General features: G+C 37.7%; 6 protein-coding genes across 14 annotated transcripts in view; 4 read left to right on the top strand and 2 right to left on the bottom strand.

Moving 5' to 3' along the window:
* LOC117325256 (glyoxalase domain-containing protein 5-like) overlaps nt 1-8,742 on the bottom strand; it is a 12,534-nt gene extending 3,792 nt beyond the window's left edge. Inside the window, exons 1-3 of the mRNA XM_033881367.1 lie at nt 8,530-8,742; nt 1,975-2,118; nt 429-584 (exon numbers count right to left, since the gene is read on the bottom strand). Of these exons, the coding sequence (XP_033737258.1) occupies nt 429-584; nt 1,975-2,118; nt 8,530-8,577 (348 nt within the window). The 5' untranslated portion in view covers nt 8,578-8,742. The remainder of the gene's footprint in view (nt 1-428; nt 585-1,974; nt 2,119-8,529) is intronic.
* Nucleotides 8,743-14,725: 5,983 nt separating this feature from the next.
* Nucleotides 14,726-22,350, top strand: LOC117325255 (elongin-C). The gene is made up of 4 exons (XM_033881366.1): nt 14,726-14,856; nt 16,752-16,948; nt 17,233-17,281; nt 21,324-22,350. Exons 2-4 carry the CDS (start codon nt 16,780-16,782, stop codon nt 21,463-21,465), a joined length of 360 nt encoding a protein of 119 aa, XP_033737257.1. The 5' UTR covers nt 14,726-14,856; nt 16,752-16,779; the 3' UTR covers nt 21,466-22,350.
* A 6,419-nt stretch (nt 22,351-28,769) lies between these two features.
* Nucleotides 28,770-35,535, top strand: LOC117325253 (ethylmalonyl-CoA decarboxylase-like). The gene is made up of 4 exons (XM_033881365.1): nt 28,770-28,880; nt 32,712-32,778; nt 33,834-34,004; nt 34,211-35,535. Exons 1-4 carry the CDS (start codon nt 28,878-28,880, stop codon nt 34,903-34,905), a joined length of 936 nt encoding a protein of 311 aa, XP_033737256.1. The 5' UTR covers nt 28,770-28,877; the 3' UTR covers nt 34,906-35,535.
* Nucleotides 35,536-57,302: 21,767 nt separating this feature from the next.
* On the top strand, nt 57,303-97,809 carry LOC117325252 (tubulointerstitial nephritis antigen-like). Of its 4 annotated transcripts, none has more exons than XM_033881363.1 (10): nt 57,303-58,221; nt 83,137-83,203; nt 83,872-83,982; nt 84,731-84,963; nt 85,250-85,403; nt 85,723-85,891; nt 86,119-86,164; nt 86,700-86,823; nt 88,398-88,446; nt 90,232-93,692. In XM_033881363.1, exons 1-10 carry the CDS (start codon nt 57,906-57,908, stop codon nt 90,484-90,486), a joined length of 1,524 nt encoding a protein of 507 aa, XP_033737254.1. In that variant the 5' UTR covers nt 57,303-57,905; the 3' UTR covers nt 90,487-93,692. The 4 variants fall into 4 exon arrangements, with proteins under 4 accessions (XP_033737254.1, XP_033737253.1, XP_033737255.1 ...); XM_033881362.1 differs by lacking the exon at nt 90,232-93,692 and adding an exon at nt 96,965-97,809 and having other exon boundaries at nt 57,307-58,221; XM_033881364.1 differs by having other exon boundaries at nt 57,325-58,221; nt 92,083-93,692.
* A 4,296-nt stretch (nt 97,810-102,105) lies between these two features.
* Nucleotides 102,106-104,780, top strand: LOC117325251. Of its 6 annotated transcripts, none has more exons than XM_033881359.1 (5): nt 102,106-102,832; nt 103,143-103,198; nt 103,241-103,687; nt 103,772-103,922; nt 103,994-104,780. In XM_033881359.1, exons 1-5 carry the CDS (start codon nt 102,803-102,805, stop codon nt 104,051-104,053), a joined length of 744 nt encoding a protein of 247 aa, XP_033737250.1. In that variant the 5' UTR covers nt 102,106-102,802; the 3' UTR covers nt 104,054-104,780. The 6 variants fall into 6 exon arrangements, 4 of the variants coding, with proteins under 4 accessions (XP_033737250.1, XP_033737247.1, XP_033737249.1 ...); XM_033881356.1 differs by having other exon boundaries at nt 102,107-102,832; nt 103,966-104,780; XM_033881358.1 differs by having other exon boundaries at nt 102,107-102,832; nt 103,772-103,937.
* A 2,940-nt stretch (nt 104,781-107,720) lies between these two features.
* Nucleotides 107,721-128,846, bottom strand: LOC117325250 (E3 ubiquitin-protein ligase HECTD3-like). Its single transcript, XM_033881355.1, has 19 exons — nt 128,822-128,846; nt 128,328-128,658; nt 125,957-126,102; nt 125,360-125,591; nt 124,608-124,726; nt 123,936-124,049; nt 123,021-123,109; nt 121,687-121,852; nt 121,163-121,244; nt 118,147-118,223; nt 115,011-115,169; nt 113,733-113,901; nt 113,406-113,528; nt 113,192-113,281; nt 112,542-112,745; nt 111,497-111,626; nt 110,600-110,753; nt 109,206-109,274; nt 107,721-108,076 (listed from the first exon to the last, which is right to left on the bottom strand). The coding sequence occupies exons 2-19, from the start codon at nt 128,616-128,618 to the stop codon at nt 107,992-107,994; spliced, it is 2,499 nt and encodes an 832-aa protein (XP_033737246.1). The 5' UTR covers nt 128,619-128,658; nt 128,822-128,846; the 3' UTR covers nt 107,721-107,991.
* Between the last annotated feature and the right edge of the window lie 13,104 nt (nt 128,847-141,950).

Here is a 141,950-nt window from a genome sequence, read left to right as displayed (position 1 = left end):
AAGTCTGTATAACTAACAACTCTAATGTAAGTGTAAAGTCGGTATAACCAACAACTCTAACGTAACGTCAACTCTGGTTAAATGTAAGTGCCAAATTGATATAAAGAACGACAACTTTGGATAGTGACTGTAGGAAAGACAGCACTTTGCAGATATATAGTGGGTACCAGGAATTCTGGACAGAGAAGTTTGATGGATATTGAGTGAGAACAGCTATTATCTCAAGGTTGAGGTTGTGAGTGTAAAATGTACATAAAAAGCGTAAATATGAGCGAAGGGTACATATTAGTGCAGAAGCATGGCCATTCAGATATGTCCATTTTATATTTTCTTTCAGCCCACGTGCGCTTTAGAAAATGGTGTTTAATTCGGGTTGAAGAAGTATGAAATAACAATCAGATCCAGACGACAGATCCTAGGTAACTGACCTTGAGGTGCTGCATGACGCTGTCCAACGTTTCCTGTGTAATGAAGCAGACATCTGCTGATCCTGGAGTTGGAACATGGGCCTTCGGTTCGAACTCCTTCTTATGTTCGTGAATATTAATCTTCTGTTGACCGAAATTCAAAGCTTTTCTCCCACCCTGAAATATAAACGTCCATACCAACATTTACCAAACTTGAAGGTCAACACATCCATACCCACAACTACTAACCTTGTAGGTCGACACCTCCATATCAACAACTAATTACCTCGAAGGTCGACACCTCCATACCCCATAACTACTAACCTTGAAGGTCGACACCTCCATACCCACAACTTCTAACCTTGAAGGTCGACACCTCCATACCCACAACTACTAACCTTGAAGGTCGACACCTCCAAACCCCACAACAACTAACCTTGAAGTCAACACCTCTATAACCCACAATCACTAACCTCGAAGGTCAACACCTCGATACCCCACAACTACTTACCTTGAAGGTCGTCATCTCCATACCCACAGCTACTAACCTCGAAGGTTATCATCGCCAAACTCACAACTACTAACCTTGAAGGTCGACACCTCCATACCCACAACTACTAACTTCGAAGGTTATCATCGCCAAACTCACAGCTACTATCATGGAAGGTCGACACCTTCAAACCACAGGCGCTTGCATATAGAAAATATCACTTTCGATTTTTTTTTTTTTATATGACAGCGGTATGTGTAATGTGTAAGAGGGCCCTCTTACACATTACACATACCGCTGCAATATAAAAAAAAATCGAAAGTGATATTTTCTATATGCAAGCGCCTGTGCTTCAAACCCACAGCTACTAACCTTGAAGGTCGAAACATCCATACCCACAACTACTAACCTTGAAGGTCGAACTATCCATACCCACAACTACTAACCTTGAAGGTCGAACTATCCATACCCACAACTTCTAACCTTGAAGGTCGACACCTCTATACCCACAGCTACTAACCTCGAAGGTCGACACCTCCATACCCACAACTACTAACCTTGAAGGTCGACACCTCCATACCCACAACTACTAACCTTGAATATCGACACCTCCATACCTCAAAACTACTAACCTTGAAGGTCGACACCTCCATACCCACAACTACTAACCTCGAAGGTTATCATCGCCAAACTCACAACTACTAACCTGAAGGTCGTCATCTCCATACCCACAACTACTAACCTTGAAGGTCGTCACCTCCATACCCACAACTACTTACCTTGAAGGTCGTCACCTCCATACTCACAACTACAAACCTTGAAGGTCGTCACCTCCAAAACCTCAACTACTAACCTTGAAGGTCGTCACCTCCATACCCACAACTACTAACCTTGAAGGTCGACACCTCCATACCCACAACTACTAACATTGAAGGTCGTCACCTCCATACCCACAACTACTAACCTTGAAGGTCGACACCTCTATACCCACAACTACTAACCTTGAAGGTCGTCACCTCCATACCCATAACTACTATTCAATAAGGTACACAACAACTAAATACCACAAACACTTACCTTGAAGGTCGACACCTCCATACCCAGAACTCGGGAGTAGAAATCACAAGTCTTCTGTACATTCTTGACTGTGATGACGAAGTGGTCAAGTCGATTGACAGAAAACCCGCTGGCTAGTCGCAGAGACTTCTGAGCACATGGATTCTGTAAAATTGATAGTTAAAGTAATAGCTGTAAGTGCCAGAAATATGAGATAATATCGACCGGCTTCGACATTTGAATGTAGAATACTATATAACCTGTTTCTCCATATCTACACTAACAGCAATATGGCGGTGATGAGGACGCGGTATGTTGTGTCCCGGCGAGTCATGTGACAACGCAATCATTAATCTGAGGGACGAACAAATTAAATCTCGTTGACATGATTACGTATAATGATGAAACGATAAAAACATTTAAAATGTTTTAACAAGAAGACAGTTAAATATTCAAGGTGTACACAGTGACCCATCTGTTGCAGCTAGAATACGGACTACACACTATCTATGTCAAGTACAACTGTAGGTAAATATTGGCATTAAGATACTAGCGAACCACAAAGGCATGTTACTGTCGTATGACTCTGTACGTATAACATGTGACAAAGAAATGCAAAGGTTCTCTATTTAGGTTCATCCGAATTAACACCCCAAACGCCAGCATGACAATGAAACAAGAACATCAAACAAATCCTCCACTGATATGCAGTTAAAATCCAAATATCACTCTTTTTCTCAAATTCTGAAAAGTGGTTTCGCACTGAATATTACATTTATGTACAGGTAAATAACCGTTATTGAAGGATTTCATATAATTGATTGTTCAGCGATAAGTTGAAGTAAATGGATTCTAACTTTCAAAACATCTTACACAAAATGGAAAGTGTAATTTCATCATATTAACTTACACATGTCATTGAAAGCCACATAATCTTCCGTGTGGAACTACTCTATCTTTCGGGAAGACATCGCGTCAAATAGGCGGACAGTTTTCAGATGTGAAGAAAAAGTGTAATTATGTGGATTTTAACTGAAGAATCGTGGAGGGTATATTTGATATTCTTGCAATATGGGATTCCATTGTCGTACTGGTGTTTGGGATGTAAATTCTGGTAAAAGCAATGGGGAAAACATGAATTTGTAAATTGGAGGAATTCAACCACTCAAGAATTGTGCCCTCCCTTGCCATAGTAAAATAGCCATTATACGATACTCTTTGTAATGACCGTGGTCATGTGAGCTGACGAGATCTCGCGTGACACGGTAATTCCTCTTGCTGAAAAAAGTTTCCGGTAGATTCACTTTTCAAACTTTTTTTAGCAGCGAAATGTCTGGAAAGTGCCTATAAATAACTGGAAAGTTGAGTTAGATTATGAAATGAGTGGTCTGTTTATATGTGGTGACATTATGGTACGTCGAAAAATGATTGATATTTCGATATAAACATTGTACATGTATGTGTGTCTTCTATCAACACCACGACTTAGAATAGTTAAAAACATGTTTTTGGTCATTTACTAGCTTCTCGAAGGAGTCGTTAGTACACTTGTTCACTTTCGCTCTCTGAGGTTTTTTCGATGTATATACTGATAAAATGTTCCCTGGTTTCTGGCTCTGTCCTACAGATTACTGATGAAATGTTCCCTGGTCTCTGTCCTACAGATTACTGATGAAATGTTTCCTGGTCTCTGTCCTACAGATTACTGATGAAATGTTCCTTGGTCTCTGTCTCTGACCTACAGATAACTGATGAAATGTTCCCTGGTCTCTGTCTCTGTCCTACAGATTACTGATGAAATGTTCCCTGGTCTCTGTCCTACAGATTACTGATGAAATGTTCCCTGGTCTCTGTCCTACAGATTACTGATGAAATGTTCCCTGGTCTCTGTCCTACAGATTACTGATAAAATGTCCCCTGGTCTCTGTCTCTGTCCTACAGATTACTGATGAAATGTTCCCTGGTCTCTGTCCTACAGATTACTGATGAAATGTTTCCTGGTCTCTGTCCTACAGATTACTGATGGAATGTTCCCTGGTCTCTGTCCTACAGATTACTGATGAAATGTTCCCTGGTCTCTGTCTCTGTCCTACAGATACCGATGAAATGTTCCCTGGTCTCTGTCCTACAGATACTGATAAAATGTTCCCTGGTCTCTGTCTCTGTCCTACAGATTACTGATGAAATGTTCCTTGGTCTCTGTCCTACAGATTACTGATGAAATGTTCCCTGGTCTCTGTCCTACAGATTACTGATGAAATGTTCCTTGGTCTCTGTCTCTGTCCTACAGCATTACTGATGAAATGTCCCCTGGTCTCTGTCCTACAGATTACTGATGAAATGTTCCTTGGTCTCTGTCTCTGTCCTACAGATACCGATGAAATGTTCCTTGGTCTCTGTCTCTGTCCTACAGATTACTGATGAAATGTTCCCTGGTGTCTGTCCTACAGATTACTGATGGAATGTTCCCTGGTCTCTGTCCTACAGGTTACTGATGAAATGTTTCCTGGTCTCTGTCCCACAGATTACTGATGGAATGTTCCCTGGTCTCTGTCCTACAGATTACTGATGAAATGTTCCCTGGTCTCTGTCTCTGTCCTACAGATACCGATGGAATGTTCCCTGGTCTCTGTCCTACAGATACTGATAAAATGTTGCCTGGTCTCTGTCTCTGTCCTACAGATAACTGATGAAATGTTCCCTGATCTCTGTCTCTGTCCTACAGATTACTGATGAAATGTTCCTTGGTCTCTGTCCTACAGATTACTGATGAAATGTTCCCTGGTCTCTGTCCTACAGATTACTGATGAAATGTTCCTTGGTCTCTGTCCCACAGATTACTGATGGAATGTTCCCTGGTCTCTGTCCTACAGATTACTGATGAAATGTTCCCTGGTCTCTGTCTCTGTCCTACAGATACCGATGAAATGTTCCCTGGTCTCTGTCCTACAGATACTGATAAAATGTTGCCTGGTCTCTGTCTCTGTCCTACAGATAACTGATGAAATGTTCCCTGATCTCTGTCTCTGTCCTACAGATTACTGATGAAATGTTCCTTGGTCTCTGTCCTACAGATTACTGATGAAATGTTCCCTGGTCTCTGTCCTACAGATTACTGATGAAATGTTCCTTGGTCTCTGTCTCTGTCCTACAGCATTACTGATGAAATGTCCCCTGGTCTCTGTCCTACAGATTACTGATGAAATGTTCCTTGGTCTCTGTCTCTGTCCTACAGATACCGATGAAATGTCCCATGGTCTCTGACTCTGTCCTACAGATTACTGATGAAATGTTCCCTGGTGTCTGTCCTACAGATTACTGATGGAATGTTCCCTGGTCTCTGTCCTACAGATTACTGATGAAATGTTCCATGGTCTCTGTCCTACAGATTACTGATGAAATGGTCCTTGGTCTCTGACTCTGTCCTACAGATTACTGATGGAATGTTCCCTGATCTCTGTCCTACAGAATACTGATGAAATGTTCCCTGGTCTCTGTCCTACAGGTTACTGATGAAATGTTTCCTGGTCTCTGTCCCACAGATTACTGATGGAATGTTCCCTGGTCTCTGTCCTACAGATTACTGATGAAATGTTCCCTGGTCTCTGTCTCTGTCCTACAGATACCGATGAAATGTTCCCTGGTCTCTGTCCTACAGATACTGATAAAATGTTGCCTGGTCTCTGTCTCTGTCCTACAGATAACTGATGAAATGTTCCCTGATCTCTGTCTCTGTCCTACAGATTACTGATGAAATGTTCCTTGGTCTCTGTCCTACAGATTACTGATGAAATGTTCCCTGGTCTCTGTCCTACAGATTACTGATGAAATGTTCCTTGGTCTCTGTCTCTGTCCTACAGATTACTGATGAAATGTCCCCTGGTCTCTGACTTTGTCCTACAGATTACTGATGAAATGTTCCTTGGTCTCTGTCTCTGTCCTACAGATACCGATGAAATGTCCCATGGTCTCTGACTCTGTCCTACAGATTACTGATGAAATGTTCCCTGGTGTCTGTCCTACAGATTACTGATGGAATGTTCCCTGGTCTCTGTCCTACAGATTACTGATGAAATGTTCCATGGTCTCTGTCCTACAGATTACTGATGAAATGGTCCTTGGTCTCTGACTCTGTCCTACAGATTACTGATGGAATGTTCCCTGATCTCTGTCCTACAGAATACTGATGAAATGTTCCCTGGTCTCTGTCCTACAGGTTACTGATGAAATGTTCCCTGGTCTCTGTCCTACTATTCATCTGAATTGTCATTGAATGTATATTAAATATACTAAAACTATTCAAATATATAAATTATACAGCTGACCACATCATTTTTTTTCGATCAATCAAAACAAATGATAAGTCAAGATCGTAGAGAACCTTTATGTAAAATTAGAGAAAGATCTGTTCAGGTTTTTAACTAACTGTATAAAAGGATTACTCTCAAAATCCAAAACGGCCATCATACCTAATTAGGTATACATTTTGTACACGGGTAGGTTCAATTAAATTGTAAAATTTGAGAAAGGTCTCTGGTTCTCATTCGCACCATGGTACAATCACAACAACACGGAACAGGCCATTATAGCCCAAGGCGATTGAGATGATCCAGGTTGAGTTAAATGTGTTCCCTCTAAGCTGGTTTTCTCCTTGTGGCTTTTACCAACATCCAGGGCAACATGTGTCCCGTTGGTGGCTTATTAGTAAAAATCTCTAACGTTACAGAGCTTTCATGTTTGAATATGTAAATGACGTTTAAATGTGTTCATTGATTTGAACGTATTTCATTGTTCAGATACAATTGGATTAGTTTTGAACAACTTCTAATAGCCATCTCCACAAATATGTATTACAAAGATCGTACACAGTATATTTATAATAATTACATCAATAAAGAATGACAGGAAGAAAGACAGATCTAGAGATCTAAGAGTAAGATGAATGTTGCTACATTAGGATATACTACAAATTAGGATTCATAAACGATGTACACCATATATATCTTTAAATACACTTAATTAAAACTAAATATGTTCATTTTAATAACATTCTGGCATCGAAATAATAGCAATGATAAAAAAAATTCGAAAGTGTAAACATTTTAATGTGTCTGTCGTTATACCCAGTATGCGGATTTCATGGCATCATGTTCTGGATCCTAATATAGTTCAGTTTATTTAGTAACTCATTAATCAGTATGTTTTGAAAATAGATTAACCAGTTATAATATATAACGATCACGAATTACCTAGCCAACACGCCATATATACGACACTGATGAGAGAACTCGGAACCGACGTAAACTCTAGAAGACTGTCGACAGGATAACTCATAAAACAATTTGCAGACGTAACAGTACTGGGGTTATGTAACAATATTTCTGGACATGAGGGGGCTTATATCATATCATAATCATTAAATGGGGTCAGAAAATTCCAAAGAGAAATTCACCAGTCTCAGGAAAGTCGGCTATTCCGCCAACTACTGTTCGATTCTAACACCTTTCTAGACATCTAACTGTCCGAATGTCAAAGTCTTTTGTCAGGGCCAGAAGAAACTCGGCCTTATTAAATAGTGGACCCTGAACGGACGCTCCACGTGTATGTTTATAATTAAGTTTAAAAGCTAAAAATGTACTTAATGCTAATATTTAGGTACATCTAGTACTGGTAAAAAAATGCTCAATTTATTCTGGGATCTTTTAGACGGAAGCGTCTGGGTACACGATATGAAAACCTAGTTATACATTCTGTCACAGTCGATACAACAGACATTTTTTCCCCATTTGCCTTCAACCACAGGGGGTAGGCGAGGACCTATAGATATATATACGCCTTTACCCCTGTGCCTACAACAGGGACATACATACATTGTACATGTATGTTCTAATTCTTTATTTATTTAATGAGGATCACAAACAGTCCTAGGGCTACAAGATGCTCTCCTCAACACATAAAACAATACAGTATGTACAAGACGTAATCATAACACACGCTCTCTCACTCACACCTACATTCCATAACATAGAGAGGATGAGGTGGAGAGGAAGGATGAGGATAGAGGGAAAGAGGTAAGGCAAAGAAAGTGAAGGAGGTGTGGAAGGAGGTGTGGGAGGGATGGGGGTGTCATAAGATGAAATTGGAACCTTTTTGAATATACTCAAATACAAAGTCAAAAATGGTTTTGTTTGAGGAATCGGTATTGTTGTCGGAACCATGCCATATAATGTTTAAAAGGAGATCAGGCATAAGATTTACAATGAGATCTGGATTTACATTTCGAGCCAATTCGTTGCAAGTTCTTCTTTACAGTTTCATACGCAAGTTGTTATATTTTGGACAGGTCAAAAAGAAATGTTTTTCGTCTTCGGTGGAATCTTTGTACAGTGGTCACAATATTTATTGGGTGTTAATCGGTATAAGAATCTTTGTTTGTTCAGGGCGCTAAGGCCCATTCTTAGTCTACAATGATTGATTTTTCCTTTCCCATGGCCATAAATATATATACATGCATGTGTGTCCCTGCCTTCAACTTACAAATGTAAATCAGATGATAATCGATAAAGTAAAACTCACCCAAAGTTTCCCCCCTCTAAGTACGTATGGCGAAAATGCTTTGAACATGATGAGTCAAGTGGTTTCACGTACACAAATTCTCAAGTGTGACGATACATGTACGTGTAGCCTACTTATATGATTCTAGACTCAACCCGGATGTGTTAAAATAGCTAAGTCATTTCTGCTCTTATTCGAAATCACAATGACTTCACACAGAACACAGTGCCAACTCGAATTAGATTAAGGTAAAGAGAAAGTAGGTGATAAAATGAATGGTTATGTGCTGACATAAGAAAATACCCCATTCGAATGGTTCCGAGTGCTGTGGTTCTAGTCCCAATGATACAAGGGAGGCAACCGTAATTAATCAATCCAGGTCCAAGAACAACAGAACAGATATATCCGTTTAGAATACATTATTAAATAAGCATATTTAGATATATATTTTGAATATTTTGTAGTTTTTTTTAAATGCCCTTGACTCTGTATAGAGAGAGATAATGCATTTTAACGTAAAAAGCTTAGTTGTACCAGAATATTCAAATAGTCCCTCCTGATAATAATATAATAATTTAGCCGTCGAACGGTCTCAGAGCGGTTCACAGATTATTATCGGTGGTTATTGGTTATTTAGCAATCAGTCAATGTCTTTCTCAACTCCCTGGGGAGCATACAGCCGGGGTAAAGCAATCCTTTTAAAGGATACAGTGTCCTTGCTGGGACTCGAACTAGTGACCCTTCGTCACGTAGGTCCGTGTCCGACCGATAGACCATATTGTGCATCCGTAAAAAGAATGGTAATTATAATTCTTTTCAAATTAAAAAAAAAATGTGTAAAACATGTCGACATTTGATTCCTACTTTGTTTCAAAATAAGGACCTAAGTACACCTTTACAACTTGAACACCATATGTTAGTGTCCAATCAGGTCCTCAGGGTGACTACTGTAATTCATGGAAATTGAAACAAGAAAGGATTATTCTAAGATTCTATATATACTCCGATGTAGTAGAAGTTCGGGCACTTTAATAAGGTATCTATGGTGAGCTGACTAAAATGACCTAATCGTATCTATGATAGAGAGATGTGGTGAGTCGACGAATATCAAATTAGGACAATATACCAGTTGAGAAACTGCATCCTAAAATGCCAAAATGTATATGTACTTGGACAGTCTTCAAATATAACTGTTAGATGGCATAAATTCCCAACCCTCGATGGAAATTCGTGCTAAATACAACAAAAACAACGTACTATAATAGATTTATATGGACCCTGGGTTGGGAATTTATACCAAGTCTCAGTGGTCGGAAGCTAGTCATCCTATTCTAGTAAATATTGACAAAAATAGAATACTGTAGCGCTTTAATTACTGATCAAAACCTGTTTGGTCAAAATTCCAAAACTCTTAATCGGAAAAAAAATTCTTAAATTGATGAAAGTTGGTTCCGATGAAACTTTAGACGAGAAAAGAATCAATAATTACAGACCTCCTCATTAGTTTTCATTGTCTCAGTACAGAGCGAGGCGGTATGATAAACTAAAAATCACAAGAGAAAAAAATCGTCCGTGTGTGGAAAGTGAGGCCTATCTTTTTATAACTCACTTCAGATTAAATACTCGGGATGCTTACGATATCTCTAATTATCCGCCATGTTCGATTTGCATGTCGGTTTATTACAAGGGGAATCTTTGTCTCCCATGCTATATTCTTTATTTGTAAATGATATGGAAAGTGAATTTATAAAGTCTGATTGTCAAAGTTACTCCTTACAGTTGATTAACCTGTTTATGTTAATGTATGCAGATGATACAGTTTTGTTCTCCGAGGACGTTACTGACCTCCAACGTATGCTTTACTGTTTACAGACTTACACTACTAAGTGGAATTTAAAAGTTAACACAGACAAAACAAAAATTGTTATTTTTAGAAAAAAGAAAAGAATATTACCTGGTGAAAGCTGGACGTTCAATAGTAAACCTATAGAAATTGTGGATAAGTTTTGTTACCTGGGTTTGGTTTTTAATTTTAACGGCAGATTTTCTGTAGCGCAAGATACTTTAGCTTCTCAAGGCAGGAAAGCATATTTTCAATTAAAAAGAAAAATGAAACACTTTAACCTTAACACGGAAACAAAACTCTCCTTATTTGATACATATGTTACATGTATTTTGAATTATGGGTGTGAAGTTTGGGGGCAAGATGTTTCGCCACAAGTAGAAAAAATTCACCTCCTTTTTCTTAAGGATTTACTTAACGTTAGAAAAACAGTCAATACCTCTATGGTATTTTTTGAAACCGGTAGATATTCATTGTATGTGCAACGTAAAACATCTGTTATGAAATATTGGTTAAAAATATTGAAATCAAAAAATTGTATTTTGAAATCATGCTATGATGCTCTAGTCGAATTGAATTGCAGAAAACCTAATTGTAAAACTAATTGGGTCTATCATATTAAGTATGATCTTTGTAGTTTAGGATTTGGATATGTTTGGAAAAATCAATGTGTTTTAAATGAAAATCATTTTTTGCAAATATACAACCAACGTATTCATGATGTTTTTGTTCAAGAATTGTATAATGCTTTTGATGTATCCCCCAAATGTTATTTGTATAAACATATTGTGGATTCCTTCTGTACTCAGTTCTATCTAATTAAACCTATCAATCATATATTTAAGAAGTTATTAAGCCAATTTCGTATGCAGTGTCACAGACTCAATATCGAGTCTGGGCGTTATAATAACATCCCTAGAAATCAGAGGATTTGTACTGTCTGTGATAAAAATGACGTAGAGGATGAAGTGCATTTTGTACTTCTCTGTCCGGCATATTCCGAATTAAGGGCGACATACATCAAAAAGTATTTTTATTGTCGACCAAGTGTGTATAAGTATATTGAATTATTATCGAGTAAAAGTGTTAAAATTTTGAATATGTTGGGTAAGTATTTGTTTCGTGCTACAGCGAAAAGAAAAGCCCTGCTTGCAAGTAATTAAATTGATCTTAGTTTGTTGCTATTATTGATTCATCATTTTTCATCAGTGTCACTGTTGCTTCTGTAGCTTTTTATATAGTATGACGTCATCCGTTATGACGTGTCGTTACTATGTATGACGTCACGGTTTTGTCATATTAATTCAATAAGTTGAAACTGGTGAGTTTACAGTGTATATTGATAACACAATGTAGTTACAACATGTCTTGTACATCTCATTACAGTAGTATTGATGGTAATATGGTCCTCCGCCATCTTATGCTTGTCTATGTCATGATAATTATGAAAATGTTTGTACTGTTCCCTATATGCTTGTTTTGCATTTGGATGAAATAAAAACTTGTAAGGGGGTCAAAAAAAAAAAAATCATGAATAATCTTAAGTGGGTCATTTTGTTTTCTATTGCAAAACCAATGAGGCAATACATAATATTATGTAAATTAATAAGATATATGCCTTAGATTTAAGTAGGGACGTGAAGAGACAATTTGTAATATTAATTACATCAATCTACTTGTACAATTTGTTTATCGCGTTGTTATGTATATGTAAATGAAACATGACAGAGATTACTGATGTTATTCTGATTCCTTATATAACAATAAATCTGAATTACTTGTACACTTCAGGCCGTAGTTCAGGTAATCCTCCATTTCTTGTCAAACGTAATAAAGGTCGTCCAGGTCACAAAAAAAATCAATTAACGCGTTGAAAATAACTTATGTGTTAAGCGAAAACTTTAATAACGCTATTTAACTATCTTAACGCGTTATTTATCGGGTTAAATCCGAACGCATTAAATACGGTTTTATTAGTATTATGAATAGTATTCTATCGGGATAAACGCTATCGCGTTGGTGCATATGAATATACATCATCACGGCAGTAATTCATTTGTAGCTAGATCAAGTTACCTGGTCTCAGACTGGACTGTCTAATATAATAACCTAGGACCAAAGGTGGCCTGGTGTGTATATATTAACCTAGGACCAAAGGTGGCCTGGTGTATATATATTAACCTAGGACCAAAGGTGGCCTGGTGTATATACATTAACCTAGGACCAAAGGTGGCCTGGTGTATATATATTAACCTAGGACCAAAGGTGGCCTGGTGTGTATATATTAACCTAGGACCAAAGGTGGTCTGGTGTATATACATTAACCTAGGACCAAAGGTGACCTGGTGTATATACATTAACCTAGGACCAAAGGAGGCCTGGTGTATATATATTAACCTAGGACCAAAGGTGGCCTGGTTTATATATATTAACCTAGGACCAAAGGTGGTCTGGTGTATATATATTAACCTAGGACCAAAGGTGGCCTGGTGTATATATATTAACCTAGGACCAAAGGTGGCCTGGTGTATATATATTAACCTAGGACCAAAGGTGGCCTGGTGTATATATATATTAACCTAGGACCAAAGGTGGCCTGGTGTATATATATATTAACCTAGGACCAAAGGTGGCCTGGTGTATATATATTAACCTAGGACCAAAGGTGGCCTGGTGTTTGTTGGAAATGACAGTTCCTACAGTTGGCATTTACCCCGAAAGAAATCTCTACATACAATATTTTTGTCTCTAGAATAAAGAATGGCCAACAGCCTTGTAATTAAATCTACAGCATTAATTGTAACATTTGATATGGAATCATCGCGGATGCATATTATAATCTGTTCAGTCTAAGAATCCGATGTTAAATCTAACGCCATAAATCGGAACCCGCAATACAAGGCGTCTGATTTCTGTGTTCAGAAATCGTATGATTAAAGAGTGAAAATACATATATTATCAGCCAGACCTAGCCACAAAAATTACAAATAAGCAAAACATAAGATGATTTGCGGCACGTGAGGATATTATTTGGTCCAAGAGGGATTCAAATACACTGTATTCAGTGAAGACAAGGCACAATGATAGATGTGTAGATCGACAGTGTCCATACGTTGATGCAGCTTCACATCTTATCCACTTGGAGTAATAAATCCAGGATAATGGCAATTATATACCCGTGTATCGTAAACTTGTGTCTCCTGAACATTAACATTAAATTTCATAAAGGGACCTAAGTGATTATGATATACTTTGAGAAATTGAACTTGTGTATTCTAAACATTATATAATTCAACATTCAATTTCATAAAGTGACTTGAATTTGGATTACGATTGCTCGTGTTAAAGGAAGTGACAATTATATAGACTAGTGTTTCTTTGTAGTAATAAGATTGAACTATTCATTACGTGAATAATTTCGTATGCGAAGACTGCATATATATGGGAACCGACGATATATCATATTCGTTGATTACACGGTGACTTTGGTGATATTGTGAACTTTATCCGTGATTTCTAGGATTATACTGATTTGTGCTTTATTACTCAATCAGTTTCATGATCATACATGATTTGTTTTACTTGAACTATTAAAATGTCATTTAAAGTGTTTTGTTTTTAATTGTTTTCTCTGAAGTACATTATATATCCCTGTTATATATCACAATGAAACAGGTAACGTTGACTTAAACTTATCAATAATGTTTCCTTACAATATATGTAAAGGTTAAAATTGAACAAATGTATTTTCTGTTTTATTTATAAAACATTATAATTATAATAAAGTGTGAAATTTATAACAATGAAAGATATAGAGGAATGAATTATTTTCACTAATTTATTCATATTTTGACATGTTTTTAATTTCATAAAAGTATTTGTAAACATTACCTACAAACTGTTAACAGCATGTAGCACAGGTAATACAGGTAACACAGGTAACCTGAGAATCAATTACTTCTCCAAAACAGGCTATAACTTACCTGTAATTAGTGCCTATTGTTCTATATTGTTCCTACCCCTAATGTTAAAATAGGATATGTTGGCTGAGTGGGAAGACACCAGCTAACCTACACTTTGGTGAGTCTCGGTCGAAACAGGAAGATGGACAGGCATTCAACGACAAGACAGAATATGCCCACTTTGTTATACCGGTATAGGAGATGAATTCCATTTTTTTTTTTTATTTATTTGTAATAATTATAACGTAATACAGTTAAGACGCAGATATATTCCTGCCTACTTTTACAAAAAATCCTAAAAGTTTAAAATTGGAATCAACTTAGGATTTTAATTCGTTCCTACCCTACGGTCATTCATAAATATCAAATTGCGAGTAGCTAATCTCCAATGAACGGATAATTTTAGCATATTCAAATTTCGCATAGCACCGCTTCCGGTCACGCGACTTCCATCCGGGGCTTCTGTTGATAGGGACATAAGCAAAGAGAGCGACCACGGCGTCGAAGAACAGGGATTTTCCCCTGAATATATTTACATCAGAAGTAAGTTTTGTGTGTGAATTAACCTTCTTTGATTAGCCATTATGTAGTTAGGATATTCATTATTATATAAATACATTAAATGTTAAAACTGGAAATACTTAAAGCATACAATTGATGTAAATAAATGACCCTGTCTGAATAACGCAACGTTACTATAAATAGACCCGGCAATAATGTGTATTTGTTTGGACTCGAAAATAATAAACAGCCACGATCTACTGTATATTACGTCAGTTCTTTATGGATTAGTCCTTCGTGTACGGTAAAACGCAGACCACAAAATGCAGTTGATTATCTCATTGTCTTCGGTAATGACGTAGGTAGAGAGTATGACGAACATGCACCCAAACTCACGTGCATAAATTCCACGATCATAAGCAAAAATCGCTGAATCATGAATGCATATTTTACAACCTATTTATTATAACCTTTTTTAAACGAACACTTTATACAAAAATAATAGGATAATGATCACTACCCGTTATTTATACCGATTTCATCATTTAAATTGGTTACTAGCCGATTATGCAATGTACTGAAATGCGAGACTAATGAATGGGATGAGAGGAAAATTAAACATGTCGTTTGTCTCAATCCGGAATTATCCTAGAATGGAGTGGTTAGTGCTCCCTAGCCCCACATCATGTGTCGGGGTCAGAGAAAACATGGGCTAAGTGCTCCCGTAGAACATATATATAGCACCTTATCTGGTCAAGAAAAAACAAAAGAAAAACTGGCCTGTTACACACTAGTTGGAGTAATGCTTTGTTACTAAAAATAGCAATATATTATTTAAAATCCAACTGATTATGACAAGGTTAACAATATTTTACAGAAAGATGTTTACAAAGTATGTGCATGGCTACATAGAATCCTGATAGCCAGTTTGGCCACTGCTGTTGGTCAAAAGTATTGCTTCTATTTTCGGGACTCTCCTTCATACCATGTATATATGTCTCTGTTCATACAAATACATTTATTTGGACAATTGTATGTTATTTTATGTCTCACTCTGAATTAATGCAACTTGGACAAACAATTTGAAAAATACAAATCCATACCAAACTGATATACAATAGACTAATTTGTGTTTTATAGCTATATATAGGAAGTTAATGGTTTTCCCCAGCTGACCTGCTTATATATTGTTTTGTGGAGTATGACATAGATCAGTTAGTGACAATGCTAGCAGAGCAGAAGGTCCAACTTTAACAAATCCATACCTATAATCTGAGGGGTTCTGTTTAAAACTGTCTTTTGGTGATTAAACAGAACAAGATTCAATGTCAGAAAATCCGACTAACATGATGGTATACAATATAATGTGAAAGTACCCAAAGAGGAATTAAAGATCTGAGTCTTCAACATGATAATATTCAGCTCGACTTTAGACTACCAATGGATCCTGGAATGAAGCTATGCTGACCTGCTCCTTAAGGCTATATTTTTACTTGAGTACTTGACAAGCTGTGTTCCTCAAACTTAGAAAATTAAACATTTACTTTGTAATGAAAGGCAGGTGTTATACAATCTGCTGCATGTATAGGAAATCCATGGCCCACTTGACCCTTTAATTTTTTTCATTTTCAGAAGTCAAATAACTATTTCTCAGAAATCTGAAAGGTCAAATATATATATTTATATATTACACTGATAGTTCAAAAATAAAAATTCAACATGACAACTGTTGTGATACACAAAGTACCAACAAGCCTATCTATACATGTGTCCCTTCAAACTCAAGAGTCCAATCTTATTTTGGAGTGTGCAACAGTGTAATTTTGCAGTATTCTTGTTAAGAACACCTTTGTTGTAAAACCAGTAGCTCTGAAGTTCCATGTTCAGGATTACTTATGTGTTTTTAATTAATATGGCATTTCTGACATTTTCTCTAGAATCATTCCCTCTTCTTGGGAGCCCAAAATGTCCGACTCCAAAGATGAGAAGGGGGAGGAAGAGAAGATTTATGGGGGATGTGAAGGTCCTGATGCCATGTATGTCAAACTAGTGTCATCTGATGGTCACGAATTCATTGTGAAACGGGAACATGCACTTACATCTGGTACAATCAAGGCTATGCTTAGTGGGCCAGGTAAGTAAAAAATCAAAAAAATCACTGTGTATGCATGATAATGTATTGTTAATATATATGTTATAGCTAGACTTTTTGTAAAGACTTGCTTCAGTGAATAACTGGTCACTTTGGAAATTGATGATGTGAGAATACTTTTCTATTGCACAGAAAATCTTCTGGTCACACTAGTACTACTGGACATAAAACGATGAAATATTTGCTCTAGAAAAAGCAGGTTGTCTGTCTTACTTCTTTAATCTTTGGAATTTCATTCTTAGAACATTTTCTACTTGTACTTGCAGGACAGTTTGCGGAGAATGAGACAAATGAAATTAATTTCAGGGAAATACCGTAAGTATGAAATACACGTACTATCTTTGTTTTGGTGAATCATGCTTGATTCCAAGACTGATCAAATTCTAGGTAATAAGCCATCTATATATGATGACATTCTGTGACATTCTGATTCACTGTTAATTAAGAAATATAAAGTTATTGATTCTTTATAGAACATATTGTGGTATATCAAAATTCATATCCTCCAAAGGATAGTATTACTTTAAAGAAATGTCTTGCGTTTGCAAGTTTTTAGCAACATATCGATTCTCGGGCAGAAATCCAACGAGACAGCTTGACGTATCTGCCTTGATGAAATTCAAATCCATTAATAGTTCTTCAAGTTTTAAATTCAACTATAGTGGACTTGAATTTCTATCAAGTGAAATAAAACTCAGCTGTCTTGTTGGATATCTGCCTGAAAATTTGCAAAATGAGACATTTTTAGGTCACCTGAGACAAAGTCTCAAATGACCTATTCTAATCGCCTTTTGTCCGTCATCGTGCGTCAACCGTCTGTAAACAATTTACATTTTCGACTTCTCCAAAGCCCCTAAACCAATTTCAATGAAATTTGGCTGGAAGCTTCTATGGCTAAAGGTCAACCAAAATTGTGAATTATACGGTCCCCACCCCCCAGGAGCCTGAGGAATGGGGCTAAAATGGGTCATATTGACTAAAATTTCAAAAATCTTCTTCTCTACTCTCAGATATGGTGACTCAAACACTCTTCATAGATAGAAGGGTCTTAAGGTCCTTTACCAAAATTGTGAATTTCATGACCCAGGGGTCTCACGTTTGCCCCTGGGGAGGGGGTAAACTTTGCTATAGATTATATAGGGAAATCACATTTTTGACTATAATTTGTTAGATTTCATTTGGAATTCATTCTAACTTGATTAACATTATCAGCATGGGATGACAGTTTGATGGCATGCACATGTTGGCACTGACGTCGACTGACCCTCAGGGGCTGATGGGTGGGGCTAAATAGGGTCAAATTGACTGAATTTCAAAATTCTTCGACTCTTCTCTCAGATATGATGGAATCAAATACTCTTCATAGATGGAAGGGTCTTAAGGTACTTTACCAAAATTGTGAATTTCATGACCCAGGGGTCTCACGTTTGCCCCTGGGGCGGGGGTAAACTTTACTATATTTTATATAGGGAAATCAACTTTTTGGCTGTAATTTGTTTGATTTCGACTGGAATTCATTCTAACTTGGTTAACATTATCAGCATGTGATGACAGTTTGATGGCATGCACATGTTGTTCCTGACTGACCCCATGGAGCTGATGGGTGGGGCCAAAAAGGGTCAATTAAATTAACTGAAATATTTCAAATCTCAGGTGACCGTTAAGGCCCATGGGCCTCTTGTTATTGATAGTAAGCATTATGGTACATATTTTCATCAGAATGTATTTGCTTGTTGTTTTTAAGCGGTTTTCTGATTCCGAGTCTATCTTGTTGAATATATACGTATACTAATGCAGCAAATATAGAATTTATTTCCAACTTTGTTGGCTTGGGTATTGTTCACATCCTAGCACTTGAGATTGTTGCCAATGCAACATATAGTGGGAATTATAAGAAGGTTTGGGAGAGTTTCACTAAATTAAATACTGAACATGAAGTACTGTGTTTTTAGGAAGACATCACAACCAACCAAATCTTTGGTTTTACTTACATTTCAAAGAGTTGAATTTTGTTGCATATACAACATGTAGCCCATTATTGAAGCACAGCAAGACGTTATAGTCATCTCTACCTCTCATTGATCTAAATGTATTATGTCAATTGATACGACTGGCCAATTTTGAATTATCACGAGTTGAAACATTGATGTAATTTTACTAAATTGTTAGAAATGAAGTCTACTTGATTTAGACTGCAAGTGTGTGTGTACCATTTTTATTTGTGGATAAAAATGACCTCTGTGGGAAAGAAAACATTAATGAATGCTGAAATTTTAAAACAACATTCAAAAATGTATTCTCATTCAATACTACATTTTACATATACTAGGTTGAGATAGTAAGTATAAATTTCCATACTTACTAAGTATGGAAATTTATCAATAATTAATACCTAAAAATGATTTAATCAATTATCAGATAGGTATAAAGAAAAAAGGAGATCAACCAACTAGTTCCAAATGTGCTTGTCTGATCGATCATAACTTTGGTGAAGTATCTACCCACTAACTGGATATCACATATGATTATAAATTGTGAAACATGGCGTACACTTATTTTTAGTGATCGCTTTGTCGGTCACTTGCACCAGGCTGGACTTTTTTCATTGCCATAACAATTTGTAACTTGGTATGTGGCTTTATAATAATAGCATTGAGTTTGAACTCCATGTCAATATTAATGCTGTCACCCTGGCATTTGCATCCAACCCAAAAACTTTTAAAACTTTTTAGGGGATAGTTTTTGAAAAGCTTTATAAGTATACGCCCCATACCTTTCCAATTTGGCAACATGCATTCATTAGAGGTCTAGTAGTTACATTATAGCAAATAAACATGGAACTATATTCAGTATATTGTTATTTTTTCAAATTTTATCATGTTTTGGACTTTTATCTTTAAATTAACATTTTCTTTTGCATCAAAACTCGCTTTTTTTAAAGTTTAAACACTCTTCCAATTCCCATATATCAATCATTAGAGGTCTAGGAATTATGTTATTGTGAAATGTAACATGGAAATATTTTGTAATTGTTTTGAAATTTTGTCATATTTTAGACCTTTTATTTTTCGGTTTTTTGTATCAGAACTCAATTTTATAGTTTTTGAAGGCTTCTAAATGATTTATCCATAAGTTAAGTCATCTCCCACCGTTTTCATTTGGTATCATCATGTAATATATCTAGATAATGAAAAAAATGGCAATCAAGTGTTGGTGTAATGTTCAGGTTTTTTTCTGAATATTCAGGTATTTTGGATTTAATTGTTCATCAGATTTAGTTTGTTGAGATTGCTATAGGCTGTAGTGGACCAGCGGTGTAGCCGACATATATACAGTAGTACATGGTAGAAAATGGCATTGATAATAAAGTAAATAAAAATGAATTTGTTCTTTTTATACCAATTGATCAACCTATTGATATATGCACATGATCGGAAACAAAAACCTACCTTCTTTTTTGTGGCCTCTAGTTTGTCCTTACTGTATACGTATAATCTTTGCGAAATTTCGAGTGTGGCCTACTGGCCATGAGAATTGCCAACAGTAGTGACAGAACATATAACATTGTAACTGTTCATACATCAGATATATCTTAACAGAACACTAAAATATTGTTTAACTGTCGATATGTGTGTCAGGGATGTGATGTACTTTAAAACATTTTATTTGTACTTCAGAGAACTAGAGCTGTTATTCTTACAAATAATATTGAATTATTGTTGAATTATTTTTCAGAGAATCAATACAAATTTAGACAACTGATACATGGTCCTTTGCATTTACGAAATTTTATTAATTTATTTTTCCATTATTTGCTAGAGTTATGAATCCTTATGATCCTTTCCTACTTATTTTTAGTTTACCCCCTGGAGATAGGGAGCTTATGTTGTCACCCTGGTGTCAGTGTTGGTTTTTAAGTGTTTAAGACATCAGTTAATTCCATGATAATTGTACATGTGCTAGACTTCTAATATTTGGTTATAGGGTTCTTGTGGGGGTTAATTATAACTAAAACTTTCTAAAGAGTAGGAATGGATTTTTTATCTTCTTTTTTTTTAACATTTTGAATTTGGACTAAGTTTTTTCGTGCAAGGATTAAACGGCATCAATAAACACCTTTCTAATATTCTAATATTTTGTTTCAGGCTTTCTGTGTGGGTTAACTTTTACTATTGATACTTGTAAAATTGACAAACTAAAGTGGATATATAATATATATGTTCATGAAATACATGTTCACATTTACTAATGTGTTTGTGAAATTATTGGTAGAAGTACATTTTCACCGAATGTTTTAACTTTCTACCATATTATGTATATATCCCTGTGAATTAATGTTCTTTTGTTTTTCTTACAGGTCACATGTACTGCAGAAGGTTTGTATGTATTTTACATACAAAGTGAGATACACTAACAGTTCCACAGAGATCCCAGAATTTCCTATTGCACCCGAGATCGCTTTAGAGTTACTTATGGCTGCAAATTTCCTGGATTGCTAAACAATTTGCGCTTTATTTGTAAATGTAAATTACCACTTGAGGATTCCTGTATATATCTATGAGTCAGTAACAGGAACAGCTGTGCAAATTATAACGGAGCGGAGGAATCCATCCTGCTGTTTTGACCATCTCCAATATTTTGTTTAGTGCGATTATACAGGAAAAGTAATGTTAGCATGTGTATTCCTAAGATAAACCATCAAGGAACAGTGGATAAAAACAGGGACAATGAGATTAACCCAGATCTGATGCAAGCTTGATGAATGAACTGTGTGATGGCATTGTTTTATGCGAGATTTATCATCCTCTTTGTCTGCAGGTGAAGTTTAATACACTGGAAAACTGAAAAAAGTACCTTTTTTTTACCCTTTCTTAATTATTCTTTGTGAATGTTGTTAATATTTATTATTAAATATTGTGATATTTTATCACATTATGTATGCGTGCATCAGATGTTAACAGATAGAAGTACACATTTTAATTCCAGCAAGTCGTATCGTAGTTACTCTTCACAATACATATTTCTTTAACTATTTCCTTGCAAAAAGGAAGTAATACATTGTTCAGTTTCAGTTTTTCATAACCTGTTTTAGAATATAAGCACATGTAAAGATAACAGCAACTGTTTTTTCCCAGAAAGGTATTGCACAATGTTTTCACTGTGTTGCATTACTTGTTTATATAGAACAAAAAATGTAAGCAATATAACCACGCTTACCACGAACTTGGATTAGGTTAGTATTGTGAATTGCTCTAATCTAAGTCCGTGTTATGATTATGTGTATATAGCTGATGCTTTGTGATATTCAAGTGAGTAAACAGGTCTGTGTACGTTTAGAAAGAAATATGTAAACCTCAACATTCATTAAAGTTCTATCCATTTTATTCACTTGTTTTTTTTTGTTTTTATGCCCTATATGACTTACTGGAGGGGCATATTTGTTTACCCTGATTCCATCTCTGCAATGTAGGTTGAAGTTTTAAGGTTACCTGAGAAAAAGTCTCAAGTGACCTATTGCAGTCACCTTTTTGTCCTTTGTTGTCTTCCTAAACAATTTACATGTTTGACTTCTTTCTGATTACCAAGAGGTCCATTAGTCTCGTTCAACCAGACACTTGATTACTACGCATTTAAGAGTCTGACCAATGTTGTATAATGTTCTACTTCCAGTTTGATTTAAACGAAGACATCAATACCACTGAAATATTATGTCAGCTTAATTGTTCCATCAACTTGTTTGTATACTGACCAATATACATATATTTTTGCTTTGAAAATGACAAAAAGAAAAGGATGAGGCACAAGTTCTACAACTTAGTTGACATGGCCCTTCATTAACAGCACTAACAGTGAAATGCAATTGTAACTAGAACGATTGAAGCTGTCAATGTTGATTCTAACTCTGTATTCTGACTTATCAAAACGACATAAATACTTTGACTGGACTGTGTGGTGTAGCATGCGCAGTCAACAAGAGTCTGGTTGAATGAGACTAGAAGTCCAGGGTTGTGATATTGGGCCAGATGCATGCTGGGATGAAGAACTACCAGTTTGTACAATAGCACAAACTTTACCTACTTTCCTGGTCACAGGGGTCAAAGGGTATTGATAGTCTTAAAATGACCTCTCCATAAACATATGTATTTCTCTCGGTTACTAGTTGTGCCCTAGACTGGCCCCCTGTCTCTAGAATATTAAAATTATAAATAAAATTGAGCCTAAGTTTCAAACTAGGGGCAGATAATCTGGTATTAGAATTTAGCTTGGCAATTCTTAACAAAACAACTTAGGGTCTGGTGGCCAGTCTAGTTGTGCCCATACAATTCTGAGTTAGGAAAACAAAATGGCTGACTGACGGCCATCTTTGATTTTGACAATTGATTTTTCTTATCGCTAAATCTTGAAAAGTATTGGAGGGATATTTCTCAAACTTTACATATAGGTTTCCCTTGAGCCTTAGTTGTGTCCATGCAATTTTGAGTTTGATTTGGTAAAGGACTACCAAGTTTGTTCCAACAAATGACCTTGACCTACATTAAAGGTCACGGGTCAAATATAATAAAATCTTTAAATGACTTCTGAAGAACCAAGAGGCAAAAAGACCTGACACTGGGCCTGTATCATGCTGTGGTGAAGGGCTACCAAATATTTTTCAATGAATGACCTTGACCTACATTCAAGTTAACAGTGGTCAAATGGACTAAAATCTTTAAACAATGTGCTAATATCATTTAACAACATCTGTCCAATATTTGATATGCTTAGGGACCTGATATTAGTCTTTAGCATGTTGGACTAAAGTGGAAATGCCTCTAAACTTGTTCAAATGAATTACCTTGAGCTATTTTCAAGATCAATGTGGTCAAGTATTCAAACACATTCTTCTCAATAACGAAGAGGCACAGAAACCTTATATTTGGCATATTACAGAAAGGCTACCTGATTTGTGTAAATGAATGAATGACCTTGACTTGTATCCAGGGTAACGGGTTGTTTAAAACAAGTAAACTGAAAACTCGAAAGTCTGGATGAACTGCTGCCAACTTGGTGTTGGTATTCAAATGAATGACCTTAATATATTTTGAAGTTCATTAAAATCAAAAGATGTTTGGACATTTGACCTTTAACCCACTTCTCAGATAAATGACAGGCGAGCGATACAGGCCTATTGGACATCTTTTCACATGTAACAAAGCGTTTTGATTCTACCTTAATGAACCCTTTAAAATCGATATCAACGTCAGCTCAGGAATAAGTAGAATTACCACCTCGTAGGAATCCTGGTCAAAATCTGTACTCTCTACTCCCCTACCTATTTCTCATCTGTTTTCTCCTTAAGCCATTTTCAACATCGATTTAAACAAAAAACGTCTGCTATTTTTTCATAGTAAAAAATACTTCTATATATATATAATGTAAATTTGATTGTACATGTATATATTGCATTAATGGAAATGAGCTCGTAAGTAAGCATTTTGGACAATAAAATATGTTTAATCAACCGGAAGGATATTTCTCAAACTTCACATGTAGGTTCCACTTAGTCCCTAGTACTCATTCAATTTTAACTTTGATCAGGATAACAAAATGGCCAACAGGCAAACATCTTAGATTTTGACAGTTTATGGTTATCCATGTTTCTCAGAAAGTTCTTGACAGGTTTCACTTAGATTTTATATGAAAGTTTTCATATCATTAAGAGGGAAAGATCTGTATTAGAAAACAATCAATAAAAATAATTCAATGGTGGGCACTAAGATTCCTCTGGGATCTCTGTTATAAATAGGCAAGACAGTTAGGGCCATGGAAAAAACTATATGATTAATGTTATGTTAGGGCCATAATACGAAATATAATATTGTATGTTATGTTAGGGCCATGCTACAAAATATATGATGTAAGTAATGTAAGGGTCATGATGTATGTTATGTTAGGGCTATGATACAAACTATATAATGTATATTATGTTAGGGCTATGATACAAACTATATAATGTATGTTATGTTAGGGCTATGATACAAACTATATAATGTATGTTATGTTAGGGCTATGCTACAAAATATATAATGTATGTTATGTTAAGGCTATGATACAAACTATATAATGTATGTTATGTTAGGGCTATGATACAAACTATATAATGTATGTTATGTTAGGGCTATGCTACAAAATATATGATGTAAGTTATGTTAGGGTCATGATACAAACTATATACTGTATGTTATGTTTGGGTCATGATACAAACTATATAATGTATGTTATGTTAGGACCATGATACAAACTATATAATGCATGTTATGTTAGGGTCATAATAGAAACTATATAATGCATGTTATGTTAGGGCCACAATACAAACTATATAATGTATGTTATGTTAGGGCCATGATACAAACTATATAATGTATGTTATGTTAGGGCCATGAAACAAACTATATAATTATGTTATGTTAGGACCATAATACGAAATATAATATTGTGTTATGTTAGGGCCATGATACAAAATATATACTGTATGTTATGTTAGGACCATGATACAAACTATATAATGTATGTTATGTTAGGGCTATGATACAAACTATAAAATGTATGTTATGTGAGGGCCATGATACAAACTATATAATGTATGTTATGTTAGGGCCATGATACAAACTATATAATGTATGTTATATGTTAGGACCATGATACAAAATATATACTGTATGTTATGTTAGGGTCATGATACAAACTATATAATGTATGTTATGTTAGGGTCATGATACAAACTATATAATGTATGTTATGTTAGGGCCATGATACAAACTATATACTGTATGTTATGTTAGGGCTATGATACAAACTATATACTGTATGTTATGTTAGGGCCATGATACAAACTATATAATGTATGTTATGTTAGGGCTATGATACAAACTATATAATGTATGTTATGTTAGGGCCATGATACAAACTATATACTGTATGTTATGTTAGGGCTATGATACACACTATATACTGTATGTTATGTTAGGGCTCATGATACAAACTATATAATATTGTTCTATGTTAGGGCCATGATACAAACTATATAATGTATGTTATGTTAGGGTCCATGATACAAACTATATACTGTATGTTATGTTAGGGCGATGATACAAACTATATACTGTATGTTATGTTAGGGCTCATGATACAACTATATACTGTATGTTATGTTAGGGCCATGATACAAACTATATAATCTATGTTATGTTAGGGCTATGATACAAACTATATAATGTATGTTATGTTAGGGTCATGATACAAACTATATAATGTATGTTATGTTAGGGTCATGATACAAACTATATAATGTATGTTATGTTAGGGCTATGATACAAACTATATAATGTATGTTATATGTTAGGGCTATGATACAAACTATATACTGTATGTTATGTTAGGACCATGATACAAACTATATACTGTATGTTATGTTAGGGCTATGATACAAACTATATAATGTATGTTATATGTTAGGGCTATGATACAAACTATATAATGTATGTTATGTTAGGGTCATGATACAAACTATATACTGTATGTTATGTTAGGGCCATGATACAAACTATATACTGTATCTTATGTTAGGGCCATGATACAAACTATATACTGTATGTTAATGTTAGGCCATGATACAAACTATATAATGTATGTTATGTTAGGGCTATGATACAAACTATATAATGTATGTTATGTTAGGGCTATGATACAAACTATATAATGTATGTTATGTTAGGGCCATGATACAAACTATATAATGTATGTTATGTTAGGGCCATGATACAAATATATAATGTATGTTATGTTAGGGTCACGATACAAACTATATAATGTATGTTATGTTAGGGCTATGATACAAACTATATAATGTATGTTATGTTAGGGTCATGATACAAACTATATAATGTATGTTATGTTAGGGCCATGATACAAACTATATACTGTATGTTATGTTAGGACCATGATACAAACTATATACTGTATGTTATGTTAGGGCTATGATACAAACTCTATACTGTATGTTATGTTAGGGCTATGATACAAACTATATACTGTATGTTATGTTAGGGCCATGATACAAACTATATAATGTATGTTATATGTTAGGGCTATGATACAAACTATATAATGTATGTTATGTTAGGGTCATGATACAAACTATATAATGTATGCTATATTAGGGCCATGAACTACATTCAGGCTGATCGAAACATTTATAAAGGTCTACAGTCTTCGCATTTGATTAGACATGAACTTCCTTTGGCTATTTATCGGACGTTTTCCATTGATATTTCTCAGATCATATACCCAGAGTAGGAAGGGTCCTCTAGTTCCATAGTAGTGTATGTTTTGTTTTGCGACCGATACCAACACATAATGGCCGGTAGTAATACACTATATTTTGTTGAGCCAAAGTGTTGACGTTTAAGCTCTGGTTGTGGTCAAATATCAACCGATAAGTACATTTGAGTAATAAAAGTATTATACCCAAACTGGTATGTCAGTAAAAGAAGTCACTCCAGAATGTCCATGTAAATGTATAAATAGTAACATTGGCAGTTCAAATGGTTAAAATGTTGTCCAGGGGAATTCTATAGTTAAACTCTGTCGAGGAATCAAGCCCTTTGTCAAGTAGCTATAAATGGGGTATGGAGTGCTAAAACGTTTTCTCGTATACAAAATAGCATGGCATTGACAGGTTCTGGCATGTGTGATTTTTTCAGTAAACAGAAATCGATGAATGTGCATAGACATTCGTGACCTGAGGGGTGTGGAGCACGTTCGACATCCCGACCAGATGCAAAAAAAAAAAAAAAAAAAGGAAGATAGTAGTCCTTACAGATTTGAAAAAAAAACGATAGCTGAGTAATAAATAAAAAAAGTGGAACTTTATAATTTTGGTGAGATCATAAGCGAAATTCATTCTGGATATTAATTTCCAAAACGGTAATTTATCGATATCAATAAATTATCTATTATAAGGAATCTCATTTGTACTGTGAATGGAAATGTATTTACGGATAACATACTCATATAAGTGAGAAGTATCAATCATGTATGTAGTTCTTATAAATATTTGTACTGGTAATGTAGAGATATGAATAATATTTAAGCATTGATGTCATTTTTTTTTAGTTTCATCGGGGTATGAAACAAAATTTGTTTGCAAACTGTATGAATCCGGTAGCGGATTCTTACAGAAGTTTGCAAACAATTTTTTTTTCATACCCCTATGAAACTAAAAAACAATTGACATCAACGCTTATAATTAATTTTTGAAAATAATTTTCTTATTTAAAACATGTTTTATGTACAATTTTACTGGTTTTATGTGGGATTATTTTTCTCAAATCAATACCCAACGTCAATTGTCGTATTGTGACGTCACATTTTCCGCGCCATTCTCGGAATTTCTTTCATATATTCATTGCGGCTAGGCTATGGATACCAGTAGCTAGCTACATAGAAGAATGAAAAGAATTGTTCGACCGATCACATTTGAGTATTTACCATGAAAATAAAGAAAAATTAATTATATCAATATGAAATGAAACAATAATATTTATTGGTTACAATTAAAACCAACAGACATATATATACATGTGGTGAATAGAATTAACAGTAAAAATAAACGACAGTGACGCCTTTTGAATAAAATTACCTTATAGAGCTACGTATACATATTGATATCATCTAAAATTTTGTTTCTTATGAAAAAATAAGTGACGCCAAACATTTTGTACTGACATGAATAACTCGCCTACTGGCCTGTACAGAAGTAAGAAGAGTTACTTGGAGTGGTCTCCCCTACTTTAATGTAACCGAACCAGCCTAGTATGATGGGATAAGCCTCGGAAAATGATTTGAGCATTTTACAAGATCTAGTTACACTATGGTAAGATTTATTATGGTAACGGAATGTGAACAGTGAGCGAAAGTCAGAACAGCACATTTGAGAAGAGAAATTGTTTGATGAGGGCTTAACGTTACTCCAAAGTACGCAAGTTGAGGCTAAAGTCGCTTCCTGTAGACCTACCCATGGTGACAAGGGAGACAACTCTAATAAGAAAGACTTTTTAAGTCTATATTGCAAAGAAAAAGAAAAAAAAGTTAAAATAAATTAATACCAACTCACAGTGTTAAGATAGAATTACCGGGCGTATATCCTTTTGAGTATGAGGCGCAGTTTTATTGTATATTCTGATTTAGTCTATCACTTATAGTCCCTTTAAATGATATTACTTAATCGTAACTATCATCGATCATGTAATTATACGTACATGAACGGGTATGTACTCGTGGATATTCTAATGGTACTGTTTGCATTATACAATCAATGTATTTAGTATTGGACATATTACAAGCTTCGAGCATGTACCCTACAAAATGAAGTGCGTCATGTTTCTTTCCAATACTATTGATTTAAACATATTTTATTTGTATCAATATATACAAGAGGATTGGGCACAAGTTTTCTAACTTATATGAAGCCCTTTCCCAATTATCATGATTTTTTACAATTTTTATACAGGATGACATGACATTTGAAACATTAACAATTATATTTGGAGAGAAAGAGAGAGAGAGGGAGAGACTGAGAGAGAGAAACAGAGAGAGAGGTATTACGATTCGAATTTATTCAAATATTCAATTGATAAATTTAGTTTAATTATTTACTAAACAAACAAACAATTCCGATTCCGATAGCAGAAGATTAAACTGTTCGCTGCACAAAAACACACTGCTACTTCTAATGTTCGTTATATCCTGTTCCATGGTAAGCTTTCTCCGTTCGATCCATTGCCTTCTGGAAAAAAGACTTTATAAATACATGTTTTTAACTGTCAATATATATATGTATGTATATTATTTCACAATACTGATTAAGAAAAGAGAAAACGGGGAATTAAAATCTTCTTGAGTCAAGAATGTATTTCTGAGTGATTTGGCTTATCATAAACTTATCTTCAATGGATAAATCATTGTTTCCATATAATAATAGTTGCAGGTCTAGTGGCATGAAATTGTTTAGATTTCGGAACAATTCGATTCTCTGTTCAAAGTAATTTTGACAAATGAAGAAGTAGTGGTATGCATCCTCAATAGGATGTCCACACTGACAATGGCCAATACTATGTGTATATCTAAATAATGCTTCTTATTTCTGTTGATGAACGTTGCCATGTACATGTATGCCCGTTCGGTCAGGTAAACCGTATATCGGGGTTTTTTAGCGAGTGTCTAATTTTCGCTATTTTCGCGACCAGGCTCGGTCGCGAATTATAAGATATCGCTAAAATTGATCACATTTTACAGTAAGAGTTAGCTCCCTTGTAGGGGTGTTGTCCGATCACTTGTTTACACATGCCGTATACAGGTGTGCTTAATTGGCCGTGACTCGACTGAACTGTTTTATGCAATAAAAATGTACTCACAGTTGACCATATGTTTTGTATAGATCTATTGGAAATCATAACGAGAGTGGCATGGCCATATGAAACATGGCCATGCTACGATTTGTAACCGTTATACGGAAGGACAAAGACAATCCGATCAGGGACAGGCCTGAGTTTGCTGAAGCAAACAAACGTGTAGATAAATTATTATTACTGTACTTCTTCGTTTTTGTTGTATATGAAACATATGTACGCTAAAATTTGAATTACACGTGGTGAAAACGCTAAAAATGAAATACGCTAAAAATTAAACGTGTCATTTTGTACAGAAAACGCAAAATTTGGCATACGCTAAAAAAAAACCCGATATACGGTATATGTGCTTTTTCCATCCATACGTACACGGTATTGAATAGGTGAAAACATACTACGAGTGCCGACATGAGGACGGGTCGGCTCTTCCCCTTTTCACTACGGCAGGGGTTCTGATGTTAGTCGGCTTACATTTTGTATATCAGGCTTTTTTGAAGGCCAATAAAACATCAGAAACGAATATTACTACGTGAATGCTTGATTTGGTTTGGTTTGGTTTGGTTTGGTTTATTTTGTTTAACGTCCTATTAACAGCTAAGGTCATTTAAGGACGGCCTCCCGTGCGTGCGACAGGCATGCGTGTGGTGAGTGCGTATGTGTGTTTTGGGAGGCTGCGGTAGGTTCGCGTTAAGTCTTCTTGTGATATGCCGCAACTTTTGCCGATTTATAGTGCTACCCGACCTCACTGAAGCATACCGCCGAAGACACCCAGCAGGACACCCCACCCGGTCACATTATACTGAAAACGGGCTAACCAGTCGTCCCACTCAAAGTATGCTGAGTGCTAAGCAGGAGTAGCAACTACCATTTTTAAAGACTCTGGTATGTCTCGACCAGGGGACAGAACCCAAAGCCTTCCTCACAGGGGCGAACGCTCAACTACGTGAATGCAGCTCTCTACGACCTCTTTTGATTGTGTAATGACCACGGAATGCCTATACCACGTTGTTGTAGACCATATAATGTTGCCAATACGTCCAAGAGGTGTTAATTACAACATTTATCACATGTCCGCTACAGTTTCTCACTCCGTTTATGCCAAATCCAGAGAATTGACTTTAAAATATTGTATTAAAGTCAAACTACTGTATCACTTTGGTTCCAACCACCATAGAAGATGGCAGAATCAAGTTCTTCTGCGCCTTGTTATGATTCAAGGTACTTCTTGATGTAGGAATACGTGTAGAAGACAACACAGGTTCGCCCTCTCGTTCTGCTTAAAGAAGACTTCAGTTGGGACATCCGGATCGATTAATGACAGAAACAAAGGAGTACACCAAGCAGTACTGATGCGTTAAAGAGGCTTGCCCGCAGAGAGATCAGAAAAATTGGCTAATAGAAAAAGATTTTTACACATGACAGATTGTTGGAATTGTTGAGTTTTTCATTTTATTTTCCTTATAAAACGCTGAAAAGTGATATTAAAACCTCATTTTTTAAATATTATTTATTTAATCGCAACCCGCAATAAGTCCCCGCTATAAAGTGGAGTCTAATTTGATTGACACATCAAAGAAACAAGCACGTGCACAGTGCCGCACAGTGATAACTTCAAATGCAGCGGCGATTTACAAAGAAGATTTGCCGTTATATTCCATACATTTCCCTCTCAGATTGTGTTTTAAAACGTCTTTTAAATACATATTCTGTAATTATTTTCAAGAAATAAAGTCGGAAAGCCTCTAATTTTGTCACATAGAAACGTGTACTGAAGTTTATTTAGTGATCGGAGATGTGCCGTTTACCGGTCCGTCTGCGGGTAAGCCTCTTTAACACAGATGTGTACGAAGGACGCACAGGAATGCATTGGACCTAGTGCACGCGTGATCATGTGCACGTGGTAAGGAATGTGTAGAAATGTGACGCAGTAAGAACTAGACCGGGACGTTAAAAGGAACATGAAAACTTCATAATCATCCTAACCACGTCCCCGCTGTATTTCTCATTATTTTCCAAAGCCTTCCTCACAGGGGTAAACACTCGACTAAAGGCCAAATATGAGAATGTATCAAGTCATTAATGATAAACACAACGGTTATGTGTGTCATAGCCGTAAAAGCGTCAGTCATCACTGGTTTTTGACAACAAGACCAGTTGTATGAAATTTTGCGCAAACTTTAAAGAAATTTTAGACGCAGTCAAGTTACAATTCTGCATGTACATAGTTTGTCTAGAAAAGGACTTTAATAATGAACTTGAACTACACAAATGTCATTCATAATATATCATACTTTCAGATTCTCGGGATGATTTCATCAAAATGCAGCATTCGTGGAGCTGGGAAAATCCTGAGGTCTCCACAAAGTACGTAGTTTTTATTAGCCCATTATCATCAAATACATTGTAGTTGGCTTTTCAAATCGTCCTTCGTTTTAGGTCCGTCGTCCGTCCGTCCCGTCCGTAAACAACACTTCTTACCGCTTTTACAGAGAAAGTACCTAATGGTCCTATGGTCCCTTGTTGAGCATGTACAATTTTTCAGATCGGAAAACAAAATGGCCGAAAAGTAACCATTTTTAATTTTGACAGTTGAAATCAGTAAACTCTACTGAATGGATCTTTCTCGAAAATGGCTTACAGACTGCCATTTATGATTTTGACAGATGACGTTTGTAACTACCATGAATTCTGAGTAATTTATCATTGGACATTTCCAATATCATTTATGGTCAGTATTAAGACTGACAACATGATAAATGTCGAAAGACAAATATGGGAGAACGAGAAAAGAAGAGAAAGGGTTAATCATACAAAGAACCATTAAAAAGGAAACCTTCAGTGATAGAAGCCGAGTTCCCTCTGGCATCCCGTGTTCTGTGTAACATCCTATTTACTGTGTAACAGTATTACATTGGGTTAACTCGGTATTTAGCCTTCCTTTGATGTTTCCATTTAATGCTATAATAGTCTTAAAGTTTGTAAAATCCTCTGCTCCAAAGAAAAAGGTTTTGTTTTTTATTTAGCTAATCTGATTATCCTTTTAAGAAAATAACAGTATCAGGCTTAAATTTCCTTACCTTGTACGGGACCCGTATAACACACGAAAGGCCGCAGGAGTTCTAATAATCGAATAAAGTTTGATATTTTCTCATTGTTGCAGTGCAATGTCTTTTTTTTTATTTAAAAAGAACTACATTTTGTATTTGCGTTTTTTGATGAGCACTGAGAATGGAGACAGTAATTCTACCGTTAATTTACTTGCCTCATTGAACGATTTCCCCAGTAGGAACAGTTCTTAATATTATTAATTTAAATTAATATGTTGAATTAGTTAAGGTGAGATAAAATGACATGATAAACAATTTTTTTTTTTAAATTGTTTGACCACTACTTTACTTACTCTATACATATGATTTCAGTGAAAAGTTTAAAAGGGTGTATGCCATATTTCACATCGTTAATTAACAAGACGTCATTCCGGTCGAGACTTGAGAAGTATGGTGGAGGCAGTGTGGATCTCACCAAGCACGAGACCGATGGCGTTGCTGTCATCACTCTAAACAACCCGGATAAGAAAAATGCTTTATCAGGTAAAAACGGAAGCTTGTATTAATTTGTGCAGGTACCCTTTTAAATGTACACGGTATTATCCAATATATGCAATCCTTCAGAGGTTAGCAGTATGCAGCTATTTACAACAATAGTATGATCACATTTAGATTATTAATTGGAAAGACATATTTGTGCTTGTTATCGGTATGAAATTTGATAACAAAATATTCTCTTTTTTTTTCAGGAAAAATGATGCTTGATTTCAGAAATGTGATCGAAGAATTGGAATCATGGCAGAAAGGCAAGGGTGTTATATTGATGGGGTCTCAGGGTACATTTTGTTCTGGAGGGGATTTGACAACTGTCCAGAACATCCTCACCTCCGAACAGGGCTACCAGATGGCTGACTTCATGCACGAAACCTTGACACGGCTACATCGCCTGCCATTGGTCAGTATGGCACTGGTTCAGGGTAACGCTATAGGGGGAGGAGCAGAGCTGACGACAGCATGTGACTTCCGGGTGATGACAAACACGGCCCGTATTGGGTTCGTACAGATGAAGATGGGTGTGTTGACTGGGTGGGGAGGAACGACGAGGCTTGTAAGACTGGTAGGTCGTTCGAAAGCCTTGGACATATTGTGCTCCTCTAGACTTCTCACCTCTCAAGAGTGTCTTCGACAAGGCTTAGCAGATCACGTGATCCCCTTACTACCACACAAAGAGGAGGATGACGACAGCCTAGAGATAGGCCGTGCCTGGCTGAGTCAGTATTGTCGTGCGGATGCTGAGCTAGTAAGGGACATGAAGACTGTGGTGGTACAGGCCTGTGAGTTAGATTATACCTCTTCATTAGAAAAGGAACGGACTGTGTTTAGTAGGACATGGGGAGGACATGCTCAGAAAAAGGCACTTGATTTGAACATTAAACATTCCTAACAGAGAATCCTATTTATACTGACTTTCCAACACCATTTAGAAATCAATGAAACCTGTCTAAACTAGACTCCTTTAGAATCAGGTACTTCTGTTCAAAACAGACTTTGCAATAGTACCCTGGTAAGTTACAGATTTATTCAAGGTAATTAAATATTACACAATTCTGACCTGAACAGGAGGTTTAATAGTATTCTGTACTGGTCTTGTGAGACGTTGATCACTCGGTATACCCTTTACTTCCATCATCAATAAATTGATCCATCGGTATAAATTTACTTCAGTCATCAATAAATTGATCCATCGGTATAAATTTACTTCAATCATCAATACATTGATCCATCGGTATAAATTTACTTCAGTCATCCTAATTCCAGTTTCAGTTCTATGTGCTGTGAATGCTTTTGATGGACATAGTTTTGTTTTGTTGTTAAGAGTAGGCACCTCATAATAACTTAAGCTGGCCTTCTTCAGTTGCGCAATGTCAATCGGTAGTGATTACAGCGTAATGTGGTGAGATAAACCTTTAATATGTACCAATACATTTATACATTGTATTTATTTCACTGGAAGGTGACGAGGATTGTCGCCTATTTATAGTATTACCTTGTATTACACAACTCGTCCTCTATATTTTCACACTTGTTGAGGAATTTGTTAAATTTCCGGATTTTCACACTTTCTGCCCTAAGTGTCAAAGAAGATACCAATCACGACAACACAACTATAAGTTAAGCGTTTTATTAAGTAAAAACCGCTAAATATATAAAGATGTTAGTCCCCCGTGTGTGTCGCATGATATATATACCATGTTCAACTGTTCCTCTGTGTATGATACCCCACCCCAGATATATGGTAACTCGATTCATTGTTTGATTACTTGGTACTAACTTACCCGTGTCAAACATGTACAGAACCTTTAATTTAAACTTTACCATTGGAGATCCCATTCCGAGTTGAAAATAGCATTGAACAGTGTATGTTTATTTATGTACATTTTCCAGGGACATGCAATTGTGTATACCATTAAAACAACAATGGTATAACCGACACAATATAAAAAGGTGTAGGTCAGTTTGTCGAGCACGTGTTCCCTGTGTTAGTCATACTCGGCATTTGTAAATGATAATGACAGTGTATGTACATGTTCTCTGTAGATTTATTTAATCCAAGTTAATCTAATACTTCATCGACTTCATCTGAATAAGGTGTCAGTTTAATAATATTCACAATGTATTTAAATCTAGTCATAATTCATGAACTTTGAAACACGTTTTGTACTTTACATAATACAGCACAGTTCTCTTTATCATTTCAACATTCGTCGAGATTTACCCCAAATTTTATATCTCGATACATGCGGTGTCTATGACAGTGACAGTGTCTATGTAGTCCCCTTTTGCAGAGGGAAGAAATAGTTCTGCATCTTCGGCGTATTCCACTTTCGTGCCGCACATGTGTTTTTAAGTATATAAAATGCAATAAAAAGAAAATTGAATGGTTTCCCGTTTAATATAACATATATATATTTCACGAGTATGACAGAATATTTCGATATTTTTTACTCGTGCTTCGCACTGGTGAAAAATATCGATATAAATGTTTGTTTAATATATTACACGGGAAAACAATTAGACTTGTAATTTCTGGTCCTCTACGATACAGTGCAATACAATACAATGTATTTATAGTTTATCGTAGTGGAGCGGACCTTACAAATCTAGTTAGATTGCATTTGAAATTCCTTTAAAAACCATGCCTCTGTATTCTACGTAAGGACGCTATACAGTGTGTCTGTGTTCTCTGCCTTTGGTGGCCAGTGTCCAGTGTGTCTGTGTTCTCTGCCTTTGGTGGCCAGTGTCCAGTGTGTCTGTTCTTTGCCTTTGGTGGCCAGTTTCCAGTGCGTCTGTGTTCTCTGCCTTTGGTGGCCAGTGTCCAGTGTGTCTGTGTTCTCTCCCTTTGGTGGCCAGTTTCCAATGTGTCTGTATTCTCTGCCTTTGGTGGCCAGTTTCCAGTGTGTCTGTGTTCTCTGCCTTTGTGTTCTCTGCCTTTGGTGGCCAGTTTCCAGTGCGTCTGTGTTCTCTGCCTTTGGTGGCCAGTGTCCAGTGTGTCTGTGTTCTCTCCCTTTGGTGGCCAGTTTCCAGTGTGTCTGTATTCTCTCCCTTTGGTGGCCAGTTTCCAGTGCGTCTGTGTTCTCTGCCTTTGGTGGCCAGTTTCCAGTGTGTCTGTGTTCTCTCCCTTTGGTGGCCAGTTTCCAGTGTGTCTGTATTCTCTCCCTTTGGTGGCCAGTTTCCAGTGCGTCTGTGTTCTCTGCCTTTGGTGGCCAGTGTCCAGTGTGTCTGTGTTCTCTCCCTTTGGTGGCCAGTTTCCAGTGCGTCTGTGTTCTCTGCCTTTGGTGGCCAGTTTCCAGTGTGTCTGTGTTCTCTCCCTTTGGTGGCCAGTTTCCAGTGTGTCTGTGTTCTCTCCCTTTGGTGGCCAGTGTCCAGTGTGTCTGTGTTCTCTCTCTTTGGTGGCCAGTTTCCAGTGTGTCTGTGTTCTCTGCCTTTGGTGGCCAGTTTCCAGTGTGTCTGTGTTCTCTCCCTTTGGTGGCTAGTTTCCAGTGTGTCTGTGTTCTCTCCCTTTGGTGGCCAGTTTCCAGTGTGTCTGTATTCTCTGCCTTTGGTGGCCAGTTTCCAGTGTGTCTGTGTTCTCTGCCTTTGGTGGCCAGTTTCCAGTGTGTCCGTGTTCTCTGCCTTTTGTGGCCAGTTTCCAGTGTGTCTGTGTTATCTACCTTTGGTGGCCAGTTTCCAGTGTGTCTGTGTTCTCTGCCTTTGGTGGCCAGTGTCCAGTGTGTCTGTTCTCTGCCTTTGGTGACCAGTTTCCAGTGCGTCTGTGTTCTCTGCCTTTGGTGGCCAGTTTCCAGTGCGTCTGTGTTCTCTGCCTTTGGTGGCTAGTTTCCAGTGTGTCTGTGTTCTCTGCCTTTGGTGGCCAGTTTCCAGTGTGTCTGTGTTCTCTGCCTTTGGTGGCCAGTTTCCAGTGCGTCTGTGTTCTCTGCCTTTGGTGGCCAGTTTCCAGTGCGTCTGTGTTCTCTGCCTTTGGTGGCCAGTTTCCAGTGTGTCTGTGTTCTCTGCCTTTTGTGGCCAGTTTCCAGTGTGTCTGTGTTCTCTGCCTTTGGTGGCCAGTTTCCAGTGTGTCTGTGTTCTCTGCCTTTGGTGGCCAGTTTCCAGTGTGTCTGTGTTCTCTGCCTTTGGTGGCCAGTTTCCAGTGTGTCTGTGTTCTCTGCCTTTGGTGACCAGTTTCCAGTGTGTCTGTGTTCTCTACCTTTGGTGGCCAGTGTCCAGTGTGTCTGTTCTCTGCCTTTGGTGACCAGTTTCCAGTGTGTCTGTGTTCTCTACCTTTGGTGGCCAGTTTCCAGTGTGTCTGTGTTCTCTGCCTTTGGTGGCCAGTGTCCAGTGTGTCTGTGTTCTCTCCCCTTGGTGGCCAGTTTCCAGTGTGTCTGTGTTCTCTCCCTTTGGTGGCCAGTTTCCAGTGTGTCTGGTCTCTGCCTTTGGTGGCCAGTATCCAGTGTGTCTGTGTTCTCTGCCTTTGGTGGCCAGTGTCCAGTGTGTCTGTGTTCTCTCCCCTTGGTGGCCAGTTTCCAGTGTGTCTGTGTTCTCTCCCTTTGGTGGCTAGTTTCCAGTGTGTTTGTGTTTTCTCCCCTTGGTGGCCAGTTTCCAGTGTGTCTGTGTTCTCTCCCCTTGGTGGCCAGTTTCCAGTGTGTCTGTGTTCTCTCCCTTTGGTGGCCAGTTTCCAGTGTGTCTGTGTTCTCTCCCTTTGGTGGCCAGTGTCCAGTGTGTCTGTTCTCTGCCTTTGGTGGCCAGTGTCCAGTGTGTCTGTGTTCTCTCCCCTTGGTGGCCAGTTTCCAGTGTGTCTGTGTTCTCTCCCCTTGGTGGCCAGTTTCCAGTGTGTCTGTGTTCTCTCCCTTTGGTGGCCAGTTTCCAGTGTGTCTGTGTTCTCTCCCTTTGGTGGCCAGTGTCCAGTGTGTCTGTTCTCTGCCTTTGGTGGCCAGTGTCCAGTGTGTCTGTGTTCTCTCCCTTTGGTGGCCAGTTTCCAGTGTGTCTGTGTTCTCTCCCTTTGGTGGCCAGTTTCCAGTGTGTCCGTGTTCTCTGCCTTTGGTGGCCAGTGTCCAGTGTGTCTGTGTTCTCTGCCTTTGGTGGCCAGTTTCCAGTGTGTCTGTGTTCTCTCCCTTTGGTGGCCAGTGTCCAGTGTGTCTGTGTTCTCTGCCTTTGGTGGCCAGTTTCCAGTGTGTCTGTGTTCTCTGCCTTTGGTGGCCAGTTTCCAGTGTGTCTGTGTTCTCTGCCTTTGGTGGCCAGTTTCCAGTGTGTCTGTGTTCTCTGCCTTTGGTGGCCAGTTTCCAGTGTGTCTGTGTTCTCTGCCTTTGGTGGCCAGTTTCCAGTGCGTCTGTGTTCTCTGCCTTTGGTGGCCAGTTTCCAGTGTGTCTGTGTTCTCTGCCTTTGGTGGCCAGTTCCCAGTGTGTCTGTTCTCTCCCCTTGGTGGCCAGTTTCCAGTGCGTCTGTGTTCTCTGCCTTTGGTGGCCAGTTTCCAGTGTGTCTGTTCTCTCCCCTTGGTGGCCAGTTTCCAGTGTGTCCGTGTTCTCTCCCCTTGGTGGCCAGTTTCCAGTGTGTCTGTGTTCTCTGCCTTTGGTGGCCAGTTTCCAGTGTGTCTGTATTCTCTGCCTTTGGTGGCCAGTTTCCAGTGTGTCCGTGTTCTCTGCCTTTGGTGGCCAGTGTCCAGTGTGTCTGTGTTCTCTGCCTTTGGTGGCCAGTTTCCAGTGTGTCTGTGTTCTCTCCCTTTGGTGGCCAGTTTCCAGTGTGTCTGTGTTCTCTGCCTTTGGTGGCCAGTGTCCAGTGTGTCTGTGTTCTCTGCCTTTGGTGGCCAGTATCCAGTGTGTCTGTTCTCTCCCCTTGGTGGCCAGTTTCCAGTGTGTCCGTGTTCTCTCCCCTTGGTGGCCAGTTTCCAGTGTGTCCGTGTTCTCTGCCTTTGGTGGCCAGTGTCCAGTGTGTCTGTGTTCTCTGCCTTTGGTGGCCAGTTTCCAGTGTGTCTGTGTTCTCTCCCTTTGGTGGCCAGTTTCCAGTGTGTCTGTGTTCTCTGCCTTTGGTGGCCAGTGTCCAGTGTGTCTGTGTTCTCTGCCTTTGGTGGCAAGTTTCCAGTGTGTCTGTTCTCTCCCCTTGGTGGCCAGTTTCCAGTGTGTCCGTGTTCTCTCCCCTTGGTGGCCAGTTTCCAGTGTGTCTGTGTTCTCTGCCTTTGGTGGCCAGTTTCCAGTGTGTCTGTATTCTCTGCCTTTGGTGGCCAGTTTCCAGTGTGTCCGTGTTCTCTGCCTTTGGTGGCCAGTGTCCAGTGTGTCTGTGTTCTCTGCCTTTGGTGGCCAGTTTCCAGTGTGTCTGTGTTCTCTCCCTTTGGTGGCCAGTTTCCAGTGTGTCTGTGTTCTCTGCCTTTGGTGGCCAGTGTCCAGTGTGTCTGTGTTCTCTGCCTTTGGTGGCCAGTATCCAGTGTGTCTGTGTTCTCTCCCTTTGGTGGTCAGTTTCAGGTGTTGTGTTTTCAGAGTATGGTCTGTTAACTTCATGTGATCATCACATGACAATCTGTTTATTATCGATGTTTGAGAGTGGAATTAGTGACGGATTAATACTGATTTTCTCCTACGGTCAGGTGATAGCTGGCTTATCTTCGAGGTGAAGTAAAACAATGCATTTATATTGAGTTTTTACGATGTGCGTAAGTTATTTCCACTTCAACTACCTCAGAGTGTTAAAAGTTATTGACTGTCTTTAGCTCCGAAAGTCCGAATGGGTTGTAAATTATGGTAAGGTCTGATTAAACATAGTTTTTGTCATTTGAATGGTATATTCACAGTTTTTGTCATTTGAATGGTATGTTTTTGTCATTTGAATGGTATGTTCACAGTTTTTGTCATTTGAATGGTATATTCACAGTTTGTAAGACATCAATTCAGTATCATGTCGTTATTTTTAGACCTCTTTGGGTGTATTGTACAATTTTACAAAGTTAAAATGACAATGTAGTGTGATACGAGACCAACACATCAGTCTGACGATAGTTTGATGTTATGGGTGAATTATTCAGACTGACTACATTGGACATATCAATACGTATACAATGCGTCACGAGGGAAAACAGTCATTAAAGTAAACATACTTACGAGGTCTCGGTCTACGACAGACATATACTTGTGAGGTCTCGATCTACGACAGACACATACTTGTGAGGCCTCGGTCTACGACAGACATGTACTTACGAGGCCTCGGTCTACGACAGACATGTACTTACGAGGCCTCGGTCTACGACAGACACATACTTGTGAGGCCTCGGTCTACGACAGACATATACTTGTGAGGCCTCGGTCTACGACAGACACATACTTGTGAGGCCTCGGTCTACGACAGACATATACTTACGAGGCCTCGGTCTACGACAGACACATACTTGTGAGGTCTCGGTCTACGACAGACACATACTTGTGAGGTCTCGGTCTACGACAGACATATACTTGTGAGGTCTCGGTCTACGACAGACACATACTTGTGAGGCCTCGGTCTACGACAGACACATATACTTGTGAGGCCTCGGTCTACGACAGACATATACTTGTGAGGTATCGGTCTACGACAGACATATACTTACGAGGCCTCGGTCTACGACATACACATACTTGTGAGGTCTCGGTCTACGACAGACATATACTTGTGAGGTCTCGGTCTACGACAGACATATACTTGTGAGGTCTCGGTCTACGACAGATATATACTTACGAGGCCTCGGTCTACGACAGACATATACTTGTGAGGTCTCGGTCTACGGCAGACATGTACTTGTGAGGTATCGGTCTACGACAGACACATACTTGTGAGGCCTCGGTCTACGACAGACACATACTTGTAAGACCTCGGTCTACGACAGACATATACTTACGAGGTCTCGGTCTACGACAGACATATACTTGTGAGGCCTCGGTCTACGACAGACATATACTTACGAGGTCTCGGTCTACGACAGACATATACTTGTGAGGTCTCGGTCTACGACAGACATGTACTTGTGAGGCCTCGGTCTACGACAGACATGTACTTGTGAGGTCTCGGTCTACGACAGACATATACTTGTGAGGCCTCGGTCTACGACAAACATATACTTGTGAGGCCTCGGTCTACGACAGACATATACTTACGAGGTCTCGGTCTACGACAGATATATACTTACGAGGCCTCGGTCTACGACAGACATATACTTACGAGGCCTCGGTCTACGACAGACACATACTTGTGAGACCTCGGTCTACGACAGACATATACTTACGAGGTCTCGGTCTACGACAGACATATACTTGTGAGGCCTCGGTCTACGACAGACATATACTTACGAGGTCTCGGTCTACGACAGACATATACTTGTGAAGCCTCGGTCTACGACAGACATATACTTACGAGGTCTCGGTCTACGACAGACATATACTTGTGAGGCCTCGATCTACGACAGACACATACTTGTGAGGTCTCGGTCTACGACAGACATGTACTTACGAGGCCTCGGTCTACGACAGACATATACTTGTGAGGTCTCGATCTACGACAGACACATACTTGTGAGGCCTCGGTCTACGACAGACATGTACTTACGAGGCCTCGGTCTACGACAGACATGTACTTACGAGGCCTCGGTCTACGACAGACACATACTTGTGAGGCCTCGGTCTACGACAGACATATACTTGTGAGGCCTCGGTCTACGACAGACACATACTTGTGAGGCCTCGGTCTACGACAGACATATACTTACGAGGCCTCGGTCTACGACAGACACATACTTGTGAGGTCTCGGTCTACGACAGACACATACTTGTGAGGTCTCGGTCTACGACAGACATATACTTGTGAGGTCTCGGTCTACGACAGACACATACTTGTGAGGCCTCGGTCTACGACAGACACATATACTTGTGAGGCCTCGGTCTACGACAGACATATACTTGTGAGGTATCGGTCTACGACAGACATATACTTACGAGGCCTCGGTCTACGACAGACACATACTTGTGAGGTCTCGGTCTACGACAGACATATACTTGTGAGGTCTCGGTCTACGACAGACATATACTTGTGAGGTCTCGGTCTACGACAGATATATACTTACGAGGCCTCGGTCTACGACAGACATATACTTGTGAGGTCTCGGTCTACGGCAGACATGTACTTGTGAGGTATCGGTCTACGACAGACACATACTTGTGAGGCCTCGGTCTACGACAGACACATACTTGTGAGACCTCGGTCTACGACAGACATATACTTACGAGGTCTCGGTCTACGACAGACATATACTTGTGAGGCCTCGGTCTACGACAGACATATACTTACGAGGTCTCGGTCTACGACAGACATATACTTGTGAAGCCTCGGTCTACGACAGACATATACTTACGAGGCCTCGGTCTACGACAGACACATACTTGTGAGACCTCGGTCTACGACAGACATATACTTACGAGGTCTCGGTCTACGACAGACATATACTTGTGAGGCCTCGGTCTACGACAGACATATACTTACGAGGTCTCGGTCTACGACAGACATATACTTGTGAAGCCTCGGTCTACGACAGACATATACTTACGAGGTCTCGGTCTACGACAGACATATACTTGTGAGGCCTCGATCTACGACAGACACATACTTGTGAGGTCTCGGTCTACGACAGACATATACTTGTGAGGTCTCGGTCTACGACAGACATGTACTTGTGAGGCCTCGGTCTACGACAGACATGTACTTGTGAGGTCTCGGTCTACGACAGACATATACTTGTGAGGCCTCGGTCTACGACAAACATATACTTGTGAGGCCTCGGTCTACGACAGACATATACTTACGAGGTCTCGGTCTACGACAGACATATACTTACGAGGCCTCGGTCTACGACAGACATATACTTGTGAGGTCTCGGTCTACGGCAGACATATACTTGTGAGGCCTCGGTCTACGACAGACATATACTTGTGAGGCCTCGGTCTACGACAGACATATACTTGTGAGGCCTCGGTCTACGACAGACATATACTTGTGAGGCCTCGGTCTACGACAGACATATACTTGTGAGGCCTCGGTCTACGACAGACATGTACTTGTGAGGTATCGGTCTACGACAGACATATACTTGTGAGGCCTCGGTCTACGACAGACACATACTTGTGAGGCCTCGGTCTACGACAGACACATACTTGTGAGACCTCGGTCTACGACAGACATATACTTACGAGGTCTCGGTCTACGACAGACACATACTTGTGAGGCCTCGGTCTACGACAGACATATACTTGTGAGGCCTCGGTCTACGACAGACATATACTTGTGAGGCCTCGGTCTACGACAGACATATACTTGTGAGGCCTCGGTCTACGACAGACATGTACTTGTGAGGTATCGGTCTACGACAGACATATACTTGTGAGGCCTCGGTCTACGACAGACACATACTTGTGAGACCTCGGTCTACGACAGACATATACTTACGAGGTCTCGGTCTACGACAGACACATACTTGTGAGGTCTCGGTCTACGACAGACATATACTTGTGAGGTCTCGGTCTACGACAGACATATACTTGTGAGGCCTCGATCTACGACAGACATGTACTTACGATGTTGAGAAGACGTCTGTTCTATTTATAGTACCCTCTTTGATTGCGCAGCCGATACCCGAGGAAGTCGACCGTGCTGACTTTCGTATATTTACACGTATCATTCAGTGTAAATAATGAGTTTGAAAATGGTATGAGTTTACAGTTTCCCAGAATGGTTCATCATGATGTATTAATATTGACTTCATATGAACAGAAACGTGTATTTTCCTGTTCTCTTAAAATCTTACAGATTAGAACATGGTAACCGACAGGAGCCATCTTGGTTTTGGAATACTGCTATTTCTGGATACTGAATATGGATCTTGGATAATGTTCTTGGATGTTGGAGATTGTTATATATGCAATCATGGAAACGAAATTCATTGACCTTTCGAAATTTCTTTCTGTAGATTTTTCTCTGTTCTTTGGTTTGCCTTCTTAATTTTGAGACGATTTGGAAGGTCGAGAGATAGCCATTTGGCATTTGACATAAGAAAGAACTGAAAGCGACTCTTTTGTTTCCGTTGGTATGAAGTTTACTTACTCAGGGGAACACACTGCTCTTCTCTTGGTCAAATTACTTCTGTTTTCATACGAGGCAGATCACATTGAAGAGAACAGATCAGGAAACAGAACGTGCAAAGTCGTCCATCAATTTCGCTATAGATAACAAAACCTTTACTGGCCATATTGATCCCATATACATGTACCATATAGAACTTTAAAACAAGCACACTATAGACTCTTCGACATCAACCGCTTACCTCGATCTTTACTTACAACACTGCGACATGTCTTGTCCCCTGCCTACGATGTTTGTGTGTCCAAGTTGACATTCCAATGACCTGTTACCATCATCAAGATTTCTGTGACAGTTAAGACGAAGCATAAAATCAAAAACCACAAAGTGTCAGGAGAGTCGGGCTGATGAAGACATCGGGAAAGTGTGATTGTCGACATCATGACCTTCTATTCGTGTCCGATATGATGTCAGACATGGTCACTGCTTGATTGATTTGTCTGGTGGTTCACCAACATAGTTCTCATTAGTTCCTTTCTAGAGGTAATGTTGTCACCCTAGCGTCGGCGATGGTTTTCCAACTTTAAGTTTTTGGTGCAAATGTTGAAAGGCATTCCAAGCGTTCAACTGAATGATTTTTGGGAAAAACTGCATTTCGACATGTTTTGAACTTCGATATTTTTTTCTCATTTTTGAAGATATCAGAGATTTTTCGGCTATTTATGAAATACACATGTATGTCAATTAGGTTGAGTATCACAAATTAATTCTTTCAAGTACACAATTAAATCTTATTTATCCAATATGCAAAACAATACCAATATATATTTTGATTATCTATTGACAAACATTTGTGAGACGAGCTATGCTATTCTTAAACAGTTACTGTTTTGATAATGTTATCCAACCCGTAATTGTCCTAGATTTGTTTGGTTGGTGTCGTAGTGACCTAGATCTGTTTGGTTGGTGTCGTAGTGACCTAGATTTGTTTGGTTGGTGTCGTAGTGACCTAGATTTGTATGGTTGGTGTCGTAGTGACCTAGATTTGTATGGCGGTTGTCGTCGTGACCTAGATTTGTATGGTTGGTGTCGTAGTTACCTAGATTTGTATGGCGGTTGTCGTAATGACCTAGATTTGTATGGCGGTTGTCGTCATGACCTGGATTTGTATGGCTGGTGTCGCAGTGACCTAGATTTGTATGGTTGATGTCGTGACCAGATTTGTATGACGGGTGTCGCAGTGACCTAGATTTGTATGGTTGATGTCGTGACCAGATTTGTATGACGGGTGTCGTAGTGACCTAGATTTGTATGGTTGGTGTCGTAGTGATCTAGATTTGTATGACGGTTGTCGTTGGTGAAGCAGAAGACGGTTGACCTCTGGTACACCTGGTCGTATTCGCCTTGTACTTTTTCACGGGTCTCCGTACTTTTCATGTTAATAGGCCGGATAACAATCTAACATTGAAAAGGATGGGTAATTGTCGACACAGCAATATGCATGTTTGGAAGTTTACTGGCTAATTCGTTTATTATTGACACGGACAACAGACAATAAAACTTTGGCATACCATTGTGGGTCACAAGGTTCATTTTTTTTCAGTTTCAGTAAGGCCTGACCGATTTTGTAGGACTGAATTATTCAAATTATATTATAATCCCTATACACGTGACCAATATATTAATGGCAATCTACAAAGCCGTATAACCACTGTAACTATATATCATAATTATGTGCATTTCTCCTCTCCGGTTACAGTAGAAATGATCACCATTACGCGAGAAGCCGACATTCTGGAGATCAGGTACTTCAGTAATATGATTTTCTTTGTCATTCTTTATGAGGGTTTGGTATTTAAATAGCACCTTTATAAAAAGGCGGGAAAGCGGAACCAGGAAGGACGGTTATGTAGCTTGGATATCGCCTATCCGACAGCCAGTCTAACACACGGACACCTCATTGCTAAGCTCTCTCACACGTCTTCAATATGAAATTAAATTCAGGTGTTGAATAACAGAAGTATGTAAGGTGGATAAACAGGTCAAATGGAATATATATGACGAGAAATAAGCGTTGTGAAAAAAGACGTCTGTTATTTGAAATAGTTTCAATATCTTAACTCCAGATAGTGCTCGAGTGACGGGAACTCCTTTGCATCTACGTCCCATATATATATATAGGGAAGATAATTACTGGAGGATGAGATATTAAATTAATAAATGCAGCACTGTGGGTACAGTCTGCTACGACAACTAAAGACACTGATTTTATATCACTACTACACATCCATATACATGTATCTATCACCATAGGCAACTACGTCTACATCTACATTTTTGTAGGTTCATAAAGGGCTATTCTACATCTACATTTTTGTAGGTTCATAAAGGGCTATTCTTCATATATATTTTTGCTGGTCGATAAAGGGCTTTTTCTATACATGTTTGTTTGTTTTTTGTTTAACGTCCTATTAACAGCCAGGGTCATTTAAGGACGTGCCAGGTTTGGAGGTGGAGGAAAGCCGGAGTACCCGGACAAAAACCACCGGCCTACGGTCAGTACCTGGCAACTGCCCCACGTAGGTTTCGAACTCGCAACCCAGAGGTGGAAGGCTAGCGTTAAAGTGTCGGGACACTTTAACCACTCGGCCACCGTGGCCCCTTTTCTATACCTCCTTTTTCTAGGTTGATAAAGGACTATTCTATATCCATAAAGGGCTATTCTACATTTACACTCTTCATTTGCCTGCTGTTAAGTTAGTCACATTCTAAATGGCACTGTGAACGAATTGTATTGTTAGAATTTCTGCCATCGCCGAAGACTAGCATTCAGTCAAACAGATGTATATTTGACACTATCTCACATTTTCTATCCTATATGATATGCCTCGTGCCAGATGTTCTTCTCGCATATAATATCGAGGCAATATCAGTAATGGTAGAAACTGCAAACGTTGTGTATGATGATCTTAGCGGGAGTGATGCGATACAGCACAAGATCGCGTTTAGTTTTTAAATTGGCGATGGACTTTTGAGCTGACACAAACATTTAACTAATTTCTCTGCATATGAAAGAGTCTTTGTTGAATTGTTGAAAACTTACCTTATTTCGTAACTTATCTTGATGTTATGTATAAAAATAAAATTTACACCCTAACGTATTTTTATTGACGGTTTAAATGTGAAATGCTTTCGTAAAAAAAAAAATTCTATTAAAAGTTTTATAGAACTTGTAATAAAGTAAATGTTTTAATTTGCATATATTAGGATACATGGGGTGGTCATATTTGTTTTCAAACTGGTGGATGTTAAAAGAAACTAACATTTACAACACCAGGATACCAGTAAAACAACACCAGGGTATTTAACACGATACCAGTAAAACAACACCAGGGTATTTAACACGATACCAGTAAAACAACACCAGGCTATTTAACACGATACCAGTAAAACAACACCAGGCTATTTAACACGATACCAGTAAAACAACACCAGGGTATTTAACACGATACCAGTAAAACAACACCAGGCTATTTAACACGATACCAGTAAAACAATACCAGGCTATTTAACACGATACCAGTAAAACAACACCAGGCTATTTAACACGATACCAGTAAAACAACACCAGGCTATTTAACACGATACCAGTAAAACAACACCAGGGTGTTTGGCTTTAACACGATACCAGTAAAACAACACCAGGGTATTTAACACGATACCAGTAAAACAACACCAGGGTATTTAACACGATACCAGTAAAACAACACCAGGGTATTTAACACGATACCAGTAAAACAACACCAGGGTATTTAACACGATACCAGTAAAACAACACCAGGATATTTAACACGATACCAGTAAAACAACGTCAGGGTATTTAACACTATACCAGTAAAACAACGTCAGGGTATTTAACACTATACCAGTAAAACAACACCAGGGTGTTTAACACGATACCAGTAAAACAACACCAGGGTATTTAACACGATACCAGTAAAACAACACCAGGGTATTTAACACGATACCAGTAAAACAACACCAGGGTATTTAACACGATACCAGTAAAACAACATCAGGGTATTAAACGATACCAGTAAAACAACACAGTATTTTAACACGATACCAGTAAAACAACACCAGGGTAGTTAACACGATACCAGTAAAACAACACCAGGCTATTTAACACGATACCAGTAAAACAACACCAGCGTATTTAACACGATACAAGTAAAACAGCACCTGGATAATTGGCTATAACACGATACCAGTAAAACAACACCAGGGTATTTGGCTTGAACACGATACCAGTAAAACAACACCAGAGTATTTAGCACAATACTTGTAAAACAACACCAGGGTATTTAACACGATACCAGTAAAACAACACCAGGGTATTTAACACGATACCAGTAAAACAACACCAGGGTATTTAACACGATACCAGTAAAACAACACCAGAGTATTTAGCACGATACTTGTAAAACAACACCAAAGTATTTAACACGATACCACTAAAACAACACCAGGGTATTTAACACGATACAAGTAAAACAACACCAGGGTGTTTAACACGATACCAGTAAAACAACACCAGGGTATTTAACACGATACAAGTAAAACAACACCAGGGTATTTAACACGATACCAGTAAAACAACACCAGGGTATTTAACACGATACAAGTAAAACAACACCAGGGTATTTAACACGATACCAGTAAAACAACACCAGGGTGTTTAACACGATACCAGTAAAACAACACCAGGGTATTTAACACGATACCAGTAAAACAACACCAGGGTGTTTGGCTTTAACACGATACCAGTAAAACAACACCAGGGTATTTAACACGATACCAGTAAAACAACACCAGGGTGTTTAACACGATACCAGTAAAACAACACCAGAGTATTTAACACGATACCAGTAAAACAACACCAGGGTGTTTAACACGATACCAGTAAAACAACACCAGGGTATTTAACACGATACCAGTAAAACAACACCAGGGTATTTAACACGATACCAGTAAAACAACACCAGGGTATTTAACACGATACCAGTAGAACAACACTTTACCATCTTAAAGAGTTTATTGTTGTCTCAATAACGACATGAAATCGCTACAACATTAGGTACATGTAGTTGATCGGCAACAGTTTCAAATCCTACATTACAAGTTAATGGAAGAACTGCATAGAAAAAAATGCTGATAAGGACTTGAAAAGTAAGCTTTAGACTTTTCTTAAAGTTGCGTTAATAATTTTCATTTCAACAAATTTTATTATACAAGATGTTAAAGTACAAAGGGATTTGACAACAGGCTTCTCCCACATAAATGACATTTTGATAAAATAATATTGATAGAATTTTTCTTGACAAATTGAACAATAGAACTATATAATTAGGGTTATTTGTAACACTTGCACATACACTCATACACTCATCCACACATCATTGTAATAATTTAAGTAGTCATTCATAGTTTAATTGAATCATCTATAGTTAAAAAGTATCAAAAGTTCAGGAAATATTTTTATTTATATACATTATATATAGAAAATAGATAATTATACAAGACTTTGTAAAGCAAAAGCGCTTCACCTACCTGATGAGAAAGAAGAGTATTTTATTGAACAATTATAATGATATACAGACATATCAATGAAATATTATATAATTAATTGATTCAAAGAGAAATAAAAGAGAATTAAAACCTTCTCGAATTAGTTATAAATCTTTCTACATTACTTAATACAAATTTGTTAAGATCAAGTGTAAGTTCATAGTTACCACATGTTAATAAGTTAATATTTATAAACCAACTTGTATAAATATGTCATGTATAAAGTGCCTTATATGGTTGTAATTTGGACAGTAGAAGAAGTAATGCTCTAGATCCTCAGAGTAATAACCACAGGAACAGGCTGAATTTGGAATTAGATGATCTATTAATCTGTGATAATTTAAATTGCTAGCAGAGTTTCTTATTGGCAAAGAGTGATATTTAATTTTCTAGGTGAGCATAGTTTCAATAAATGAGTAGTATCAGTGTTTAAAGGTCTATTTCTATTCAATTTTGATTTAAAAATGTTCAGTGAAGGAGCACTAGTTAAGTCTGTTTCAAGGGAGTTCCAAATTTTCATGACATCAATGAAGTAGCTGTTATCATACAAGTTTGTTCTGCATCGAGGAATATTAAAGAATCTATGATTTCTGTTATTATGATGTGGAGCATTATTATTAATATAGGGTCTAACAATATCAAATAAATAGTCAGGAGCCATTTTATTCAATATTTTATACCTTAGGATAAGTTTATGTTTGCGACGTCTTTCGATAAGTAGTTCTAAATTAGTTTCAATATAAAGTTTATGATGAGATGTTCCACTTCTTAATCCAGTTATAGTATTCATTGCTTCAATTTGAATTGATTAAAGTAATTTCGACTCTGCGTTAATAATTCATACATATATGCCCGTGAGTGGACAATGCACTGGTTTTATTACTACATGTATAACAGTACTCTTGCATCACTTGTACCTATAGTACCCTGGAGGGAAAGGAGACTTGTCAGACGTCTTTAATAGTTATAGAGCGCTCAACAGGTCCAGTCTGTGGGTTGGCGTTTTGTCTGAATTAAACGGTTCTTTATAAACATCCTTTGGATGGAAGGTGTTGGTTTACCTTACACATTAACGAAGTATTCATTTGCCTTAAGGAAACAGGTTTTATAAACGTTCTCGTTGTTTTTCAATCTCTGTAGATAATATTATTGTTTATTATTAAAAGAATTATTGTTTGTTTATATAGACTAATGTACAGGTCCGTGTATTTGTGAAGCTCAGTATCGAGGATAGCGTTACTGTGTAATAGTAGCTGAGCTGTTTCCGATGTGTATACAGTAAGTAGCATCCAAGGTGAGAATTGGAAGCCATTTTAGGGGTTGGGGCGGATTGATTGTGTTCTTTCGTTAACTTTGCCGGAATGATTCCCATGTGGACAACTTTAAAAATGCTAATAATGAAATCGCACTAAGTACCTTAGGTAAACAAAGTGAAATATAATAATTCTGATATTTGATGTACATTTACCTTCCATATCGGCTTAATTATAGCCAACTACGCGTCTAGTAACAGGGCATTATCAGTGGGTCATTGTGATGATGTGACGAGATGTGCCTGGTAACAGGGCATTATCAGTTGGTCATTGTGATGATGTGACGAGATGCGCCTAGTTACAGGGCATTATCAGTGTGTCAGTGTGATGATGTGACGAGATGTGCCTGGTAACAGGGCATTATCAGTTGGTCATTGTGATGATGTGACGAGATGTGCCTGGTAACAGGGCATTATCAGTTGGTCATTGTGATGATGTGACGAGATGCGCCTAGTTACAGGGCATTATCAGTGTGTCAGTGTGATGATGTGACGAGATGCGCCTGGTAACAGGGCATTATCAGTGGGTCAGTGTGATGATGTGACGAGATGCGCCTAGTTACAGGGCATTATCAGTGTGTCAGTGTGATGATGTGACGAGATGCGCCTGGTAACAGGGCATTATCAGTGGGTCATTGTGATGATGTGACGAGATGTGCCTGGTAACAGGGCATTATCAATGTGTCATTGTGATGATGTGACGAGATGCGCCTAGTTACAGGGCATTATCAGTGGGTCAGTGTGATGATGTGACGAGATGCGCCTAGTTACAGGGCATTATCAGTGGGTCAGTGTGATGATGTGACGAGATGCGCCTGGTAACAGGGCATTAATCAGTGTGTCAGTGTGATGATGTGACGAGATGCGCCTGGTAACAGGGCATGAATTATCAGTTGGTCATTGTGAGTTGGTCATTATGGTGATGTGACGAGATGCGCCTGGTAACAGGGCATTATCAGTTGATCATTGTGATGATGTGACGAGATGCGCCTAGTTACAGGGCATTATCAGTTGATCATTGTGATGATGTGACGAGATGCGCCTGGTAACAGGGCATGAATTATCAGTTGGTCATTGTGAGTTGGTCATTATGGTGATGTGACGAGATGCGCCTAGTTACAGGGCATTATCAGTTGATCATTGTGATGATGTGACGAGATGCGCCTGGTAACAGGGCATGAATTATCAGTTGGTCATTGTGAGTTGGTCATTATGGTGATGTGACGAGATGCGCCTAGTTACAGGGCAGTATCGGTTGATCATTGTGGTGATGTGACTAGACGCGCCTAGTTACAAGGCATTATCAGTTGATCATTGTGGTGATGTGACGAGACGCGCCTAGTTACAGGGCATTATCAGTTGGTCATTGTGATGATGTGACGAGACGCGCCTAGTTACAGGGCATTATCAGTTGGTCATTGTGATGATGTGACTAGACGCGCCAAATCTCATAGAAATCCATATTCAAATGAAGAGGGAACAGTGAAATAGCTCATATAAATGTCACATGTTTCAATACAATAAATTGAATATAAAATACCATTTACACCAAGATCATTAAAACACCCGGCCGAGTTCGACCTATACCACACTACCCTATCAATCTTTTCAAGAAGATATCTGCATATTACCTGAGAATAAACCATTCATTCTTACTGCATGCAATGTATTACACTTTTTGAAATATATACATTTATGTATATGTAAATAAAATCTGACCCAATTTATAACTACCCATAGTTAGAACATCGCCGTCTTCTATTCAACAGATTAACACTACAGGGTATTGATATTCATTAGATTACAATCTATGAGGCACTAGTATATCACCTATACTATAAAACCTATGCGTCAGAATTAGACATATGTTTTACCTCGGTAGCCAATATTGTATCGTACTGCTAAACAACACTTTACGATATTAAAGTATGTAAATCGGATCCATTTTCAAAAGATTTTGATTTTTCATAACATTGCCGTCTATTAATCTTCTTTTTGATGCGAGTGAAACACAAATATGAAACTTCCAAAATTTCCCAAAGGAAAGTGGGGTTTTCTCATTTGTTTTCTAAGATGTGAATTGTCTTCTTGCTCTGCCATTTTGTCGCACGTCTTTAAGGATACCTTACCGCTAGCATGTGCTGTTTTATATCCGTTAATATCAAACCGAGGATGTAAATGTATCCAAGTTTAAAATAGCAAGATATTTAATCTGAGTTTATTACGAACTGTATGGATTTTTTGATTATTTACGTAATGTCATGTATGAGCGGCCACAATGTACCATATAAGATTACTGGCGCCCAGGCATCACAGCCTAATACAGGGAGTACGGAATTCTGTAGCCCGAGTTTTCTCTGGCCCTGTCACCATGTCTGGTGTAGCTAGGAATTCTCTAGTATATCATTAGATGTTTACTTTATCTTATAATCTGTGTTCGAGATTTATCTTATTGGCAGGAGACATTTAGCTGGGGATTTGTAAGTGGCCAAGTTTACCATGTGAAGTGCACAGTTTGGGTGGCAGATCAGTAGAATGTCGCCACTCTAAATCGTCATACAATGACATATTCTGGTTCATCATCTCAAAATAGTGACGTTCAAGAAATTGCTGTATCAGAAAAAAAATCGTTTTCGTGTACATGTTAAATATAGGAATGCAATGTCAAAAAAAATGATTGTCAGAGCATCGCTACAAGTAAATACATACATACGACTCGTCATCCATATCCAGCTACATGTAGCCCGACAACATTTTAATTAATACTTCATTCACATAGTTACACTGATATTTCTTCATAGAACATCTTTGATGTTTCACTTGATAGTATATTACATCTATAGCATAAGGAAAATAGAAAGGCGGCAATACGAGAGGCCACTTAATTTATTTCTAAATGCAGTGTGAAATGCTGAGTGTACGTTTAAAGTGTATTTATTTTTTATAGTTGTGTTTGTGTAGATTTAATGCCACCTTATCATATTTCTATTTCCAGCTTCCGTAATCAAGTGTGTTGTGGGACTCGGCGGGGATTCTCCTTTCATTGCCGTGTCAACCGTCTGTTCCATAGTGACCCACTAACAGGCACAGATAACAATGGACGATCTTATACTCTTTGCTACGTCATATGGAATTTATTAAACGAATTTAATAATTTAATATGCCGTGGGCTTTTAAGAGAGTGAGTGTCATATCCCATGCTTGAGCGAGTTGAGTAAATTCCACGTGACGTACTTAAGCCACGAGTGTTAGATTCTGTTTATCACTTAACTCTTATTTATAAAAATATAAGCGGAAGCTTTCAAATTAATCTCTATACAATAGAGGCAAAGTTTGACTTTGTCCTTTGACTGAGTGTACAATCATTCATATCATATTCTATTGCCTAGGGAACCTTTAAAATATGCTTCTTCTTTAGTCTTGTTTCCGGAATCTTCAGTTGGTTCTGTATATGAATACATGGTGAAACTTTCCATTGTCGAAGAATACAATAGAGAAATATCGCTCAAAATCACCGAAAATTGTGATATCACGCCATTTTGCCGCCTTTATAGCACTACTTCGGTAAATTACTGTAACCGCCAATCTAGATACGAAATTATCTTTGTCAATGTCGTCACAGGGGATCGGTTTCGAATTTTGAGAAATGCAAGACACGATAACACTATACGTCCAGCATTTACAAAAAAAACTTTGTGAGAATCGGGGGGCCTCTGTTACTGCAGTATATAACAGTGCATTTCGGTGACGTCACACATGGAACCCTTGTATCTAACACCAGCCGGGTATCGACATGGTTTGCAGACGAGTATACAAATACATACTGCATTGTTAGTGCTTAAATGGCTAATTACTGATGTCAAAAGGCCTTCCTTACTGAAAATACCCAAACCGAGCCCCTGAGAACGTCGTCTGCTATCGAGTGATACTATTAGACATGGATCTGTTACAAACGAAATATCATTGGATTGTTGTCACCAACTGTCAGGATGACTTTCATTTAGAATGTCAGAGTTGATATTCTGAAAATAACGTAAATCAAATTCATAGAAACATAAGCGTTTCCGAGGAAACAATCGAGTGCAATACCCGTTCAATACCGATCATTGCACAGAAAAAAAGGGATTTAATTTTAAATATTAAAAAAATTATGCATTTGTTAACAATTTCCGATGTGTATACACGTATGTGAACTATATATGTTATGAGAGCGTCGTTTACAACGATACAATGAACTATATTATTTCTCCTCGGCAGTACTGCTGTTGTTGGGTCTAAGCTTACTGACGTCATTCCTAGAATAAGCGGGACATTCTAACGCATTTTTTTTTTTTTTTCTTCAGGCACAGTAAACTAAATAAATATACATGAATTTCCGGGATCATACTCGACCGGTGTAAACAAAGTTCCGGATTGGACAGAGTCCCCTGTATATATAACAGTACATATATAACACCGCACATATTACATTGTCTTATGTTACTTCGTATTACGCAGTGCCAATCACATCAATCACTTTCCGATGAAGGCAGTTTGATACCTATATTTCCGTTTTTAATTTAACTTTTCAGAGATCACATTCTTATGTCAACTTCCGTGCTGTCACTGGGACATGTTCTTGCGAGTACAAGCAACTGTTTCCGGAAAAAAAATAGTTCGTGGAAAGAAAGACAGTGTAACTGCATAAATCGCTATTGCGTGTTACATTGATCAATCAGATTTTTAATCCGGTAGCACAACTTTTCGTAAACGTCCAAGATATACCTAATACAGTCAGTTCACGAGACATTCCATTTCTGGGAATTGCTTTGTCAGATATAATTTTACATTAACTCGTCCTCGCCGCATGATTCAAAATAATTTATTGTGATAATTCATTTAATATACATGTACAAATGTATGTAAAAGCTAAGTAACACATATACCATAAATCATTGATGTTTAAACAATGTTTGGTTTGCTCTTGTACTGAGTCTGGTGTAGAGGATACAGCATCTTGTACTAGAAATGTATCGTCAAATATCATTAAATCAAATACGACCGTCACACATCGTTCCATACAAAATAACTTACATTTGTATTGTTTTGTGAGATCGTGTTCCCGTTATCTCGAATTCTTTAATGATCTCGGCGACTGTAACGAGTCGGTTACCGTACTGCACGGCTATGTACCTGACCTAGAAGTATTCTCACTCAAATATTGACTTGTCCTCAGGCCGGAGAGATTAGTGTGTCGTTTTATCTCCGCTGACCAATGTCCGGTGTCGTTAGAAACCCTGCCATTCATATCGGACACAATTTATGATACACACACGGCGGTGACGTAATCGATTTAAGGTATTAGTTATCAGAATGTCAACATATCATTTTCTCATAATGATATACACTTGTGTTGGTGATTTAAATATTAGGTCAAAGGGATTTAACACGTGTGACACATATGACTTTTAGTCTTACCTCAGGGCTGTACTGTAAGTATAATAAATAATATGATGAAATTTTCATAAATCTTTTGTGCATACACAGTTAACAGGGCCCATTTTAGCATGTTCAGCGGTTTATTTGCGCCCTGTAATACACATAGGTATAGTAGTCGAGTACGTGACCCTCGTAGTGTGGTAGATATATAGGTGCTGGGACGGATTTCAGCTCCAACCCCGCTAACACATGGAACGGCGTACCTGAACCAAGGGATGACAACGAATGACCAGTGTCAAAATCCAAATCGTTGTGGAATGGGATATAGTTATAAGAATTACGCATTAAAGTGTGGAATTAATAGTCTAATCGACATGTGAAACTAGCAAATTTTGGTTGATATGAATTGTAACGAAATTCTATCGGATTTACACCTATTATAACTAAATTGGGCCACATACATTGTGTTAACGATGGATCGTTTAGTGTTCAGGTGTGTGTTGGTATTTGTTACGACTATTCTTATATCCGTCCCGGTCCTGGGGGACGAGAGGGTGGGGCGGAAATTATCCCGGAGTAAGAGGTTTATTGAGGTAGCTGATGATGTGAGCGGACCTTATTGTGCCACCCGTCCGGACGGACAATGTTGTCCGGGGAGAGACGATACGTGTACTGTCCCTATACTGGACTCTATCTGTTATTGTGACGTGTTCTGTAACGAGACAGCGTCCGACTGTTGTCCCGACTTCTTCAGCTTCTGTCATGGAATCAATCCGGAACCCATCACACGTAAGTAGGTTTATATATATCTACATCCATTAAACAGTCAATTGGTCAATCGTGGGGTGTTAAACACTCTATTTCCGATATTTGTCAAATAAATGAAACGGGGAAACCTTCCTCTAATTTTCGGAATCTAGAGAATTAAACCAGGAGTTGGTCAATCTCTGGATACAAAATGATTGGAGCTAATACAGTACGACTGTCACAAGTAAATATGTCATGGTCTTGAAAGGTCATTCCGTCTCAAAGCCAATGTCAGATCCTCAGTTCTTGATGTAAATCCATCAACACACATTGACTGAGCCACGAATGGTTCATGTTTTATCTGACACTCAAAAGTTATGTGTATCCCTCAAGAAAGATAACGGGCCGATATAATAAGACTATTGGGTATTGACCACCATCTTAAGTACACAGATATATGTAATCTTCAAAGACAGTCCCCTCCATTTATTAGGTATCTATAAGGCGGCGTGACTCCTGGGAGACACATCCGAATTGTACCTGTAACTTCCACCTATTTCTTTAGTAATCACTAAATCCTCCACACATATCTGCTCGTGCGGAATTATCTGTGGTATTATTTAGGGCTATTAATATGAGCATATAATATATGAGTAGTATACTAGAGTATTACATGCATTGGTATTGTGTATTGTGTTGGCATGTAGTATAATATAGTATCACTGGTATATTACATAGTATTATCATATTGTGTTACTTCATTATATATAAGTATACTACATGTATATTTATATATTGTAGTATAATAATAATACCAGTACAATGCTAGTTGTTTATATATAGCATATAAACATTGATTTAGTATTTCTCTTTGATTGTACTGTAAGTACCACGTGGTGTCCTGAATAAAAGACAGACTATTAATTAATATATAAAATAAAGATACGAAAGAAAACAATAGATACGAAAGAAAACAATAGATACGAAAGGAAACAAGGATACGAAAATGAAACAATACATACGAATGAAACAATAAATACGAAAGGAAACAATAGATACGAAACGAAATCAATAGATACGAAAGGAACCAATAGATACGAAAAGAAAACAATAGGAACGAAAGGAAACAATAGATAAGAAAGGAAACAATAGATACGAATGAAACAATAGATACGAATGAAACAATAAATACGAAAGGAAACAATAGATACGAAACGAAATCAATAGATACGAAGGGAACCAATAAATACGAAAAGAAAACAATAGGTACAAAGGGAAACAATAGATACGAAAAGAAAACAATAGGTACAAAGGGAAACAATAGATACGAAAAGAAAACAATAGGTACGAAAGGAAACAATAGATACGAAAAGAAAACAATAGATACGAAAGGAACCAATAGATACGAAAAGATAACAATATATTCGAAAAGGAAACAATAGATACGAAAAGAAAACAATAGATACGTTAGGAAACAATAGATACGAAAGGAAACCATAGATACGAAAAGATAACAATAGATTCGAAAAGGAAACAATAGATACGAAAAGAAAACAATAGATACGTTAGGAAACAATAGATACAATAAGAAAACAATAGATACGAAAAGAAAACAATAGATTCGAAAGGAACCAATAGATACGAAAAGAAAACAATAGATTCGAAAGGAAACAATAAATACGAAAGGAAACAATAGATACGAAACGAAATCAATAGATACGCAAGGAAACAATAGATACAAAAGGGAACAACAGATAGGAATGGAGACCATTTTAGATGACAACTGTACATGTACAATGTTCTCAAACAAAACTGGCTCTCCGATAAAGCTGGTTCTTATGACAACTGTATATGTACAATATTCCCACAAGCTTTCCGATAACGCCGATTCTGATGACAACTGTACAATTACAATCTTCTCATGAGTTTTCCGATAACGCCGATTCTGCATGTGTAACGTTTTTCTTCTTTGAACAAGGATTCACATTACATAGAATTGGTATGATAACGTATTTCATATCAACGACAGAAAATGAAATTTAAATTTAAGCTTTTTATAATGTACGTTTTACGAGCTTAACTGGTTTTTTTTTATCACGGTAACACGAATTTAATGTTCCCACTAGACCAATCTCAAACAAAATCCATTTAAAAGTAATCTTTTTAACGAAACATTACCACACCAATTAATCCGACAAACTAATAAGGAAATTCTCCCCTACATTACTGGTGCCATTTTAATACTAGGGAAAAGGTTTATGGCTTTGAAAGTTCCATATCTTAATCGTGACCTCGAGGCAGACTTCTGCACGCGCAGGTTCATGCTTCAAGATTGAAAACTTTCTCGGCTTAAGTTCGTATAATGACCAAGGCTGTTTATATTACCACGGCATCTCTCATGCTTTATGACTCTCTCGGTCGCATATATCGTCGCGAGGATACCTAGATCTGTTATAAATCACATTCAGTTTGGTGCCTGATGGCTCTCTATCGAGATCACATTCAGTTTGGTGTCTGAAGTTTTCTAGATCACATTCAGTTTGGTGTCCGAAGTTTTCTAGATCACATTCAGTTTGATGTCTGAAGTTTTCTAGATCACATTCAGTTTGATGTCCGAAGTTTTCTAGATCACATTCAGTTTGGTGTCCGAAGTTTTCTAGATCCACATTCAGTTTGGATGGCCCGAAGTTTTCTAGATCACATTCAGTTTGGTGCCCGAAGTTTTTAAACGATATTATTTTAAAGAACGCAGGAAAAAATATGTCTGTGTTCCGGATTTACATTAGCTCACGTGGTTTTAGCAAGAGTACATATAATGCATCTTTAGCGAGAAAAAACAAACTTTGGCAGGCGTGATTCACCAGTACTACAGCCAGCATTAAGTCTACCATCATTACCCACAATAGATGAAAGTCTGCTGGTTGTAAGGATATTTATATTTCAAAAACCAATCGGTGTGTAATCTATTTGAATTAATGACATGAATCCCAGTGGATAACAAAGCGCACCTTTGAACTAATTACGTATAATCCTCACCTATTCTCATAAGTTGTGTACCAGTATAGGAATTGGTATAATAAACCGAATCATCCTGTGTTATACAGCGATAATTATTCTGTATAACATTTTAAGTCGTTATAAAACTGATGTTGTAGTAATTCATTGACAACTGATGTGTGTGTGTTTTTCGATACGATTTACTGTAATGATTCCACACTTATACGAAATATAATTAGTGGAACCAAGTAAAGAAAGTGACACTCTCCCGTCCTGGACGTGGAATTGTGACCATCTCCCGTCCTGGACGTGGAATTGTGACCATCTCCCGCCCCGGACGTGGAATTGTGACCTTCTCCCGCCCCGGACGTGGAATTGTTACCATCTCCCGCCCCGGACGTGGAATTGTGACCTTCTCCCGTCCCGGATGTGGTAACGTGATCCTATCCCCACTCTCGGACGTGGTGGAAGCGTCCCCACCCAACACAGTTCATTGACCAGTGATAATCGTGGGAAACATGTACATAATTGCGATCGTAAGAAGTACAAGTGTGGGGTACTCGTGTACGGAGTAATTCTGATGTTCGTTGATATAACACACACTCGACGTTAACAACAGTTTTAAGTAGACTAGGTTTCTAGTCCGATAAGGTTCAGAAATGCGATCAGTTATACGAAATAGGAAATTGTATTCGACGTGATGTAGTGAATGGTTCTATTTAAATCCGAGTTCCCTATAAATAAGCATCGGTAGACTTGAGCCAATACATCATATCCTGCCTCCTTCGTTCCGTTTGACGGCATCTGTCTGTCAACAATATCTATCTTGATGTCAGAGATGCAGCATTGTAGCTTCAGTTTTCGAATCAATTAACATCGAGTAGGTTAGAACTTTCCTGTGATATTTATTTAAGTAATGTACTCCCTTTCGTGGATGTTTCCTGTGATATTTATATAAGTAATGTACTCCCTTTCGTGGATGTTTCCTGTGATATTTATTTAAGTAGTGTACTCCCTTTCGTGGATGTTTCCTGTGATATTTATATAAGTAATGTACTCCCTTTCGTGGATGTTTCCTGTGATATTTATATAAGTAATGTACTCCCTTTCGTGGATGTTTCCTGTGATATTTATATAAGTAATGTACTCCCTTTCGTGGATGTTTACGGCCGTGCTCGGTTTTTCGCATTGTCGCTAGAAAAATATTAAAACAAAGACAGTACTTTATTGCACCCTTATTAGTGAGGGCTTTTTTTCGTGATACACATTTTTGCTTTGTCGTGGTGATAAAAGCGCCGATTACATTAATAAATCACTACTGTCGTTATTTTTCATGTTGACAAAGTGAAAATGCTAAATGTACTGAGGTAATGGTACAGTACAGAAGATAGAGTGACATTAGGTGGTTAATTCATCAACAGAGACGCGGAACCTCCTGTCCGTCAAATCACACATTTACAGAACAAAACTCAGAAGGAAATCGCGTAACTTGTGACTGTAATACCTGGTTGGGACCTGGGTGTTGGGGTATAGGTTACGTCAGTGTCAGTGAGACAGAGAGATGTTCTAATGTGTTACCGTGAAATGTGTTAGATATGTACACATAAGTAGTTATATATCAGACAGAGAGATGTTCTGATGTGTTACCGTGAAATGTGTTAGATATGTACACATAAGTAGTTATATATCAGACAGAGAGATGTTCTGATGTGTTACGTGACATGTGTTAGATATGTACACATAAGTAGTTATATATCAGACAGAGAGATGTTCTGATGTGTTACCGTGACATGTGTTGGATATGTACACATAAGTAGTTATATATCAGACAGAGAGATGTTCTGATGTGTTACCGTGACATGTGTTGGATATGTACACATAAGTAGTTATATATCAGACAGAGAGATGTTCTGATGTGTTACCGTGAAATGTGTTGGATATGTACACATAAGTAGTTATATATCAGACAGAGAGATGTTCTGATGTGTTACCGTGACATGTGTTGGATATGTACACATAAGTAGTTATATATCAGACAGAGAGATGTTCTGATGTGTTACCGTGAAATGTGTTGGATATGTACACATAAGTAGTTATATATCAGACAGAGAGATGGTCTGATGTGTTACCATGAAATGTGTTAGATATGTACACATAAGTAGTTATATATCCAGGTTACAAAACGGTGTCCGTGGTATTCATACTCACGAACCATACCTGTTACATTTGCTACCTCGTCAATAAACGTGTACACTGTTTACCTGTTACATTTGCTACCTCGTCAATAAACGTGTACACTGTTTACCTGTTACATCTGACACCTCGTCAATAAACGTGTACACTGTTTACCTGTTACACCTGACACCTCGTCAATAAACGTGTACACTGTTTACATCTGACTTACATATACATATAAAACATCACCTGTATATAGAACTTCAGTTCCAGTTCCTTCATTAGAACCCGATAAAGCTTCGCTGTAACAGTTTGACTTATTAGTCTTTATAAATAACACTCAGTCATAACTTACTGCCAATTAATGATAAGAAGACAAACTGATGGAGACGACAAATATTTTTATAGCCACCATTATCATTCGTTCTATATTCTCTTGTGTTATAACGATGATCACTGATTTGAATTATGTTTTCAGCAAGTGTAATTTTGATATCGTTGCCAATAAGAAATCTTAAATTGCTTTGTCAGATTTACATGTAGTTCATCTACCCATACGGTGACTATGTACACTTGATTGCATATATTCAGTAATTTTGAAAGACAATATTGAAAATTTCAAATAAAAATCAACAAAGACCTGACAAAGACCTGATTCCTTTACACTTTTAAATACAAAAGTGCACCACACACGATATTCTAAAGATCGTCGCGCCCTTTAACCCTAAGCCTGGGGTTTCCGTCCTCAACTATTTGTTACCGAGTATCCCCTTGTAAACCCCTTGTGTTTCTACTTGACAGCAATCACTCGCTTCTATCGGATCCACCGGACGTGTCTATAATTATAGGGTAACTCACTTTAAATGTGTACACATACACTTTAGTGATTAGCTTTTAGTACCGGAAGACCTGAAATTACAATGCGAGGCTATAATTTGTCCTAAACACTCAAAAGCGTTCCTTTACATTCCGAATATCACTCCAAATCTGCACTCCGGTAACCATCTGATGGTCAGTCTCGAGGCTTCAAATCTGGACCCCGGTAACCATCTGATGGTCAGTCTCGAGGCTTCAAATCTGCATTCCGGTAACCATCTGATGGTCAGTCTCGATACTACAAATCTGCACTCCGGTAACCATCTGATGGTCAGTCTCGATACTACAAATCTGCATTCCGGTAACCATCTGATGGTCAGTCTCGATACTACAAATCTGCACTCCGGTAACCATCTGATGGTCAGTCTCGATACTACAAATCTGCACTCCGGTAACACATCTGATGGTCAGTCTCGATACTACAAATCTGCATTCCGGTAACCATCTGATGGTCTGTCTCGATACTACAAATCTGCACTCCGGTAACCATCTGATGGTCAGTCTCGATACTACAATTCTGCATTCCGGTAACCATCTGATGGTCAGTCTCGATACTACAAATCTGCACTCCGGTAACCATCTGATGGTCAGTCTCGATACTACAATTCTGCATTCCGGTAACCATCTGATGGTCAGTCTCGATACTACAAATCTGCACTCCGGTAACCATCTGATGGTCAGTCTCGATACTACAAATCTGCATTCCGGTAACCATCTGATGGTCAGTCTCGATACTACAAATCTGCATTCCGGTAACCATCTGATGGTCAGTCTCGATACTACAAATCTGCACTCCGGTAACCATCTGATGGTCAGTCTCGATACTACAATTCTGCATTCCGGTAACCATCTGATGGTCAGTCTCGATACTACAAATCTGCATTCCGGTAACCATCTGATGGTCAGTCTCGATACTACAAATCTGCACTCCGGTAACCATCTGATGGTCAGTCTCGATACTACAAATCTGCACTCCGGTAACACATCTGATGGTCAGTCTCGATACTACAAATCTGCATTCCGGTAACCATCTGATGGTCTGTCTCGATACTACAAATCTGCACTCCGGTAACCATCTGATGGTCAGTCTCGATACTACAATTCTGCATTCCGGTAACCATCTGATGGTCAGTCTCGATACTACAAATCTGCACTCCGGTAACCATCTGATGGTCAGTCTCGATACTACAATTCTGCATTCCGGTAACCATCTGATGGTCAGTCTCGATACTACAAATCTGCACTCCGGTAACCATCTGATGGTCAGTCTCGATACTACAAATCTGCATTCCGGTAACCATCTGATGGTCAGTCTCGATACTACAAATCTGCATTCCGGTAACCATCTGATGGTCAGTCTCGATACTACAAATCTGCACTCCGGTAACCATCTGATGGTCAGTCTCGATACTACAATTCTGCATTCCGGTAACCATCTGATGGTCAGTCTCGATACTACAAATCTGCACTCCGGTAACCATCTGATGGTCAGTCTCGATACTACAAATCTGCATTCCGGTAACCATCTGATGGTCAGTCTCGATACTACAAATCTGCACTCCGGTAACCATCTGATGGTCAGTCTCGATACTACAAATCTGCACTCCGGTAACCATCTGATGGTCAGTCTCGATACTACAAATCTGCATTCCTGTAACCATCTGATGGTCAGTCTCGATACTACAAATCTGCACTCCGGTAACCATCTGATGGTCAGTCTCGATACTACAAATCTGCATTCCGGTAACCATCTGATGGTCAGTCTCGATACTACAAATCTGCACTCCGATAACCATCTGATGGTCAGTCTCGATACTACAAATCTGCACTCCGGTAACCATCTGATGGTCAGTCTCGATACTACAAATCTGCACTCCGGTAACCATCTGATGGTCAGTCTCGATACTACAAATCTGCACTCCGGTAACCATCTGATGGTCAGTCTCGATACTACAAATCTGCACTCCGGTAACCATCTGATGGTCTGTCTCGATACTACAAATCTGCACTCCGATAACCATCTGATGGTCAGTCTCGATACTACAAATCTGCACTCCGATAACCATCTGATGGTCAGTCTCGATACTACAAATCTGTACTCCGGTAACCATCTGATGGTCAGTCTCGATACTACAAATCTGCATTCCGGTAACCATCTGATGGTCAGTCTCGATACTACAAATCTGCATTCCGGTAACCATCTGATGGTCAGTCTCGATACTACAAATCTGCACTCCGGTAACCATCTGATGGTCAGTCTCGATACTACAAATCTGCATTCCGGTAACCATCTGATGGTCAGTTTCGATACTACAAATCTGCACTCCGGTAACCATCTGATGGTCAGTCTCGATACTACAAATCTGCACTCCGGTAACCATCTGATGGTCTGTCTCGATACTACAAATATGCATTCCGGTAACCATCTGATGGTCTGTCTCGATACTACAAATCTGCACTCCGGTAACCATCTGATGGTCAGTCTCGATACTACAAATCTGCACTCCGGTAACCATCTGATGGTCAGTCTCGATACTACAAATCTGCATTCCGGTAACCATCTGATTGTCAGTCTCGATACTACAAATCTGCACTCCGGTAACCATCTGATGGTCAGTCTCGATACTACAAATCTGCACTCCGATAACCATATGATGGTCAGTCTCGATACTACAAATCTGCATTCCGGTAACCATCTGATGGTCAGTCTCGATACTACAAATCTGCACTCCGGTAACCATCTGATGGTCAGTCTCGATACTACAAATCTGCACTCCGGTAACCATCTGATGGTCAGTCTCGATACTACAAATTTGCATTCCGGTAACCATCTGATGGTCAGTCTCGATACTACAAATCTGCATTCCGGTAACCATCTGATTGTCTGTCTCGATACTACAAATATGCATTCCGGTAACCATCTGATGGTCTGTCTCGATACTACAAATCTGCACTCCGGTAACCATCTGATGGTCAGTCTCGATACTACAAATCTGCACTCCGGTAACCATCTGATGGTCAGTCTCGATACTACAAATCTGCATTCCGGTAACCATCTGATTGTCAGTCTCGATACTACAAATCTGCACTCCGGTAACCATCTGATGGTCAGTCTCGATACTACAAATCTGCACTCCGATAACCATATGATGGTCAGTCTCGATACTACAAATCTGCATTCCGGTAACCATCTGATGGTCAGTCTCGATACTACAAATCTGCACTCCGGTAACCATCTGATGGTCAGTCTCGATACTACAAATCTGCACTCCGGTAACCATCTGATGGTCAGTCTCGATACTACAAATCTGCATTCCGGTAACCATCTGATGGTCAGTCTCGATACTACAAATCTGCATTCCGGTAACCATCTGATGGTCAGTCTCGATACTACAAATCTGCATTCCGGTAACCATCTGATGGTCAGTCTCGATACTACAATTCTGTACCCCGGGAACCATCTGATGGTCAGTCTCGATACTACAAATCTGCATTCCGGTAACCATCGTTTGTAATTATAAGCTTGGAGGTAGTTTGCTTACATCAAAAATACATGCTCTCCTCCTCCACGAGAACTACTCTTGGACAAAGACTATGTATCTTTCTATTGATGTAACACTGCCTGGTACCCGTCTGTTCATTAGTCTATACTCAACATGCCAGCCGAAACCTCCTTATTTCTAAACTAGATCAGTAAATTGTATACACATGTAAATATCTTTATCGGAAAATAATGAAAATAAAAACGACCAATACCCATCAATGGTTGTCTGGTCATGTCGTTTCTCAATAATATCAATACATTTACTGTATATGCTGAGAGTTTCATCAGTAGAGTTATTTTGTGGTAAGATGAGAGTTGCATCTGTAGAGTTATTCTGTGGTAAGGTGGGAGTTTCCCCTGTAAAGTTATTTTGTGGTCAGATGGGAGTTTCATCTGTAAAGTTACTTTGTGGTAAGATGCTGAGAGTTTCATTTGTAGAGTTACCTTACGGTAAGATGAGAGTTTCATCTGTAGAGTTATTTTGTGGTAAGATGCTGACACTTCCATCTGTAGAGTTACTTTTGATAAGATAAGAGTTTAATCTGTAGAGTTATTTTGTAGTCAGATGCTGATAGTTTCATCTGAAGAGCTATTTTGTGGTAAGATGCTAAGAGACTCATCTCAAGAGTTATTTTGTGGTAAGATGTTGAGAGTTTCATCTGTAAAGTTACTTTGTGGTAAGATGAGAGTTTCATCTGTAAAGTTACTTTGTGGTAAGATGAGAGTTTCATCAGATTCTGTAAAGTTACTTTGTGGTAAGATGAAGCAGCGAACAAGTCACACAAATCAATCAAACCTGTAAAATAGCTGTTATGCTCACACGTGTCTATAGCTTGCAATACATGTAGGAGCAATTGTTTGACCGGATTTGATTTTATATACCTATATAATAGCAATAAGAAAAATAGAATAATGCATGTATTACACAAATATGGCATAAATGGAGGCACTTCACTTCATTAAAAGACTCCTATTTCATACTAATATAGACATCTGATCATAATAAGAAGAATGTTTTCAGGACAGATACATGGCGTTAAACGGAGGAGTTTGGGATTTGCAGGGATATCAGCCAACTGCTACACGACGTTTTGTATACATAAGTATACCGTACGAGTAAACCACACGAAGAGCTCTGATAAAGGGGTAGATAATGGGTCGGTACTGGAGAGTTATCAGACGTGTTCAATACACTATAGTAAAGGTCGACAGGATCTGTTTAGTCTAGTTTGGTCTGGTTAGTACTACACACCATAAATCACGAGGTACTCAACATTCTTAATATTTCATACACAACTCTGGACATTGCTTACTTTCCATTCGGTGTAATTTTGCTAGATTTCAATATCGAATGTCTTCATTATAAAAATGTGTTATTCATGTGGCCGTCTCGTGTTGCCGGAGATGCCATCATACTAATCACAAAAATCACGGTCACGGGGCCAAGATATACATATACTCCATCCACACAGACATTCACACAGATTCCTACCACAGAGCCGAGACTTTCACACAGATTCCAACCACAGGGCCGAGACATTCACACAGATTCCTACCACAGGGCCGAGAAACTCACACAGATTCCTACCACAGGGCCGAGAAACTCACACAGGTTCCTACCACTGAGCCGAGAAACTCACACAGGTTCCAACAACAGGGCCGAGACATTCACACAGGTTCCTACCACAGGGCCGTGACATTCACATAGGTTCTAACAACATGGCCGAGACATTCACACAGGTTCTAACAACAGGGCCGAGACATTCACACAGGTTCCTACCACAGGGCCGAGACATTCACACAGGTTCTAACAACATGGCCGAGACATTCACACAGGTTCCTACCACAGGGCCGAGACATTCACACAGGTTCCTACCACAGGGCCGAGACATTCACACAGGTTCCTACCACAGGGCCGAGACATTCACACAGGTTCCTACCACAGGGCCGAGACATTCACACAGGTTCTAACAACATGGCCGAGACATTCACACAGATTCCAACCACAGGGCCGAGAAACTCACAAAGGTTCCAACAACAGGGCCGAGACATTCACACAGGTTCTAACAACATGGCCGAGACATTCACATAGGTTCCTACCACAGGGCCGTGACATTCACATAGGTTCTAACAACATGGCCGAGACATTCACACAGGTTCCTACCACAGGGCCGAGACATTCACATAGGTTCCAACAACAGGGCCGAGACATTCACACAGGTTCCTACCACAGGGCCGAGACATTCACACAGGTTCTAACAACATGGCCGAGACATTCACACAGGTTCCAACAACAGGGCCGAGAAAATCACACAGGTTCTAACAACATGGCCGAGACATTCACACAGGTTCCTACCACAGGGCCGTGACATTCACATAGGTTCCAACAACAGGGCCGAGACATTCACACAGGTTCCTACCACAGGGCCGAGACATTCACACAGGTTCTAACAACATGGCCGAGACATTCACACAGGTTCCAACAACAGGGCCGAGACATTCACACAGGTTCTAACAACAGGGCCGAGACATTCACACAGGTTCCTACCACAGGGCCAAGACATTCACACATGTTCTAACCACAGGGCCGAGACATTCACACAGGTTCCTACCACAGGGCCGAGACATTCACACAGGTTCCTACCACAGGGCCGAGACATTCACACATGTTCCAACCACAGGGCCGAGACATTCACACAGGTTCCTACCACAGGGCCGAGAAACTCACACAGGTTCCTACCACTGGGCCGAGAAACTCACACAGGTTCCTACCACAGAGCCGAGACATTCACACAGGTTCCAACAACAGGGCCGAGACATTCACACAGGTTCCTACCACAGGGCCGAGACATTCACACATGTTCTAACAACAGGGCCGAGACATTCACACAGGTTCCTACCACAGGGCCGAGACATTCACACAGGTTCCTACCACAGGGCCGAGACATTCACACAGATTCCAACAACAGGACCGAGAAACTCACAAAGGTTCCAACCACAGAGCCGATACATTCACACAGGTTCCAACCACAGGGCCGAGACATTCACACATGTTTCTACCACAGGGCCGAGACATTCACACAGGTTCCTACCACAGGGCCGAGACATTCACAAAGGTTTCTACCACTGGGCCGAGAAACTCACACAGGTTCCTACCACAGCGCCGAGACATTCACACATGTTCCAACCACAGGGCCGAGACATTCACACAGGTTCCTACCACAGGGCCGAGAAACTCACACAGGTTCCTACCACTGGGCCGAGAAACTCACACAGGTTCCTACCACAGAGCCGAGACATTCACACATGTTCCAACAACAGGGCCGAGACATTCACACAGGTTCCTACCACAGGGCCGAGACATTCACACAGGTTCTAACAACATGGCCGAGACATTCACACAGGTTCCTACCACAGGGCCGAGACATTCACACAGGTTCCTACCACAGGGCCGAGACATTCACACAGATTCCAACAACAGGACCGAGAAACTCACAAAGGTTCCAAACACAGAGCCGATACATTCACACAGGTTCCAACCACAGGGCCGATACATTCACACAGGTTCCAACCACAGAGCCGATACATTCACACAGGTTCTAACCACAGGGCCGAGACATTCACACAGGTTCCAACCATCGAGCCGAGACACTCACAAAGGTTCCAACCACAGGGCCGATACATTCACACAGGTTCCAACCACAGGGCCGAGAAACTCACACAGGTTCCAACAACAGGGCCGAGAAACTCACACAGGTTCCAACCACAGGGCCGAGAAACTCACACAGGTTCCAACCACAGGGCCGAGAAACTCACACAGGTTCCAACCATCGAGCCGAGACACTCACAAAGGTTCCAACCACAGGGCCGATACATTCACACAGATTCCAACCACAGGGCCGAGAAACTCACACAGGTTCCAACAACAGGGCCGAGAAACTCACACAGGTTCCAACCACAGGGCCGAGAAACTCACACAGGTTCCAACCACAGGGCCGAGAAACTCACACAGGTTCCAACAACAGGGCCGAGAAACTCACACAGGTTCCAACAACAGGGCCGAGAAACTCACACAGGTTCCTACCACAGGGCCGAGACATTCACACAGGTTCCTACCACAGGGCCGAGAAACTCACACAGGTTCCTATCACAGGGCCGAGAAACTCACACAGATTCCTACCACAGGGCCGAGAAACTCACACAGGTTCCTACCACAGGACGTAGACACATTGGCTCGACAAAAGGGTTATCCACATTGCTAATTCCCGACGGTGCCAGACACATTCATAGATCCCGACAACAGGATAAGGACCATTTACAAGTCTCGAAATGTTAAAGAGCATTGATCATATCCAACCTTAGATATGTAGACTGATAGGTAACTATCCATAGGAAATGTTGATATAAATTTCGCAAGTCCGATTAATTGTTTTTTCAAAAGTTCAGGTCATAATAATTAACAGGTAAACATTTCAGATTTTTGAGAATTTTTACTGCGAAATTCACCCATTTTCACAATGGCTACCCTGGGAAAAGTTTGAGCTGAAGGACCCAACATATTTTTTTCTTCTGGTTAAGTGTTATATGAGACCCTAAACTTTTGTTATAAACCACCAGTGATTTCGATGAAGTCATCATCGATACATATGATATGTTCTGAAAAGCGCTTCGATAAATTTGGCCTCAGTGGGGCACAGCTAATCGTCACAGGTTTGCCAGTGTAGTGTTTGGAGATCTTGACAACAAACTCAACAAACATACAAATCATATGATCTAATCGACTAATCTCACAATTCTATTATGGTGTTTTCGCGAAATATGTTCCAACATGGTCCACGGCGTTTTTTTAAAAATCAAAACCGAAGAGCTCCTTGAAAAAGAAAATAGAAAATGATGTACATGTACCTCATAAATTGAATAAAGGGAAGTTAACGATAAATGAAATTTCAATCATGTAAAAAGTGGCACAAACTTGTCAACCCGTTCTAAATTCTAACGAATTGTAAATGATGTAAGGTATGTTATATAGGACAGTCATTGTTGTGGTATACCGTATTGAACCAGGCGATAATTAGGATATTCAACGTGTGCTGTGAAAGGCGTACATCTTCACTATGACGTTTTAACAGTGTTGATAACATCAAACTGTAGACACCGTTAAATTTTGAAATATTTGCTAAATTTTATATTAATAAAAGTATACTTTCAGGCAACATTTAAAACGTGACTTATCGACTTGTGAAATCTGGCTCGGTACAATGTTATCATTTTCCGTGAACACAGACATGTAAAACTCCCAAATATTTGGTCGTAATCATAGTTATTATCGTCAAGGATGACACTTTTATCTACACACACATTTCTGGTATGTACTTGATGAAAAAAATATATCAAATTTGATAGTACACTCTCAAATTTCTACCGTGGAATAATTTTGGGTCTGAATAATTACGTCATGATATCGCTATGGGTCAGGATAACATGTATTTCCTTTTATTATCATGATTAGTTATGTTTATATCCTCTCCCAGATAACAGAAATTAACTAATAAACCCATCATCTTCAGTGAAAGCCGGCTTTAGTTTTACAATAATACAAGTTACTATGATTACAGTGCGCTTTGGTTTTGTAATTATACACGTTACCATGGTGACAATGCGTCTTGGTTTTGTAGTTATACCCGTAACCATGGTGACAGTGTAGTAATACAAATACATGTACCACGATGACAATGCCCCTTGGTTGTGTGGTTTTAATAATGCGACTTGTTTTTTAAGTCAAAGAAGGTACCATGGTGATAATGCGCATTGGTTTGTAGTTATACAAGTTACTACGGTGACAATTCGTCTTTGTTCTGTAGAGATAGTGTGATACAATTAAATATGGTGACAATGCGTCTTGTTTTGTGTACAAGTTACAATGTAGACAATGCGCCTTGGTTTTGTGTACAAGTTACCTTGTAGACAATGCGCCTTGGTTTTGTGTACAAGTTACCATGTAGACAATGCGCCTTGGTTTTGTGTACAAGTTACAATGTAGACAATGCGCCTTGGTTTTGTGTACAAGTTACAATGTAGACAATGCGCCTTGGTTTTGTGTACAAGTTACCATGTTGACAATGCGTCTTTGTTTTGTGTACAAGTTACCATGGTGACAATGCGTCTTGGTTTTGTGTACAAGTTACCATGTAGATAATGCGCCTTGGTTTTGTGTACAAGTTACCATGTAGACAATGCGCCTTGGTTTTGTGTACAAGTTACCATGTAGACAATGCGTCTTGGTTTTGTGTACAGGTTACCATGTAGACAATGCGCCTTGGTTTTATGTACAGGTTACCATGTAGACAATGCGCCTTGGTTTTGTGTACAAGTTACCATGTAGACAATGCGCCTTGGTTTTGTGTACAAGTTACCATGTAGACAATGCGCCTTGGTTTTGTGTACAAGTTACCATCTTGACAATGCGTCTTGGTTTTGTGTACAAGTTACCATGTAGACAATGCGCCTTGGTTTTGTGTACAAGTTACCATGTAGACAATGCGCCTTGGTTTTATGTACAGTGTTGGCTTGACTGACCCCCAGGAACTGAAATCTTAGGTGATCGTTAAGGCCCATTGGCCTCTTGTTATTCCTAGCTTGAATAGGAATTACTTTAAGGTGTGGTCAGACGACGAGGTCAGCTCAAGTCAGCCGTACAACGGAAATTGACTATTATGTATATGATGATGGCCATTTCCTATGGTACATGTATATTACCCTTTCGGTACTTGGGTTAACATGTTCTATAATAAAATATTTGCACTTTGTAAAATATGCCAATGTTACATTTAAAATCTCGGTTAAATGTTACATGGGATTATCTTGTCACACATTATTTCAGAACAATGTGTCGCATTGTGCCTTGTCTGTCAGTGTCCATGTCCCCTGTCATATCGGTACAGCATTTCTCGTGTTCTGTATTCACGCGACCCCCAGCCTCACCAGCCCACACCTGACACCGGTCATGTGACCACTGACCCCCGAATGTCACCTACAAAGGATGTAGTATTGATAGTACAGACTAGGGTTACCCGTAATTATATGTCACAAATGTTGACAGAATTTAAATTTGTTCTAAGTCGAAATTCCGTGTCAGATGGACAAATATATCGCATAACCGACTATATGTAAACCTATTTATGGAAGCATTAGTAATACTTAGGTAGTTAAGGAGTTAATAAAACCACATATCTCCCTCATTGTGTGTAATTTTATCAGATTACCTCGATATAGTATCACTTACAATTCCTGCATCTATTTAACGTCTGTTTATATCCCGTATATAATCAAAAACCTGGGTGTTAGTATACAGTCAAACGGTCACACACCTGAGTGTTAGTATACAGTCAGACGGTCACACACCTGGGTGTTAGTATACAGTCAGACAGTCACAAACCTGGGTGTTAGTATACAGTCAGACAGTCACAAACCTGGGTGTTAGTATACAGTCAGACAGTCACAAACCTGGGTGTTAGTATACAGTCAGACAGTCACAAACCTGGGTGTTAGTATACAGTCAGACAGTCACACACCTGGGTGTTAGTATACAGTCAGACAGTCACACACCTGGGTGTTAGTATACAGTCAGACAGTCACACACCTGGGTGTTAGTATACAGTCAGACAGTCACAAACCTGGGTGTTAATATACAGTCAGACAGTCACAAACCTGGGTGTTAGACAATCAAAATCTTGTCAAGACCGTATCCTGTCAGAAATTTGACCACTCAAAGTTATCCTAAGGATATTGTGGATAACTTTGGTTTGTCACCTGACCAGCTAGTGTTAATCTTCCCCGGAGCATATCATGGTTACCACTTAATATTTTAAAACAACCTCTGGCAGAGACTGATTCAGTATCTGGACGAGACACAGTTAACATTATACAAATATAAATCTAACGTCAGTATTGTCTCGTCTTGAATTCTTAAAGACCAACATGTACGTTCCCAGATAAGGCAGAGCACGCACTTGTATATAAAGTATGTATAAGTATGGGGTAAGAGATAGAGTCATCAGACATATAACTGTTTAGTGTAAATGAGTTGTGGTGTATATTGGAGGTCACTAGGCGCTTCTCATTAGTGTAAGGTTTCTTCTGTAAACTTATTTATGTTAATGACAGCCTTTTGGTAAATCCAACATATTTCACATACCCTAAAAATGTGACCCCTACTGTCATTGTGTACGGGCACAGATATGACCCCTCCTGTCATTGTGTACGGGGCCAGATATGACTCCTGTCATTGTGTACGGGGCCAGATATGACTCCTGTCATTATGTACAGGGCCAGATATGACCCCTACTGTCATTATGTACGGGGCCAGACATGACCCGACCTGTCATTGTGTACGGGGCCAGATATGACCCCTACTGTCATTATGTACGGGGCCAGATATGACCCGACCTGTCATTGTATACGGGGTCAGATATGACCCCTACTGTCATTGTGTACAGGGTCAGATATGACCCCTACTGTCATTGTGTACGGGGCCAGATATGACCCTACTGTCACTGTGTACAGGGTCAGATATGACCCCTACTGTCATTGTGTACGGGGCCAGACACGACCTCACCTGTCATTGTGTACGGGGCCAGATATGACCCTCCTGTCTTTGTGTACGGGGCCAGACACGACCTCACCTGTCATTGTGTACGGGGCCAGATATGACCCTCCTGTCTTTGTGTACGGGGCCAGACACGACCTCACCTGTCATTGTGTACGGGGCCAGATATGACCTCACTGTCATTGTGTACGGGGTCAGATATGACCCCTACTGTCATTATGTACGGGACCAGATATAACCTCACTGTCATTGTGTACGGGGCCAGATATGACCCCTCCTGTCATTGTGTACGGGGCCAGATATGACCCGACCTGTCATTATGTACGGGACCAGATATGACCCTCCTGTCTTTGTGTACGGGGCCAGATATGACCCCTCCTGTCATTGTGTACGGGGCCAGATATGACCTCACTGTCATTGTGTACGGGGCCAGATATGACCCGACCTGTCATTATGTACGGGGCCAGATATGACCTCTTCTGTCATTGTGTACGGGGCCAGATATGACCCAACCTGTCATTATGTACGGGGCCAGATATGACCTCTGCTGTCATTGTGTACGGGGCCAGATATGACCCCTATTGTCATTGTGTACGGGGCCAGATATGACCCCTTCTGTCATTGTGTACGGGGCCAGATATGACCTCTTCTGTCATTGTGTACGGGGCCAGATATGACCCAACCTGTCATTATGTACGGGGCCAGATATGACCTCACTGTCATTGTGTACGGGGCCAGATATGACCCCTCCTGTCATTATGTACGGGGCCAGATATGACCTCACTGTCATTATGTACGGGGCCAGATATGACCTCACTGTCATTATGTACGGGGCCAGATATGACCCCTCCTGTCATTGTGTACGGGGCCAGATATGGCCTCTTCTGTCATTGTGTACGGGGCCAGATATGACCCCTCCTGTCATTGTGTACGGGGCCAGCTCATTGTGTACGGGGCTAGATATGAACCCACCTATCAGTTTGATCAGGACTAAATACGAAATGTTTTAATCGCATCATAATGTTCCTATTCATATAATTTTCATTCGTCATTTTTGTAATCTTTCCTGATGTCGTTTTCCTGTTTCGTTCCTCTAGTAAAAACAGTTACATGACAAGTTTATGAGACGGAAAAAGTTGATAACATTCATCGCAACAGAATTGTGAAGAAAATTTATTTGGTTTTGAAATAAAGCAGATGAAGTAGAAGGCGTTACTCTACAGTAGTGTGGAGTTTATCGAGCGTGTAAAAATTTGTGATATATTACACAACCCAGATAACGACACATATGTCAACCTCGAGGTTATTCGCGCTGTAGCTGTCACGTCCCGACATTTGGGGAGTGAGAACTGTGTCATCGACGGGATGATGTTTCCGAGATGGAGACGGGATGATATGTCGGACGGACATGGGATGATGTGTCGGACGGAGACGGTGTGGTGTGTCGAACGGAGACGGGGTGATGTGTCGGACGGAGACGGGTTAATGTGTCGGACGGACACGTGGTGATTTGTTGGACGGAAACGGGGTGATGTGACGGACGGACACGGGGTGGTGTGTCGGACGGAGACGGAGTGATGTGTCGGACGGAGACGGGGTGATGCGTCGGACGGAGACGGAGTGATGTGTCGGACGGACATGGGGTGATGTGTCGGACGGAGACGGGGTGGTGTGTCGGACGGAGACGATGTGGTGTGTCGGACGGAAACGGAGTGATGTGTCGGATGGAGACAGAGTGGTGTGTCGGACGGAGGCGGGGTGATGTGTCGGACGGAGACGGGGTGGTGTATCGGACAGGGACAGGGTGATGTGTCGGACGGAGAGGGGGTGTTGTGTCGGACGGAGACGATGTGGTGTGTCGGACGGAAACGGAGTGATGTGTCGGATGGAGACAGAGTGGTGTGTCGGACGGAGAGGGGGTGATGTGTCGGATGGAGACAGAGTGGTGTGTCGGACGGAGAGGGGGTGATGTGTTGGACGGAGACAGCGGGGTGATGTGTTGGACGGAGACGGCGGGATGATGTATCAGACGGAGAGGGGATGGTGTGTTGGACGGAGACGGCGGGGTGACGGAGTGATGTGTCGGACGGACATGGGGTGATGTGTCGGACGGAGACGGTGTGGTGTGTCGGACGGAGACGATGTGGTGTGTCGGACGGAAACGGAATGATGTGTCGGATGGAGACAGAGTGGTGTGTCGGACGGAGAGGGGGTGATGTGTTGGACGGAGACAGCGGGGTGATGTGTTGGACGGAGACGGCAGGATGATGTATCAGACGGAGAGGGGGTGGTGTGTTGGACGGAGACGGCGGGGTGACGGAGTGATGTGTCGGACGGACATGGGGTGATGTGTCGGACGGAGACGGTGTGGTGTGTCGGACGGAGACGATGTGGTGTGTCGGACGGAAACGGAGTGATGTGTCGGATGGAGACAGAGTGGTGTGTCGGACGGAGGCGGGGTGATGTGTCGGACGGAGACGGGGTGTTGTATCGGACAGAGACAGGGTGATGTGTCGGACGGAGAGGGGATGGTGTGTCGGACGGAGACGATGTGGTGTGTCGGACGGAAACAGAGTGATGTGTCGGATGGAGACAGAGTGTTGTGTCGGACGGACACGATGTGGTGTGTTGGATGGAGACAGAGTGGTGTGTCGGACGGAGGCGGGGTGATGTGTCGGACGGAGAGGGGGTGGTGTGTCGGACGGAGACGATGTGGTGTGTCGGACGGAGAGGGGGTGATGTGTTGGACGGAGACGGCGGGGGATGTATCGGACGGAGAGGGGATGGTGTGTTGGACGGAGACGGCGGGGTGATGTATCAGACGGAGACGGGGTGGTGTGTCGGACGGAGACGGCGGGGTGATGTATCGGACGGAGACGGGTGTGGTGTGTCGGACGGAGAGGGGGTGATGTGTCGGATGGAGACAGAGTGGTGTGTCGGACGGAGAGGGGGTGATGTGTTGGACGGAGACGGCGGGGTGATGTATCAGACGGAGAGGGGATGGTGTGTTGGACGGAGACGGCGGGGTGATGTATCGGACGGAGAGGGGATGGTGTGTTGGACGGAGACGGCGGGGTGATGTATCAGACGGAGAGGGGGTGGTGTGTCGGACGGAGGCGGGATGGTGTGTCGGACGGAGACGGGGTAATGTGTCGGACGGAGGCGGGGTAATGTGTCGGACGGAGGCGGGATGGTGTGTCGTACGGAGGCGGGATGGTGTGTCGGACGGAGGCGGAGTAAAGGATAGAAAGATAGAGAAGGATTGGGAATTAGAGGAAAATGTAGGGAGATATAAAGAAGTGTCGATGATTTGTTGACAAACGTAAAGTGATCATGACACAGTTGTAGGGGAGAGAAAGGAGGGGTGCAAAATGACGATGTAAATGAATGTCGAAGTAAAAGTCAAAGTTATTTAGGTGATGTGGACACTTTCTGTAATAAAGTTTGTCTTAGTTCTAATATTTCAATAACTTCATTTCACAATAGTCGGCAAAATAAAACAAAAATCGCCGTTAATGATATAAAACCCTGCTCACGAAAAACAGCATGCCGAGTTGCCGACGTTTTTGTATATCTTAAGTCGATCTCAGTTACACACCGCCTTATCAGAAAGTTTAATTATGTTATGCAAGAAATACCATGTTATTACTTTTTCCTATGATCGTTTTTTGATGTGTCACATATGGGAATAGTCTTTCTTATCTACACTACGGAACATATGTGTTCCCAATAATTACTACACGTAACCTAAAACTAGGATGTATACACCATACTTATAGAACTGTTACACACTTCTTATCGGGTCATACATACACGTACTAACACGTAACGATCTCATACATGTACATATCAGAGTGTAACATTGTACTACATAACAAAGAGGATGTCCATTTCAATCATAGAGGACTAGTGAAGATACTGGATATTACGAGATTCTTCTATGAGAGATAATTATATAGAGGATGTCCAATAAGACGTAATTATATAGAGTATGTCCAATAAGACGTAATTATATAGAGGATGTCCAATAAGACGTAATTATATAGAAGATGTCCAATATGACGTATTCACATAGAGGATGTCCAATATGACATAATCATATAGAGGATGTCCAATAAGACGTAATTATATAGAGGATGTCCAATAAGACGTAATTATATAGAGGATGTCCAATAAGACGTAATATATATAGAAGACGTCCAATAAGACGTAATTATATAGAAGACGTCCAATAAGACGTAATTATATAGAGGATGTCCAATAAGACGTAATTATATAGAGTTTGTCCAATAAGACGTAATTATATAGAGGAGAGATATAGAGATTTTCAATATGACGTAATTATATAGAAGATGTCCAATAAGACGTAATTATATAGAAGATGTCCAATAAGACGTAATTATAAAGAGGATGTCCAATAAGACGTAATTATATAGAGTATGTCCAATAAGACGTAATTATATAGAGGATGTCCAATAAGACGTAATTATATAGAGTTTGTCCAATAAGACGTAATTATATAGAGTTTGTCCAATAAGACGTAATTATATAGAGGATGTCCAATATGACGTAATTATATAGAGGATGTCCGATATGACGTAATTATATAGAGTTTGTCCAATAAGACGTAATTATATAGAGGATATTCAATAAGACGTAATTATATAGAGGATGTCCAAAAAGACGTAATTATATAGAAGACGTCCAATAAGACGTAATCATATAGAGTTTGTCCAATAAGACGTAATTATATAGAGGATGTCCAATTAGACGAAATTATATAGAGGATGTCCAATTAGACGAAATTATATACAAATTTAGAGGATGCCTTATGAGATATTCATATAGATTATGTCCAATAAGACGTAACTATACAGAGATTGTCCAATAACCGATTATTATATAAATGATGTCAAATGAGAGGTCATAATTCATTTAGGTTATCGGTGAATTACTGTATGATACATACCACCACGTGATACATTCGGTATTGGATACATACCACCACGTGATACATTGGGTATTGGTATTAATTCTAAGAGTTTTTCATTATTAGCCAGTGGATTACATTTCATGTAAGTCCATAAAGTTCCGCACTACCGACTTGGTCTAGACACTGTGTCGTATTACTTTTATTAAATCCCCAGTGAGTATGATGTGTGTTTCTTATACAGAATGTCCTTAATATGTCGGCAAGCTTTTAAAACAGTGTCTTAAAGTGGGTTGTATGTTTAAATGTCAATATTATAACCGCGCCTACAGGTATTGTACATAGTGTAACATGTTAAAATAGTGGGTAGTATGCAGCAACTAGTGTCAGTAACGGGTTATGAGAATGTTTCACGAAAATTTGAGTAGCTGATCTTGCTTATCCTGAAATGTTGACAACGCCTTGCAGGGTTGTGTTAAACTAAAATATTGTCAAGGACATTTTTCGTTCTCGTGTAACGGTTCAAGCTGGCTCACTCGGCAGCCGTCCCCAGCTGGTCCACCTCGACTCTGATACCTTCTCCCGCTTCTGATTTAAAAATCCAAACGATTAATCTTAAATCGTTTCCAACCAGCCGGGTAATATGGTTAGTAGTTTCCCTTTATAACCGACTGATAAAGAAGATAGAAATGATTGACAGTAATATACTCGAACACCAACTACATTACAATGCTAATCTATTGGAGCCATCAGTCTGTACTGCTAACCTATATACCGCCTAGATTTCACCAGATAGCCACTGTTACCGTTTACGCTTTATCATACACACACTTCACAATGCTGACATAATTTATGCGAATTGTAATTATCATAAATCTAGAAAGAAGAAGTTCGTATCCTGGAGATATAGTCTGTAAGGAAGATTCATGGCATATTTTATACTGTAACATGCTTGTCTCTCAGGAATGTCGTCTAACTGATATGTTCGTCGTTGACAGTGAGGGTGTGAGAGGGAATGGCCTGTCCTCCTACCCAAAACCTTCAGTGGTAACATACACAGATTCCACATTCGATCATGTTATCGGTAATGATTCTAAGGGGATACGACACGCCCTGTAAATAATGAAACGATTCTCATGAAATCTGACACTAGGGATCTTTGCGCCATCATTTGCTTTGTTGAAGAAAAATACTATCCTTTTCCATGCTAATTTCTTCATGCAATTTATCATAGGGACAACTCTCACGAACTGTACTTAAACGTAGGTCTGACGTTCGATTGGAAATCTTTTACTTGGGAGGTATCATTTGATGAGTGTTTCATATCACAGTACATACTTCTCGGCGTTATAAATGATGCAAAACATAATTGTACAAACTCTCACGGGTTTTATTTTACAGAAAAAACTGCGATATACATTAATGTCTCACTTATAAGGGGAGACTGTGACGTAGCATGAACTCGTTTTATCTGTGTAATGTTTACTTAGTATTTAAGGAATAACGAATTATGTTTGACGTTGTGGTGCATCCACACAAAGTCTCCTCAGAGGCTCCGTAATGCTTTCAAGTTACTTATTACTTCATTTAATCAAAACACAAGATTATTGTTCTTTAAAATCTCTTTCGAGTGAGAAATCATAACGTAACTTTAGAAACCTACCAAAGACAATATTATTTTTATGAAATGGTACGATAACGTAAACAGCTGAGCCAATAGAAATACTTGTAACAAACAGGATAGGATTTCTCTGATTCGCTATGTCTCACTGATGTTAACATGTCCACAGTCATTAATCAATTATCCTATTTTACATGTATATTCCACAGGAGGATGTCAACGGGCTGGCCAGGAATACCCCATCAACTACGTCATCACAGACAACTGTAACTCGTGGTAGGTACACACACATTCGTCAGTTTATCAAAAGGTTGTTTCGGAGATTTACCTAAACGAGGAATTTATATTAAAGGGAATTCAGATTTAATCAGATGATGATATGATTTAATTTTCAACCATTACAATTTTCAACTGAAGTAAAGTTGTTATTCCCCTGTACACATACCACCGGTCTAATGATGACGTCATCGCCTTCGTGGTAATAAAAGTAAGCTACAATCCAGTTCAAATAATGGATACTATTGTCGTGTGTCATTACACGGATCACATATTGTATACTGTGATCCGAGTACAAGTGGGATCATCATTCTCCCGAAATATACATGCTATACATTTATATAAAAAACAGTATTTGACAACGCCGGTTAGAAATATACTTTGATGGAAAACGAAAAATGGGGCAGTTTCCCAGTAAGTTGACATTTGGCAAATCAGTGTTAGTTGCATACACGTAAAGCATTCCAGAATGTGTGTTCAGGTAAATCTATACTGAATATGAAAATTGCATGCTCTTGTATACTTTGTACATTATTGCGGAAATGGCTATTAATCAAGTTGCAATAACTTGTGCCCAATGCTTTTGTCAAACGTTTTGCAGTAACATATGTTTAAACTAAACAGTCCAGAAAAAAAGTAGGTAAATAACAGTACGTATTTATTTCCAGCACGTGTATCGTGGACCCGGCATTCCAGAACCAGCAGAGATGGAACTGTACAAAACACGTTTGTCTCATACAGACCAATATGATAGGGGAGGTCAACAGCCATGACAGTGGGTAAGATTGTCCACAAGTCGACACCTTTCAAATGGCTGTCGGCCTCGACCACGTGTAGCTGTCTTTGGAGGGAACACCTTACACTTAGTACCCTGTCTGATCTCTGACTTTATAAACACAATCACCGCGTTGTAAACAAACAAGTCCACATAAGGTGTTTGATTCCTTAGACCATAAGGTCACGCCATGAGTGTTGTCTCTATATCTCGCCAAGTCAGTCACCCTGCTCGTCCTCCCAAATCAGTCTTATGATACTGACAAATTCAACCATCCCTACCCGGACAGTCTCGATCCTGACCCTGAATCTATATTTCATTGTATCTTTATTTCATTGTAGTGTTGTAAACTTCTAGAGAGAGAAAAGCGAATCAAGATATTTTAAAGTATAGTAGACCAGCTCCTCGGTTTAAAGACTAAGGGTATCAAAAACACTGATCTTTGTTCAGATTAGAGGAGTTCCTATCTTAAATGGGAGATTTCTTTAAAATGACGAAGTCTTCTTCTGTGTACATGTTCTTCTTCCTAAACCTCCGTGGTATTTTATCATCTCATTTCAAGAGTGGCCAGTGTCTAGATTTAGACCTATACAACTTCTAGAAAGCAATATACCACACAAAGAATAGCTATATTATTTGAGTTTTTGGTGTTATATTTTCAGATTTAGCTTTATAATAATTTCAAGTTTTCGTGTCATGTCTTCGGAATACTCAGGTGTCATTTTGTAAAGGGTTCCGATCTGTTTCAATAGATGGCGTGCTGGTAACTACTCCGCATTTTGGGGTCTGACCCTAGACGAGGGTGTACGATATAGGCTTGGAACTATCCCACCAGACCCAGCCGTCAGGAAAATGAAGCCTGTCCGGAACCCGGTTATAGTTGACTTGCCGGACGAATTTGATTCCAGAGAGCGCTGGCCAGGGCGGATACATCCTATCCGTGACCAAGGCAACTGCGGAGCGTCTTGGGCATTTTCAACAGTAGGTGAGACAAACGCAGGGTATTCTTATATCTTGACATAAATATACTGAAATCAGTGATAAACATTATATACACTAGTATCGCTCATCTTAATTAAGACTCATTACAAGATATACATATCTTATTGATGTTTTCTAGAATGACAAAGATCGATATTAAGCTGGGATAACACACCTCTTTCATCTCTCATTTCTATGGATTTACGTGCGATACTCTATCAAACCCTACAATTATCGTATTACTCGTGAGATGTGCATTGTATATATATGTATATGATGTTTGGTTTTAGCTACTGCGTCTGACCGATTAGCAATAGAATCGGACGGAATTCTTCAGGATGAATTATCTCCCCAGCATCTACTGTCTTGTAATACCGCCAGAGGGCAGCTCGGCTGTGAAGGCGGATATCTTGATAAAGCTTGGTGGTTTCTTCGCAAGAAAGGGTTTGCATTTAATAATCTCATGATCAATAGGGAAGTTGTTTTAGAAATAAAAAAGATACCAGTACATGTTACAAATAATGAAAGTGTATTTGAATAATTTCCTTCGGATAGACCTACGAGGAAATGGTAATTAAAGAAACAGCCAACTATACAAATATGTTCACCATTATATGAACAACGCAGACAGATTTATTTACCACAATCCTTGTTTTTCATGTGAAAGAAAATTATAAATAAATACTATTGGATGTGTATGAGCGTCATCTAACAAAATGTCGAACTTTCTAAAAACATAAGTCAAATAAACCTCTCTGAACAGGATAGTGTCGGAGGGTTGCTACCCTTATGTTAGTGGTAGCGATAACGAGGCGGGGACGTGTATGCTGCGGGCCAAAAAAGACGCCAACACAGCCCCTTGTCCAAACGGACAGGCAAACAGTACGGGGCGGATTCTCTACTCCACGCCACCATACCGAATATCTAATAATGTGAGTATGATGACGTATGACTGATGGCACGAGCTTCGTTGTCCATACCGTAATGTGTCGTTACATGCACATATACTAGTTCTATAACGTCTCATTTCTTCAGTTGCGACATTCAGTCTTAATGAGCTGCCGAGATCAAAAACAGATACGTATGATGACACATTGGGGCGTGAATGGTCACTTCCAACATACGAAATCAAAGCCTAGGTTTATTTTTTTATTTTCAGGAAAGGGACATCATGAATGAGATCTACAAGAACGGCCCAGTACAAGGTACGCTGTCCTATTCGGTATCTATCTATTAATTAATTTAGAAAGTATCATCCACGTAGGTGACGCTTTATTTGTGTGCCAACATACACATTCTATTAGCAGAGTGATGTGTCCATGTTTTATGATACAATACATATAAATCATGTGGCACCCTAAGTGTTTAAAGTCTTTACCTAACCGCCAGAACAGCGTTTGGACAGCCATTCACAATTTGGTATCGTTTGATAGAAGTTCTTTACATGATGGAATCAATTATTTTGTTCTGTTTTATTTTTCACCACTAACTAACGATAGTTTGTTTAATTTCCTGACGAATGTCAAAGGTGATTCATTCACACACGCGTTCCGACAGTTTATGAGATAAAACACAATACAAATTGTACATGTGACATGTATTAAATGGTACATATTTACATGTATATAGCCATTGCCGTTGATTTATATTTTGTTCTCAGATGAGTGATGTTTTAGTTTTATTTTCAAACTCCATTTCAATCAGTGTAGCTGGACCTGATGAAAATGTCTATTTTTACAGCTATAATGAAAGTAAAGGAAGATTTCTTTATGTACCAATCCGGGGTATACCAGTATACAAATACGATTCCAGATCTTCTTCCGGACGAGGATGACAGAGGTTATCACTCTGTCCGGATAATCGGGTAAGTCATTATTTACCCATTCTGTTGGTCAACCCCCACTACTTATCTCCCTTTATGAGTATGGACTGTTGGTTGTTATATATAATGGTTATACCGTATTGTTACCTGACTATCTAAATGTAAATTAAGTATTATACAGCTGTTTCATACTTTATCAGTCAACAGTCAAAACTGTCCCTCGGTGTTGTGACCAACCTGATGAACTATCTCCCTCGGCCGAAGTTGTTTTGATTGTTGGCTGATAAGGCATGAAACAACTGTTTTGTTACCTGAATAATCCACAAGATTTCACATATAGGCTATAGCTATTTGATAAGGCTGAAAAACGCGTAAAAAGTCTTCAGTAATCTGTTAAATCCGGCTTGGTGCATTTTTCGAACTACAAAGTTGACGTTCCGTTGGCCTTGCAGCACGCTGTAAGACTTCTTACAGGCCATTTTATGACATTTAATGTGGTAGCCGAATCCCTGTTTTCAATTATAAACAACAAATCCTTATTGGAGATTTCTTCGAACGTTTCTGACTTCAAACCTTGGCATTGGGGCCGCGGTGGCCGAGTGGTTAAGGTGACCCAACACTTTATCACTAGCCCTCCACCTCTGGGTTGTGATTTCGAAAGCTACGTGGGACAGTTGCCAGGTACTGACTGTAGGCCGGTGGTTTTTCTCCGGGTACTCCGGCTTTCCTCCACCTCCAAAACATGGCACGTCCTTAAAAGATCCTGGCTGTTAATAGGACGTTAAATGAAACAAAACAAACCAGATCAAACATTGCTGGAGATACTGTTTACAAATCACGATAAAAAAGACGCTTCATCAGAATCTGTTCCTCGACAGTTAACAGTAAAAACTAGTGACCGGTGAACAGTCATATAGAGTCAGGTAATATTTTTGACTGTTAACTTGCGAGGAACACCCAAACACCCAAAGGATTTCGATGAAGCGTCTTTCTGATCGTGATTTGTAAACAGCACCTCTAGCAACGCCTATAGTCTACAATCAGGTTTTGTTGTATCTAATTGAAAACAAGGATTCAGCTACCACATGAAATGTCATAAAAGGGTCTGTATGGATTCTTAGAACGTACTGCGAAGCGGAAGGAAGTTAATTTTGGAGTTCAGATATGCAACTTTACGCGTTCCTCAGCCTAATAAAATAGTCTATATGTGAAATCTTGTGGGTTATTTAGGTAACAAAACAGTTTTTTCATGCCTTATTAGGAAACAGTCAAAACTCTCCTTCTCTGTGTTGGGACCAAACCTAAGTACTTTTTCCCTCGGCCTCTGGAAACAGTTCATCAGTTGCTCCCAACACCTCGGAGAAGAGTTTTGACTGTTTGAAACAACTGAATACTGTTGACTATTTGTTGGTATAAATATTGATTATGACGTGTTGTTGACTATTTATTGGTATAAATATTGACAATGACGTGTTTGTTGACTTGGTTGGTATAGATAATTATCTTTGACCAACGGTTGTTATATATATTGGTTATGACGTATATTTTGACGTTTTGTTGACTGTTGTTACCAACACTCTGGGCATCGTGATGATCTTATCTCCCTTGTCATACAGTTGGGGAGTAGACACAAACACCACCAGCGATGTCCCCGTCAAGTATTGGGTAAGTATGATTTATAATTTCTTAAAAACTTAAAATTGGCCAATCTATTCTGAAGAAACAGTGTACAAGTGATCCTGGGTTAGATTATCACGCATTTTGAATATCGGATGTGGCCACTGAAATTTAGTATTGACTTTGACCCATGGCAACATTCTACTATTGGTTGGACTAAATGACATATGAATTAGTTTTTATTCAACATTAGTTCCTTTATGATCTTGAATCATTACATGCGATAACATTGATACATCTTACAAAATATGTCTAGATAAATACACGGTTAATTTCATGTAATCTAACTGATTGCTATGAGTTTTTATTTTGTAATTCATCAACAATCAAACTGATGCTTCATGCTTTGCTAGTAAAACGCTTGATCTCTACGGAACGAGTGTAATGCTTCTTTGCACGACTATTTTGATGTTAACATAATATGAATTAAATTTTATCATACAGTATGTATAATAAGGTATAACGATCGATATAACTCAATGACCTTCAGTTGAAAAGGTTGAAACTGACAATTTTAAAATTGTCATTTTGTAACAATTGAAAAGCTGTCATGTTGTGACAATTGAGAAGTTGTTTCTTTTATTAATAGTAAGTCTAGAAGGTTGATAGCGCAACAGTCAAAGTCGATCGTTATATCTTCCTCCGACGACATTTACTTAGTTAGCATGAATATACATCTTCAAACGTTGATACGTGCATTGCGGACTTGACCACTGTGACGTGCATTTAGTAACTATTTACTGTATATGTCTCTCCTGCACGTGAATATGCTCTTTACAACCGGACTGTTGTCATGCTTTGCTTCGCTAAATGCTTTGCCAAACACTTTGCTTGATGATTGACTGTTGCTTTGCTTCGCTTTGCTTTGCTTCGTTAAATGCTTTGCGAAATACTTTGCTCGATATGGACTGTTGCCTTGCTTTGCTTTGAACCGCTTAATACTTTGCTAAATGAAGCTACATACGTAGCCCACGTACGTTAGGTATGTATTATGTAGACACCATGTAGTGCATGCAATCTCCTCGAGAATGATTACCTACACCGAATTTCTACATCGTGAATGCACATTAGATGCACGTCCGCTTTCCAATTTTATCTCAATGTATTTGTTAAATATAAATGCATGTCTCTCAAGGTTTAACTCTCGTTTGTGGTACACCTAGATATCCCAGATGTGTATAGATGCATTTGATGTCTGTGAAACACGCCGTAACCAGATAAACGTTATAGAATGGTGTGCTAGGGTACATTCATTACAACATCATTCAAGTGGAATGCTAGCAGTGCTTTTAATATACTACATTATATGTCGATCCCGCGCCGCCAGTTTACCGATAGTTTACCATTAAAATATTTGCTGCATGTCAAATGTATATTTGGGAAATCAGAATACTACGTAAGCACTAGATTCTGTCCGGAATTATAGATATATACGGTATTCATTGTACCATTTAATGCCAAAAATAAACGTTTTGGTATTTCTTTTGATATGAAACAAAACTTGAATATTACACATAAACTAAGAACACAAATATCCTGTAACAGAAATTACAACTTTCTATCTCCTCACATTTATAGGTGTTATTTGTACATGTATGTGTGTTCAATTGTTTGGGACGTTGTTGGCGTATATACGTGTGTCTGTGTGTGTAGTAAACGCTAAATATTACCCAGAGATATAATTATGATAGCTGGTGTCGGTTGATACGCTAACGGTAACGGTGTTTATATAATCTGGAAACATGTGATGGTTCAATGTTCGGGCGGTTTCAGCTATGTGCCAACTCGTGGGGACATTTTTGGGGCGAAAAAGGTTACTTTCGAGTCAGGCGTGGGGTCAACGAATGCGAACTGGAAGATTTCATTTTTGCATCTTGGTGGAGTAGCCCAGCAGTGCAAAGACTTGTTCCTCCTATTGGACGCGCCCAGGAGCTAACGTTCCCAAGCCATTTACCGAGCTTTCTTCGATCTATCGGCCCTATCAAAACGTTAAGGAGAAATAGACAGAGGCGGAAACGGAAGCTGTGAATACGTAGTTACCAAGGGGACACTAACGAGTCAGATTAAACAGGCTAATCAATATTCTCAACCATTAGTCACTTCCAAAATTCTATATCGGGCTAAAATTTCATTTTCTTTGCTTTTATAAAACACATGTTGACTGAACTTAACTAGTAAAATAACAACATGATATTAAAGAATAGGAAGGGATATGATAATTATTAGTTGTGGACAGAATAATTACGTGCGTCGCATTGGCGGTTCAGTAACGTCATGGCTTAGTATTGTACATTTAACGTAATTTAATACTTAGTTTATATAGAACTTATACAGGTACATGTATGTATTTACAAAATGTATTCAGTATAGATATATATGTTCCTAGTTTAATAATGTAGATGATTGTAAGTGTACTACATATTTATAAACTACAAATATTGTTAGAATTACACATATAAATATAATCAAATATACACATACAATTAAATGTACACATACCAATATAATTAAATAGACACGTAATACATTTGGTGTCCACCGTAAGTACGAAACATAATTAGTATCATATATGTAATATGTTAAGTATACCAACATATATATCGTATCTACTCACAGTTAAACTGTTAAGTATCTACATTGTAAAAATAGTTACTATCTATTATATGTATATATATACACATGTCAAAACATAGTTTTGTTATTATCTTAAGTTTAATATATGAAGTATCATATAATAAGGTACAAACATATTTATAATATACTTAAGTTACTATTTAAGTGTAAATTTAATGGATAATAAACAAACATTGTACATCTTTAACAAATATATAAATATAATTAGTGTTATTACATAGTAGAGATTGTCTGTTTCCTGATTACCGAGGTTTACTGTTCAACACGAATTTACGACCATATACTGTACCATGTGTTTTAACTATGAATACAAAAACAATACTGGTATGTAATATACTGAGACGCTTAACTAGTCTTTATGGTAGAAAGGTGGTGCGATGCTTCCTTTTAATCAGACGCATGAACCTCGTATTTGAAATTATACATTTCTGTCAAGTTTTGTCAAACAAGTTTCCATTTAGATTACTAGTATAATAATCATACCTAACATGTATTTACATATATGCTTCCTAAAACGCTGGTTAATTTTTGGAAGTTTTAGCAGTGACATCTGATCTTGTTTATAGTAGAATTTACTGCTTGTGCAAAGGGGAGACATTTCTCCGCCTGTTTGCCTGAGTTGGATCCATCTTGTTCAAAGTAACCGCGTTGTTGAGGAACATTCGTCCAATGCTGTAGTGACAAATCCCACTTTCTAGTTTATAGACTTACTTACTATGGTTAGGTTTCTTTCCTGTATGCATGCCCTCTGCACGTTGTTGCACTTCCGAGTCACTTCTACGCTTATCTAGCAATTAAGTCCGCATTTGCTCGTATCTATTATCAAACGTCTTTATCACTTGAATGCAGGAATTCTAATCATATTGTCATTGTTTCGATTTTCCATTGCTTTGTCATATTGAGCAAATTATTTGCATGTTGTCCCAAGCTACCATTTTAACATGTGAATGTGCTACTTTGACCATATTTTGATGTATATGCTAATTTCAGCTGTGTATAAACTCTTGGGGTACTGATTGGGGAGAAAATGGCCTGTTTCGTATCATACGAGGAACAAATGAAAGGAGAATTGAGACTTTTGTGCTAGGCGTTTGGGGTCGGAGACAAGTGAATCTGGCCCCTGGGGGTCTGCGTGATGACGGCCTGTATAATGTGTATACTAACTATAGAATCAAAGGGAGGCGACCAGTTACACCGAGACCACCATAATTAGTAATACACTCGCCATATAGCTCTTGTCAGTAATGGTAGTCATCACACTCGTTTACGCTGGAAAGAAGTGACAACGTTGATAAAATACCGGTTTTATGTAAAGGTAGGGATCATGTTCCTACACTAAAGGCAGGGTAATCAAATGTGTTAGTTAATGAGTTGATATTTAGGCAGACATCTTTTGCCAAGTAATGTTTGTCAAGTAATATCATACGACGAGTTTGTTGATTTACCATTGTTTTGTTGTTATTCTTATTCAAAAAAGTATTTATTACGTTTTCGACATATATAACACCCAGGAATAGTCCCATATTGTTCGTGATTTTAGGAATGAGTAAGAAAATATACAGGATCATTTCTAGATATAGTTTATACTTACAATTATCATATCAATAGAGATTAACACGTGATGTAATCAGTATACCTCGTGTGACGCATATTGATTTTAAAATAGCATCTTAGATACTCATACCTCTTATAGACGTGCTGTCTCAACTATGTTTTATATCTGAGATGTGTATTGATGTTTGTACAAATGTAATGATGTGTTCTTTATCTGAGATGTGTTTTAATGTTTGTACAAATGTAATGATATGTCAGCATTATAACAGGATTACAACAGAATTGTCAGGGAAATGTTTTCATGTAGTAACTTGTTACCTCAATGTTTTATCATGACTTTGTATAAAATCTTGTTGTATCCATGTACCACCCTAGTTAATCCGTCGATATAAGTCCATGTCGTATACCAAATCTAATCCATCACCTAGCTATCCCTTCCAGCTTTGCGTCTTGTAAACAAAGCTCAGGCTGAACAATCAAAATAATATATTAATGCTTTGTTCTTAGTGCCTATACACCATACCGCAAACCTCGTGCATTTTGGAAAGACAGTTAAAAGTGTAACAAATGGTGCTGACTAATTTAAGGTAGAGAAAGTTGTTTTCAATATCCATGCATTGTTTTAAATAGATAAATTGATAATAAAAGGACATGAAAAGTCATTGATTTGTTGTTTAGATACACACATATTCTTGAAGCTATTTAAACAGGATTCATTAAAGTAGTACTGTAATGTGTCTATACGCATGTACAAATCTTCTTTGAAATTTAATCAATTAGAGTAATTATACAATGAAATGTTTGTTTCTAGAAATAATTTTGATACCACGATGCACGTGAACAACATCATTTAACAATGTGAATATGTATTTGCCTTTTCACCTCGTACTTGTAAAAGTCACAAGTTAACAAGTTACCATTATAGCTGTATGTAATAATACACATATAATAACGTGCTATACATATATGTTATATTATGTATGTAAAATTGTGTTCAATAACCTTAACTAACGTGCAATAAAAAAAAAGCAAAGGGGAGTCGTATCTTCCTTGATCCTGAGTTGTGTATACTACCGTGACACATGCTGGACTGAAAGGAGATGCCAGTTGCCGTTATCGTAAATATTTTGGAGTTTAATTCAAGTGCGAATGGAGGAATCCAGTCCATGAAATTTACACTTCAGGAAATGAACGGATGCACAAGAGTAAGAGAAAGTCAAACGAGAAGTTGTCTACGTTAGAACAGATGTACTAGAATTATAGAAAGTCAATCGATAGGTGTCTGTTCTATAGAACGGATGTACTAGAGTTAGATAAAGTCAAACGAGAAGTTGTCTGTTCTATAGAACGGATGTACTAGAATTAGAGAAAGACAAACCAGAAGTTGTCTGTTCTATAGGACGGATGTACTAGAGTTAGAGAAAGACACACGAGAAGTTGTCTGTTCTATAGAATGGATGAACTGGAGTTAGAGAAAGTCAAACGAGAAGTTGTCTACGTTAGAACAGATGTACTAGAGTTAGAGAAAGTCAATCGATAGGTGTCTGTTCTATAGAACGGATGTACTAGATTTAGAGAAAGACAAACGAGAAGTTGTCTGTTCTATAGAACGGATGTATTAGACTTAGAGAAAGACAAACGAGAAATTGTCTGTTCTATAGAACGGATATACTAGAGATAGAGCAAGTCAATTTTCTTCTTCTTATTTTTTTTTTTTTTTTTTTGGCGACAAAAAAGATTGAATTGCTCATTATAGACTTATTTTACCTGATCTACCATCTACTCTAGGTTGAAATTCCTTAATCAATCCAGAAAAAAATGATTTCATTCAAAACCTCTTCACTGTCGAACAATGTTGACGAAGTCAATTTGTTAAAGATTCGGAGATCATCCGTTAGATATTTTACTATAGCACTATATATCTGGCAATAATATCAGTTATACGTCATACTAACAGCATACTGTACACCAAACACTTAGAGGTACACTTTATGAATGAGCAAAACTAAAGTTACATCTGAAAAAGTACAGCTAACCAGAAATGCGTGTAACAATTGCAGTAGATATGCCAAGGAATAACAATACATCCATTGCTTGTTTTAATGACTTCGCATTATGCACATGTACTGTGATAACAGTTTTGTTTTCGATTAGAAGGCGACACAGTACCAAGACACGTCGTTGCTCTATAGGTGTCTACTAACAACAACACGCCCATAATACCAGGCTTAGCATGCGTCCGACTCTAGATCCAGGCGGTGCTTTAACAAGGGATGAATGCTTGATGTAATCAGTAAATATGAATTACATATACATAGATTGCCTTGTTTCGAAAGACCATGCACGTTAACACAGTGTCCTCAAACCAGTGTTCAGTTAATTATGTGGCTTTTCAGAGATGTGCCAATTCATGGGGAGACAACTGGGGTGAAAATGGTTTCTTTAAAATCCTGCGCGGAGAGAACGAGTGCAGTATAGAGGATATTGTGGTAGCCAGCCACGTACAGTTGTTATGGTACGATGACGTGACGGTAGACGAGTACACACCATACCCACCGATACCACCGCCTTTTCCCAGGGACCACATGCATGGACCATCAGGCGCGTTCGGGTACGGGGGAAGCAGAGGCTTGATATACAATATATACAAACAAAGGCGAAAAAAAGTAAAACAATAACAGACCACAGTGTATGTGCTATTACCATGTGACAGTCGAATAATATCGTCATATATATTTAGGACCTAATAAATGCCGTTAAATGTTTCATTGTCTGTGTCAGCATGCATTACAATCTCTCAGATCAGAGCTGACTATTCATCATGAATATGTATGACTAGAGTTTGTAACCATCAATGATGATGCTCTGTCACAATTAATAATAGACTGGTACATCGGATTTAAAAAGTATACCACCGAATCATTTGTGTAAAACTGATGTTTATGTGGATCCAGTGTGATCCGTTAATAAGTTATATATCACAGGGTCAAAGATCCTGAAATACTGAACTTATCCAGTGCTTCAATATCTCAAATGGACATTTCTGAAAACCTAGGTAAGACTTAGGTACGGTATACAAAATCATGTATACATTGAAATCGCCATAAAATATTTGATTATCGTGTGCTAATGTTTTCTGTTATTTTTACATAAAACTGTCTTCCTACTAGAGATACTACCTGCATTTTATATTAACACAAACAAGATTTAAACCATTTCCCTTCTTTTCCGATTTGTTTTAACGAAACGTTATATTAAGACTATTATTTTACAAGGCCGCCTTAGCTTTTCCACTTGTCTGACCCACCAGTCCTAGCGGAGATAAATGATACTAAGGTAGGTAATCCCGTATAGAATTTTTTGCTCGATTTCGATGCCTGTTTACCACTACGTATGAGTGAAGTGAACTGGGCAGTTTTCGTTTTTGCGGTCCAAACGGCTTGTCCAGTTGGACCGGTGTTGTTAGTTTATGAAATAAAAACGGACCTGGCGATTTTATATTGTTTTCAGACTAGCCTTGACAAAGACTCCCAAGGCCTGTATTAACATTTGCATAGGTCCTTCAAGATATATGTTTGAAAAATTATAATCAAAAACTGACGAACCGGTTTGTCCACATAAACGAATAGGCCCTTGCTCTACCTTGGATGACATCTTGTTTTGATGTCGTCCACGTGATATTAGGAGAGTGTTGTCATCACGTCGCTACAATAAGTGTGGAAAGAATGACACAAATGGTTTGGTAACCTTCTCTTTTAGTAACCACATCAGGATGATCGTGGAAACAGTTCACATCGAATGGCAGAAACTGCAAAGCGATACTTCAATTTTCTTATCTAGATTAAGAGTGAACTATTACCACCATCCATAAGATTTACGCTGAAAAAATTAGTATTTATTCTACTCTCTGTAATCAATTCATAATCTATACATAAAGAAAGGTCGATCCTAAAAACAACAAACGCTCCGAATAACCAAAGTTGTATACCGATATAAAGCAAAGCAAGGTAACAGCTGTGTCGTGCCCTATTGACATTTATTTAAGGGCAATGTAGATCCGGTATCTGGTTATATACATCTTATACAGTCTAATGATGCATATGATGATCATTGTTCCCTGAATAAATGTCAATTTGGACTGTCATAGTACTAGATTTTGTTGTATTTGTCTTAAACTAAAAATACCAGTGTCGACGTACTTAAAAGTTGTGACGATACCTAAACGCTAAACTGAGGACATTGACATAATTTATTAAACTTCCTGTACGATTGCAGTTGCATTTTAAACTTAGAACGACGCTGGCTTTTGATATTTCAGCTTTGTGCGAACTCATGGGGAGCCGAATGGGGAGAGTCTGGTTATTTTCGAGTGACAAGAGGCAAAGATCACTGCACCATCGAATCCATTGTCGTGTCTGTCTGGAGGAACATCCGAGGAAAGAACAGGAAAACGATCAGGGACAGACTACGTTTACAGCGTCTGCGCAAACTCGCCAGGAAACACAAGAAACATGGCCGCAAAATACGTCATCTTGGAACCAAGATGGATACACTAGCTATCAAAATTGGCAACACATGATGGCATATAACAACAGGTGTACCTATATAGGCAGATTTCGTACAGTGTTTCAAAGAAAATGAAGTCATTCATCTCACATTACAGACATTGTTATAAATAGTGGACAATCGATTGATGCTCTGTCATATATAAAGAGTAATACAAATATATTTGATTTAATTCATTGTATCAGTGCAAATGTCAGAAATATTGAACGAGACAAATGGTATAATTCAACCAATAGATAATTACAGAATAATCAGTTTGTAACATTTCTTGACACGACAGATTACTTCTCACACATTTAAGTTCAGACTTGGGTATTAGTGTGACGTGAAAGAATTCACGAATTTTTCACTAGTGTTGTGTTGTGTTGTGTTGTAATTTATCCTTTCCTGTTTTTCACTTTTTCCAAGTTCCTCTGCCATAAATCATCATATTATTCTATCTAGTTTTTCTTTGGTTTATTTCGTACATTTCTGATGAAATGTTGCTGATTTTGCCCACTCCTCCATTATTTTCCTGTTCTACTTCAATATCTTCTTTATTTTTGATTAATTCCTCTTGGACTATTTCTTTCACCTTTCCTTCGTTACATATAGATTTTTATTACATTTTTACCAGTGAAATATCAAAAATTATTCATTCTATAAAAGTGATATTTTTCATATTTTTCACTAGTGGAAAATATCACTTTTGCTGATTTGACCAATCAAATTAATGATTAGAAAATACCAAAATAATTGACCAATCAGAAAGCCCGACATATATGTCAGCACCTGGACAGGGGAAACTACTTTTTTTGTTTACAAATTATCGCTGTAGGCCTAGTTAGCATACGGGGTAGGTTTTTCGTTGATAAAAAATGTAATAAACAGAATATCTAACAGTGTCTTCAGTAATACCAAATATATTTCACTCGTGCGGCTAATATTTTGATATTTTTCACTCGTGCTGCGCACTCGTGAAAAATATCAAAATATTAGCCCCACTCGTGAAATATATTTGGTATTACTGAAGACACTGTTAGATATCCTCTATGTCTTTCCATATCTCCTCCTTGACAATCTTTTTCATATCCTTGATTTCACATTTGCTTTTTATCTAACTTTGTAGTTTCCCGAAACGCTCTTCATATTCCATCATGATTTCGTCACACTTTTCCTCTATTTTGAGATCTGCTTCGATGCTTTTTCTATTTTTCCTACACGGTACACAAAACCACACAGTCTTTTTCTTTGGTTAATATTTCATATTCTTCGTCCGTTTTAATTAAAAATTGCATGCAGAATCTTTCCTTGCACCTTTGACGTTCTGTTAGTTTAGCTCCGCCTTATATTTCACAAATGTCCATATTTCGTCTTCCGCTTCTTGATCCTCATGATCAGATGTTTTTCCTGGTTTCAGATTTTGCTCTTGATCCTGATTTTCGTGTTGCGTTTTTGGAGCTATTTACTCCGGTTTTACCTTCCCTGCCTGCTACGGTCGCCATCTTGTTTTTTCTCCGAGAACAGGGCTTCCCTATTATCAGTGACTTCCGCGTAGTTAGTCTCTCAATATATATCTAGGTGTTGGGTAGTGTCAACAGGGCTTCCGTCTTGACACTCTATCTCCTGTTTATTTCTATATAATTCCCTAAGCCAGAGTTCTGATAGTGTCTTTGAGGCTATCTCCAGTTTATTTCTATATAATTCCCTAAGCCAGAGTTCTGATAGTGTCTTTGAGGCTATCTCCTGTTTATTTCTATATAATTTCCCTAAGCCAGAGTTCTGATAGTGTCTTTGAGGCTATCTCCTGTTTATTTCTATATAATTCCCTAAGCCAGAGTTCTGATAGTGTCTTTGCGAGTGTACCCGTCCTGGTATAGGTTATAATCTACTTTGTACTTTGTACTTAACTTCTTTTTGCTTGACTACACTACAAATAGTAGATCCTGTCCTATCTTTAGTAGTTTTATTCTGTTAATCTCGTTGTAATAATCCATAACTCTTGTTAACTCCTGGTCCTTGTTATATGTTGTTGCCACACCTTTATTTCCGTTCCAATGAGTTATGATGTAATAGGTACAGTCAATGAAAACAACTGCGTTCTTATTTTGCCTTAATATATTACTTTTCAATTGTCTATATTTTCCACAATTCTGTCGATATTTTTTCAATAACTATAAGTCAATAGGCTAACTAATTCCCCACTACTCATAATTTGCGACATGGCAAGCAAATGAAGTCTATTGATTTCGCGATTTGATTTAAGCGGTATCGTATTTGCCTCAACACCCTTACTACCAATATTCAGCTTAATCGGACATCTCAATGTAACACTAATTTGTATAAGAACACGATTTGTCTGGTTCTTGTTCTTCATTCTGTGTTTCTGGAAAAAAACCTGGGATATGAAACAGCTTTATCAATAAAGCATTCACGATTTTGACCAATCAGACGCCTCAATTGTTCTAGATTAATATGCATTAATATGTAACACCATTTGATCAAGTTTGAATAAAATTGATCTAAGGACTGAGAAGCTATTGGCCATTACACATAACCTGTGTATAGCGACCTGGTTATCATGACAACCAAAATATCCGGACATGAAAGCCTGCATGCACACATACAAATGGTCCCTAACATTTGTGTGTAGTCTTGTAGAAATTGGTTAAACAGGTCGGGAGTAGAGCTATAGACAAGATATAGGTATTTTGGTTACCATGGCAACCAACTAATATTTATTAGGGCTCCTGCCCTTAAGCAGTCACAGTGTCCATCTGTCCATCTGTCCGTCTGTCTGTATAGCACTTTTTCCCGTGCAAGTACTTGAGTTTCCTTGGGCCGATGTAATTCAAACTTCATACAGTGATTCCTTGTTGTATGATCTTGATTTTCAGCGTCAAAATTCAAAGGTCAATGTCACTGTTACTACATATAAATAAACAAACCACCTTCAATGCAAATTCTAGAGTGTGCTTTGGCTAATCTATATCAAACTTCTTTCAGTACTTCCATACTTAGGGTTTGCTTAGAATTGATTTACAGTCCAAAAAGTCTGATAGAAATAGTGTTCAGTGGTCTTTGCTCCATATTCTTCTTTAAAAACATGTATTGGTTATTATGTTTTGTTTGCTTTCTATGGCAGAGTGTACTTAAGGTTAACCAGTAATCTGTCATTCTGACCGGCCATCAAGACTTTCGACTTAAATGTTTTGTGCTGTTTCTCAATGAAAAAAATGCAGATGTGCAATAGGGGTTTTAACAAGAGGTCCAATGTGCCTGTATTACTCACCTGATTCTACAGCAACTTTGAAGTTGATCTAGGTCATTTCTTAATGACCTAGATCAACTTCAAAGTTGTTAAGTTATTAACTTAAAGCTGATAACCACTAGAGTAGGCTAGGTTTATTCCTGCCAATAAATTTTCTAGTCATTCATTCCAGCATACTATTGGCCTAATACCAGTCCCATGTCATGTCCCTAGGTCTAATGTTCATTGAGAAGAGGTTAACATACTTAAGCTTATTTGACCCGTGACTTTGAACGTAGGTCAATGTCATTTATTTGAACAAACTTGGTAGCCATTCACTCTAGCATGCTGCAGACCAAATATCAACTCCCTGGGTCCCTTGGTTATTGAGAAGATGTTTAAAGTTTTTAGCCTAATTGACCTTTATGACCTTGAATGACATGAAAAACACTTGGTCAGGACCATCTCGAGAGCAGTTAAGGTAAGTCAGAACTGAATCTTAAGGAGTTTGAATTGTGAAAAGTCTATACACGGTGCACAACAACGGACAAAACACAATGACTATACCTCATACTGACCCATCGAGATGACCTAAAAATACAACCTGAAATATACTGTCAAAAAGTATCATCTAAGGCCCTGTACAGAAGTTCAAATTTTCTGAAATTTCACAAGATAAGTACAATTTCTGAAATTTCACAAGATAATACAATGTGAAATGCTGAAGAACATTGTGATTAAAAAGTCAAGGTTGCTGTAGAAATATACTTTAAAGTACATCACATAAAGCCCTTACGGAAGGCAAAATGTTCTGAAATATCCCATGCATAATGATACTCTGTGTTATACAGATGTTCAACAGGAATTTAAAAATTTGCTAATGTTAAGGTCAAGGTCATTGTGTAATTTATATATTTGAAGCATATAAGTATTAATTCTATGTCAGTGTATGACTTAGGTTAAGTTAAGGTAAAGGCTCAGACACATTACGGTGCCCTCACTGATGTGTCAGTAATCTAACTGCTTTGGATAATAGTACCATATTTGCCCTCACTGTTACCGTAAACCTTTTCATACCCATTTTCAGCTTAATCAGACATCTTAATTTAGGCCAATCAAAAGCCTCCACTATCTCCATAGTAACGTTTCTGGAAACACCCGATGTCTTAGATTATAGGTACATTTTGTTTCATTAAATAGGTCCAGTTGACCAAGTTTAAACAATCGTAACGTCTGTTGCACATTGTGGTTTCTACCGAAATGTATTCATGAACATTTGACACCATGACCTCTGAGGTTTTTGTAAAAAGTGTGACTTAAAGCCATACCTACAATACTCCAAGGAACACGTATATACAAAATAACTATTACTTAGGCAATTAGCCATTACTACAAGGACTGTTTCACTTAGTGGCATCAAGGGCCTTAACGGGTCAAGGGTCATAACACTGGCAAAAATAGTTCTGTCATTGGTACAAAGTTTGCCTCACATATTATATCAATATACCTCACACTAGAATTAGGGGGCGATTTCACTATTGGTACAAAGTTCGCCTCACATTGTATATCAATATACTTCACACTAGAATTAGGGGGCGATTTCACTATTTTGAGTCTATATTGCAATACATGTATACTGATATTTTAACCAAAAAAAATATTGCAATTTATTTAAAGTTAAAAGAGACATCGTTTACATTAGGTTTTGCATTGTAGAAAGCATTGAAATTTTCATTATTATGAAACATATTTGACTTTACAAAAAAATAGTTAACCCCCATAGCAACCCTCAAACCAAATATAAGGACCAATGCACACTTATAAAGGAGTCTACTCATGCCTATCAACACTTGAACTAAACACATTCTTTACATATATTTCATCTGTGACACAAAAAACAAAACTAAAATGTAAAGATGCTTTTTTATTGAACATATTCGATATTAAAATCACATCATTATACTCAATTATCATCTTATCACATAAAATATGAAGCCTGTTGTAAGGCAGAAGCTGGCGTTGTTAACTTGATGTGAAGATCATGATTTTGATATCCTGTTTTGTACCATACATACAGGCTTGTCAGAGTGCATAAAACCTCAACACCAGTAACTCACGTGGTCAAAAATAAATATTTCTAACATAGAATATATCTATTTTAACATGTAATGAAGAATATGGATTCAGGATTTTGATTAAATATGTTTAAGATTATACACTGAGCAGAAGAACTCCGGTGTCATTTGATTTTGGTATAAGACATCATCCACCTTTTCATGTAAGAGGAAACAGATAAACTAGTGTCAGGTGGAAATTGTATGTGTGAATTCAGATATGGTTGAGTCAAGTTTGTAATATCAGATGATCAATAGTAGAGTTTTATCATCAGAGGATCATCAGTGAAGTTTGTAATCATCAGAGGATCAACAGCGGAGTTTTAACATCAGAGGATCAATAGCAGAGTTTTATCATCAGGGATCAACAGCGGAGTTTTATAATCAGAGGATCAACAGCTGAGTTTTATCATCAGAGGATCGACAGTGGAGTTTTATCATCAGAGGATCAACAGCGGAGTTTTATCATCAGAAGATCAACAGCAGAGTTTTATCATCAGAGGTGGAAACATCAAAGGTGGAAACATCAGAGGATCAACAGTGGAGTTTATCAACAGAGAATCAACAGTGGAGTTTTATCATCAGAGGATCAACAGTGGAGTTTTATCATCAGAGGATCAACAGCGGAGTTTTATCATCAGAGGTGGAAACATCAGAGGATCAACAGTGGAGTTTATCATCAGAGGATCAACAGTAGAGTTTTATCATCAGAGAATCAACAGTGCAGTTTTATCATCAAAGGATCAATAGCGGAGTTTTATCATCAGAGGATCAACAGCGGAGTTTTATCATCAAAGGATCAACAGCAGAGTTTTATCATCAGAGGATCAACAGCGGAGTTTTATCATCAGAGGTGGAAACATCAGAGGATCAACAGTGGAGTTTATCATCAGAGGATCAACAGTAGAGTTTTATCATCAGAGAATCAACAGTGCAGTTTTATCATCAAAGGATCAATAGCGGAGTTTTATCATCAGAGGATCAACAGCGGAGTTTTATCATCAAAGGATCAACAGCAGAGTTTTATCATCAGAGGATCAACAGCGGAGTTTTATCATCAGAGGTGGAAACATCAGAGGATCAACAGTAGTTTTATCATCAGAGGATCAACAGTAGAGTTTTATCATCAGAGGATCAACAGCTGAGTTTTATCATCAGAGGATCAACAGCAGAGTTTTATCATCAGAGAATCAACAGTGCAGTTTTATCATCAGAGGTGGAAACATCAGAGGATCAACAGTAGTTTTATCATCAGAGGATCAACAGTGGAGTTTATCATCAGAGGATCAACAGTGGAGTTTATCATCAGAGAATCAACAGTGCAGTTTTATCATCAGAGGATCAACAGCGGAGTTTTATCATCAGAGGTGGAAACATCAGAGGTTCAACAGTAGAGTTTTATCATCAGAGGATCAACAGCTGAGTTTTATCATCAGAGGATCAACAGTGGAGTTTATCATCAGAGAATCAACAGTGCAGTTTTATCATCTGCATGTAGCTATCATAATATAACAGGATTTATAAACTTAAGATTTGTCAAAACCTTAACAGATTGTGTTGATAAAACATTTTCATATGAGAAAATATTTTTTAATAAAATACAATTTATGGGTAATCCTAAAAGCATCCATTCTTCTTTTATTAATAATGTTCCCTTAAATTGGAAATTGAATTCTAAGCACCTATTAAACTGCTATCCACCATGATAGGCATCTGAATGCTAATCAGAAAGCAAGCCTAAAATACTGTAGTCTGATGTGAAATTATATATAGGAAGCATACTAATTAACACTGTATGTGTGTAATAATGTAATTGTTAATTGATGAACTACAATTTAATTACACATAACCACTAAACAACATTTCTAAAATGAAAAGTCCTTAGTAGCAAAAATAAAATTGGTAGCTATTGCTGTTGAACAGTGTTCATACAGGTATTATAGAGGTTTATAATCCTTTTGAGTATTGCTATTAGTATTCCGACAGGAACAGTACATTGGAGGATTCTGTCATGTAACGCTTGTGAATGGAAAAAGTATACATACATTGTATAGGCCTATAGATATATGTGTCACAGTTCAACTAAGGCAATTGTCCGCGCCAGAATTATAGCAATTATTAGTTCATGTACATGTTATGTATGGTACATGTACATGGTATGTATGGTACATGTACATTGCATGTATGGTAAATGTACATGGTATGTATGGTACATGTACATATTATGTATGGTACATGTACATTGTATGTATGGTACATGTACATTGTATGTATGGTACATGTACATGGTATGTATGGTACATGTACAATGTATGTATGGTACATGTACAATGTATGTATGGTACATGTACATGGTATGTATGGTACATGTACAATGTATGTATGGTACATGTACATTGTATGTATGGTACATGTACATGGTATGTATTGTACATGTACATTGTATGTATGGTAAATGTACATATTATGTACGGTGAATGTACATGGTATGTATGGTAAATGTACATAGTATGTATGGTACATGTACATGGTATGTATGGTACATGTACAATGTATGTATGGGTACATGTACATATTAAGTATGGTACATGTAAATTGTATGTATGGTACATGTACATGGTATGTATGGTACATGTACAATGTATGTATGGGTACATGTACATATTATGTATGGTACATGTAAATTGTATGTATGGTACATGTACATAGTATGTATGGTACATGAACATTGTATGTAAGGTCCATGTATAGTATGAATGGTCCATGTACATAGTAAGTATGGTACATGTACATTGTATGTAAGGTCCATGTACATTATATGTATGGTACATGTACATGGTATGTATGATACATGTACATAGTATGTATGGTACATGTACATTGTATGTATGGTACATGTACATAGCATGTATGGTCCATGTACATAGTATGTATGGTCCATGTACAAAGTAAGTATGGTACATGTACATAGTATGTATAGTACATGTACATAGCTAGTATGGTCCATGTACATAGTAAGTATGGTACATGTACATAGTACATTGTATGTATGGTACATGTACATGGTATGTATGGTACATGTACATAGTACATTGTATGTATGGTACATGTACATAGCATGTATGGTCCATGTACATAGTAAGTATGGTACATGTACATAGTACATTGTATGTATGCTATGATTGGTAAATTTAACACTGTGATGAAAATCATTCAAATAATCAAGGAATATTTCCAGCAAAGATTCGATAGTAAATCCCCATACACAGGAAAAAAGTTTCCTGTAGCCTTATTTTCCCATACACATGAAAAGAGATACGCACATATAGAAATTTCCAGGAATATATTCTTGGTACAAAAGTTTGCTTTTGTTTATTTTGTTTGATGTCCTATTAACAGCCAGGGTCATTTAAGGAAGTGCCAGGTTTTAGAGGTGGAGGAAAGCCAGTCTAGAGTACTCGGAGAAAAACTACAGGACTATGGTCAGTACCAGTCACCTGCTCGACGTGGGTTTTGAACTCGGGACCCAGAGGTGGAGGGCTAGTGATAAAATCCCGGGTCACCTAAACCACTTGGCCACCGTGGCCCCAGTACACAGGAGTTACCCATATGGCAGATATGCAGTTGAACAATGTGAGGTAATGAGGTAAATCTGTCTAAATTTACTTTGGTGTGGGATATTGATCAGAATAATGGTAAACATGTGATAGACATACATGTGACAGAGTGATACGTTGATCACATGACCTCCAGCTTGCAGTCTGATGGTAGAGTAGCTGCTTGGTTATGAAATCAGCAGTTTTCTCAACGACAAAACTTAATGTACTCAATGATTTATCCTATTTTAATATTATACCTCTACTTCATTTACTCTTTATCAAAATAGCTGGTTATATGGATTATATCCCTCAACATTGCTTAGCTGTGTTTTAGCCCTGTGTGTTAGTCTGAGAAATAAAACATCCCTTCAGAACCAAAACACACCAGTACTCTGTAATGTCCCCCAAGCCAATCAAGCGAGAGGTGGGTGAAGCTTGATTCTGAACATACCATCAGTTTTCAAGCGATGTGAGAGTTGGCCAGAACGTGTTTGTTTCTGAAGGTGGAAAATACAAATTGAGAGCACAAATGTTCAAGGCATGCAATTTAAGATGGATATCGGTAACAAATTTATACACTTTCTTTGGATATGAAACCAGAATGACATAAGTGACAAATTATTACCCAGTGAAATGCCTGCCCCTTCATTTCGTCTTGTGAAATATTCAAAATAAATTCAGGTCATCATAACCTGTATGTTTCAATTCACTCAAATTTGGATCAATTGTTATAAAAATGACAGGACACAGCTATACAGCTTGCTGTGTAATACAAATACGTCTGAGTTAAAATATCTCTCTTCTCTGTATTGGTATAATAGTACGGTTCAGGTATAGTGTTGAGGGATATATTATGGCAATTAAGTTTCTGTTTTCCCTCGACCATACCTATTTTCCTCAGTCTTTGAAAATCAGCTCCACATTTAAACTAAAACGTCATGTGATCAGAGGTTTTGATTAGCTACAAAAAGTAATGATCAATCATACAGTACATGTAGGTTTCTCCTACAAAACGTCTTGAAAAAGCTCTGCCTTGGATATTTAACAATCCATCACCACGGTAACACCTCTTAGCAATACAACTTTCCATATCCTCATTGCTGACATAACACACTGAAGCTCAATAAAACGTATATAATTCTGTCTAAATATGATGGTCTTTATCCTAATAATGTTTATAACTAACAAAATAGTGTTATTTGTATGTTTATATAATGGAGGATATTCTAGATATCAATTTTACACATGTTTTATATCAAGGATTTTCTACATTTGAATGTTACAGAGAGAGAGAGAGACTAATAATACATATGGTCGCCAAGGGGTGTAAATAAATTGTCAGCATTTGTAAGCTGTTCCAGGATGTAAATCAGTGGGTCTTTTAACTGTACATGACACCCATTCCTAGATATCATGGTAATACAGTCAGGGTGTAGATTTTGTCTTACATACTTCTTTTAACAATATGCCAACTTATATTATTACTGATATGTATGTAGTCAGTTTCACAATCATAATTAAGTTATACAGTAGCAATGCTGTGCGATATAAAGAAATAAAAAAGTGCATAGCTCAGTTTTTTATAACTTCTATCATCAGTGTCCTGTTCCTACAGTGGACAGATCCATATTAAGAAATCACAGTTTTGATGGCAAATTATAACTGTACTGTAGACAGGTGAATGTCCAAACTCTAAGACAGGTTACTTATTGAGTCACAGAGTTTGTATAGGCAGGGAGAAAGTTCCTTATTGACAGGTACATGTAGATGATGACATCACAGATTGGTGGCCCTACTACCCACAATTTACTCGTCCCAGGGGTTCACGTCCCACAATTTACTCGTCCCAGGGGTTCACGTCAGCATCCATATCCATACAATTGTATGATGCATATCTCAGCTTCTCCTCTGCAGTTTTGGCACTTTAAAAAATTAAATGATATAATTTATTAAGCAGTTTTCTTAGAGTTTATTCCATGTAAATCTTCTATAATGCTAAGAGATTTGTGTAAGAAATACTTCAAAATAAAAAAACATGAGCATCATGATACTCTCTTCTGACCTTAGCCAAAAACTTTTAGTTTGTTTGCTATTTACAGTATTCTTGGACTTGGCCATAATTGACCAAAAAAAGTATAGTCCAAAATGGGGAAAAAAAGTTCAAAAACATAGAAATATTACCCAAAATTAAATTCATATTGTCAAAAACTTGTCCAAAATTAAAAAAAAAAAAAAATCTTATTTTCCAAAATTCAATCCATATTGTCCTTGTTAGACCTCAAATAACATCCATGCCAACAATTAGGACAATAACACATGATCTGACTGAACTGTAGACCACTGTAGAAACTTATCTAAATGTGAAAAGTAATTATGGGCCATGAAATATGTTAAGTGATAAAGCAACAGAAGATGAAATCTCTAAAGCATAAAGACAACTTTCAGAGACTTTCAACAGAAAAAATTCAGCCTAAAAATATACATAGATTAATAATATGCAAATTTAAATAGTTTTCATCTTTTCACCATCTGTGTATTTCCTTTCCCTCTACCTATACACATGAAAAGCACTCTTAAATACCAATTCAAGATATAAACTATGAAGGTCTCGGATCATAAATTGTTATATATTTAATGAAAATGACACAATAAAAACATTCCAATCAAATACAGATCACATTATTTCTTTGAAATAAATATCAAACAAAAGTGAAAATGGCCAGTATAGTATACAGGACTAACATTGTACAATCTCACAATACACATGGAGGTTAGGGCACAGTGATCACTGTCAGTATGTTACGATAGGTTGATCACTGTCAACATGTCACGGTACAACGATTATTGTCAACATGTCCCACAGATTTAATGGGCAGATAATTGTCATATAACACTCATGATATTTTGAGAAGAATTGTTGTTTTCCCTCTCTGTAGTAATAAATTGTTGAAAACCTTGAATTAAAATACCAAGAATTTAATGTCCCTGAACCCTTCATGCCTGAATGAATTTCTAGTCCTTTTACACCTGTCAACCGACATGTATACATACCTTGTGTAGTTAGGTAAATACAGTGTGTTTGCACATGTAGATGACTCGGGTAAACAGTCGACAGAATCTCTGTAAAATTAACACAAATGTGTTTCAGTTCAAAGTAGATGTGACTGCAGGCTTCACACTTCAATTTGGCACACAAGAAAACTTTCAACACTGTATGGTCCTGAGGTAAAGGAGATTTCTACACATATATGGAAACAAGAGATTCCTGAGATCTTTGCGCTCTTCATTGAATGATCTTTATTGGATCTATGAAACATGAGAAAGATCTATCAAGACCTCTCTGAGAAATAATTCTATAACAAACTTCCATCAATTTGTCAAGTGGACTTAGTAATTGTGAGAAATTCCTCGACAAACTTTTCAGAAATAGTGATAACAAACTTCAAATGTCAAAATGGCCACCTGTTGCAGACATCTTGTTTCCTAATTAGGCTGAAAATTAAACATGCATTACAAGGGACCAAGATGAATTTTCTAAGAAATAGCGATAGCAAACTTCAACTGTCAAATTCCAAGATGCCTTTCTGTCAAACTTTTTTTTCAATCAGTCTCAAAATTGAACAGGCACAACTAAGGACCATGGAGAACCTAAAGTTTTAGAAATTTCCTTCCATTAATTTTGAAGAAATAATGATAACGATCATTAAATATCAAAATCAAAGATGACCTCCTGTCGGCCATATTATTTCCTGAATCACAATATATTCTTTGCCGAATCACAATCAAAATTTAACCATCACAATAAGGGAATATGGGGAATGTATACATCAAGTTCCAGTACTTCACAAGAAAGAGTGAAAACAACCTCAACTGTCGTAATCAAAGATGGATGCCTCCTGGGCATATATATTTTGCTTTTAAAATCAGCCTCAAACTTGGGGTAAGACTAGAGACCAAGGGAAACCTACATACACATAGAGTTTGAGAAATGTCCTTTCCACAGTAACAAGGGCTGTTTACAGACAGATGACCAACCACAATGATGGGCTAAACATTTGTCAAATTGCTTCAGGCAATTCACTAGAACAAAAAGCAGCATACATCTCAACATGAATACTACATTTCAAAGTGGAGCTTATCTCATACAAATTTTTTCACTAAAGAGTTGTCCCGTTTCTCAATGTTCCAAGAGGAAAGTCATCACACTTGAATTCATTCTGTATCAAATATACATTATTGAAAGTTAAAAGACTAGACTAAGTATAATGATAGAATTTCACAAAACTTCAAATGTCACAAGATAGATAGCCTCAAAGTTTGTATTCTTCAAATAAGGTTATGACTCACAAAATATAGCATCAAACTTTCAAGGTGTGTTTCCTTGATTTTCAGCAAGTAACTAGTGGGCTGAACAACTATACAGCCTGATAAGCTTTGATATTTACCCTTTCCCAGAAGATATGTGGACAGGTGCAGGGAGGCGTCGTCGTCCAGTCACAAAGCGAAGGAAGCGACTACGATCCTCATTGGAAAAGCTTTTTAGAGCTTCCCACATATACTTCACTCTCGTGTCTGTCTCTTCAACATCATCATAGCGAACTGCACAAAAAACAGTAGCTTATTACATAATTATATAAAAATGTTGTTGAGAAAACGAACTGCAATGGAAAGACGTCATGAAAAAATTATTTTAATGCTGGTATGCAGAGATCGTATCTAACAATTCTTCGGGTAATCATACCTTAAGATTTCAAATCACCCAAAGTCATGCAAATAGTAAGATGTACATCTGGATTTCAAAACTCCAATCATTGGCAATGTGAATATACTTTTAACACTTATAATCCTCCTAAATATCTTGACTCTATCCTCTGTATATATGGCAACCCATCATTTCTGAGTCCTTTTCTTGTTAAGTCCATTTTCAAATATCACCTGCACTTTTAATCTTCTTCCAGCAAACTTTAAGTTTAATTTCCAAATCCGAATTTGATCTTTATTTAGAAACAAGACAATTTGGCAATTTATATTCCCCCTGCAGATATGAAATTATATGCGAAGAATGCACACCTGATAAATTCCTTATCAATAAGGTGAACCCATACCCCAAGTATAAAGTTGCAGTGACAAGTAGTGTAGGAGGTAGAGCTCGGACAACTTTTTTCTTTCATGATGGTCAGTGTGACATACTTCTGACTCACGATGCATCACCTCATTTAGAGGAAGGAAGGAAGGAAGGAAGGAAGGAAGGAAGGAAGGAAGGAAGGAAGGAAGGAAGGAAGGAAGGAATAGCCCTTTTTTTATCAGCTTTGATTAAATACTTTTCACACAAAAAAACTTACTGGATCGTTTGAGGTCATCCATCGTGATTTCGGGGTCACCGCTGACTCGATGTTCCAGCTCTTGCCAGGTCATTAGATCCAGCACAGCCTGAGGAACAACCTTTAGTAGGCCTTTCCGTATTGCCTCCAGCTACAACAAATAACTTCATATCGTTACAAAAGAGATATAGGTAACTGCATAAAAGATCTATACTATACTAAAGTTGGTTACTAACTATTGAGATTTAGCTTAGTATGGTTTTACAACCTACATTGTATACAACGTAAGAGAAACAACTCAAAAATAAAATATCTTCCAATTGACCTAAAGAACAACAGTCAGAGATTGTTTTTTGTAAACAAAAGCATATGTATCCCCTTCTTCCTTAAAAGACATTGAATGTTTTTAACTTAAATGACATTTGAGTTTGAGTTCAAGGTCTCAATGATCCAATGTCAGAGCACTGCATTTCATCAGTTTAGTGAGATAGGTATACAGCAAATGTCATTAGGATATCTGAAACAGTTTTAAAGTTCCCACAGGATAAGAAACAATTAGAAAATTTGCACTTTGACCTTTGACCTTGAGAATAAGGTCAATGTGAACTTATTACACATTGGCTTTAGTTTCATCAAGATATCTTCAACAGACAAAATTTACACTTATTTGACTTTTGACCTTGAGATCAAGGTCAGTGACCAAACAGCTACAGATCAAGTTATTCAAGTATATAATACTGCAAGTTTCGTAAAGATATCTTTTACAGTTTAGAAATTATGGCCCGGACAAGAAATTATCAGAAAAACAAGAAGAACCAGTTCAAATGCAATTTGTCTTACTTCATTCAAAAGGGAGAAATAAGAAAAAGAAAAAAGAATTTTTTTTTTTTTGTATCAATGCTTGAATATTCTTATGGAATCTCACTGTCTGACAAAACTCCTTGAATTTTACTTACACATAGCATCTGTCCCACAAATTATAAATCGAACCAAATTTGAATTAATTCTTCAAAAAGGAGAAAACCAAATATATCCATAATTGTTATAATCAGCAGTTTACATTTACCTGTTCATCAGATTCAGCCATGCGTATCTTCCTCACTTTATCACAGTATTCTTTGCGGTCTTCATACATCAAGTCTAATGGATTTCCTTTATCATCTACCTTCATCAAGACTGCAGTTCCATCACTCAACACTGTGCTCCAGGTCCGTCCCAAGATTAGAAACTTTTCCTTATCTATAGCCTCCATATTGTCTATCAGTGTCACCTATAAATCAAACCAATACATGCTTATACATTTAAAACAAGATGAAAAGAATCTCCTGTTGGAGAAATTCTCCAAGACAAAACATGCTGCAAAGTTCATATGTGTATTGGGGTTCATGTACTAGATAACAGGATACCTACTGGTATACAGAGGCCTCTCAAATAAAGTAGTAAACAAATAAAAAAAGAAGAGGAGCAACTCCTGAAGCCAGGTTTCCAAAAAGTATATTTTAATAAATTGAAGCCAGGTTTCCAAAAAGTATATTTTAATAAATTAAGACACTGGCAAACTGTACTGGTGTAGACTGCTAAACAATGCTATTATAGACACTGACAAACTCTACTATTATATATATGGACACTGACAAACCATGCTATGTATATATAGAGTTTCAGAGCTATCGTAACATCTTACAAACATTAAGTACTGGTAACCAGGAATCTTACCTCTGCAGCATCAACAGTGTTGAAGTTTCTGGACCAAGAAACTGTCTCCCCAGCTAATCTTTTCCATACAAATGATGGAAATGCCAGGATCTGTAATACATACACAATTCATTAATAACTGAAGCCAAAAAATATTGAATATAATGTAATTTTCCCTTCAAATGTTCCACCGACAAAATTCTGGCAGTATAATGTATAACAATACAAACTATACCAGGTTTTCCTTGCCACGGAGACAGGCTCCCATTAGCTGGCCGACCCATTCATACTTGGCAAACTCCTTAAAGGCAGGGTTTGGGATGTAAACATCCTTGTTTACATTGGAGTCATCTCGCAACTAAAATAACAAGTACAGATAATTCATAATAACGTACACTGTATTGGACTTTTGCATACTTCAATTTATCACTGGTAACATTATTTCACTATTAAACACTTAAATATACAGAACAATGTAAAAATGGACAATGTGACATCAGAAGATATGAGGGCCTTTGAATAGTACAAATGTAAGACTTTCTATAAATCTGACTTGTATTACCTGATTAGGAGCCCGAATGAAGAATGGTAGAGGGAGGGGTTTATCAGCCGCCATCGGACAAAGTTCTTCTGCTAAGTCTGATAAACTGTCCCTGAATCCTCCACCCTGGTCAATCACCCCCTCCGACATAAACTTACATTCCCACCACTGTTCATACCTTGAAGTCCATCTATAGGTGAAAAACAGAAATCAGTCACAGTTCAACAATCTCCAAGATGCATAAACATTTTGTTTGCTTTCATAGTTCAAATTCTGTTCAATAAATGTTTGTTTATAGCTAATCAGACTACACACGATTAATAATAAAAGAAAATTAATGTTTGTTTAAAAACCTAGATACCACATCACCACTAGAGCTATGTAACAGATATGTATGCCAATCTTAACTGACTCTAATCTGTTCCTGAAACAATGGCATGTGCATTATGTTTTTAATTAATGTCAATTACTTGGATATGCTGTCCGTGTATCGTCCACCCTATCATGGATAATGGGATCTTGATTGATAACACGTGATCATTTCCACACATAATTGTTAAACCCATTAAGTTTGGACGAAATTGTAACAATAGAACAGAAGTTCAATATATCTGAGGTAACCAAAAGTAACAAAGTATTTCAGAATCCAGATACTGCAATCGACATTTAAAAACAGTACCATATTCAGAAAGTATTATGCCAATTTTCAATTTTTTAGCAATGCCAATAGTGAGCTTTACACAATTACCATTTTACACTTTACCAGTGGCCAATCTTTACATTATTGCAATAAGACGTTAAGCCATGGAATATTATCCACCAAAAGGAACACTGGTGAGCTAGACATATTTCATTCCAGTTTCTAATTACATTATAATACATGTAGTAAATAGGTGATTGTTTATACAAGAGGCCCAATGATCCTGCATCGCTCACCTGGTATTCCCATTTTTATGATTCTCTGCCTTTCAGCTAATGAAAAAATTGACTCTAGATCTTTCACTTAATCAGAAGAGGTCATTTCAGTATTTTAATAAATTTGATCCCTTATCTATAATCTTGAATATGGTTCAAAGCAGTACTTTTTCAAGTATCATCGTAGGAACCTACCAGCCGAATATCTTGATTCTAGGACTTGTAATTAATGAGAAGAAGTCGGTTAAATGGAAAAGATGAGATGGACGACAAATGACAGACAACAGACGCCACACCACAGCATTAGCTCATGACTTGGATCTTTTGAGTCAGTTCAGTTAAAAACAGTGATTGATATAAGCAGCATGGAGCTATCTAACACACCTGTAATTTAAAGGTTTTGCTGTTCTGTCTCTAGGCTTAAGACCTTCATAAATTTGCATAAAAATTGTATTTCTGAAGTCTGAATCCTGAGTCACATTACAGCGGTGCTCCATGGCTGCTCTGCGATTTATAAATAACTTTGGAATTTCCGCTGGTCGTCTGTAACAACAAAAAATATTCATGTTATACAAGAGTCACAGAGGGCCTGTATCACTCGATCACCAGGATATTTCAGTGATTATGACAAAACACTCCCATTTCGTTAAAGTGGACCCTGAATAATTTTTGATGTTTTAACTGCGTATTTGTTGGCTTTAAATTATCTGTTCTTTCTATTTTTTGTTGTGATTTTACAGTATCGGAATGGACCTTGACCTTTGAGTATACATACATGAGATCTATAACAAAGTCCATGTTTTGAGTCTATGCACATTTTTCAAATCATGTCAGATACACAAAAGGTGTCTGTTTTTTTTCATACATATACATGTATTTGAAATATTCCTTTAGATATTTCACATTCACAATAATATTCAAAAGAAACTAATGTTTTATGCAATAACATTTACTGTAACAGGATTTGTGGCCTGCTCTTTCAACTCATTTTATCAGATTTTTATGATCTCCCTTGTTTGAGAGCTGAATTATTTTTTCTGACGATCAGAATTCACCAAAGGTATGTACTGCATTGGTATGGTTCATTAATTCTGTCTAATATTACAGTCTATATGTTATAGGGTAATTCAGGATTTATCAAGGATGATGGCAACTTATCCAGACAATAGAGGACAATTTCGGTCAAAGTTTCCCAGTTTTGAATTCAATACACATAGCTCAATCTCTATTGGTAATCTAGATCTGTGCCTCTAACAAAGGGAGTTATAAACAATTCAGGGCACCATTAGTCAACTAAGGAATCAGTCACGCAGTCTGAAAATTTATATATCAAGCATCTATGGCCCAGATCGCAGGGTAATATGAAGATTTATTTACCTGAAGGTATCATATTACATGGGGACTTGTTGGTAATATGAAGGTTTATTTACCTGAAGGTGTCGTACAGTACTACTTGGGGACTTGTTGGTAATACGAAGGTTTATTTACCTGGAGATCTCATATTACCTGCAGACTTGTTGGTAATATGAAGGTTTATTTACCTGAAGGTATCATACAATATTACTTGAGAGCTTGCCTGAAGGAAACATGATACACAAGGGTAAATAAACCTTCCTATTACCATGTCACCTGGGCCATGAATTGTCTATTATACTGAAAAATAATAATAAAGGGAGATATGCAAATACAGAGCCAAGATATATAAATATCATTTTTACTAAAAACCCTGTGACCCAAGTCGCTCAATTGATACGATTTGAAGTCCAGGTATTATCACATGTACAACATTCTCTTAGAAACTCTCAGAAAAAGTTCATGTGTACATTTGCTTATATTTTTGTGTTCTGGGCATTCCTGTTTTGCAGATTTTTTTCTGTTTCTTTCACTATTTCTGCAATTTGTGACAAACCGAATTGGAAACAACTCTTCACATGATCTGAAGGTCACCATGGGAGCATGTCCGAATGATATATGAAGTTTTATTTCCCTCATGAGAGGGATATATGATGTTTTACATCTCTGTCACGTCATGTGGTTCAACTTCTCACAGATACTGTTACAAACATGAGGTAATAACATTAAATACTTACTCAGAAGAAGATTCCTTGATGAAGGTTTCTATGAGGTTAATGTCATGTCATGTGGTTCAACTTCTCACAGATACTGTTACAAACATGAGGTAATAACATTAAGTACTTACTCAGAAGAAGATTCCTTGATGAAAGTTTCTATGAGGTTAATGTCATGTCATGTGGTTCAACTTCTCACAGATACTGTTACAAACATGAGGTAATAACATTAAGTACTTACTCAGAAGAAGATTCCTTGATGAAAGTTTCTATGAGGTTAATGTCATGTCATGTGGTTCAACTTCTCACAGATTCTGTTACAAACATGAGGTAATAACATTAAATACTTACTCAGAAGAAGATTCCTTGATGAAGGTTTCTATGAGGTTAATGTCATGTCATGTGGTTCAACTTCTCACAGATACTGTTACAAACATGAGGTAATAACATTAAATACTTACTCAGAAGAAGATTCCTTGATGAAAGTTTCTATGAGGTTAATGTCATGTCATGTGGTTCAACTTCTCACAGATACTGTTACAAACATGAGGTAATAACATTAAATACTTACTCAGAAGAAGATTCCTTGATGAAAGTTTCTATGAGGTTAATGTCATGTCATGTGGTTCAACTTCTCACAGATTCTGTTACAAACATGAGGTAATAACATTAAATACTTACTCAGAAGAAGATTCCTTGATGAAGGTTTCTATGAGGTTAATGTCATGTCATGTGGTTCAACTTCTCACAGATACTGTTACAAACATGAGGTAATAACATTAAGTACTTACTCAGAAGAAGATTCCTTGATGAAAGTTTCTATGAGGTTAATGTCATGTCATGTGGTTCAACTTCTCACAGATACTGTTACAAACATGAGGTAATAACATTAAGTACTTACTCAGAAGAAGATTCCTTGATGAAAGTTTCTATGAGGTTAATGTCATGTCATGTGGTTCAACTTCTCACAGATACTGTTACAAACATGAGGTAATAACATTAAGTACTTACTCAGAAGAAGATTCCTTGATGAAGGTTTCTATGAGGTTAATGTCATGTCATGTGGTTCAACTTCTCACAGATACTGTTACAAACATGAGGTAATAACATTAAGTACTTACTCAGAAGAAGATTCCTTGATGAAGTTTCTATGAGGTTAATGTCATGTCATGTGGTTCAACTTCTCACAGATACTGTTACAAACATGAGGTAATAACATTAAGTACTTACTCAGAAGAAGATTCCTTGATGAAAGGTTTCTATGAGGTTAATGTCATGTCATGTGGTTCAACTTCTCACAGATACTGTTACAAACATGAGGTAATAACATTAAGTACTTACTCAGAAGAAGATTCCTTGATGAAGGTTTCTATGAGGTTAATGTCATGTCATGTGGTTCAACTTCTCACAGATACTGTTACAAACATGAGGTAATAACATTAAATACTTACTCAGAAGAAGATTCCTTGATGAAGGTTTCTATGAGGTTAAGGCGTTTTTTTGATAATGGCAAAAGCTGTCTCACCAGCTACAAAAAAAAAAATAAAAAAATATGAAAACAAATGAGTATTTTTTATTTGATCTATACGGCACAAGTAATGATAGTTATGTACAAATGTATCTCTTAGGAAGATGTTAAGTCAGTCTGACCATGTCATCAACTCATCTCCTTCATCCAATAAACCATGGTTACTGACCATGTCATCAACTCATCTCCCTCATCCTATAAATCATGGATACTGACCAAGTCATCCCCTAGTCCTATTAACCCTTGATACTGATCATGACCGGTATTTACAAGCTGCTGTAACTTACAAGGTACATTGTTGTAATGATCATGGGTTCATTATAAGACCTCATTTTAAGGGTTGAGAAGGCTGATTCAGAACCTATTTAAGACAATTATGCTAGTGACAAATCTACATTTCTTGGTCCATATCTCTGCTAGCACACAGCAACACTGACCAAATATACAACTTTCTAATTTACACTATTAACAATGTATCCAATACACTGACCTCTAATGAGTTGTGACTCATACACTGACCTCTAATGAGCTGTATCTCATACACTGACCTCTAATGAGCTGTGTCCCATATACTGACCTCTAATGAGCTGTATCTCATACACTGACCTCTAATGAGCTGTGTCTCATACACTGACCTCTAATGAGCTGTGACTCATACACTGACATCTAATGAGCTGTGTCTCATACACTGACCTCTAATGAGCTGTGACTCATACACTGACCTCTAATGAGCTGTATCTCATACACTGACCTCTAATGAGCTGTGTCCCATATACTGACCTCTAATGAGCTGTGTCTCATACACTGACCTCTAATGAGCTCTGTCCCATACACTGACCTCTAATGAGCTCTGTCCCATACACTGACCTCTAATGAGCTGTGACTCATACACTGACCTCTAATGAGCTGTGTCCCATACACTGACCTCTAATGAGCTGTGACTCATACACTGACCTCTAATGAGCTGTGTCTCATACACTGACCTCTAATGAGCTGTGACTCATACACTGACCTCTAATGAGCTGTGTCTCATACACTGACCTCTAATGAGCTGTATCTCATACACTGACATCTAATGAGCTGTGACTCATACACTGACCCCTAATGAGCTGTGTCCCATATACTGACCTCTAATGAGCTCTGTCCCATACACTGACCTCTAATGAGCTCTGTCCCATACACTGACCTCTAATGAGCTGTGTCCCTTATACTGACCTCTAATGAGCTGTGTCCCTTATACTGACCCCTAATGAGTTGTGTTCACTATATTGAACCCTAATGGGTTCCATCTATATTGACCCCTACTGAATTTGTCCACTATATTGACCCCTAATAGGTTTCACCCATAATGATGCCTAATGAGTTGTGTCCCTTATATTGGTCTTCAATGAGTTATAATAGGTTTCCCCTATACTGACCCCTAATGAGTCATTTCAACTAATACTGATCTCTAATGTATTTCTCCTATTAAAGTAAACCCTAATGAATTGTGTTCACTATTACTGACCTCTAATGAGTCATGTTACCTATTATTAACCCATAATGAGTTTCTCCTGTATTGAACTCTTATGAGTTGTGTTCCCTGTTACTGACCTCTAATGAGTCATGTTACCTATTATAACCCCATAATGAGATTCTCCTGTATTGAACCCTAATGAGCTGTGTCCCTATTACTAACACTAATGAGTCATGTTACCTATTATTACCCCATAATGAGTTTCTCCTGTATTGAACCCTAATGAGTTGTGTTCCCTGTTACTGAACCCCAATGAGTTGTGTCCCATATTACTAACCTCTAATGAGTCGTGTCCCCATATACCGACCCCTAATTAGTTGTGTCCCCTTTGGCCATTTACTGACCTCTAATGAGTTATGTCAACTATATTGAACCCTAATGAGATTCTCCTATGTTGACACCTAATGAGTTTCTCCTATATTGACCCCTGAGTTTCTCCTATATTGACCCCTAATGAAATTCTCCTATATTGACCCCTAATGAGTTTCTCCTATATTGATACCTAATGAGTTTCTCCTTTATCAACCCCTAATGAGTTTCTCCTATATTGACACCTAATGAGTTTCTCCTATATCGATTCCTAATGAGTTTCTCCTATATTGACACCTAATGAGTTTCTCCTATATTGACACCTAATGAGTTTCTCCTATATTGACCCCTAATGAGTTTTTCCTATATTGACCCCTAATGGGTTTCTCCTATATTGACCCCTAATGAGTTTCTCCTATATTGACCCCTAATGAGTTTTTCCTATATTGACCCCTAATGAGTTTCTCCTTTATTGACACCTAATGAGTTTCTCCTATATTGACACCTAATGCGTTTCTCCTAATGAATTTCTCCTATATTGACCCCTAATGAGTTTCTCCTATATTGACCCCTAATGAGTTTCTCCTATACTGACCCCTAATGAGTTTCTCCTATATTGACACCTAATGAGTTTCTCCTATATTGACACCTAATGAGTTTCTCCTATATTGACCCCTAATGAGTTTCTCCTATATTGACACCTAATGAGTTTCTCCTATATTGACCCCTAATGAGTTTTTCCTATATTGACCCCTAATGGGTTCTCCTATATTGACCCCTAATGAGTTTCTCCTATATTGACCCCTAATGCGTTTCTCCTATACATACCTCTAATGAGTTTCTCCTATATTGACCCCTAATGAGTTTCTCCTATACTGACCCCTAATGAGTTTCTCCTATATTGACCCCTAATGAGTTTCTCCTATATTGACACCTAATGAGTTTCTCATATATTGACCCCTAATGAGTTTCTCTTATATTGACCCCTAATGAGTTTCTCCTATATTGACTCCTAATGAGTTTCTCATATATTGACACCTAGTGAGTTTCTTCTATATTGACACCTAATGAGTTTCTCCTATATTGACACCTAATGAGTTTCTCCTATACATACCTCTAATGAATTGTAAGATCCTATAGAGTATTCCCAGGCAGGAACTATATATGGTAAAACACTGTCTAATATCACCATCAACCTGTAACAATAATCATCAGCATTAACCAGGTCAACATTAGACATTGTATATGATACATCTTTAAAAATATGGTCAGTATAATTATGACAAATAGTTTTGTAGAACTCAGTATACAATGAAATACTTCACACATCATAAGTAATAGATTCTGGATAATATACAATGTATCATTTTAAAAAGGTGACAGCAAAATACCAAATCAACAAAAATACACAAAATGGCAGTATCTCCACCATCTTATATCAAAATTCAATTACTAACCCAGCACAATAAAGTAAACAACAAGTAACATCCATCAAGTATGAAGTACATGTACATGCCAGAAATGTAGGCTTCAGATTACAAAATATCTCGTTCCTGTAATTCAAGTGCAGTGCATGGAATAATGCTTGTTTCTTTCCCATCAATAATTCATCACTTTGTCAGGGACTTATGTGTATACCTTTGTAGAAGTAATGACCGTCGGTACAACTGATCAGGTGGATATGGTTCCAGTTTGGGGTATCTTACTAAGTTCTCTCCCTTGAAAAAGTCCCGATCAAAACCTAAATAGCGTCCTTCTGATGACGAGATCTTTATGCCACGTATTCTTGTGTCAATACCTCCAGCTGAAATAAAGATGTTGATTATCATATTACAAGGCCTGAAAGACTGCCAACAGAACAAGGTATTACAGATGATATTAACTAACTCAGAGATAAAAGTGGTCACAAACATATCATCTTGCACAAGTGAATAGGAAAAAAATTTCAGCTTTCCAATAATAAAATCAGATATGAAGTCTGCAGAACAATAACATAGCAAGAGGGATGTGTGCCTTATCGCTCACCTGAGTTCTGATATATGTATATATGTATACTGTGACCTTCCCTGAGATCCCTGTGACATTGAAGTAGGTCAAGGTCATTAATTTGAATAAACCTTGAAGTCCTTCATCCCAGCATGCTAATGGCCCAATATCCTAACCCTAGAACTAAACTGTAAATGGCCATAACCCTTACGATCAGATCAGTTTAATTGTTGAAGTTATTAAAGATCATATTGATATAGAGATCAAAGGACACAAAATTTCATAAAAATCCATTCAGGTTTACTCCAGTTATGTTCACAAAGTCAAATCATATTTGTTTATGAAATTGAAATTTACATCCATAATCAATATTGCACTTCTATAAAAGCTGGACCATTGGTGAAAATAAGTTATATATTGTGTAAAGGGACATAACTCTGGCAAAAACGTTGAAAGTCAGCAATGATAGCTAAAGATGACTGTTCCACAGCACTTAAATGCTTTATGCAGACTATCTGTTGAAGCAGGTTATGTGACAAAAGTTTTCCAAAAAACATAAAAACTGTAGGCTATACGATACTTGTCAAATCCAAGTTAACTTTTTGTGCTTCTCTGGTGTGCTATAAGGTGCCATCATTACTGTTTACGTCCGAAATATGAAATAATACATTTACATATGGATGAATTTAGATGAAGATCTAGAAATATGTTTATTAATGCTGATTAAGTGCCAAAGCAATACAGGTCAAATGTGAGAGCTAAACACAATATAAGTCTGCTATAATAATTATACAAAAAAAAACAGTTTTCACTCGCATGAATGACATATTTTCCATAACTCATTTACATAGAGAGGAGCCCCGCATTAGAGATTCCCCTTAAACAGTTGGTAGCTTAACAGTTGTAATTCCAATTAGAAATAACAAAGGAATTAATTCCCATATTACATCATCATCTGGGTGTTTTAATGGGATAGCATTTCATACCTTTACATTCTTTAATGAGAATCATGATGATTGGGTAATGTTCTGTCATGTTTTCTAATATTGTCACATCTTCTACATCTTTTACTTCCCTGAAATGTAATCATAAAGTCATTTTCTGAAACAAATTTGCCTATAAATATAACATTTATCTTCACTGCATGAGTTACAAAACAGTTATATGAAACTACACTCTCCAGTATCAACTACTTTGTTAACACTTCGATACATAACACAACATATAAAAGTATAATCAACTGAGGATTATGATAAATAATATGGAGTTTTATATACCACTGTAACAAAGCAACATAGCCATCTCAAAGTGGTTCACAAATTATCATCGGGTCCATTAGCAACAAGCTAATGCCTTTCTCGACTCCCTGTGGAACATAAAGTTGGAACTGCCATTTAGGGCAGACATCTTAAACACAACATTCCTTGCACTGCCCTACGACATACTTATTTGTAGCTGAGCCAAATGGAAAACAAGAGTAAAGTCTCAAGGATACAATGCAGCACCCGTGCTGGGACTCAAACTAGTGACTCTTCAGCCATGTAGCCCTTAGTCCTATCCCTATACAACTGTGCCTCCATAAATCCTGATGGTGTTTATGTGCCCATGTACATATATTAGCAAACACTTGTTTCGAATACTGAGAGCAGCAAAAGGATGTAATGACATGTCTGACACATTTTTATGCATATTATAACATTGCTCAGGTAACTCTACACAGATAATTATGACTCCGATGTTACAATGATAATATTTGCAGAGTAAGAAACTGATCAGTCAATGACCAGTGATAAACTACTGATAGAGCAAGAAACTGACCAGTCAATGATCAGTGATAAACTACTGACAGGATATGAAACTGACCAGTCTTTCATAAATTACTGATAGTGTATGAAACTGACCAGTCAATGGCTAGTGACCGTAGCACAGAAAGGTTTTCTTGTTCTCCGCCCTGTACTGTCACCCGGGCTGGCAGGTAGTTGTCGTCGGAGCCATCCAGAGTCAGTTGGAGCTTTCTGTTGTACATTAACAGGTATCAATTAGCAATCATAGTCAGTGAATTTTTTATAACATCACAGTATCCTTAAAATGTATCCAACATCACAGCATCTAACAACTTAACCTCACCTGTGTACCGTAACTTAACCTCACCTGTGTACCGTAATATGTCATTTCAGTGGTAAACTCATCAGTACTAATATCTAAGGATCATTCATTCTCATTTGTGTAAAAAAAGTAACTTGCTATGTTTATGAAATCTTAACCAATCTGAGGCGATTACATCACCAGAATCATAGATAATTGTAAGGTAAATATGTAAACAACTGGACAGATTAAAATTGACCACAAGAATAATATTATTTGCAACATCATAAAAGTATCCATGACTGTTTTATATTATGAAGAAATTCAAATTGAAGTTGGTCAAACATTAACTTACAATCAATATACCGGAAAAGTGTAATAATTCCAAGGTAAAAATAGAGAAAGCTAATCTCTGCTAGGACTGTTGATTTAAACTGTTAGGAGAGATTCACAGTGATGGTAAGCAGAAATGGGACTCAAGAACTTACAAAATCACAGTTCCTTTTTTCATCTTGAGAAGAATCCAATGGTTTCCCTGGCTGCCATCACTCTCCCAGTAAGTGTCAGGGTCAGCATCTGTGAGACAGGATGGACCAGCCTCATCATCCTGTGTGATAAAACATTTCAAACAACTACAGTACATTCAGTAATGTATACATGCAAACTATCTCACAAACTTCCTTATGAGCAATCATTGAATTACAACTACATGGCTGCCATGGATGTTCCGCTCCAAAAAGTGAGAAATAAATAGACTTGTGTTGTATTTGTACATAATAGGGAATGCCAAGTAATAGCCCATATACCTTAGTCTAGGAGTAGCATTACTTTGTTTTGGTCATTGTACCATTATATTTACCAGTATAATCTTTAATGTAATATTTGGTTGGATATATATATATATTGACCATTAATATAATACATTTATATTGATAAGATATACATGTACATGGATCAAATATAGCCAAGTTAAATGCTATAGCTTAAATTATCTTGTTTATCCTCAAATAAGATCCCTCCCTAATATATTAATGGGTTTAGTACATGTATTAAAATATATATCCAAAAATCATGCAAAATGTATATTCTCAATGACTGAAAAATATTCTAACCTTTGTTCTGAGGTGGTTTTACAAACGAAAGAGTTTTTTAAAAGTGTCTGTGAATGAAGAAATTCAGTCTGAATGTAACTTTTCAAGAGAAAACAGAATAAAATTTTCTCAGTATAACCATCACTTACACAACATGATGACACATCTACAGATTCCACAAAGCTTTTGATGCTGCCCAAGTGGTCATTGTCAGGTGGAATGTGTTGAGACATAAGTCTGACCAGTTCTTCATCCCCCTCCAGTGTCCAGCCGGCAGGGATTTCCATCAGACGAGACATGGCAGACTTATCACAGTCTGCCAGTTGTACTCTTCGGGTAAGGAACTGGCCTGCAAAGTGCTGCTCAACTGCATCTTCCCAGCTGAATATTGTGTACAATATAAGTATATGAGACATAAAAGAAACAAAAGTCAGCTTTGAATTTCAAGAATAATAATGCATTATTGCAATCATAGTTTTGTTAATTAATAATATGAATATGACTATGATTTTGAAATTTAATCAATTCAAACAACTAAGAAGTCAATTTCTTGAAAATTCTACAAGGTATATCAAAGTTAGCATTTTCTCAATGTAACACTTGCTTGGGATACACAAAATATAACACCGATACATTTTGTGTATCCCAAGCAATGACTATTGATAATTGTCCTTGTTCATACAATTTGTAAAAGATTATATGCACTGTAAGTATGACCATATGTACATGTAGACTGATCTATTTACCTGTCTGACCGTTTGCGGTTCTTATTAAGGGAGTTGCAGGGGATGATTTGTAGAGCAGGATCATCAGTGGCTGACTTACTGCTGTACTGAAGCACCCAGGCATCACTGTCATATGTCACATAATCACTGGATGGACAACTTTTGAACTGACAAAAGAATACTTTAATGTAAATAAGGATACAATAACAAGACATAAATCTTTGAATCCCTTTACTTACATATATTAGGAAAGAAAAGAAATAATTACAGTTTGACCAGTTTCCACTGCACCCCGTTAGCTGATTTCATCACTGGACAACATTATATTCGAGACTGTTTTTGTCTTTCTGGTAGACAAATAGGATTTCTAATACAATAACCACAAAGGAGTCAAATCAGGTCTCCTTAGATATAGACAGTTGGCAATTATAATCAAATATAGTTTCTTTGTATCGTGGACAGGACTGTAAATCTTAAACTAATATATAACATACCGGGTAGTCCCCATTAACGATTAAGATTGTGCAGGTACAACAGAAACAGAGGGTTTTATCAATAGTGCTTTTGGACTTTTTTTTTGGTATTTTGGTATGCAAAATGCAAGTCGTAAGATTTTTATAAGATAACCAATAAAAAATGGTTTATTTGTGTGAATAAACTTTCATACCATGGACTATATCCTGCATATACTCCATGTTTCATCAGCAAAGGAGAGTTACTGTTATTCATATGTGCCTGATTGTAACAAATTTATAAGAATGTGCCCAACCTTTCTAGCTTTTTTAAGTCCTAACTGTAGTGTATTGCACAGGAAAAGGAAAATGCCCCATCTAAACCGAAAATAGTAAACATTGACAAAGGGGTTAAACAATAAGAAGTGTAAGCTACATAGAAGATTAAGAAGCTTCTTTTGAGATAAGGAACCTGGGTGCGAGTGTCTTTGAGGGCAAAAACTTTGTAGATTACTTTACAAGCTGAGGATAGTCAGGATTCCCTTTAGCGTGGTAGGATGTTTAACCGCTCAGAAAGCGAGACTTTGCTTGTACAAGGCCCAGGGTACATTTGGGGCTGAATATTGTCCCCTTCCCCTAGTGAAGTTTTGTTGTATTTTCCCAATCTTTATGTTCATGTTGTCCCAATCTGAAATTGCTTAAATGTCCCTGTACATAATTTTGCATGATGAAATGTTGATCAGTATGCATTTCAAGCAGATGCACTTATACAACAATTTTCTATTTAATGAAGCTAAATTCAACTTTCAAAAAAGACCTGTTGATAACATTTCGCCGATTAGGAAAAAACACCTTTGTATATCTGTGGCACCCTGTTAGATTTATTAGTTTATTTTATTCTTTATATTCATAAGATTCAGTTGAAATATATTGAATCTAATTAGTATTACTTTGCATATACATGTAATGTTGTCACTGATTTAAATCCGTAATCCGCGCTCAGCATCCACGATCGCCGTCGCAGAGTCTTGTGAGTTACTTTCACTTTGATTGGAATGTATGTGAGTGTGACGTAAGTGTGAAAGTTATTGTATACCTGTTTGACCAGTGACGGACTGATCATGACCTCTGACACCTGTCGCATTGCGTGACATTTCCCGCGTTAATGTTTTCTTCGTTTCTCGATTCTTTCTTTTCTATTCACTTCTTATCTTCTCCACGTAGAGGTAACATCGATGTATACATATATATAGAGAGAGAGGTGGGTTACATCACCGATGGCTTAAGTAAATCCCTGGTACCACATACAGGGTAAGCTATTTATTTACTGAGTAATTGCTAAACTTAATATTTATGCTGGTAAATATTAATGTTCCTTATTTTATATTTATTGGGAATACCATAACTTTATCCTATGTAGTTATGGGTGTGGTTATTTGGCTAAGATAATCTTTTCTTTACGTAGAGTTCTTTAACACTGATATTATGTGTTGGAGTATTGATGTACGGGTGTTATGTGAACCATATTCATATAGTTTTCAAGTCTTCATATCCTGAAATGATTTTACGGGTATTATGTGAACCATATTCATATAGTTTTCTAGTCTTCATATCCTGAAATGATTGTTTCATCACTTTATAGTTTTTTAAAAGTATCGCACGCTACAATGTGAATTGTCCATATGTAAATGTATTATTAGGAGAGTTCGTTTTGTATATTGTCTCATGTGTGTTTTAAATTGTTACAGGGAAAATAAATTACCCAAATGACTCCAGATACGGCTTTGGTATTTTTCTGTAAAAGAACCCAGATACCACATATCCCCAATGGAAAAGGTACGGGCCCTTGTAAAACAAGATTAAGAAAATCACTGCTATCAGCTCCTGACTCATTTATAAATACTCTATCGCTCTTAAATGCAACATATTATTCGATTTACCTTTCTCACTTTCAGCCATTTTCCTTGAGAATTACAATACTCTTCACCACTAACTACTAATCGAGATTCACTAGTTAAAACAATCTCTCCAACTTTTTTGCTGCTCTTTTGCACATCCTGATAGAGTTTTACAACACTTCTATGTTGAGTCTGATATTCAACTTCGGCTGGAATGTAGCACAGACACTCTGGAAGCGGCTTGCCTTCGCTGAAACATCGAATAGATTCAAACAAACATCGAATTCGCGCTAGGCGCCGTCTGGAATTCCATGCACTGTTATTGTTAGTCATGTCTCTCACTGCGTCACTCTGTCGACCGCTGCCTGGTCGGCTGTAACATGCAAGACATTTAATTTCGAAGCCATTATTGAACTATTGCATTATGCGTGAATACGGAAATAACCCATTTTATCGGACTGAATGCACATGAGTCTGAAAATAGTACGAACACATTTCATAGACTGAAAAAGAAACACTTTCATTGATAACTTCACATTTTTCGACCGTCTTTGCACCGGAAGTAGCTTCTGCATGTAAAGCTAGCTTATTTTCAAATTCCGCTGTTTCGTAATTATCCAGAAAGCGTTTGGGACTCACTGCTGGGAGACACGAATGTCCTAGTTTTTTCATATTTTCTCCTAATTTTGAATTTTTCACCAATTTTACCAAATAGGCACAAATTTAGCACAGCACAGACTATTTTTTCAGAAACATATCTAATTATGAAATTCACACACTAGTTTTTTGCCTTCAAGCCGAATTTTGTGAAATGTACCTAATACTTCTGTGATAGGCACTATTATTGTTTTCAGTGTCTATTATTTCCCTCAGTGTCTAAAAAAAGATGAATACTCTCTAATTCTCTCTTTACTGTCTAAAACTAGGTGATTTGTCCTATATATTATTCTTCAATTTTGACTATTTTTCCTGGTCGGTGCTAGAAATATAGGACAGTGTCTAAAATTGTAGAAAATGACTAGTTTTCTTGGAACAAGGACTAATTTTGACAGATTTGCCTCGGGCTATTTTATCAAGCAGCAACACCAGCACTGCTAGCTGTATACTACCTTACCTGGACAGCAGTAATCCCTGACCACCAAGCTGTCCTATATTTCTAGCACCGACCAGGAAAAATAGTCAAAATTGAAGAATAATAGGACAAATCACCTAGTTTTAGACAGTAAAGAGAGAATAAGAGAGTATTCATCTTTTTTTAGACATTGAGGGAAATAATAGACACTGAAAACAATATTAGTGCCTATCACAGAAGTATTAGGTACATTTCACAAAATTCGGCTTGAAGGCAAAAAACTAGTGTGTGAATTTCATAATTAGATATGTTTCTGAAAAAATAGTCTGTGCTGTGCTAAATTTGTGCCTATTTGGTAAAATTGGTGAAAAATTCAAAATTAGGAGAAAATATGAAAAAAATAGGACATTCGTGTCTCCCAGTGACTGGTGATTTTACTTCCTTCTGAAATAATTTTATTGGTCCAGGAAGGAATATCATGACTTTTTTTCTTGGAAATTTACATTTAATATTGCTAAAATATATCCACCATTTTCTATCAGAATAAGATTTTTTAATCAAGAATTCGTGTTTTTTTTTTTTTACATAATTGAATGAATAGCAAAGTATTCAAAATAATAAAAAGCGAGCACTACAGTGCAGAGCTTCAAAAGGATCTTGACACAATGTGTAAGTGGAGTGATACATGGCTACCTAAGATGCACCCAGACAAATGCAAACAGATGAGAATAGGCAAGGGAAAAGGAAGAGGACATGATGAACCCGAACCGGACTATCATCTCAACGGGAAATACCTGCAGAAAACCAAACAAGAGAAGGACATAGGAGTAATCATCGACTCCGAGCTTTCGTTTGACGAACATATATCTGAAAAAGTTAAGAAAGCGAACTCTATGTTTGCACTCATCAGAAGGACTTTCCAGTTTATGGACACCAGGTCTTTTATCCCATTATATAAACGTCTGGTAAGATCCCAACTGGACTACATTAGTCCTGTGTGGGCACCTCACTTACAAAAACACATTGACAAGATAGAAGGGGTTCAAAGAAGAGCAACCAAGTGTCTCCCGGGAATGAAGGAATTGACATACAGCGAGAGGCTGGAAAAACTCAAACTACCAACTTTGGCATTCAGAAGAATTAGAGGAGATATGATAGAACTGTACAAAATAATAAGCGAAATATATGATAAAGAATGTTTTAATGGTACCATTTTATGGAAGGATGCTGCTGAACGCAACAGTACCAGAGGACATACCAAAAAAATATTCCCTAGACTATCCACAAATACGCTAAGAAAAAACTACTTTTCAAACAGAACAGTGTCAATCTGGAATGAATTGCCAGAACAGGTTATATCAGCATTAAATGTAAACTCCTTCAAAAACAAGCTAGACGATCACTGGAAAAACCAAGAACTTTTCTTTAATTACAAAGCATCAATTAAATCATAAACAATGTACAGTAGACCGGACAGAAGTACTATATCAATCTCATGTATTATTTTGAGTCTGGTATAGAGGACTTTAAAAGTCCTGAACCAGAAATAAACTTATCTTATCTTATCTTCATAGTGAACCGGCGCCTCAAAGTAATACGACTAATTGTAAGAGTAAAGGAATGCACAGTTGATATTGTCTGTGTTTCGATAATACGTTAAGGTGCTTCAGTACACTTGTGCTGAGAAAGATTTGAGAAATAACCAAACGGTTCGTAATCGATGATGAACCCCTCTACCAGAGACATATATGCATGTATATATGTCTCTGCCTCTACTAACGTTTTGATGTGATATATTTGTTAAGGAATTGTTACAGAAACATTAAAAACATCTTAATGTAAAATTATTTGAATAAGATTAAATGACTAAGTTTATAATTGGTATATAACCATAAACTATAGAATTCAGAGAGCTTATCTAAAATATGTGTTTGTGAACCAGTTACATTAGTGTTTATCTATATTCTTTGTACATGTATGTCGTGCCAGGTTTTTTTTTGTGTCTCCCCATCACACATCAGGATGTATACTACGATGAAGTGATGGGTGTGTAGTTCGAATACAAGGGTTGTCTCCCCGTCACACATTATGATGTTACATTACTAGTGATGAATGTATAGCTTGGGTACCATGGTTTTCTCCTCGATGAAGTGATGGGTGTGTAGCTAGGATACCAGGGTTGTCTCCCCATCACACAGCAGGATGTACACCACGATGTAGTGATGAATGTGTAACTTGGGTACCAGGGTTGTCTCCCCGATGTAGTGATGAATGTGTAGCCCGGATACCCGAGTTGTCTCCCCAAATATACAGTAGGATGTACATTACGATGTAATGATGAATGTGTAGCCCGGATACCCGAGTTGTCTCCCCAAATATACAGTAGGATGTACATTACGATGTAATGATGAATGTGTAGCTAGAATACCAGGGTTGTCTCCCCATCACACATCAGGATGTACACCAGGATGTAGTGATGGGTGTGAAGCTAGGATACCAGGGTTGTTTCCCCAAATATATATATCAGGATGTAAAATCATATTATATATTATTATAAAAGTATTTCAAATAAAAGAAGCACACGCATTAATTGATATAAAAAAAAACCCATTTAAATCACAGCTTGCAAATGTATTCAATATTGACACCAAATTAGCACAAGTTACAAAATTCGTTGCTCAATAATTTCCCATGTGCATGATGCATGTACCATCGAAACACAATTTTTACTAAATTGAGTCACATATTTTTAAATCTTTAAATATAAATTCATTTCGCTTATGAGATTAGTTAATCATACTTTCTTCGTTTAGGAACACAGTGAATGTCTATATTTATATATGCTTTGACAATATTTTGAGTAAATTGACTTGACTAATAGACAATAACTGTTTAAAGAGTTGAAGGGACACAACTCTGTAGTCTTTGTACGATCCCGCCTTTTGTACATGTATTTGAGTTTATCTAGTTGACATTATCTATATAAGTTAATGGACGCAATCGGATGATAACCAAAAAAGAGGTTTAATTTTTTTTAATACGTGGATAAACATTTCTTATTCGACATGTCTCCGTTTAAAGATTGGTTTATTTTGTTTAACGTCCTATAAAAGCCAGGGTCATTTAAGGACGTGCCAGGCTTTGGAGGTGGAGGAAAGCCGGAGTACCCCGAGAAAAACCACCGGCCTACGGTCAGTACCTGGGAACTGCCCCACGTAGGTTTCGAACTCGCAACCCAGAGGTGGAGGGCTAGTGATGAAGTGTCTGGACACCTTAACCACTCGGCCACCGCGGTCCATGTTCCATATAAAGAAAACTACAAAAAAAAAACCACTCTTTTTTCTTTGTATGCCTCATACCAATACTGTTTACATCTATTCAGTCGTAAAAAGAACAATTTACATATTGCAGTAAGCTAACAAATCTGAAATCGTCCAGGTACTAAAACTATGAAAGGTTATGTATTTTATCACAGGGACTTGGCAACTATTGCATACATATATTTTGACCGTTGGTTTAGCATTGGTGCCAAATCCCTGTGTATTTGATAAAATAACTGGTAGCCGATGTCTACGGCGACCCGTGATATTAAAAGGCTTGTTTCTAATATCACGTTTCCCGTGGTATGTGTATTGATGACCCCTGTAAGTGAAATGTCAGGTGAGAAATTGTTTTGTTGAGAATGTGCATGTTTTATGAGAGAAAACTACTCACACCACGGGTTAGATTAGGAACAGACCTCGACTACAGATACAAATGTAACCAATAAATCATACTCACGTATACTCCAGGAGCCAAAGCCCATATTTGGAGATACGTGGACCCCAAAAGCTGGCAAAGGTTTTGTATTTTAGTTACTATGAAATTTCTTGGACACTTCCAGGTTTGCCATCCCTCTGAGAAATCCAATTGCAGAGGATCATATATTACACGAGCCATACGAAAACTGGATGACTTTCCAAAGAGAGGGTAGGGGAACAAGAATGTTAATATTTTATACTCCAAGTATCATATAACTTGGATGCAGGAATAATTAGACCATGACTATATGTTCGAAAAGTTTGAATAGAAAATTGTTCAGGTTGAGGAAATACGTCAAGGTCAAAGGTCAAGTTTTCATAGCGAAAATGCGAATTCTTCCTTATATGTCTATGGCACTGTCCTGAGACAAGTGGAAATACTTTCTTGGTTTATATAAGTGCAGTTTTTTATTACCATGAATCTTTTTGTACACTGTTAGGATGATCACTCTTTTGGGAAATCTACAAGGTAGTGGCAAGGGTTTTTTCAAGATTGAGTATGGTCACTTTAAAGAAATCATTATTAAATTAATTACTTGTCTATTGTAGAAATGTAATGAGCTGAACATTCATTGCTGATGCTCGGTGATTGATGAAAATTATACCCCGTCGAAAAAGTTCCCGATGGACATTATATAGTCAGCATTCGAGAGGTGATGACTAATTACAATGGGGTAGGGGAACATACAATAAGTCAGTTACATATTGGTCATATTACGACATGTGTATATCTACCCAAAGTTTTATCTCCGTATTTGTTTAATGATATCATGAGCTCAAGGTCATGTGAAGGTCTGAGGTCAATTTGCAATGGAAAAGTATGTTTTGTCTTTTTTTTTTAGAAGTAATGGGATATGGATGAGTACATAATTTAAATGTGGTTGGTGTGTAAATTGCAAGTTACTACAAACAAACGGGAACAACAATGCTGCTATGTATTGTCCACCGAGAACTTTTTCGACGGGTATAATTTTCATCAGTCACCGAGCATCAGCGATGAGTGAACAAGTAATTAATTTAATAATGATTTCTTTAAAGTGACCATACTCATACATTCATTTGTAATTGTCACAATGTCATCCTAGTTACGTATACGGCAAAATTAAAAAAAAAAAATCTATAGAATGTCTTATATTACAATGTGTAGCTGCTGTTTTTGCACTGCATATAGCACATTATTGTATAAATGCATGTAAAAAATACCAATATAAAGTTAATTTTGCAATATTAAGTCACATTTCTATTTCAACACGAAATTGCATGTCATATTCATGAAAATTTTTTTAACATTTAATACATGTAGATTTATTATTCTCTGCAGGTACATTGTATGTACATCGCACCTGAGCGAAGCGAAAAGGTGCAGACATTGAGCTAAATAAAGAAACTAGAAATAACAAAAGGAAGAAGTGTTCTGACAAAAACTAAATGTTTAATATGTCAGCCAGATCATTGAAAGCTTTTCAATGTAACCGACCGAGCATTATCAAAACTTAAATATGCTGGTAATGATCGCCAGGACGATATATGGAAGAGACTTTACCATGAACTTCAATCCGAATCGTTTCTCCAATAAAGACAGCCTCTATGGCACTCAAATTGCAGGAACAAATACCTCCTAAAACATCCTAAGAGCGGATTCAACGGGAAAGCCTGTTAGAGGTACTTTAAAATGAAACAGATACGCCATCATCACCAAATACTCCATTTCGCCGATCTACAACCACTACATTTACAATAACAAACATGTATTAGCAGTAAAATATATGATAAGGATGGTAGAGGAAGTAAATCAATGACTGAAACTTAGAATCGGCAACAGTCTATGAAGAAAAAGGCACAGGAAATGAAGGATACAAACATGCTCGTGAGAATACAAGGATACTATTACGATCCAATCAACATGGCCATGAATTACATTTGCTACCATAGGGTGTGTATGACTAGGCGTCAAATCGTGTCTGAATGTTTCAATGATAGACATGGCAGAAGTTTTCAAACACTAGTAGATCGTTGAGGATGCCATCAAAGATTCATCTGGATTCTGTCTAACTACACTGAGAGGCATATGCCGTGATTTACTAATAAAAACGGAGTGAAGATTGGTAGAATGTATACGTCAGCAAACCTGAAGAAGAAAAGTCAGCAAACCTGAAGAAGAAGGACACTTCGAACATATATGTTCAGCAGATGTATCGATAGGTGATGTTCTACCCCAAAAAAGCTGTTAAACAAAATGATGAGGACACCAATGAAGTAAAGGAGAGAACAGTGCTGACTGCGGTACAAATCTTGCGTGAAAAAGCGAAGACATGCAAATCTGACTTGTCCCAGACACTAGACGACATGTTGGATATCTCTGTTGATGCAACGAAAAAGAATCTGACACACACAATACTTATTTTTCTCTTCTCAGATTTTGTCTGACATTCAATTGAAGCTAGATGGGACCAATGTCGATTGTAGCAAAGTAATCCATGACAAAGCCCTCATTCTGTCACAACAACTTCTTTACAGCATTGGCATCAAAACACAATTAGGTGTAGGTATTGCTTTTGACATTTACAATTCAACACAAAGCCAAATGTAAATAACAACCATGAATGAACTGATTCAGATGATAGAGTATTGCTACTTTCCATGGACAACCGGCATCTGTTTACAACATCATCATTACCAAGGTACAAATCAGGGTTATCACATATCACCAAACATTCAACATGGAGTATTTATACAGTTTGCCTTTGACAACATTGACTGGCAGGAAACACACTATATGGATCGACATTCCATACAACTAGTGCTATCATGATAAAACCTCCTTCCAGGTGGATGACTTTGAAGAATGGCGCATACAAGAGAAAAAGAACACCGATCTTATGAAGAACATCAACAATAACCTACCGGAAGTATATAAAATAGGTTACATCTCCAAAACAAGCAATGACAAAGACGAACAAGAAATGAGTAATTTTCTCCGTGACGTGGAGCCTGTATAGAGCGCTATTCAATCTCTCATGGAAGAATTCAAACTTTCAAATCAGAATCCCCTACTTACATTTTGTGGGACACCTTCATAGGTATGGTGATTTTGCTCCGTTTCCTGTACGCACAACCCTGATATGGAGCAAACAGATAATGCAGATATTAAGCAGCAACATGGTCTATGTGGCATCACACATAAACCAAAGGCACGAGCGAAGTTGCTTTACACCAAACTGCAAACTACAGCCCTGTCAGGAAACATCAGGTAAATGCTCTGTCTTGATACACACTCAGAAACAACACATCGTGAAGTAGGACCAGCACGGATTTCAAAGGACACTGCTGCTGTGCAATGTAAACCATTCCACTGCAGATAAGGAATCCTTTCAATGACAGGACAGCGAATACACGTGTAAACATTGTCTTGTCACTGGAGCTGACGATGAAGTTTACCGTGACATTAAAACTTTGAAAGTTAACAGAGAACAAACCAAGGCAGTAGAAATTAACATTTTACATTAGTAATTGCCAGTGGACGCAAATATCGATAGTAAGGACTGGAGAGCATGAGTGAACAGAAACACTCTGAGGTACAAAGTCTTTTAGTAAAAGTACTAATGAACGAGAATGAGGTATCTGAGTTACCATCAGTCACAATGAACACCACCGATGTGTACAAAGGAAAACAACTGACATTCCCCTTTATACTTCAAGTGTTCACTTTTTTTGTGACAGATATGACCATGTACCAAGCTTGAAATCATCTGAGAGGAAATACAGAACCACAAACAAAATGCTTAAGCTTTATGATACAAGGGCTAACACCAGCATGTCGTGACTTACAATGTAGCTGTAGTCGACAAAAACAAAGCTTCCCTTCTGAAGTTCCTGTCTGAAACTGGCACTATCAAGCAATTACTAGATAAAATGTTTAGGTATATATTCAAGTGGGGTAATGTGACCTATATGCAACATACATTTTGTATGTGAAAGAACCTATACACTTTTGAGTTCTCCTACCCCATTGTAATAGGTCATCACCTCTTGAGTGAGTTACAGTTGAGTGTAGACTAAAGGTTACACAAAGTGCACTCCGAGTGCACTCCGTTTGGACTCCAGGTAAACTTGGAGTGCACTCGGAGTGCACTCCAAGTTTACATGGAGTCCTATCAGGCCCCAATCCTACCTGGGTCCACATGTATCACATGTACCTGTAACCAAGTACATATATATACATAATGTTTATAGATAGATGTATACTCTTATACATTTAGACTCCTTAAACATGTAACAATAAGATATGTGTTACTGTTTTATCTTTGTATATATCATCTTATTATTTTGTTGGTTCATTTTTAGTTGGTTAACTAACAATATCTAATATAATAGATTTTTTCTATTAGTAAACCCTATATAAAATGAATAGATCTGGCACTTCGTTGAAAAATGTATGATAGCATTCCTTTGATTTGAAGAGTTTTAACAAGCCACGTAAATTAATAGAAATTGATAATAAACAAAACATATTTGGCAATCTGTTTGTGGTCTCTCAGAATGTAGAGTTTGATTGTGTACTGGAAATATCTTGTACTCGAAGTACTACTGTTTTTAATATTTCAAATACTTTTCTTCCAACAGTTTAAATTTATCTAAACATACAATACAAAATAATTTTTTTTTGTTATCACCTTGATAGCATATTCCGGATCCAATGTCTAATATTGATTTACAGTTTAAACTTTAAGATCAAACTTACATTTCCATTTGGTAAACCAACTTAGTTTTGTTATACCTGCCTCATTAAATCCTGGTCATCAATGGAGTTCTTTTAACAGTTATATAAGATACAATTGCCATCCCCCCCCCCCCCCCCCCCCAAACTTCCAGGTCAATATTTACCTGTATATCATGACCCCAATAATGACCCCTTCCTCCAAGTTTACCTTATAAGGTGTGAAGATCTGGACAGGTGTACACATGGTCATCTAACTAGATAAAGACCCCCTTAATTGTTAGATGGAAACTGGACATCACACCTTAACTTTACCTAGCCCGAGTTTCCTCTGGCCCTGACACCATGTCTGGTATGGTGTCAGGGCTAGAGGAAACTCAGGCTGACCTATACCAAGGTCATATAGAATATAGGTACAGACTTGTGACTGTCGATATCTGACACTTTTGAAATGATATGGTTGTCCATTCCTATTACAGTATTATCAAAACAGTTATAAGTCATTATAAAAAAAATATTTGAAAAAAAAAAAAATTCAAACTGGTACTATTACTTTATGTCTTTGATATTATAATGGAAGTATGTATAGAGTATTAGAAGTCAATATGTAAATCAACATAGATTAATATAATTTTCATGTTTGAGTTAAGTAAATACTTATCAAACATTCCATACACCAACTGCAGCTGGCCTTATGTCATTTTTTTTTAAGTTTGAACATTTAAATTTATGATTTTATAATTGGCTTGAACAACCATTGTACATTCATGACCTGTATCTGTTACATAAAATGTATGAGTGACACATATCATGATAGATATTGACTGAATGGGAATAGAAAACGATGTAGTTCCAACAGGTCAGTTTTACAGGTAAATGGTACATAGGTTGCCGTGTCCAACTGCCCTGAGGCAAATTGTACCTCAGGCTCTATAATCTTATTTCCTGGACGAGAACAATGTGTACTAATTACGGGTATAAGGCTATAGGCTGGTTTTGGGAAATGGTGAATTTACATTCATTATACCATTTAGAATTACACTGAATTTATTTATTTCTTTTACTTTAATCTCTTTCTTTACAATTAATTTTTTAAAGCAATGTCTTTATATTTTTGAATATAACAAGATAAGAACTGCATCATTTCTTAATTTGATTTGCATTAATTTTTCTGAACTTATATCATTCAACATTGTACCTCTACATACCGGACACCTGCATAAACCGGCCAATACGTTTGGTCTCAATGACTTACGGTTTAGACAGGTTACAATGTAATAAGAAACAGCTTATTTTTACTTTCTAATTTCAGTATAGAATGACTTCATTTCAATAGAGTTGGTCTTCTTAAACATGTTAACCAATTTTTTAATGGTTTTACAGCTTATCGTTACATTTCCACCTTAATTACACTGGTATTTCATTTATACATGTAATTTTGGTCTGATTAAGGCCTCTCAGATGGAGAGCTACAATCCTTTCCTTCAAGTCAGGAGATAATCTTACTGTTCTCTTAATTGGCCTGAGGTTATAACACACCCTGCTTTGCAAAGCTTCATCATTTGAAGCCATGGCTAACAGTGACAAAATTGAACCCAGGACAGTACCTGTAGCTGGCTCCTAAAACTCACCTGGCACAGGTCTCAGGTGTGTCAGGCCAGAGTTAGTCATGCATGACCAATAATAATAGCAATTAAACAGATACTGTCAATCATTATGGGTAGTCCAAAACTACATACTTGTGTTTACATTATGTAAGAACATTAATTTAACCAGGTAATGCTCATAAATATGTACAGTTGTAAATGTATATTTTTCTAATGATACATTTAAATATATAACCTATATAAACTAAAATGATTATGTTTATTTTATAATTACTTGCCTGAACTGAGTACATATATGTAGAGAATGTCTTATTAAAAAAACACATAATTCATTAAATACTGTAAACTTTAAATATTTTGAATAATCAATAACATAATATAGACACATTATCTAAACTTCCTTTAAAGTCATGATATATGTACAGTAATAAATATTCTAATTAAAATAATTTTCAATTCCTTAACAGAATGAATACAATTCACTTACATCTGAATAAAATATGAAATAATAAGCAATTAACTTTCATAGAAACCTGATTATAGCATAAATTGTATAACTGTCTTTTATGGATCTTAATAAATATAAATTTAACATGTAGGCATTATTACCATGTATTAACAATAAAATAAATATTCCGAGTAGACTAAACAAATGTTAATAGTAATATTAAGAGAACAAAAGTAATTTGTAAAAATCTATTTATTTATATGTAAATTATATTAAAAGCATCAAAGTATTAATACATGTGTATATATGATATAGTCTGATTATAGAACTGGGGTATAGGCATGGTGTCTTATAGGACTCCAGGTAGACTCGGAGTCCACTTGGAGTGCACTCCAAGTTTACCTGGAGTCCAAACGGAGTGCACTCCAAGTCCAAATGGAGTGCACTCGGAGTGCACTTGGGTGTAACCTTTAGTCTACACTCAACTGTATCTCATAAATGAACTCACTGCCAGTCACTGCCATGTAGATTTCCCAAAAGAGTGGCCATCATAAAAATGTACAAAAAGGCTCATGGTAATAAAATAATGCACTAATATACACCAAAAAAGTATTTCCACTTGTCTCAGGACAGTGCCATAGACATATAGGGAAGAATTCGCATTTTTGCCATAAAATCTTGACCTTTGACCTTGAAATGACCTTGACGTATTACCCAACCTGAACATGATCTAATAATTCCTGCATCGAAGTTATATGATACTTATTGAAAAAAAAAATTAACATTCTTGTTTCCCTACCCTCTCTTTGGGAAGTCATCCGTTTTTTATATGGGTCTAGACCATATGCATCTATAATCTTCCTTGTGGATTTCCCAAAGGGTTGACCAAATTAAAAGTATTCAAGAAGGTTCATTGTGAAAATACCATAAACCTTTACCAGATTTTGTGGTCCACCTCACCCTGTGGCTCCTTGGGTAGTAGTAACGAGGAATGAGACATTGCCAGGAAGTTGTTTTACTTAGAACAATGATACGCTGTAATGTAAAGTGATGGGTTCCCATCTCGCTCCGATCTCTGTTGTTCCAGCGCACATTTTCGGCGAGCTCGTTATACGATTAAATTAGAAAGTAGAGAAACAAAATTGGTTCTATTACTTTATGACTGGCTCAGTTTATGTCTCAATGCACATCTAACTGTTATATGATTACCCCATTCTTATCTAAGCTACATGTAAATACAGTGGAAGACAAATTCCACTTAAACATGTGAATCACGTGTTGATAACTTTGATGGGCGCGGGGATTCAGATACTAGTATTAGATTCCTTTTCAAATACGAAACGAGTCTTTAGTGTTTTAACTCATTTTCAGTTCTATATCGTTTTCAGTCAAGTACATAGATAATTAACATTAAAACATAACATAATTGTGTACACGATTGAAGACTTCGATAGATTGATAAACTTACTAATGGAGGACAAACATTTGAAATAAAATATAAATCGGATTAATTTTCATATTTTTTAAGCAAGTCAGTATCATAAGTATCAATTAAGGATTGGAATTGAATTATATTTATGCTCGAACAAAAAAAAATCTGAATAAATCTATCTTCTACTGGTAAATCTAGTAAATTCCAACAAATAGTGAAACTTGTCTCCAATATTTCCATTTTTACAATATGTATGTGCAAATGCTATCTTCTCTTGCAACATTATTCCATCTTCCTTTTCAATTATAAATCTGTAGTTAGTTTTTGTCCATCAAATACATACTAATACACATGTAACTTCCGTATTGGCGTACGGGGGTTGATGTATTGATGAAGACCATCAAAACATTCGACAAAGATAAGAGTGTAATAGATTGACCTTGCCTTTGGGGACCCAGGCAGCGTGATAGGACGACCTTGGGATGTAATGCATTCTGTTTGACCTTGAATCGAACATCCTGTATCAGGTAAGTCGTGTTTGTTCCTCCTTGCCAACTTTTACTATGCTCTTATCTAGCCAATGAATGTC

This window comes from Pecten maximus, chromosome 4 (assembly GCF_902652985.1).
Source record: "Pecten maximus chromosome 4, xPecMax1.1, whole genome shotgun sequence".
Taxonomy (NCBI): domain Eukaryota; kingdom Metazoa; phylum Mollusca; class Bivalvia; order Pectinida; family Pectinidae; genus Pecten; species Pecten maximus.
The sequence above is the reverse complement of the archived record's forward strand: the minus strand, read 5'-3'. Positions and strand labels throughout refer to the sequence as shown.

Excerpts from the sequence above, each read along its gene's own strand:
- LOC117325252 (XM_033881361.1), top strand. The coding sequence starts at position 57,906 with ATGGATCGTTTAGTGTTCAGGTGTGTGTTGGTATTTGTTACGACTATT. Across the intron at positions 83,983-84,730 it reads GTCAACAGCCATGACAGTGG|ATGGCGTGCTGGTAACTACT; the intron begins GTAAGATTGTCC and ends CTGTTTCAATAG. Across the intron at positions 85,404-85,722 it reads TGGTTTCTTCGCAAGAAAGG|GATAGTGTCGGAGGGTTGCT; the intron begins GTTTGCATTTAA and ends CTCTCTGAACAG.
- LOC117325255 (XM_033881366.1), top strand. The coding sequence starts at position 16,780 with ATGTCCGACTCCAAAGATGAGAAGGGGGAGGAAGAGAAGATTTATGGG. Across the intron at positions 16,949-17,232 it reads GGCTATGCTTAGTGGGCCAG|GACAGTTTGCGGAGAATGAG; the intron begins GTAAGTAAAAAA and ends TTGTACTTGCAG. Across the intron at positions 17,282-21,323 it reads ATTAATTTCAGGGAAATACC|GTCACATGTACTGCAGAAGG; the intron begins GTAAGTATGAAA and ends TTTTTCTTACAG.
- LOC117325250 (XM_033881355.1), bottom strand. The coding sequence starts at position 128,618 with ATGACTAACAATAACAGTGCATGGAATTCCAGACGGCGCCTAGCGCGA. Across the intron at positions 123,110-123,935 it reads CGGTCACTAGCCATTGACTG|GGAAGTAAAAGATGTAGAAG; the intron begins GTCAGTTTCATA and ends ATTACATTTCAG. Across the intron at positions 109,275-110,599 it reads CACATATCTTCTGGGAAAGG|AGATTCTGTCGACTGTTTAC; the intron begins GTAAATATCAAA and ends TTAATTTTACAG.
- LOC117325251 (XM_033881356.1), top strand. The coding sequence starts at position 102,803 with ATGATCAATAGTAGAGTTTTATCATCAGAG. Across the intron at positions 102,833-103,142 it reads GTAGAGTTTTATCATCAGAG|GATCAACAGTGGAGTTTTAT; the intron begins GATCATCAGTGA and ends TTATCATCAGAG. Across the intron at positions 103,688-103,771 it reads GTAGAGTTTTATCATCAGAG|GTGGAAACATCAGAGGATCA; the intron begins GATCAACAGCTG and ends TTATCATCAGAG.
- LOC117325253 (XM_033881365.1), top strand. Across the intron at positions 32,779-33,833 it reads AATCCTGAGGTCTCCACAAA|TGAAAAGTTTAAAAGGGTGT; the intron begins GTACGTAGTTTT and ends ATATGATTTCAG. Across the intron at positions 34,005-34,210 it reads TAAGAAAAATGCTTTATCAG|GAAAAATGATGCTTGATTTC; the intron begins GTAAAAACGGAA and ends TTTTTTTTTCAG.